The sequence below is a fragment of the Dryas octopetala genome, chromosome 3 (genome assembly GCF_963921425.1).
Source record: "Dryas octopetala chromosome 3, drDryOcto1.1, whole genome shotgun sequence".
Classification (NCBI taxonomy): Eukaryota; Viridiplantae; Streptophyta; class Magnoliopsida; order Rosales; family Rosaceae; genus Dryas; species Dryas octopetala.
In genome coordinates this window covers 16168444-16312622 of record NC_141368.1, presented here as the reverse complement: position 1 = coordinate 16312622, position 144179 = coordinate 16168444, and the positions used below count along the sequence as shown (strand labels likewise).

The following is a 144179-nucleotide window of genomic DNA, read 5'->3' as shown; positions in this document are numbered from 1 at the left end:
GAGACATGCAACAACCCATGCCATTCAAGCATGCTGTAAGAATAATACAAAAAATAACTGCTTTTGCTCAATTTTTTTACTTCTTTCAAGAGAGACTGAATATTTAACTCTAGGTCGGCTGCTTTTGCATTTGGTACAACGCAGATCTTGTTGAGATTGACTGTGATTCTTTGAATACTGGCTGGCCACCAAGGATGCGATTGGAGAGACGGAAAAATGTCGGCCACAATTTATCCTAATCTTTAAACATTTAACCAAAACATTGACAAAAAAATTACATTTTTCTTGTCCGTTCCACAAGGTTGAGCTGCACTTTCTCAACAATCTCGACCTCGTCGAAAACCTTTAACGTGCACCTCAAAGTAAGATTAGTTGGATATTCTTAAGTCATCAGCACACCTTATGTGTTTCTCGACACCCATCATTGAAGCGAGTTAGCCGAGTTTGAGAAACATTCAAGCTAGACCCTTGGACTAGAACTCCTCTTCTTGGACATGTCTTGTGTAGCCACAAAGATGTTGTCCAAGTCTTCTTCCTACAATATGCCAAACCTGATTGGAGTAATAACTGAAGGTTAATTTGCACATATTTGTGTGTGTATCTCATATTTCAGTCTACCACATACTCACTAGCTACTAGCTGACACGTTGAGTCATCTTCTCCCTACCTTGGAGAATAAAACGTCCTTGACTTTCTTGTGTATCTCTAATGCACCAAGTCCGCTATGACGCCCAAACCCCGGGTATGCCACAACGACACCCACAACGCCCAAGACTATAACACCTGTACCCCGAGCATTTTAATCTCGAACATTTTTAAAATAGGTTAAGCCATTTTTTGTTTAATTAAAACAAGTTGGATAAGAGTTTTAGTACCTGTCGAAAATAAATGTTTAAATAAAACATTGTGCAAAATAACTTTTTATAAACAATTAAACCAACCCACCAAGGTCACGAGTTTGGTAGATGTAACCTTGAGGAACATTTATAAGAAGATCGATGTTCAAATAAACATAATCAACCTAACGAAATATAACAGAGGTCTGAAACAAATACAAGTCATATCTCAGGAGTATGACAAAAGATAACATTAGGTAGCAAAAGAAGTCAACAATGATGTAGACTTGCATGACAGAAAGGATCCAAACCAAATAAGAGTCTGGAAATTGACAAGAAGCAAGGTTGTGCCCACAATCCAAGTTGTCAACTGGAACTTGATCGATTTATAGGTACTTAAATAGAACAGTAGGGGTAAGCATCACATACGTTCATAGGTTCCCCTTAAAGGACATGACTAGGTTTAAAAGTAGTAGTGCAAATATTTACTACGTATAAAGCCAATGAAAAACGTTAAAAATATGCACAAGCACAAACCAAAGTAATTCCATGCTCAAACGACTTTTGCAAACCATTCTCAAATCCAAATTTAGAAACATACTTGATGACCGATCCAAGAGGACCCATAAACCGTAACTCGGCTATCAATAAAAACTGAACTATAGCAAGAGTATCCAATCCTTGTTAATACAACATATATTGGCCTTCCAAAATCCGTAAAATCACCTAGGTTTCGGGGATAAAAACCTAAGGTCACATAGTATGACCCCTTACTCTCAAGTCATCGAACAAGTCAGATAACGCTAACCGCATATATCATCACACAGTGAAAACCACACAAAGATGACAATAACAAAAAATTCAGTTTTCACATGCAACAATATTTGATTGAATAATACATGCAATAAGAAGGGTCTTTAGACAGGGTGTAAGATTCCCCTTACCTTGAGTCCAAGCTTAAAATTTTCGTAATGCACCGACCAAATCACAAAAGACTTCCTCTCTCTGGGTAACTGGAATTTCGATATCCGATAGGAAAATAGTTACTTTAGTCAAAAGTCAATTTTGGCATAACCTTTCCTTTCAGTCATATGTCCCTAGAAATTTTCGGAAACAAGTCTAGATAGACTGAGTTTCGGTACTTTTTGAATTCCTCTAAGGGTTTCTACTTAAGTCCAAATTTTAATTTAAGTCGAAGAGGTTGATCAGTTAAGTTTCTACAACATGACCAGGTCAGTACATGGGAGGCTGGGGGAGTACAGGCCCAATGTCCAATCTTCGTTTGCTCACGGACTAGCCTAGGCATCACATCGTTTGGATACTTTATTGATATGACCTTAATATTTAATTACATTGATTTATTTACTAACTAGGGTGTGTCCATGTTAATTTAATTGAGAGTGACTAAATAAGTTTAAGGTAAATAATTAATCATACTCAACTATTAATATTTATGAAAGTAATTTAATGAAGCATAATTAAATATCTAATTAAAAAAATTAATTAAATAAAACAATTAATAATTCTAAAATAAAATGTCCCAATAAAACTCCAACTCCTAACTTCGATAGAGCTTCCTCTAAGAGAAGGCTTATTTTTTATTAGAAAAATAATAGCCAAAAATATTTGGGCAACTAAAATCCCCAACCTAATTAGGAAAATAATGGCCCTGGGCAATTAAATTCACAACTAAAAATGAAAGAGAATGTGTTTACTAGTGGGAAGTCACTCCCATAGGAGTTTTCTTCCCTTGGTATTTCTCTAAAATTAGATACTCCCAAAAACTAGAGAGAGAAAGAGGAAGGAAATTCTAGAAAGAGAAGCTCTAGAATTGCAAATGTTGGTGTGAAGTGAAATGGTAGGGTTAGGGGGTATTTATTGGGATTTTGGAGGGGAATGAATGACTGGGATTTAATTGGGATGAAAAAGTTGTGATTTAATGGAGGATTCTAAAATAAAATCAGTTGAAAATAGGCCAAAATGACGTTGTTTTGCGCATTCTAGAATCTTCGCAGTGCGGGGGTTAAAATGGCGGGTACCAAGTTGAAAAAAGACTGAAATGAGAGAGGAAATGGGTAAATTGGCACGACTTGAATGGAGAACTCGTGGAGCGATGTGCGGTTTGAGCTGAGAGAGGAAATGGGTCCAGTGACGCGACCCGACGGATTAGCACCTGGGTTTGGACAATGTGTCGCACATTGGCAGTCAATCACGCTATGCCACATTGCGTTGTCATTTGGGTCGTGTGGTTGTGTCGCCAGCACCTCTTCAACCGGTTCTGCCAATCGCCATGCACTATTGTGTTAGTCCACGTCAATGTTTTTTTTATTCATTCCAATTTGTAAAATCCACAAAAAATAACCTAGGAGGCTAGGACTTGAAAAAATTCCTTAAAAAATCATATGAACTCGTCTCAGTGAGTGCTATTTATCTAACGGTTCAAAATATTATTTTCACTTCCATGATTTTTTTGAAAATTCCAAACTTCTCCAAAAAAAATTCCAAAAGATCAAGATAATTCACCAACAATTCAAGTAATTCTAGAAAAATACCAAAAATATAAATAATCTCAAAATAAATTTGGAAAAATTCTTAGGGTCTCATACATAGATAGCACATGCCACTTATCGTGTAGACAAGCAAACCGAACCAATAATCTATTATCAACCACTTCTCGTACCGTTATATGCTCACCACCTTTCCAAAGTTTACGAAAAAGGGTAAAAAATGTGTTCTGATTAAAGTGCTGATTCGTTAGCACCGTAGCAACCAAACAATTCTGAAAAATCAACTTGTTGATTCCCCACCAATGCCGCCCCTAACTAGACCCCCCGTCTCCTTCTCCATGAGAACTAGTTTTTGTGCAAACAGCCTCTCGATGTCCTCTTTACTCAGTCAGCCGCAACACGTATTAGAATTAGGCTTAATTATCGATTTACCACCCAAAACTGTAACTCATTCCCATATTGCCACCTGAAAGTTTTTTTATCCCAGATTACCACCTATAACTTATATATGTGTCCCATTTTACCTTGTTTCGTCAGCAATTTCGTTAAAAATGCTAACTTGGCCGTTATTGCTGACGTGACACGCTGGATGTGCGCCACGTGTCACATTTTTTCTTGTATTTTCTTATTTTTTTATTTTCTTATTTTTATAAACTTTGAAAATTAATTAAAAATAGCTCCGAACTCAGAAAATTCCTACAGACTCATCTTGACTAGTACTAATTTACAATGGGATCAAAATACCAATTTTTCCTCTAAAAATTTCCAGAAAATTTGGGAAGTCCAAATTTATTTCTAGAAAATTAAAATACTCTAGATTCTTTGGAAATTCATTGGATAATCTCCCGAACTCCAAAAAATATGAGGTATGCACCGTTAGTCTTATAAAAACTAACAATACATTTCTCGTGAACACTTGCTACCCAAAAGACCTCTCGGTCTTAGAGGAAAACAAATTTCCCTCTATAAAATAAATTCTAGAAAAATTCTAAAATTTCTGTAAAGTCTCGAAATAATTCTCTAAAACAGGCTTTTGGTAATTTTCAAAATATTTTTGAAAATTCGTCCGAGAGTTTATGAAAATTCTAAAATTTATTTAATATAGGGAAATTATTTTAATTTTCTAGAAATAAATTTGGACTTCCCAAATTTTATGAAAATTTTTAGAGGAAAAATTGGTATTTTGATCCCATAGTAACTAGTCAAGATGAGTCCATAGAAATTTTCTGAGTTCGAAGCTATTTTTAATTAATTTTCAAAGTTTATAAAAATAGAAAAATAAAAAAATCCGAAAATAAAAGAAAAGATGTGACACGTGGTGCACATCCAGCGCGTCACATTAGCATTAACGGCCAAGTCAGTATTTTTAACGAAATTTTTGACGGAATAAGGTAAATGGGACACGAATGTAAGTTACAGGTGGTAATCTGGGACAAAAAATCTTTCAGGTAGTAATATGAGAATGAGTTACAGTTTTGAATGATAAATCGATAATTAAGGCTTAGAATTATGCCAAAACGCAAAGAAAAAAAAACCCCTAAAACTAGACCTACTTGAGCACAAACCCTAAAACAAAAAGTTGGTTAAATGACTTTAAATTATTTAAAAATAGGCTGTTTTTCAAATTTTGTCTTTATTCAAAAAAAGATCTAAGTTTTTACTAGTTTTTCAAATTTCTTTCAATATAGAGACCTAATAGTTTCACCTCCACAATTTCAGTCCCATCTCTAATATTGTTTTGAATAAAGATGTAAACCTGAGTTCTATCTTAATCCCACCTCAAGGTTTTCACTGATTCAGTACTGAAATGTCATATGTTCTCTAATTGTTGTGGGTAATAGTTATTAGAGTATCAACATTTAGTCAAAATGTAAATTAACATTTAGTAGAAAAAAATAAGTAGATAAGAGAAGAAAGACCATTTGCTTTGCATTTATGACTCCTCTCTCTCTCTCTCTCTCTCTCTCTCTCTCTCAGCTCACAAGTCACAACTGCTGAGGTCAACATCCATCTATAAAGTAGATGGATTACATCACCTACTGTACAAAGGAATCATAAGCTAAGGCCTACTTTTCAAGCACCAACTATACATTTGACACTTCGGAAAAGATGCACTGTATTCTATTCTATTCTGTGCTTTTCTTTTCTTTTTCACTTTTTGATCCATCAACCTTACAATCGCAAGTCAATAAAAAAGCTAAGTAATAATTCTACACTTTGAGACCCGGATCATTGCTTTCTTGTGCCAATTCTATGTGAATTTCACCATTCTTTTGACTGAGCGACCCACTTCCTTCAGCATCAAAGCTAGCGTGAACGCTGTAGAAAACATATACTAGTACTGAAAGACCGGAAAAGAATCCAAATCTCACATAGGATGGCCTGTCCAAAGACCCCAACAAAAATATGTTCAAGAAGATGGAGATGGATGGCATCCATGGCATCAATGGGACTCCCCAAAACTCGGGTTTGCGTGCTTGCAGAACCATGCAATGGAAAATCTGTACTAACAAAACTGCAATTACCGCACTAACAAGAAGCATGAAGGCTTTGGGCTTTCCTGGTGGCGCAAATTGCCAAATTATAGCGAAGATGACAGAGGTGAGGGAAAATGAGCATAGGAATGATAATGTAGGCCACGGATTCGTCGTCCCCACCACAACGTAGCGCCTAAAAATCACAGCATTGGCCACCATGTAAAATACGAACAGTGTACCGATGGATACAAGGCTGAGAAGGACGTTAAGATCGGTGAAAAGGGCAATCGCCGCTGTCAAGATACCTGAAAAGGGCATCATCTGCATATTGTAAAAAAAATATGAAGAAGAAAGAGCACATAAAAGACTTTTTTAAGGTGTGGCAATTTTTTTTTAAGCACAAAAACAAGAGATGGTGGGAAATCAAGAGCACCCACAAAGCATATAAATGTGGCAAAGAGTGAAATTATAAGCACGCATGGTATTTCCATTGAGTGGATAGGCCTATGAGCCAATATCACAATTGAGTGGCCTTGCCATTTATACAAATTTTGACAGGTGACCTGGTGTTTGTGAGTAAAGGTCATTTTCAGTCGACGGCTGCAAAGCATGGAAAACAAAGGGATTTTTATCTTGGGAAAATGAAGCTGGTTGGACCAATCTACACCACTTGTGCCTTAAAATTAACATCTCCTATCACATTAAAATCGAATATGAAAGCGACAGAGGGTGGTGATGATGATGCCTAAAGTCGGAAGCCCATGAGAAAGGCTGCGAAGGCAACAACAAGAACATGCTAGAAGATATTGTCCTTTACAGCTTGGGATTTTTATAGCTTTTGTAAGTCTCTACTTTCTGCATAAGAAGATAGACCCCCCTATTGCACAAAAGTCAACAAAAATTCTTAAAATATTCTCACTTATCCCACCCATCCACAAGTATGTAGCCAAAAAAATTAAAATCATGACAACTAATTGACAAAGCTTATGGAAATGGAGAGGAGGCCACCTTATTCCCCAATAATATTGGCAAAGTTTATAATTCTCATTCATGTAAAATACTAATTGAGATCAAATTCCAAGTTGCCTCAAGGAAGCTAAAAATCACATAGTCACACATCTAAGACCTGCCCTCTAAAATTGTATAGCCTCTCAAATTAGGCAAAAGAAAAACTGCATGGGATGTATGCACCATTTCTCTTATAATAAATGGTCACATAACTAACATATGAAAAAATATTGTAAATATATGACAAGCATGCAAGTTTTTTCAATTAGGCAAACACAACCAACATTTTGCTAGTGGAACAAAGTAGTGCTCTTTTCACCTACACTTTGTCATGACGTATGTCTCTACCAACCATTGATTGATACCGATTCCACACAAGACCCACATCAATTAACAACTAATAATAAAAAATTCTATCGCAAATAAACAAATTATATGTCTATGTTTCTCAACGAGTTATAAATTCACCAATAATACGAGAGAAACATATTCAATAAATATATATTTCCATTACAAGAAAGTTTTACTCCTTACATTCAACTACTCTACACACACTTACTGCACCTCTTCACACTATTCACGTGACCCATTCTGTGAAAACTGAAAAGTAAAATGTACACAGAGATGCATAATCCCTAACCACACATCAAAGCCAAACAGCTGGCAAGTGGAACCGACTCTAAGAATTATAAAGCACTATTCTCTGAATCTAACTTAAAGTTAACCAATATCACACCATACCCAGAGACAAAGTCTAAAACGGTTCAAATGGACCCACCCCCAACAAACTAAGTTCAAGAACCAACCCCAACCCAAACAATGACAGTGGGCAATGTGCACCTGACTAAGCGCCCACACTTCGCACACAAAAACATGCATTCAAAACGTACAACCCAATAAACTTTAAAGTAAAATTCACTGACAACACTTAAAATTATTCATCGATTAAAACAAAATAAAAGTAATAATAATAAAAAAATATTATCCACCTTCACTTTTATTTATTTATTTATTATTCACATTTCATATTATATTTTTATATTTTTATGATCAAAATTAATAATTTTCAAATAATTATTTAAAAATTATTTATGTAAAATATTAACTAAATAAAAAATTATTTAAACATTTAATTATTATTAAATAAATAGTTAATCTTTATAATTAGATCTAAAAAATAAACAATTTTAATTATAAATTTACGATAAGAATAAGAATAATAAATAAGAGAAGATGAATAATATTTCTCTAAATAATATTATTATTGATATTATAAAAAAAATAATATTAATGAGTAAAAAAAAACAACAAAAAAGGAAAAATGGTAACGTACCGAGAAAAGCGGAGGCGTTAACAGGCGTGGAGGTCTTGGGGTGGACCCTAGCGAACCAGGCGGGGACCACATTGGACCGTCCGATCACGCACATGTACCTCGCCTGCCCAAGCATCGCCACCAGCAGTGACGTCAGAATTCCGAAACTGGCCCCCACCCCGATCACATTCGACTCCCATCTCCAGCCGTCCGATTTCCCCCTAAACGCCGTCGCAAACGGCGCATCCGGATCAATCTACGATAGAATACCACAACAATAAGAACAAAAATAAGATTTGATTTTTTTTTTAAAACATTTTTGTGGGCCCAGTAAAATCCTCCACCCGATAAACAGAAACTATATCTTTTTGAAAATTAGAAAAGGTTAAAAATGAATTATTATTACCATATCGTAAGGGAGGAGTTTGGACATGGAAGCGGCCATCAAGCAGTAGAGGATGGTGACGAGGAAAACGGAGCCCGAGACTCCGATAGGGATGTCCTTAACCGGGTTACGAACCTCTTCCGCCATGGTCGAAACGGCGTCGTAGCCGATATAGCTGAGGTAGACCATACTCGCCCCATTAAACACGCCCGAAAGCCCGTGCGGAAAAAACCCGGATGGGTAGTGGGTCGGGTCGGCCGGTTCAGTGAAGTTCTTCCAGTCCCCTTTCCAAAACCCAACCAATATCACGAACAGTATGAATATTATGTGCAGCGCCGTCAACACCATGTTCACCACCGAGCTCTCCTTGGTACTAAAAAATAAAAACAAAAATGGAATTAATATTGGAAATTAGATGTGGGTTGAAAATGAGAAATGGGTTTTGTTTTGTTTTGTGTACCTGTAGCAAATGATGAGAGTGACGGTTAAAACGACCACAACGGCGACGACGTCGATTTCGTTGAAACCTTTAGGGAGTCCGGGGACTGTGAACCTCCATTTGGCGACGGGGACGCCGATTGCGGTGCCCAAGTAGGAGGTAAAGCTACGCGCAACGGCGGCGTTTGACATTACGTAGTCCATGACCAAGTTCGCTCCTGCCAAAAACGCGGCGAACTCACCTGAAAAAAAAAACCCCAAAAACAAATAAGATACAAATTTAATTATGAATTAATATTTATTGGGGGTGGTGGAGTGATAAGATTACCGAAGGTGACGCGGAGGTAGCTGAAGGCGCCGCCAGCGACGGGCATGTCGACAGCGAACTCAGTGTAACAGAAGGCGGAAAGGAGAGCGCAGAGTCCAGCAATGGCGTAGGAAATGACAACGGCTGGACCGGCATGGCAGTGGCTGGCTCGGCCGGTGGTGACGAAGACGCCGGCGCCGACCATGCCGCCGACGCCGAGGCCGACGAGGTCGAACCAGCGGAGGGACTTCCGCATGTCAGAGCCGGAACGGGCTCGGACGGCGGTCATTTCGTCGTAGGTGGTGGAAACCGAACCGGCCCGGCGGGCGAGGCGGGCCGGGGTCTGGGCCAGGGCTCGGAGGTAGGAACGGGGACTTGAGAAGGACGAGCCGTGAGGTTGGCTCTCCATTTGAGAATGGGTGTGGGACTGTGGGTGTTGTTGGGTGTGGTTTTTGAGATAGAATGGGTGGGGGAGTGAGGAGTTTATATAAATGAAAAAAAGGGGGTCTTCTCACAGTGGATGGTGATCAAAGGGTGAGGGAGAAGCGAAACGTTTGGGGCTTTTGCTTTTTGGGTTTGGGGGGTCCTACTCCCTACTCCCTAGAGATTGAGTTGGAACTCGATACAACTGGACTCACTAACAAGCTCCTATATAAAAAGTAAAAGGTAAGGGTAAAAATATGTAAGGTTAGGCATACAAGGTGAAAAGTAATGTATACTCACTCACTCACTGTCTCAGTCACACTACCATTATACTTTTCAACTTCTTTTTTATTTTTTTAATGAAACAAAAAATAATCGTGGGACTGAAACTTTTTAAAAATTAAGTGAGTGCAATTTTTTTAAATATTATATTATGAAATTTATTTATGATACTAATATCGTTAAAAAAAAAACAAATAATTATAATGATGAGGAAATTTATGCCCAAATAATGAAAAGGTACATACAGTCGAGCTAAATTAACATATGGCCAAAAAAAAGTTGAATTAACATACACAATTATATGAGTCTCAATGACTTATGCTCTCACACAATCTGTGTGTCCTTAAGTCATGACAAATAAGACTAAAGTCAACTAGTACTAGTGTACTACCACATAGGCTTAGGCTTGGAGGATTTACAACAGAAATTTTGAATCCTTCCGAAATTGTTAAGGATGTAACTAAGAACACTAATGATTTGAATGCATAAAACCATTTATACCACTTTTTTTTTTTTTTTTATATAAACATTGATATCACCCCCTCTCATAGAGAAACCAACTTGTCTTTTTTGGGATAGAAAATTTTAAATATACCCACCTAAATTGCTGAGTTGACCCCTACACAAAAATTTAGAAGAAAAAATTTGTATAGGGGTTTAACTCATTACTTTAAGTGGGTGTATTTAGCCTCACATTTGTGGGATATCATCTCTATTAGAGATGCGGTATCAATATAGTAATACAAAATGTGATACATCTAACATCAGTTAATATTAATATATCTTTATTGAAAAGAACGTCAATTTGATACATTGTTCGATTTGTTTGTGGATTGCGTAAATGATTGTTAAATCCCACATCAAATTATTATAAAATCAATTTGAGATTTAATAAGGGAATCTCCAACCAAACAATATAAAAAATCGAGGAATATTCGGGACATTAAAGAATATCCAGAAAGGCATTTAGAGAATCGGCCTGATTCTATCTCTGTTCATTCTGTTTGAAGAAAAGAAGGATAAAAAATGAGTACAAACAAGTACTCCAAACTAACTGATTCCATGGTTGGGATCATCCACAAGCTACTAATCCACAAAAAATGTCATTTCTCCATGGTATCCACCATTCAAAGGTAGTCAAGCATATAATGGTGTAGGGCACAACTACATTTACTTCATAATGAACCCTAAGAAGATATTCCTAAATTCAACAAATCACAAAAATCATTAATAATTTCATCAAATTAACACATGTTTTCAATATGGAATCCAAACTAGGTAATGATAAAAAATTATGAACAATTTTTTTTCGTCAAGAAAATGATGAACAATTAATCAAGCATTCTTGGAATTCTTGGGAGTCAAAGTTCTTAATCAAATTTTAGGGCACACAACATGCTTTAGGTCAAGATTAAACAAGTATAAATAGCATCTACCAAGCCTAGAGGGACTTGAGCATAGCCTAGTGAGGCGACCACCTCGGTCCCCAAAAATTTATATACTTCCTATTTTTTGTGTTAGGTCCAATTAATATAAAAAAAGATTAAGCTCTATTTTTGTTGAGTTACATTTTATTTGCTACCTAAAGAATTAAGAGAATGTACATAGAGGGTCGAGGACCCCACTTTTATGATATATTTTCATTCGCAGTAGCTATATATTGAGATCATAAAACTGATGATAATCTTGAACTTTGATTTGTTGATTAATGCAGATATAAGAATGTTTTCCTAAAATAAAAAATACAATTCAGACATAATTAAACTCTTTAAAAATGCATGAGTGTATTTGGACTTGTAGTCTAAACATCGCAAGATGTGAACCCTGTAGGTTACAAATGGTGTTTACTAGAAAAACAATGAGAACCATGAGATTGCAAGATATAAAGCACGACTTGTTGCGCAAGATTTTTGTCAAATTCCTGAAATTGACTATGAGCAAACATATTCTCCCGTAATGGAAGAACTCGATATGTAATTGCATTCAGATTAAACACACCAGACTTATTAACCATAATCTCTGCTTTGACTGCTAGGAAACTATAATAACAACATCTATAAGTTGCATATCAAGTTTTTTCTAAAATACCGAACTTATTAAATATCTAGGTTACGGTATTTAATTAGTTAATCAGTCCTTCTCTAGGGCGGATGCCTGCAATTTTTTTTTCACGAATTTCCAGCGCCGAGCGCTCGCAAGTGCCATTTTCTTCTTCTCTCGAGCGCTCGGCACTGGTATGTCGACTTTATGTTAGGTTTTAATTCCGGCATTTTGAGCGGAGCCTCCACAAACCTCATTTTACACCCTAAGAGGGTATGAGATGAACCGTTGAGGAAGTACTCTAAAAAATCGGCGGAGGAAGCGGTGCCGAGCGCTTATTGCAGCGCTCGGCTGTTATAAAAAATAGACTACCAAGAGCTCAGCGCTGGAAATCCGCAAAAAATAATTTAATGGCGTCCGCCATAGAGAAAAACTGATTAGTTAATATATTCATCTCTTAAGAGATATTGTAGCTTCAAAGAGAGTTTCACTTGATGTAAAAATTTGGGTTAATTGCACTTTACACCCTCCAAGTTTGAGTCATTTTTCAATTTGCACCATAATCTTCAAAACTATACAATGTAATCCTAACGTTAGACCCATCTTTAAATTTCTGCTCTCTATTAGTTTGATGGCTCTTTTTAGGCATGTTATGAGACTTAAGTTTTCTTATGTAACAAGTGACGAAGTGTTGACCTTGGTTTCTTTTGAGGCATGTTCATTGTGAGATGACACGCGTGGATAATTTGGGTGGAAAGAGGGTATTTGATTTTACAAAAATGCCCTTAATGAAAACTAGAATGGACGCCTCATCACATGCCACATAGGAAAATGTGTAGATCCCATTAGTGGTAGACTCAGAAATTTTGGTCAGAGGGGGCAAGATGAAGGCTCATAATCCAAAATACGAGTTCAACTTATCTTAAGCAAATCAATACAACAAAGACAACATAGATCCACAATATATTACCCTATAGTTTCTCATAATTCAAAAGTAATGCTACTCTTTATCGTATAAAGATGTCAAAGTTAACAATTGGAGGAACTGAATGACCCAAAAAAAAAAAACCAATTGGAGGAAGTGTAAATATAGATGTTGTTAACCTATTAAACAAGTACCAAGTATGTGGGTGCCTTCCTTAATTTTCAATACTAATTCACTTCAATCATTTATACGTTCATCAGCTCATCAATTTCTAGGATGTTTGGGTGAATGCCCCTTGGCATTAATGTTTAGGGTATAAGTTAATTTTTTAAACAAAATATCAGGCAGAGGCATGCCCAACCGCACACACATTGCCTTGCCCCTCTTTGAGGCTTTTCCACAAACAGTTTGCCCTCATTTATAAAGAAGACATTAAATAATATAATAATAGAGAGGGAGAAGAGTTCAGTGGGTGGCAAATTTGGTGAGTGGGGGCAAGTGCCTACACTCGCCCTATAGTAGGTCCGCCCCTAGGTCCCATAGCTTCAACGCAAGCAAATAATGTTTCTAAGAACATACGGTCAAATACAGTCAAACTAATGAAGTCTAAAAATTAAAATAGAAATTTTAAGTTTAGGATTTACATTATAGAGTTTTAAATGTCAGAGTGTAAAGTAAAAAAGGACACAAACTTAAAAGGATCAAAAGATTCAAAAGTGTAATTCACCCTAAAACTTATCACTTGAGCTATAAATAAAGACTTGATACACACTCAGTCATCTCGGCTCCTCTCTCATAAATTTTTTTACTTTAGTTTGGGCAGTCTGTTTCAGTCCTATCTGTAATGGATAAAATTCTCTGCAGAACTCTATGCGACTGTGTCAGTCCTTCTCTACAGCCACAACTAGCTAGGCCATTTCCATGGCATGGGCACAATCTTATCAGTTCGCAGCCAATCAAGAAATGTCTTATATATATATATATTATTCATATTTGGGTCTTGAACAGAATAATAAAAATAACTGGATTCTTGTTAGGCTCCAAATGCTGAAATTGTAGCTGCATGCAGCCATGCACTTATTATCTTTCCTCCCTTCCTGGAAATTGGAACTCAAATTAAGCCCCTTTCTGTGAGGGTTGTCGGTTCCCAACTAACATTTCAAATGGAACTTTCATGTGGGAACTTGTTACAACTAATTGTTAGGCTCAACTTTTCCAACAGAGAGAGGACAGTTTTTTTTTTTTGTTTTGTTTGTTTCAATATTCTTTTGGTCTTCTTCATCTTCATGTCACATGATCTCCATTAAATATCAATATGTGATTGTCATTTTGTGTTGTGAAATCTTACCAAGATAGGTAGGTTTATTTTTCTTATTGTCTTCTTCTTCTTTGAGTCTGACATAACCTCTATTTAAAGAACAAACCCACCTATTATTAGGTCTTAATCCCAACTTAAATGTGCTTCCCTAGGAGATTGTCGTGTGGTCAAACTACAAAAGAAATGAAGTTATGCAGAGTATGGTTTACAAAATTAATCAAACTAATTAATTGTACCTTAGTGATCAAATGGAAGGTAAGGTCTTAGTGATAGGTAGGCAAATATGTTTAATTAGATGAGAGTACTACGAGTCTATGACTTAAGTTTTGTCTCTTTTAGTTGAATTCTTCACTTTCACCTACCTTACATGTCATCCGTTTAAAAGGCTCATCTGCTTTTTCTATAGCACCAAAAACAAAATATACATTCTCCCACATCCCGTTTAGATTTGATTAAACCACCTTTCAACCAAAATCATAATTTGGTTAATCCACCCATAATCATATATACCCCTTGTGACCCAATTCACACTTTTACCTCCCAGTTCACTCATTTCTTTAAGCAGTTTTGTTAGATTTGAGTGATATTTGAACCAAGTAAAAGATCAGGATCCAGTAGTGATCATTTTTCCAGATTTATAACAGATAAAATGATGAGGTCTTGTAGGAAAGGTGAGGACTGAGAAGATTAGAAAAATTATGCTTCTTTTCTTTCTAAAAGTAATTCCTGCCCAACCAGAAAAAGATAAAAAAGGAGGGACTGCAAGAATTCATCCTACCAAAAAACAGATAATTTTGTTTACTTTATTATTCATCCACCTCTGACAACTTTTTAAAATATTGAAAAGTATGTATGTATTGATTAAAAAATTTTAAAGATGTAAAATCGATGTTTCATTATTTAAGAATAGATTTGTGTTTCAATATATTGTTAGAGATGTAGTCCTCGAGAACAATTTTCTCAATTAATGCAATGAAGAATTTCTATCCATACATGAAATATGTATTGTTATATTCATGAGCATGAATATGAAATTATGATAATGTCTTTAGCTTAGATGAACATTAAATGTTTATCAAACATAAGGGAGAAGAAAGTAGTGCTATATGTTATAAACTAAAGTCACAACTCATTATAAAGACTAGACATTGTTGATATGAAGGTTGTACCCTCTAATTGGGAGTGGTGAATCACAACCACAATGGTGTATGACTCTAGATATATGCTAGTGCATGCATATGCTTTAATGGATCATGAACATTGTATTGAATAAAATATCTATTACAAATATAAACTCATAATAATTAAGGGTAATAAGCTCTTAGTTCGATTTCTCAATATCATTGTAAAAACCAGGTTGTTTGTACATCTCCAAACGACAAGATCCTTAATACGATTGGTGTTTCCTCTACCTAATCTTACCTTTGGGTTTGGTATTAGTTTTACAAGTCCCAAGTTCATTTGGGTTCAACTGTACAAATGTCATTAGATATTCAACATCCATCTTCATCTACTTTCATGATTTATTCTATTAGTGGTACGCCATCTGTAATCATATTGCCAGAGAAAGACTACAGGATATATTGAAGTTAGTTTTGGATGTGTTCAACACAATTCATATTCTCCATATTCTCATACGTCCCTGCACGTGTGGCCATACTCGTGGCATGACTTCGCTATTCATGTAGATTATGAATGCTTTATCTTAAGTTAGATTCCAATTTTGTTCATTTGCTTATTTATTTAGTTTTCATGGATTAGATTCTTAAGAGTTCACAATGGAACTGGAGGTTATTGAATGACTGAGTTAGCAAATTAAGTTAGGTTCGCATGTCTTTCCACTCTCTTGGAATCAAAACGTGCATGAACAAGAAAGGCTCATCAAACTAAACAGAGAAAAAAAGAGTAGAATCGAACATTTAACATTGTCCCAAAGCATTGTCTCAGCATCCAAAGATGGCTACAGTCTAATTCTGCTATGGATTTGGATCCGATCAGTTTTGGTAACATCAAGTGGGTATTTTAGAATTTATTGATGAAATTAGAAATGGGTATCTTAACAGATTTTCCTTGTTAAGAAAAATTTGTTTCTGCACAAAGTTTCCTACCAAATTTACAGGGAAAGACATTCCTGGACTTTAAGAGAATCAATTCCTACTCATTTTTATTCTAGAGGGAAGATGCGGCAGAGAAAATGGGAGCATAGTTGCCCCATGTTTGGTGAATGATTAAGAATCTCTCCATATCTCCGAAGACCAAAAATTAGGCAGCAAATTACTCGGGCCTCCACCTATTGTTCAATGTTCACCGCTAGTTCCTCCGGTTTTGGGGAAATAATTTGGGGCAACCCCTAAGAAATATGTGACGACCTTGCCATCACATTTGCCATCAACAGGCGACAGGAAGTGCAGCTTGTTGCATACTGCCCTTCGCATAAAAAAACAAAAGCTCATTTATTCTTTTCAAACAAAAAACTTAAACCAAGCATCCAATAACAAGATTGACCAAAAGATAATCATCCAGTAACACGGGTTTTTGGTAAAAATCCAAACCCAAACCCTCTGCTCAGTTGTCAACATATTGCATTAATTGGTAAAATCCTGATATGCAGCCTAGAGATGCATATTGCATTATTTCTTCATTCCACATAGTTGAAAAATTTACTAAAATTCTCAAAGCTTCCCAAGAGGGAAATAACGTTCACGCTATGATTTATGTCATCTCTCACTTGACAGCAAGAGAAATAAAAGTCCGTGAAAATTCAAATTCATTTTATTATCATAGTCCAATTTCATTTCTCAACAACAAGCCAGGTCCCGACTAAACTCCAATTTCATTTCTCAGATTTATGGGACCGAGGTAAACCTATTGCAGTTTGCACATTAAGTTCTACAAAAAAAAAAAATGGTCCAAATTACAGAGAAAACACATAATCAAGGGGGAGGCTCGTGCCTGGGTGCTACAGGAAGCAAGTTCAAGGAAGATAACTGAAAGCTGACTCATATGAACATTGTACAAAAACTCTCCAAAACACTACAAATTTTGATTTTCCATGTGAATGGATAAAAACATTAAGCTAAAAATACAATAAAAGGTCTCTTCTAAAAGACACCCCCCGATTAAACTCATCTGTAATCCAACTACCAATAAAAGTGAATCAATATATGAGTCTCATAAAACAACCAAGACAGCACTCTGATAAGAGAGCTACCAGACAATTCAAATACACAACAAAAATGACAGATAGCAATGACTACCATTAAAAACATCAAATCCAAGATTCATACTGTAATATAGTTCAACGCTACTCCATAATAAGTCACAATAGTAAGCATGTTTGAGCTAAAAAATTGGATAAAACTTCATTAAAGAAACAAACTAACAATTTTATTCCTAAAATACAAACCTTTACTAGATCCATCATAACATTCACAACTTCATGTCGACGCATTTCTACCATGCAAGCTTCAATCTTTGTCTTCAGATATCTGAAACTCCATGAACAGGCAATATACCATATTTAGAAGCAGGAACAGGCTACCATCAACTAGAGGCAACCTGGATGCGTCTTTGGCACTTCCAATTCACCCTTAGGTTTAAAGGGTATCTGAAACAACAACAAAATTAAGAATAAATTTATACCATACAGGATTTGACCATTCTAAAAGCTGCATTTAACTGCTCTAATGAAAACTGAACTGGATGGGCCAATCTGACCGGGTTAACTGGGCACAAATTGACCAGCCAGTTTGGTTCTCTTAAGACCCGTTGACCATAAGAACAGACTGAAAATGATTAACAGGCCAGTTCAACAGTAAACCAGACAATCCAGTTACGGTTCAAGTGAACTGTTCCTTCACTTTTGAAAAATATTGATTTATGGTTATATAGGTTTGGACCTGCACCCTACTTGTCGAATTTAAGGTTATTTAGGGCAAACTAGTATCGCATTTGTTGTCCTATTGTAATCTCTGTATTTCAACTAATAAAAAAGAGAGTTACCAATAAAAATAACTTAGCAAGTATAAAATGTGTAGAGTGTGTACATTTAGACAAATAATTAATGCATGATTAAAAACAAAATCAATATAGAACTAAATAGTTACAAACATAGCATTTGTTTCAAAATTTTCATTTGTTCAGTATATATAATATCGATTTGAAATTATACATTTTTATAATCATATTTTACCATACAATTTATTATTTTAAAATATAATAAATATATTATCACATATAACACTGTATATAGTCAAGGATGGACCAAGAGGGATATTGATTTCCCCAGTCTCACTGTATATATAACACTGTAACGGTTGTATGTTGCATTATGTTGCATTGCACCATCTGAGCAATATAGATTTGTATATATTGTACAAAGAATTTATTAGACAACCTAAGTAATTTCGTATATTAATTATGCTTATTTTTTTATGATTTCCATTGTATAGCTCTCTTAAGTCAACTCTTTTATTGTAAAACCAAATAGTCTAGGCTTAATTATTGTAGTTTCCTAGTTTCGCCCAAACTTGAAATTATTTATTCATTCATCCACGTAAGAAGAATACACACAAATTCCCAAAACTTCACGGTAAGAGAGCCATACAATGGAATTCATAAAACAATAAATAGAAAGAGGGTTTTCCTGTACATTCATCAGTAAATATTTCTAGATCCCAATTACACCCAATGCCATAAAGCTGCCAAAAAAAAAAGCCAGAAAACACAATATGCGCCCCGGCCACACCCTCGTAACACCAAATACCCAGATTCGTTACAGTCCCCATCTACTTCCGGAAGAAATCGAAGAATTTCTTGGAATTCCTACAAGATCCATTCGTTCTTTTTTTTTTGACAGATGATCAGAACTTCTTCTGGGTTCAAATCCTACTGGGAAGTCTACTAAAGATCAAAACAATACTAGATAGTATATAGTATGGTAAAAAGAAATATCTTAATCTTTCTACCGTACTATGTATTCTTCTCTTCAATTATTGATAAGAACTAAAAAGTCAAGTTTAATTCAAATTAATCACCTTGGATGACTGTTTTTACGTATATTATAAGTAAAAAAAGTGTAGGAACTAAACAGTGCAGTAGCAATAAATGCGAGAATATTTACTTCCATAATCTCATTGTTTCATTTTTCTTTAATTTGCAATATCGGGAGTTAATCCCATAGAGATAATCTTTCACCTGAATTAATAAATGAAATTATTTAGGTTGTCTAACAGACTTGTTTTCATCTAACCCTCATTTTAAATATACATTTGGTAAAATTTTATTTTGAATAAGAAATAATTTCCAAAATTTTAAAAAAAGAAGAAGAAAGCCTACAGAACAAACTACAAGCTAAATTAGAAGATCGTTTACAATATCAAGTAATAATTCAGAGGATTAATGATAGACATTCATACAAACAATCAATTTTCTAAAGGCAAAATGTGAGGCAAGGCATAAGCCTTTCAGGAATTAAATTCTTATAACCAAACCATAAAAAAAAAAAAAAAAGTTAATTTTGAAAAAATATTTACATAAGAAAATTCAATAACAAAGAGAGAATAAATAACAGCAGAGATGAAAAAAGAAAATAAAAGAAAAGAAAAACCACTATAAAAGGAATTTTTTTAATAGTTTTATCAACACTTGGCCATTTCAAACGTACTTCTATTATGGCCAAAGTAACATTAAAAACCAATCAAACCCGAAGACACATATTAACCGAAAAAGCAAAACAAACACGAACAGAAATAAAACCACCAAACAAACAAAGCAAAGCAGAAAGATTAAAAAAAAAAAAAAAAAAAAAGAAGCAAACAAGCCACCCAAATCGAAAAACTTTTGAAATGTAACCCCAGAGTCTTCTGAGTCTGAAAAATGAGGACAACACAAAACGCCATCTTGCAATAGAACCAGAATTCTTTCTTTTTCATTAGCCCTCACAACTGTGCTGTCGGACTCAAGAAAAAGCAAATAGATGCAACAGATGATACCGAGCAGCAATGAGAAATCTTGATGCTGCCGCATGAACTGCTTCTAAGGGGCTGACAAAGGACTCTTGACTAAAGGACAACTGTAGAGGGCTTGGCAGATAGGAAAATCAATTTGAGGTAAAAGGGTTTTGGGAAAGTGACTAGGATGGGTCTTTAAACATTCTGTCTATTCATTCTTTCTCAGATCCATCTCAAAACAATGTTATCTGGATCTTTAAACCTAAATGAAATTATTTAGGTTGTCTAACAGATCTGATTTTTACAAGTCTCGCAAGTTTCTTTTACTTCACATGGACATTCTGTGTATAATCACATTCAAAAGTCCATGACTACTCAATGAGCCAAGACCTACAAAAGCATTTTCCAGGGTAACCAGAAAACTCCGGACCCATCTTCTTTACCATGTAAACTAACGATCCACGTTGATGTGCATGAGAGTGTAAATATGAGACCAACTTACATTCTTAAAGTGGTCTGTGAGACCAAATTCCATTCTAACTGTTTAAACTGCAGAAATAGAATTGTACCTTGCATTGAAGTTCCGTTATCGTAGACCTCAATAAATCATCTCCAACAATTGACCTCAAATTTTTCACAAATTCTTCACGGATTATCTTCTTTGCCTGAAAAGATATCGTCACAATCAAGCACACAAAAGTGTCAAGAAATATTTTAAAGAAAAAAAAATTTTAAAAAAAGGAAGACAAAAATAACAAGTATTAATCATACCCTGAATAAGTGATAATGACTATTAACTTGTTCCATATCCTTGGAAGGAACTTTGTTTGCAATAGCAGCAAATAACATTGGGAAAGGCATCCAAGCCGATTTAGGGGTTCTTTGAGTGCTAGAACCAATATTAGCGGTTTTCCCCTGAAGTCTCCCAGACTCTGAAATCAGTTGACTATTGCTTCCATGAGATCTCCCAGAATCCGAAGTTGGCTGAATGTCATTCCCCTATGAGAAAGAAGACAAATATTAATTGTTGAGTACCATGGTGGACTAAGCCATAACGTCCAACAAAGGAAAACAAGAAAAAAAAACAATAAAACTTGAATGAAAATACAACATTATTGTTAAAGTAAAAAATTTAGTTGTAACAACAAAAAAAAAACGTATTTCATTCTAGCAAGAATGCGACAAATAACAAACAAGTGGCGCCAAGCACTTGCATTGTTGACAGCACAATGCAAACTTCGAACTTGCAGACAACATGTGTGGCACCCATCACATGAATGTAACCAGGACAAAGATGAAAATATTGGAAATTCCTTCAAAATTCGTACTCAAATTTATGGATATTTAGATATCCATATCATTATCGGTGACCGTCAGCCGAAACAAATACTATTTGTTAAGCACCGTGGTGGATTAAGCCTCGACACCCAATAAGGGAGAAAAAAAAGACAGAACCGATATGGCAATACAAGATTATTGTTAAAGTAAAAATGTAACTGTAAAAAAAGAAAATGTAGTTCATTGTAGCATAAATGCTACGAAAAACAAAGAAGTGGCCCAAAGCACTTGCATTATTGACAACAACATGCGAACTTCGAATTTGAAGAAAACAAAATGTGTGGCACTCATAACATGAATGTAACCAGGGCAAGGATGAAATATCACAAATTCCTTAAATATCAGTACTCAAATTTACGGATATATTTATTGATGTCAATATCAATATTGGCGACTGTCAACTGAAACGATGGATATTTACTTCACGACATGAAAATTTTAATAGAAAATGTTGAGCCAATCATCAATGCATGTATTAAACAAATAATTCCATAAACTATTACGTCTATAATAAGTTTTATGATATGTGGCGTCAATGACAAGTATGAAATAAAATCTGAACTATAAAAGATAATGTATGCATGACTTCATTGATACTCTGACAATTATCTTGGTTTCATTATTTTGTTCGGTTAGTAAATAACTAACTTAATTAGGGTTCGTTTTAGATCCCTATCTGGATCACTTTCATTATTATATATTAATTATAAATTTATACACACTAGGTCAATTAATATTTGTTATATATTTATGGGGGGTTATCTTGCTATACTATTTCTATTGCTTTTTCTTTTATTACTCTTTTACCAATACTAAAATTTGAGTTTTGGTAGGTTATTACGCACTATGACATCTTCTAAATGTTACATTTATGTCCATACTAAATTATATTCAGCTATCAATTTTCTTTTGTTGGAATATTCGGTTATCATTATATGAAAGTTGAAATTATTCAAGTATTTTTAATAATTTTAAAAAGAAGAGAACTTTCTTGTTATTTACAGCTGCCTGACATTAAATGAATTAAAGAGAACATTCCAAATTCCAAACAGCAATATCGACTGTCCTTATGTTTCCTTTCTTCCTCCCGAACTCTTCTATTCTCACCCCCACAGTGTTCTATCTGTCGTCAGCAACTATCCAACCAGCACCAATGATCGGGTTTACGTTCCAAATTCCACAGCAATATCGACTGTCCTTATGTTTCCTTTCTTCCTCCCGAACTCTTCTAATCTCACACCCACAGTGTTCTATCTGTCGTCACTCGTCAGCAACTATCCAACCAGCACCGATGATTGGATTTCAGCTAAGTTTTCATCTTTCTTTTGTTTTCATAATCAAATATCAGTTTGGGTTGCACTCTCAGATCGGGGTTCGTTTGGGAGAGCTTCGATCCTGGTATTTTCTTCAAATAATGGATGTTTTCCCTTTGTTCAGTGCCAATATCTGTAGGATATCAATATTATACCAATATTTCACCAATATTGGTGAAATATTGGTAAATCTTGAAGATATTCCTTCGCTCCCCATTTCGATGTCAGTAGTTGGAAATTCCGACATTTCCACCAAAATATCAGCGATACGACTGATGTTTGCAGCCTCAGTGTACAGTGATAAATAAAACATGGTCCAGATGTATATAAATAATTCTTCGTACACAGGTGAGCACCAACATGAGGCTCCAGATAGTCCAAAGCTTTCTATCAAAGTAATACAAGTTCCACAAGTGTTTGAAAGACCAATCATGCTCCCCAAGTAACTAAAAACAACAATTACATCAGCATGAATATGCCATGCTATAATGAAGAGACCCGATGTCTATTGGCCCATAATGCACAAACCTTCTTTAATAATTTTACGGAGCCAGCATGTCAACCAACACGCACACTAAATCTAGGCTGAGTGCATTTCATAACCAAAGTAAAATTCCTACATGTAATATATATCACACAGTGTAGATGTTTCTATACAAGCAACCAAATGCCTTCAAACCAAACAAATAATCTATGGCAAGAATTTAAGCCAGATTATACACTAAACTGGAATTTTAATCTCAGTACAATGCCTAGAAAGCCTAACAAACTCCTTAGCAATTGCAGTTTGATTAATCTAACAGCAAGAAAATAAGGCCTAAGCAGGCCCATGGAATGAAACCCACATCCCAAACCCAGTTGATTAGACTTTCAGATGGCCCGGTGGCCACTGCTTGGATTGGATGAACATGAGTATTACACTTCAAGCATTCTACTATGCAAAATAGTAAATAAAAAATTTGAAAACAATAAACAGCACATCAATGGTTGCTGCATATAAGTGATAGGGTAAAAATACAAGCATCCCAATGTTACAAAGCCAAGAAAATAGAAAAAGATAAATATGAATTGTTGGCACATACTGTATCTACTGCAGATGAGTTTAATTGCAACCAGCCCTGAGGTCCTTGGCAGGGAGTTGTAACCCCTGAAACACCCAGCTTATTCTCACTTCCAACCGAATGCCCTGTAAAAACAACATCAAGTACCAGTTCTCAAGTACTAAAAAAAGTTCCGAAAATTGAAATCATGGTATTCGTACAGCATTTGCAGAAGATACAGCCGGCTATCACATTAAATCTGTATTTGGAGAGGTGATTCATCATTCATCTCTTGGATTTGGTCATGTCTATGATCAATGGATGAAACCCTGTTTTCTTAAACTAACTTCTAAACATTCTCCATCCAAATTGAAACATAAATTGGGTGGATGATATTGTTTGTTTCTGTTCCGTAGATTTAACAGCAAATAAAAAGTATGGGCAAACAGGTTCCTATGAAATGTTAGCAGAAAAAAAAAAAACAAAAAAAAAACAAGAAACAAACAGGAAGCTATAAGGAGTTGTATATCACCTTCAGTATTGGATGAGACCTTGAAACCAACAAAAAATTCTGGATATATGTGTGTATTCATGTTCATATTCCAGACAATATAATGTTTTGGATCCTGAAGATCATCCACTCCACTATCAAAGTCTTTGCTACCGGGATGGAATTGTCTACTTCCAGGATGAAGTATCTCCATATTTCCCATTATGACACGACAGAATAACATGTGTCGTACCCCGTTTTCGTCAACATCACAATAATTTGCACTGTGAACAAATGAAAAGTCATTCCTTCTCTAATAACATGTTCGTAAAAGTAACCAAATGTAAAACTAACCATAAAGAAAATAAGTCAAATTATCAGAAAAGAGATAATGTTAGCAAGCAATACCAAGAACTTTTCATGTATGGCAGAGGAAGCAAGCATCAGCATATAATCATAACAATACAATAACAAAAAAAAGAATGAGCTTGCAGTCGATACATTTTATAAAAATGGAGGTAGTGCACCCAGACTAATGGTAGACGATCATTTTAGCAGTGTCATTCAAAATAGCCCCTTGCCAGACTAATACTACAAAAAAGCTGCAAGCCGCAGAGGGACATCCCACATGTAGTTTCTACATCTACTGAAGCATTAGCTGAAGAACAAAGGCAATAACAGTGTAACACAAAGATATACCATCTATATTACTTCACAGTAACCATGTCCAGACCTCAATACCATCCACTACAGTGCAGAAAATGTTATTCAACAGTCATTATCATATTAAACACAAGAAGCCTTCGCCAGGCAGCTCAAGGGCACATACAAAATCATTTGTTTCTACTCCCTTTGCCTTCTCATGTGACAAACCATTTTATCTATGACGGAAGTAGTTAGCCCCACCCATGGAAGAGTTAGCTATTTTCAAAAATTTCATCATTCATAGTAAACGAAAGATTCCACTTCAACAGTTTGAACATCATTGACACAAAAATAATAATAATAAACCCACTAACCATGTATTAGAGAAGCTAGCTGCGGTGAGATGAACACCAGTGCCATATTTGGACTTAATTGTTGATGGTCCACAATGACCAAGCCCATACATCATTATAGTCGAAAGTTCTTCTTTTGAACAAGCGAGCCAAGCATATCGTACATTGGCATCCCCGCGAAATTCTTTAGTAATTTCTACCTGCTTCTGAAAAAGTTCCAACTGAGCTTGTATAAATGTACTCGAGCATTGGTAGATATCAAGTATCTCTGCACCATCAGAGGTGCTCATTCCATCAAGAAATATCTTGCGCACAGTATCACAATCCAGCTTTCCATTTACTGTGTCAGTTGCTGTAGTTAAATTCTTTTTCATCTCTTGATTATCCCCAGCACCTTCATCAACTCTTAGACCATGTTTCCTATTGCAACTATTCTCAATCTTCTTTGTTAAGCCATTTGACTCCCCACTACATTCCTTCAACTCAGGTTGATCCATTCCATTTATTTCAATTTCCAATTGCAGTTTAATCTCATGAGACCCACAACGCTCTTCAAACAAGGGTTCCTGATCTTCGCAACCATCATGTATGTAGTTCCCCTCTGGTTCATCATCATCATCGATGTAAATTTCTGGAAAGAAGCAACCACCAGCCTCATCAATCCAAGCAATAGGTTGCTGTAGACCTGTTTTCAAGTCTAATCGGAACATATGCAAAAAATCTAGCAAATACTGTTCACCATTGGACTCGATGTTCACAGATGCCTTCTTTACTTGAAGATCTTTCCTGACCAAGTCAACAATATCCCGAGGAAAATCAGTCCACTCGCCATTCTGATATAACATCAGACGCTGTGGCACACCACTTCTTATAAAATTTGAATAAGAAGCAAGTAAGGACCGTCTAAAATGAGATCCACCACTCATTTGCTTGTTTTTGCATCCATATAATTTCCTTCGCTTGCCAAGCTTAATCAAGGTCGGCCTCTGGCGTAACACTCTGTGGGTAGCTCCAGGACAATATGCAGCATACCGAGTTGCCCGCTTTCTCTTTAAGCCGAACATAACTCTTCGATCACTACCCAATGCCTTTGCGATCTTTGTTTCCATTTCTTTCTACTAGACCAATATCTATCAGCAAGTTGAAATCCAAAAGTTCGAATGTAAAATTAAAACAAACTCTATCCTCAACCAGTCTTAAAGAAGCTGAACCATTGAAGATATTAGGCAAATCCTGGGTAGGAGAAAATAGTCAGTATACATGAGAACACAAATATAATCACGTTTACATATAAAAATCAGACAGAATAGATTAGAAAGGTTAAATGACCACAAATAATATCATACAAGATTATGCAACCAATTCATTCAAAACATTAATCAACTTGAATAGAACTTGAGTGTGTCAACAGTTTACTGCACATAATTGAGTAGACTAACGTTCCTGTAATGAATAATGTTTACAAAATAAGGGTAAAAAATGCATCATGGTGCAGTGGTTACAAAATCAGCTGCATTCTGGATGTCGTGTTTCATCTGTGATGGGAAGAAGAAACATTTAACAGATTTTTAAGGTTTTGTCCTTAAAGGATATACAAACTAGGAGAAGCAATTAATGCATTGACACACTTCATAATTTAATATTGCTTATCTTAAATTATATCCCTTTAGAATTAACAAGGTGAAAATAATTACATATTAAAAAGGGTACAATTTCTTTCCCTCCAAACTCTCACCAAAAATTTGAAGACAATTAATAGCGATTACAAAGAGAATAAAATAAATAGTATATAAGAGCACGTTGGCTTAAGGCCACACAGTGACCAATGAGATTTATGGAGATAACTTTAGCATAAAGGAATAAAAATTTAAACAGAGGCAATTAGTGAAATTCAATAATACTATAATAGCAGACCCATTATACCTGATTCTCATGTTACAATTATAATTTACATCATTACATGGTTGCTACACCTTCAAATCAAATTTCTTATAAATAAAAGTAATAATATAACTCATGAACATATATTATTTCACCATTAAAAAATTATGTTTTTCTTTTCTTATTGTAAATTTTATAATTTAATCTAACTTATTCTAGAGGCAGTCTTTTTGCTCATCTTTGCCCTGACTTGCATAATTGTTTGATAAACTATAAAATAAAATTTTAATTTATCCAAAATTCCAGTACTTTTGCAGCTAAAAGCGAGACGAGTAATGTTTTAAGTGACACTTTGATGCAACTATAAAGTTTTTGTTTGTGTTATATTTTGTTTGTTATTTTTTTTATGTTACAATCCTGGACCGCACTGAGATTAAGTACTCCCACCCCGCTCTCACTGTTCTCACTATTCCATCACTGATTTATGTTATTGTAATTATTTTTGTGAGTACTTGATGAAAAAAAGGCATGTGAATGTACATGGAGGGTCGATGACCCCATTTTTACGGTTCGCCTCGGGCCCCCAAAATCTAAGGACCGACCATGTCCAAAATAAATAAATAAATAATTAAAATTATTCCATAACATATATCTATTTACAAAAAGAAGAATTTAACAAAGCATCATGTGCAATAACTTCTACAAATACTAGCTACTATATACTTTTTTTATGAGAAGAAATTATGTACTTTATGAATTCACATCATACATGAACTGAAATTAATTTCATATAATCTTGTAAGATCTTGACAGGTTTGAACTCTTAAAAAATAGAAAATAAATGTATTACTTAATTATATTGAATAAAAATCTGATTCTAATTCTTTCAAAAATTAAAATTAAAATCTTATTCTAATCAGAAAACGTTAGGTGAAATGCATGTATGGTGATGCTGGTGATGCCATACCTCCCATGGACAACCCCTGCCCAGAAGAAAAAAAAAAAAATGGAATCCTTCAACTTATCTTTCAAGGGTAGGGGAAAAAGACACAAACAACCTTCAATTAGGGTAGGGGAAAACAGCACGGGCCTGATTAAAATGGATACAGACTGTGCCATGCTCTTGGCACAGGAAATCATGCCAAATTGGATGAGATACACCAACCCAGCACCCCATGCCTGACTCAAGCAAGTAATGGGTCCATGCAAGGCACAGGCGGAACACGTTACAGGCTCATGCTTGACAAAGCCAGTTATGTTCCTTCTTTAGAAAGGAAAATATTTGTCCAATCACATTCTGTTTAGACAAGTCACCTTTATGCTTTTTTTCTTTCTGATGCCACCATATAATTTGTTTCTTTTCTTAATTAATACAAGTAGAGATATATAGCATGCTACCTTCTTAGCACATCAATCAAGCAAGAACAGTGAGAGCGAAAACAAATATGATAATGGGATTTGAATAAAAATTATAGTGATGGAAAATAATATGCTTGTGCCCATGTGTCAGATCATTAACAGTGACAGGAAAAAGGTACACATTCTTTTTTTCTCCTCCAGCTGTTTAATGGATCCCCATTAGAACTGTCCACCACATGACTATTTACATATTCTGAACTGCTCTTTCACCTTGATACCATGTTACCTTGGCTGCAAGCAGTTCAATGTGTCCAACCATATGGTAGGTTATGTTCAATAAAAGAGTGCCTCGCATTATTGAAACCAACCCAACACCCCGCCCCCCAAAAAACATACCTTGACTACAGCTACTACTCGCAACCACTAAACAGAACACAACAACAACTTCAAACATGTAATGACAAATACATATATATATATATATATATGCATGCAAATATAGGAGTGCACATAAAAAGCAAGAGATCATGAAGAAAAGATAAGGTGTAAAAAACTGTACATACCTAGAATTGCTGTTATTGTTCACTCTGTACATGTCCCTCTTGTTTATGACCATTGAATTGAATACAGTTCACTAAAGAGAAGCAAACTGCTTATTTACTTTACAAGACCAACGCACTCTGCTCCTAACACATAGCATATAACAATATAATTCAGAAACTTGTTATTCTAGAAAGACTGGTTAAGTTCCCAGACTTAACTATGACTAAAACTAAAAACAAAATTACAAATTCAGACAGTAAATTTTAAACTCCATAAATTCAATTATTCAAATGTTTAGCTTCCATGAAACAAAATAGGCAAAGAACTTTAGGCTTTTAAAAGGTAAATTCAATCGTTTTCCTTAAGTTTCCCAGCAACTAAACAGATCATAACCCAATTAACCAACCAGCACCTCTGGTCTACCAATTCAAAACCAGTTCATGCTAATTTTACTAAGACCACAAAAATGACTCCTAAAAGTATGTAATTTAACAGAAAACAAAACAAAAAGAGCCAAACTTTCTATATATATCAGAATCAACTCCGATCTATGCCAATTCTGCTTCGAAACCAAAAAAAAAAAAAAAAAAAAAACTATATATATAAAGCATAAATCAAATTCCGGATCAGAAAATACTAAAATGTAGAAAAATTGAATAAAATTCGACGAATTAACCTGCGAATTCATAGAAATTTAGCTAACCAAGATTTTCGAGATAGAGGGTTTGGAGGCCGAAGACGAAAACCCTAAAAGAGTATATTTTTTCGATCCCTATTTTCTGTCTTTATTTATTTCTTTATTTTCCTTTTTTTGGTTCGGCCACACCTGTTTAGTGACTTTAGTCCACTTGTCATGTCCCTTGTAACTTTGGATAGACACCTGGGCAAGGTTCTTTTTATCCTTTTCTTTTCTTTTCTTTTCTTTTCTTTCTCTCCACTCAATCCATTAATTATACAATTATTACCTATGTTTATTCATCAACCCACTATTACTAAGCATACGCTGCATACCCGCTAGGTATGCCGTATGCGTGGGTTTTCTTTTGTTTGGTCGAAAGGTATGCGTAGGTTTTCGTTCATTCGTATTCAACATCAATCAACCATAATCAGACCATTTTAATTAGTATGACTGTATGAGTCCGGAAGCTTCCGGCCATTTACAATAAATTCAATGAGAAATGGGCCAACGTTAGTAATCATTGTAATCTCACTTGGCCCATTTCTTATTGGGTTTATTATACATGAATTTTTGTGGAATTTAAAAGACTTTGAGGGCCCGTTTGTTGGACAAAATATGAGTTTGAAATAGGATAAGTTATTTGTTTACCATGTTTGGGCTACAAAAATGACTTTAGATTGAAAAATGCATAATCTTATCTAGTTCAGCCTAAGTTATATGCTTTAGGATAACTTATCCAATTAAAATTTGAAGGATTAATATTCAAATCGTGCAATACCTCAGTTGAACCTTTCTTGCTCTCGTCGGATTCGATTTTCTAGCGACGGTGGCATCTCTGGCCACTTATCGCCGGCAAAAGTCATCTCCGGCAAGTCATCCCTACCAAAAGTCATCTTCAGGTCTCACTCCTATCTCTCTCATTCTCTATCTCTTTCTCTGTCTCTTGCTCACTCTCTCTCAATCTTGTTTAATTCTCTCTGATACCAATTGTTCTTCCATTGCTACTATGTAATCCATCTTCTCACTCTCAAATTCGGGGCTTTGGTTGTAAGCTACGAAAATGTTTAGGTTTTTCCTTTTTCTGAAGGTTTTTCCCCTTTCTCTCTCTCTCACTCTCTATCTATGTCTCTGTCTCTCGCTCACTCTCTCTCAATCTGTTACTTAGTTTGGTTTTAGGTTTTTAATTTATGGGTTTGTTTGAATTTTTTTGTTGTAAGTTACTAGGATTCTGGATTTTCTATTGAGATAAACCTGATTTGCTTGAAGTTTGTATTTTTTTTTATGCAAGTTTTCATGTATATAGGCTTATTTGTTTGAGATTAGTATGATTGCTAGATATGGATACAAGACGTATTGTGCTATTTCTATTGGCATGGCAACTGCATATACGAAACATAATGCTAGGCACTTTGATGTTTGTTTACCTATATGTTTGGAGCCATAGGGTTAGGCAAAAAAGAGTGCTTAAGGATCGCACATTTGTTAGGTGTGAGTCTCGTTTGAGTGTCCTAGATAGTTTCATAAACTCTAGTGACATAAAGAGTGTGAATGAACTCCGAATGGATAGGACATTCGGTATGCTATGTGAGATGCTTCGTCTTAATGGGGGGGTTGAAGGATGATGGTTTGGTGAGTGTAGAGGAGCAAGTGTGTATCTTCTTACATATACTTGCCCACCATGTAAAGAATAGTACAATACAAGATAGGTTCAATCGCTCAAGAGAGACTATTAGTAGGTACTTCAATTATGTGCTAAATGGAGTGTGCTGACTGTAAGGATTAATTCCTACTAAAATCACCAGAACCCGTGCTTGACAATGAGACTGATGATAGGTGGAAATGGTTTAAGGTATGGTATATTTATATGTTATGAATTTGTACTGTTAAGGGTGTTCTTTATCTTATTTTAGTAATGAGTTATAGTTGACAATAGATTTTTTTTTATAGAATTGCTTAGGGGCATTAGATGGGAGATACATTAAGGTGCATGTGCCTAAGATTGACAAGCCACAATATCAGACAAGAAAGGGTGACATTGCAACTAATGTTTTAGGTGTATGTGATCGAAATATAAAGTTTATATTCGTTTTACTAGGATGGGAGGGTTCTGCTTCCGACTCTCGGGTTATTCGTGATGCAATAATTATGCCTAATGGATTAAGAGTTCCCACTGGTAAAATTAATATGACATGTATTAGATGCGTGATATCTTGAAAATCATTAGAAAAACTAATAAATATTGATCAAATGCATTTTCACATTCAATTCTTAGGTTACTATTATCTCGTGGATGGTGGATACACAAATTGTGAGGGTTTTCTCGCACTATATAGAGGAACACGTTACCATCTAGCTATTAGAATGGAGAGATGAACGTGCACCAACAAATCCTAAGGAATACTTCAACATGAAACATGAATATGCAAGGAATGTGATAGAGTGTTTTAGACTCCTTAAGATGCGATGGGCTATCTTAAGGAGTCCATCTTTCTATCTTATAAAGACCCATTGCAGAATAATTTTGGCATGTTATCTGCTCCATAATCTTATTAGGAGAGAAATGTCTCTAGAGCTAATGGAGCACGAACTAAACACGAGAGATGAAGGTTCAACCATACTAGAAAGCTCAAATCTCAATACAATTGAACCATCTGATCAGTGGACCGCATGGAGAGATGATTTGGCAGCACGAATGTTCAATGAATAGAGGGCAAATATAAATCGTTAATTAATAGTTCAATTATTTAATTAGGATATTTTGTAATGGTTGACCATTTATAGTAGATTTTGGATATTTTATTACAGTGATTGAATATTTCTTTGTATTGACTATGAAGATATTTACAGTTTTGGACATGAAGATACTTTAATTGCTTAATTGGTGCAACATATTGCAACAGCAGCTGCTAGCTTTAATTATGTGCAACAATTATGGAACAATTTTTTTTACTGGTATATATAAGTTGGTTGCTTGCAGTTGCTAGCTAACTAGCTAGTTATGACTTATGATCAACTTCATAACATATCTACTGTTCTCAAAATTAGAGTTGCATACATTAGCTAAGTTGAAGCTGCATTGATATATTTATTTTAATATTAATGTATGTTTTTTAAGAATAGATACTAGTAATTAATACTAGTCAAGTTAGTGGGGCTATTAGTAAAAATGGGAGTCGACGTGTACCGGTCAAGAAATGAGAATGATGCACTTGTAGGCATTCTTGAAGATCTAGTTGCAAAAGGACAGTCTCGTAATAATGGTCAATTCAAACTTGGTACCAATTCTTTAATAGAAGATGTTTTATTTCAAAAGTTTTCAAGATTAGGACTGAAAGCTAATCTACATGTTGACTCAAGAATCAAAGCTTAAAAAAACAGTACAATCTAATATATGATATGCTCTAGAAGAGTGAGTTTGTATGGAATGATATAAAGAAATGTGTGGAAGTTGACAGTGATGAGGCATGGAATACCTATATTCAGGTATGGTACTTATTTAGAAGTAGTTTACTATGTTTTAGCATATGTTGTTTGTTCAGTTTACTAAACCCTCTTATCTGAATTGAATTGGAAAGTGATAAGTAAGCAATCCTTTTGAACTCTATGGACATGGATGGAGCTTGTTTACACTTCTGGGTATCAAAGAGTCATGTTAGTACTATGTTGAATGACTGCTCTTTGATTAAGTAATGTGTTGTTGCTCCAGATATATAACTAAATGGAGTAGCAGAGTAGTAATATTATTGCCTTGAAGCTTTTTTTATTTGTTAATTGTTCCAACTATATTGATTTGTGCTTGTTTTTGTAAATTTATTGTCTTTTTATATATCTTGGTGCTTGATTGACATGTAGCATAACAAGGACGCAGAAACCTATAGAGGCAAACCTTGTCCATATTATGAGAGCTCTCCAACATTATCTAACAAAGCTCACAAATTTTTTTGTAGGAATATATGCAACTGCCACTATTGTTAGTTTGTATTGCCCATTGCCACCATACAGTCACCATAGAGCATGTTGGAGGTTGGTGTTGGGGTGACAAGGGAGCTAAGGCCACCCAAACATAAAAATGGTGGAAGCTTCTGCCAAAATCTGCCATGACAGTCTGCCAAGGCAACTGCTCACTAATACTGCAGTTAGTTGGTTTTTTCCCTTCACCATTAGATGTAAGGTTGCAGTATTGGTGTTAGAACATAAGCAATAAACAATGTCTCCATGAATTTTGGTGACTAAGTAATTAGAATTCAAAATTCATTTTCCAACCAAACATATCTTGTACTGGGATTGAATCTTATATTAAAACTCATTCCATGCAACAAAATCTGGAAGGGGGCTAGCTTTTGTGGTAATGACGAACCTTCTTTGAATCACAAAGAAGAAGAGTAAAAACGTACTCATAAGTTGGAACCAATTTTCTTCAACATTCATTAATTCTAACAAATACAACCAAACATCCTTTTACAGGAAGAATACAAGACAACAATTCAAATAAACAAAACAATACTAAACATATATGGTTTGTGGGATAAAGAACAAAAAAGAAATGAAGAGGATGGGGTTGTTGATTTAAAAAGTGAAGGATGGAAAGGAAGAGAGAAGAAAAGTGCAAATGAAGATGGAGGTTTCGCACTTTCAAGCTACTGGAGATTTGGTCATTTCCCATGAGGTCCGGTCCTCAATTTTCTTCTCAGCTACTGGAGGTCCAGTCCTCTCCCATGAGGTCTGATGCTCAATCTTCTTCTCAGCTTCTGGAGGTCCGGTCCTTAATCTTCTTCTCAGCTACTGGAGGTCCTGTCCTCTCCCATGAGGTCCAGTCCTCAATCTTCTTCCCAGCTTCTAGAGGTCCGGTCCTCTCCCATGAGGCTTGGTCCTCAAGTCTTCTTCTTGGTCTTCTTGTCCTACATCACAACCAAGCAAAACCACAAAGTATATAAACTCACAAGGGAAAGGAACGTAAGTTAAAAAGGAATTTTGTTTGGTCAAAGTTGAACATAAGCAAAACCATATTTTGGAATTATAAACATGTTATAATCAAAGTTATAATTAATAGAAGTGAAAACATAACTTTTGATCACTACCATAAATCTGCAGCAATAAAGGAGAAATGAAAAATATGAAAGAAGCTCCAGATATCACCAAAAAATCATGTAGCATATCATAACATTCAACTTGTGGTATAGACTTAAACAACAAGATAATATTTAACACTACATAAAATCTGAAGTTGGATATATTAGTGATACCAAAAGAATACAACTAACAAGATAATATTTAACACTAACAATATAATAATAAATAAGGTAAACAATCAGAATACAAAGAACTTGAAAAATAAATAGAATTGATACCAAAGGAATGACCAAAAGTGGTTGTAGATACTCTAGGGTTTGATTTGGGGGTTTTTAATTCATCCACAATCGGAGTCATACATGTGCACCAATGGAAGGGCCATGATGAGAAAAGGAAAACCTGATGAAGATCGCTGGAATCTGCCGCCCATATCGCCAGAAACGATGGAGGAGGGTTGCAGCTTTTAAGGTTTCAAACCACCACGTGAGGCGGCTGAATGGGCTAGGTATTTACACCATTGAACTCAACTCACCCATGGGAAGATTTCGAGACCAACTCAATGGCAAAAGGTCGTCGAAATTAGTGACCCATCGGAGAAGAAAGCTGGATCAGGTTCGGTTTGAATCTATGTTTTCATTGGGTTTTTAAGCAAACAAAAGGCAAGGATAGAGAAAGGAGGAAGAAACTAGTTGATTGGGGTCCATGTCGCCGGAGTTGGCTGCCGAACGGCGAAGAGATGGCCAAAAGAGCTCATGGCAGATGAGAGAGAAGATAGAGAATCACCAGGTGGTGTGCAGCTGCTTCTGAAGGCTAATGAGAAAAAAAAGATGCTGAAGTTAGGTTTTTATAGTAAAACCCTATCTGATAAATTTACAAAATTGCCCTTTAACTTAAAATACTCAAAACTTGATGGTCGTAGTTGTGTTTCACATCTTCTTCGTGTCTACGCTCTCGTAGTCCCGAGCCCTATCCAACTAGACCAAAAACTCATTTAAAATCTATACATTGAATTTTGTCAAATTAAAACCTTAAACCAATTTAATTATAAAAGCATTTCTTTTTAAAACAAAAAATTTTATAAATTCATCCCTAAACCCAAAATGTCAATCTTCACTTTTCCAACTTTAGTTTCAAAGAAAAGAGGTCTTGTGCACAACCACCATTATAAATTTAGTTTGGGTTATGGGTGGGAAAAGAAAAATTATCCCACTAATTTTCCAATTTGGTTACTATGTTTATGAAGCTACAAAAAAATCAACTATCTTACAAATTAGTGGGTTCTAAGACAACTATTATCTCCACCATAAACATAGTAATCACTAAAAATAAGTATTAGTGACCACCTCATTTGTCAATAGGCACCCTCTCATCTATGGGTGCAAAAAATAGAGGCATTTGGCCATATTTATTGTAGTGGAGCCTTGTGCATATATTTGGAACGGACCGTGCAACTAGAAGAAGCTCAAAAAAGCAATACCCAAACCATGGGATTAAGCACAAACATTACATATTGAAACACCTCAAACCTCGGGCCATGAAAATACTGAACATCAAACTGTTAAATCTGCTTTCTCTTACTTTTGAGCCATACACAACAACATAAGTAAATAAAATTCTGTCAAAAACATTTTAAATAAATCTCTCTGAGTCCCACTGCCTCGTCTTCTTCCCACTGCTTCCTCAGTCTGCTTAACCTGCAAAACACCAATCCTACACCGCATCCATGGTGTACCGAGTTATACAACAAATCTGGTAAGCTCACTAAAGCTCGTATGAGTGAAATTTCATAATAATAATTGTTCTCAATAATTTCTTCAATTCCATACTCAATAAATAATCCACAATAAAATCCAAAATTATTCAATTTCATAATAGTTCCATCACCAATCATCCAAGCAACAAGATGAACCAAATCCCTCAAATTCACATCAAAATCCCACCAATAATATTAATAATCATTCCAACCAATCAATTGCCTAATCAATCAACCATTAACCTCAACCTCAATCATTCACATTCTAATTAATATCCTCAACGCATAGACACTATCATTTCCGTCCTCACGATTCAAGCCTAGATTTTACTAAGTCCTAGCAAACAAATGCAATACAAGCAACCAAACAACCATCTATCTAATTTCACACACTTCGTTTCATGGAAATCCTCCAGCTTTATAACTACTTTCAAAAATCTCTTCTTTCAAAACCATTTTTAAATCCCCTCAGCCGTAAGTCAAACTCTGAACTGAATTTATCCTTGGAGGCTAATATCTCGAAACACTTATTCTTAAAACTCACATCATTCTCGTACCTGTACTGTAGGCAATGTCCTGGCCACAATCCCGCACTCGGGCAGGCTCAAATCCTAGCCACAATCTCGTACGGATGACCCTTCCGCACGAGCAGGCTCGTATCCTGGCCACAATCTCGTACGGATGACCCTTCCGCACGAGCAGGCTCGTATCCTAGCCACAATCTCGTACGGATGACCCTTCCGCACGAGCAGGCTCGTATCCTAGCCACAATCTCATACGGAGGGGTCTCTCCGTACGAGCAGGCTCGTATCCTAGCCACAATCTCATACGGAGGGGTCTCTCCGTACGAGCAGGCTCATATCCTAGCCACAATCTCATACGGAGGGGTCTCTCCGTACGAGCAGGCTCGTATCCTAGCCACAATCTCATACGGAGGGGTCTCTCCGTACGAGCAGGCTCATCCAATCCGTACTCGCATTTCCAACTCACAACCTTTTTTCCCAAAATTTCTCTGAACTCTGCCGAATCCTTCCGAATTTGATCCCCGCTTATAAATCATCACTTGTCTGTCACTCAAAACATACTGACTTTTCCTCAATAATTAGTTTGATCATTTGTATATAATAACTGCCTAATCATCAATCATTAACCTCGACTATAAATAATCCTTCTCTAATTTGGTGACTCTCCTCTAAGAAACTCCATAATTCCCAAATAATTCCTTCACCTCAAATCCTCGTCAATTCATTCTCCCAATTCAAATCCTACACCTAATCTTCTCTAACGTAAGACAGTAAATCTTTAAAACAGACAATGAAACCACGGTACTCAACAATATAAGCAGATAAGTTTCACTTAAAATTTAACTACGTAAAAGTCCGGAATACCCTTCACCGTGCCCTGGCTCGGATACTAAATCCGGCAGCATAACGGCCTCGTGAATGAGATTTCCCGAGCCCATGTACCTGTTAAGACCAGACAACCAACTTATAAATATCCAGGGTTCACAATTTGGCCATTCAACGACCGAAATGGGCGGTAACCACCACGCACGGTGGCTGCCCGACCTCTAACAACACACAAACACTCACCGATACGCAAACAGACCCTAGAATTGGCCTCTGGATGTCCTGGGGAGGCTGATTGACAAGGAAGACCGCTCGACCCGCCACCACCAGTGGCGGAGCTGGCGGTGGCAGCAGCAAAACATCACCTCGACAGAAAATTTCAATCCAAAACAAGCCCAAATTCAGTGCAACAATTTACAAGCAACAAATAAAATAATTTAGGACAGAATTTAGTAACAACAACTCAACCCGGCCACCACATGCGGAGGAACTCGCGGTGGCTGTGAGTTTCAAACAGGGTTTTTCTATTTTATTGATAATTGAGTCAAACAAGTACAAATTCATGTAGAGGAGAGAGAGAGGATCAGTTTGGGTACCTCACTCGACGGAAACGCCGCCGGAAAAACCAGAAACTGGTCGGAGAAGACAACTGGCCCTGTGACTTCGCTTTGCGTGCTGCGGTGGTCCGATGAACGATCGGGAACCACCCCTGGACTCGCCGCGACGAGGGGAAGAAGACCCCAGTGGTCCGGCGTCGCGTCTTGGCCGGAGACGGCGGATCGTCGTCGCTTGGCTTCGATCGGGTTTGGCCTGGATTCGAATTTTGGCTGGGTTTTTGAGTGATTCAAGATCAAGGGAAGAGAGAGGAAGGGACGGCGAGCTCGGGGAGCTTTCGTCCGCCTCCATCCGCCGCCGGACGCGCGCCCACGCGCCGGTGATAGATCGGTGGTACTGAACGGGCGAGAGAGAGAGAGAGAGAGAGAGCATCGGGGAGAGAGGAGAGAGAGTGTCTCGAAATTTCTGGATTTTGGGTATTTAAAACCCACTCATGCAAAATTACAAAATTGCCCCTCCCTTCAAATGATCATATCTCTCAAACCGTAACTCTGATTTGTACGTGCTTCGTGTCTACGAACTCGTGGTCTTGAGATCTATCCAGCGGATCCGAAGTCAAAATCAAAAGTCTACTAATTTAAAAAGTCAACTTTGGGTCGGGTCGTTACAACCTTCCCCCCTTACAAAAATTTCGTCCTCGAAATTTAGCATATATCGTAACAGACAAGTGATGCCCAAACTAGTACCTCCTATCGACCTCTCTGATCCCTCTATTGGCCACGTGCCAATGTGATTTGTTTAAGTCTCACCATGCTTCCGCTGCGCCACTCTGATTAACCCTCTGATCTCTTATTAATAAACTTACTCAACCTTCCAACTTCCCAGAACTTGCTGAGGAGCAGAGAAGTGATGGCAGTGCAGGGGACATTTCTCAAAACTTTCTCAAACTGATTTCTCAACTGATTTTCTCAACTGGTTTCTCAAACACTTTCTCAACTGATTTCCTCAAACTTTCTGTAACATCACCATTCCTCACCCGGGCAGTGTGGGATCACTCACTTCTTCTCACCTGGTAGCTCGCCACTGCCTCGCGCAGCCGCCCACTCAGGGTCTTGGTCCCTGGGTCTTGCAATCCACACACTTCCGGCCGGGGGTCTAGCTCTGATACCATTTGAAACACCTCAAACCTCGGGCCATGAAAATACTGAACATCAAACTGTTAAATCTGCTTTCTCTTACTTTTGAGCCATACACAACAACATAAGTAAATAAAATTCTGTCAAAAACATTTTAAATAAATCTCTCTGAGTCCCACTGCCTCGTCTTCTTCCCACTGCTTCCTCAGTCTGCTTAACCTGCAAAACACCAATCCTACACCGCATCCATGGTGTACCGAGTTATACAACAAATCTGGTAAGCTCACTAAAGCTCGTATGAGTGAAATTTCATAATAATAATTGTTCTCAATAATTTCTTCAATTCCATACTCAATAAATAATCCACAATAAAATCCAAAATTATTCAATTTCATAATAGTTCCATCACCAATCATCCAAGCAACAAGATGAACCAAATCCCTCAAATTCACATCAAAATCCCACCAATAATATTAATAATCATTCCAACCAATCAATTGCCTAATCAATCAACCATTAACCTCAACCTCAATCATTCACATTCTAATTAATATCCTCAACGCATAGACACTATCATTTCCGTCCTCACGATTCAAGCCTAGATTTTACTAAGTCCTAGCAAACAAATGCAATACAAGCAACCAAACAACCATCTATCTAATTTCACACACTTCGTTTCATGGAAATCCTCCAGCTTTATAACTACTTTCAAAAATCTCTTCTTTCAAAACCATTTTTAAATCCCCTCAGCCGTAAGTCAAACTCTGAACTGAATTTATCCTTGGAGGCTAATATCTCGAAACACTTATTCTTAAAACTCACATCATTCTCGTACCTGTACTGTAGGCAATGTCCTGGCCACAATCCCGCACTCGGGCAGGCTCAAATCCTAGCCACAATCTCGTACGGATGACCCTTCCGCACGAGCAGGCTCGTATCCTGGCCACAATCTCGTACGGATGACCCTTCCGCACGAGCAGGCTCGTATCCTAGCCACAATCTCGTACGGATGACCCTTCCGCACGAGCAGGCTCGTATCCTAGCCACAATCTCATACGGAGGGGTCTCTCCGTACGAGCAGGCTCGTATCCTAGCCACAATCTCATACGGAGGGGTCTCTCCGTACGAGCAGGCTCGTATCCTAGCCACAATCTCATACGGAGGGGTCTCTCCGTACGAGCAGGCTCATATCCTAGCCACAATCTCATACGGAGGGGTCTCTCCGTACGAGCAGGCTCATATTCTAGCCACAATCTCATACGGAGGGGTCTCTCCGTACGAGCAGGCTCGTATCCTAGCCACAATCTCATACGGAGGGGTCTCTCCGTACGAGCAGGCTCGTATCCTAGCCACAATCTCATACGGAGGGGTCTCTCCGTACGAGCAGGCTCATCCAATCCGTACTCGCATTTCCAACTCACAACCTTTTTTCCCAAAATTTCTCTGAACTCTGCCGAATCCTTCCGAATTTGATCCCCGCTTATAAATCATCACTTGTCTGTCACTCAAAACATACTGACTTTTCCTCAATAATTAGTTTGATCATTTGTATATAATAACTGCCTAATCATCAATCATTAACCTCGACTATAAATAATCCTTCTCTAATTTGGTGACTCTCCTCTAAGAAACTCCATAATTCCCAAATAATTCCTTCACCTCAAATCCTCGTCAATTCATTCTCCCAATTCAAATCCTACACCTAATCTTCTCTAACGTAAGACAGTAAATCTTTAAAACAGACAATGAAACCACGGTACTCAACAATATAAGCAGATAAGTTTCACTTAAAATTTAACTACGTAAAAGTCCGGAATACCCTTCACCGTGCCCTGGCTCGGATACTAAATCCGGCAGCATAACGGCCTCGTGAATGAGATTTCCCGAGCCCATGTACCTGTTAAGACCAGACAACCAACTTATAAATATCCAGGGTTCACAATTTGGCCATTCAACGACCGAAATGGGCGGTAACCACCACGCACGGTGGCTGCCCGACCTCTAACAACACACAAACACTCACCGATACGCAAACAGACCCTAGAATTGGCCTCTGGATGTCCTGGGGAGGCTGATTGACAAGGAAGACCGCTCGACCCGCCACCACCAGTGGCGGAGCTGGCGGTGGCAGCAGCAAAACATCACCTCGACAGAAAATTTCAATCCAAAACAAGCCCAAATTCAGTGCAACAATTTACAAGCAACAAATAAAATAATTTAGGACAGAATTTAGTAACAACAACTCAACCCGGCCACCACATGCGGAGGAACTCGCGGTGGCTGTGAGTTTCAAACAGGGTTTTTCTATTTTATTGATAATTGAGTCAAACAAGTACAAATTCATGTAGAGGAGAGAGAGAGGATCAGTTTGGGTACCTCACTCGACGGAAACGCCGCCGGAAAAACCAGAAACTGGTCGGAGAAGACAACTGGCCCTGTGACTTCGCTTTGCGTGCTGCGGTGGTCCGATGAACGATCGGGAACCACCCCTGGACTCGCCGCGACGAGGGGAAGAAGACCCCAGTGGTCCGGCGTCGCGTCTTGGCCGGAGACGGCGGATCGTCGTCGCTTGGCTTCGATCGGGTTTGGCCTGGATTCGAATTTTGGCTGGGTTTTTGAGTGATTCAAGATCAAGGGAAGAGAGAGGAAGGGACGGCGAGCTCGGGGAGCTTTCGTCCGCCTCCATCCGCCGCCGGACGCGCGCCCACGCGCCGGTGATAGATCGGTGGTACTGAACGGGCGAGAGAGAGAGAGAGAGAGAGCATCGGGGAGAGAGGAGAGAGAGTGTCTCGAAATTTCTGGATTTTGGGTATTTAAAACCCACTCATGCAAAATTACAAAATTGCCCCTCCCTTCAAATGATCATATCTCTCAAACCGTAACTCTGATTTGTACGTGCTTCGTGTCTACGAACTCGTGGTCTTGAGATCTATCCAGCGGATCCGAAGTCAAAATCAAAAGTCTACTAATTTAAAAAGTCAACTTTGGGTCGGGTCGTTACACATATAGATTAAACAACTACATATCAATCTCAACTTATCAAAATCATTGTGGCTCACTAACGGGTAGTCCATTCAAATTTCAAATAAGAAGCAACAAAAAACTCAGGATAAGAAGAAGTAATCAGGAAAAAAAAAAAGGTTGAATAAAGGAGATAAATAACCTATCAAATAAACAAACATATCTCTAACAGATCAAACTCATATCTCTCTTTTCACTCTTTTTCCACACATCTCTCCTTATTCTCTAGCTCTTGGCAAGCTAGCTATGGAAGCCAGGCCAACCCAATACAGTAGTAATATATTGGAAATTTCTCACAACCCTTTTGTTTAAAAGCTCTCTTGATACTAATCTTGTAGAAAATCAAGCTAAGATCTATTTGGTAGCTGAGAAAAGAAAATGGAAAATTGCAAGATCTTTCGCAACTCTGAATTTCTTTCCATTTCGAATTCTGTAGAATGGTTTGACAGAGCATAGTAGGCAGTGAAACCATTTACCCAAAAACTCTTTCATTCTCTGCCTCTATTTGATTTTTCAAAGAGAAATTAAAGAAAAAGATGCAAAAACATTTACCTTGACGATCGAGGTTGCCGAAGCTAACTATCGAGGTTGACGAAGAAGACGAGAGGGAGAGGGATTTGGGCTGGATCGAAGTGACGATCGAGGTTGCCAAAGAAGATGAGAGGAAGAGGGAGCTTTGGGCTGGATTGATTTGTCATGCTATTTTGTACAGAACTTTTGAGGTGTTCTCTTTAATCAGGTGTGAAATGTATTAAAGCAGGCTACCGTATAATGTTATCGGGTGACTAAATAATACATAGTGACACCAAACATAGGATTTCGATTATTTTGTCCAATCCGGTGTGTTATCCAGCTTGTCAACTAAAAGTTTAGGTGTATTCGTTATAGACTTTTAAAGAGTTTATCAAAATATTGTGATATTCAATTAGGATTTTCAAAGACTTTTAAAAAAGTCTATAGAAATCTTGTGGTATTCAGTTAAGATTTTTAGAGAGTCTAAAAGTATTGTGGTATTAAAAAAGTTATTGACTTTTATTATTTTAATGATTTTCTTAAATGTAAAGTTTCATGGATTTTTGGAAAGTGATGTATAATACCAAAATCCAATAATTCTTTGATCTTCACCCCAAAGATTATATGCGAATTTTTTTTTTTTTTTGTAGAACCTTCCTCTTCTCATTTTCTATTTCCTCCTACCTAAACCCTAACCCTAGAACCAAAAAAAATAAAAAAAAGCTAACTTGACAACTCTGCTATGGCAGTGCTCGATTAGAGCTACCTAAACGAAATCTAATCCTTTATCATTTTACATAGTAATGGAGGAGAACGAACTTCAAGTTAAGGGTCGGCAATGGGCCGGGCCAGGCTAGCTCGGCCCTAATCTTTTGGGCTCAGGCCAGGCTTGGACTTAAATTAGAGAAGCCTAATAGGGCTTTCGGGCGGGCCGGGCCTTAATACACAAGTCCAAGGCTTGCACGTCAAGCTCGGGGCTTGCGGGCTTGGTGGGCTAGGCCAGGCTAGGCCCGAACTGGCGGCCGAGAATGGGCCCAAAGTCCATTTACACACATATATATATCTTCAATAGAAAAATATAGGATTTTGGCTATGTTGTGATTTGAACATGAGACCTTATATAACAAACTTAAACTCTCAACCAACTGAGCTGACTAGTTTATTTATCTAGTTTGTAAATCATAATATATTTAATAGGTTTTTCATTTGTTTACTCCAATAAATTATTAATATGCTTATTAAGTTATTATATAATATTATTGTGTTAGTAATAATGTAATACTATAAATAATAAACTTTTAAAATTATATACAATATTACAACTATAATTAAACATAAATTAATGTTATATGTGTATATACAACTTTTATAATACAACTATAATTAAAGTTATTAAACCACGATCGTTCATTAATTCGACCACCATTACCTCACTTTTACATCTCCGATTGAGCTAATTTATTGTATGGATTATCTTTGAGTGGGGAACTAAAATATGAACGGTTCAGATCGTTGAAAACACGATTGAGATGTGATCTTCTACATATAAATACACTTGAATAGTATAATTCTAATAACTTTCCCATTGAAACCTTGTCGTTTTCATAATTGTGAAGTCCGCAATGTGATTTCAACAATCTGAACCATTCATTTTATATGTTTATAGTCAAAGATCATCCTTACAAAAATCGGCCAAATCGAAATTCATCTACCCGTTCAATTATCATTAGAAAAACTATGATCGTTCATAAGTTGGACTACCGTTATCTAGCTTATACATCTCCAATTGAGCTCATTTTTTGCAGAGATGATCTTTGAGTGGAGAACTAAAAAATGAACGGTTCGGATCGTTGGAAACACAATTTCATCATATGTTTATAAAACATATGTAATAAAAACTCTAAACCCCACACACTCACCAAACTCCAAATAATACTTTTAAAAAATCCAAACCCCAAATAATATATTTAAATATTTAATACAAAACTTGAGATTCCTTATATATTAGATTATTAATACATTATATAAATTATATAAAACCTAATTTATTAGAGTAAACAAACGAAAAAACCTATTAAATATGTTATCATTGACAAACTAGACAAATAAACTAGTCAACTCAATTGGTTGAGAGTTGAAGCTAGTTCTGTGAGGTCTCATGTTCGAATTAAAATATAGTCAAAATCCTATATTTTTTTATTGAAGATATATATATATATATAAGTGTGTGTGTAAACAGGCTTCGGGTGAGTTGTGGGCTTCAACGGGATGACCCAAGCCCAACCCAAGGGACTTTCAGGCCGGCCTAAATTTCGGGCCTAATCGGGGTTCGAGCCCAATGGGTTAGGTGGGTTTCGGGCCTTGGGCTTTTTGGTGAGGCCTACTTCAAGTCTTAATTATGTACTCAACAAACCTCCGATGTCGATTTGCAGTAATAGTTTTTGAAAGTAGTTTTCCGAGGTAGGTTCTATTTTAAAAGAAGGACAATATCACAGATAATATGAAGACAAGCTCATCCAAGGAAGTTTATGGAATTGATCGATTATGGTTGGTGGTGTTAAGGCTTGTAGCAATGCTATTGTAGAGTTTGCTAAATCCTAGGTTTTTTTGAATTTTTTTTTTTTTTTTTCAATTGTTGATTTTAATAGTTTTGTAATATGAACAGAATTATAATTAATAAGGATGGAGAAAGAGGAATGAACGATGATAGCACATCTCATATCTTTTTTCCTTTCATGTTTTTGTTAAAAAAAATATTATAGTTTGTTTTATGACCTATTTTAATTATATAAATTCACAAAAGAAAAGTTTGTGAAACTCTGTAAAACTCTATAGAATTATACAAAAATCTATCACATAACTCTATAGAATTTTGTAAAAGTCTATCATTAAATTATGTAGAGTCTATGAAAGTCAACAAAAATTTATAAACCCTGCAAAAATCTATCACTCATAAAAGTCTACAAAAGCATGTGGAATTCTATATTCAATACACTCCCCTAAGTATAACTCAATGAGAATTACAATTTCAGTAAAGTGTAACTCTTCAAGATGAGTGTAACTCAGAGAGATTTTTAGTTTTGGTTAAATTGATTTTTGTATTCTATTTAGGACTTCGGCCTTATGATTTTAGGGTTTAGCTTATAAGATTTAAGGCTGAAGCTATATGAATACTACAACTTAAACCTTAAACTCTAAAAGAATATTAAATCCTATTAGAATAATCTTTAAATGTGACTCTTAATGAGTTACATTAATATCTCTCAATGAATTTTTTTGGGACATAATTTACCATTGGCCATGTCAAAGCATTCGGAATGGAATAGAATGGATTGAGATTGAGATTGGATTCATAATTTACCAAAAATGTTTGAAAGCGCTATTAACAATTTCAAAACCAGCGTAGTTTGGTCACTGAGATGCTTAAGTAAAAAAAAGCACATAATAAGATTATGTTAATTATGGTAAGAATGGTAAAGCAAGTGACAGCATGGAGGTAAGAATTAGGAAGCACTTAAGGCTGACTATACATAGTTGTCCTCCACCTGCTCAATCTGCCTCTGCGACTACAAATATCATATGGTTTTTAGGATAAATTATTACCACTGTACTAATCATGCCATTTTCATTTCAAGTATTTATATCATTACTATATTGGTTTTGATGGGTTTTGCTGGTTCTTATCTTGGTTTTCTTGCTTAGGCCCTATGGTGCTGGATTTCTAGCTTTTCAATGAGGTAAAGGTTATCCAATTTAGAGTTCCTAAGTATCTTGGTTTTTTCTTTATATTCTGGTTGTTGAAGTGTTCTGTTAGGTGACAATTTTTTAGGATGCATGAGATTTGAATATAGTTCTGATGAGGGATTGATGAATTATGAATTTAGAATCTTGGTTGTTTCAATAATAGGACCAAAAGGTTTGTGGCAAGTTTTGTGAATATTGATTTTGGTTCTTTTGGATCTAAGAGCCTTTCCTGTATGGTTTTGGGGCAGTCCAAATGGGTTTGGCTTCATCATCTTAGGCATTTGTTATATATTTTTACCATAAGGGATTGATAACATACAGTTTTGAAGTTGGAAAGCCAACAATATATTGTGTTGGGCCTTTAAATGATTATATCTTCATATGATTGGTGGCAAGGCTGATTTAGGATTGGCTGGATATCATTGACTTTGATATATTTCAGGATTGTGGTAGAATTAGATTGATTATATAAGAATAGCGTTAGATTTATGGAGCTAGTACAAGTCAACAACAGATAGGTAGAGGAAATGGACAGAGAGGATAGAGAGCCCTCTGCAGAATCACATTATATGAAAACTAATGAGATGGTACTCAACGGTGCAAACTTTTGACCAATTGTCTTCCATGGTATTCCTCTAGAAAAAAAAAATAAAGAAAATAATTATCTAACAATTTCTTGCCACTAACATAACTCATAGATTCTTGTATAAGCCTGATAGTGATTATCATGGAGAGGCATGTTGCAATTAATTATAAACTTCCATTTTCTAATACATGTATAAGAATCAAAACATGGTTTTCATAACATAATTACAACAATCATGGTTTTTCATAAGATAACTCATCATAATATAATTGTAAACTTCATTTACTTTTATTCCATAACATAACTACAATCATGGTTTACAATTTATAGCGGTTTAACTGACATCCAATCTTTCAATTATTTCAAAATGCATCTGCAAATCAGGTGGGCTATTAGAAAAATAAAATTTCTCACACACCTGTAATTTCCCTCCACTTCTCTGAGCTTCAGACTCTAGCAGATTAACCATTTTGTCTTTTTCATTGCATATCCAAGCTCGCCTGCTGTCACACCATTGCCTAGGAGTTCCATGAAGGGCAAAATGAATTCCTGTAGCCCCTTGTTGAAGGTGCTCGGAGATTTTCTCAATCACACTGTGGTCAGTTATATATGCGCCAGGTGAATTTAATCCAACATCCACGTAATGAATTTCCCTTATGCTTTTTAAAAGGCTTTCTTTAGAACTTGGTATGATATGAATCTCTTCTTCCACACCAGTTTGCTTTTTCTCCATAAGCAGTGGAGCTCCAGAGAATTTGGCATCCAAGAATCCAAGCTCAGTAACTAGCTGGTTAACTACAGTACCACCCTTGCTGAATCCGAAGATTAATGTTTTAGGTTGGATACATTGTGATGCGGATATTCCTGGTAGGAGCAGTTCTTTCTGTCTCGAAATGCCATTCTTCACCTGCCATCATCACAAATATTGACTTTGGGAATCATCCAAGGCTTGAAAAGAATAGGAGTTTAGATGAAGAATAGGGATTTTAAATAATAGCCTTAGTTCTCTTATCCAATTCATATTTTAAAATATGGCACATAAATAATACATTCATAATGATGCAGAACCTATTTTTTCGGCATGAACACTTCTATCTTCCCCATAAAGCGTTACACTAGGCAAAATGATTTAGAAAAACAGAGGCCAGAAAGTTGTTGCATGTAGATATCTATAATACTTTCTCAGTCAAGTAAAAAACAAGTTTGAAAATGCTGAAGGTTACTAAATATACCTCTTCAAGGCAACTTGATAAGAGTGAAACAGTCGACCCAGAAGCTGGGAATCCAGTAGGGCAGTATGATTTTGGCTCTCCCCGTTGGTTAACAGATGGTACAAAGTCCTTATACACAGAAAAAGGCCCATTGAAAACAGAAGCCTCAATAACCCAAGCATTGATCGAATCACCGAACTTCGAAACCAGTATTTCAGCTATATTATGCAAGTCTGATAGCCTCTCAATCACTGGATTCCCAGTGTCGGCAACTCGATCTCCACTGAAAAAGATGGCATTTGCTGAAGGAACCTGCCTCCCAGGAAAAGTTCAACACACAGTAAAGGTCTTCATTCTTCAATGACGGAAAGGAGACAAAAATAGTAATTCAGAAACTTAGGATTTAAGATCAGTCCTGAAAAAAAGATGGGTACATTCAGAAATTAGTATTCACGCATTTCTACCATTTTCGGGAAAAAGACTAAACCATGACTGGAAGTGTGAGTATTTCAGGAGAATTCAGTTGCAGGCAGGCAAGAAAAGGTTTACATTTCCTTTTGAGTCATGAATGGCAGGCACTGTGCAATAGTGCTTCAAAGGGTTAAGTATAGAGAACTTAGTGAACTTACACTTAGTGTTTTGGAAGTGGGTGATAGGCAGAGAGACGCTGCAACTCTGTAGCAGGTCCTGGCATTAGGGTTCAATGGAACCTTTAAAACTCCACACCAGCGGTCCATAAATAGATTAAAACTGTAAGAAAAAATGCATTTAGCGGAAATGAGAATGGAATGTGCAACTTGTACCCGAGAGAGAGAGAGAGAGAGAGAGAGAGAGAGAGAGAGCCATCCAAAATCAAATAGCTATATCAGAGGGACCAAACCTAATCAATGCCCAAAGTAAAAAATTACAAAGAAAATGAAAAACTTGAAGAGCTGAAAAAAAATATCAAATCACACTTAATTTAAAACCTAAATTAAACCCAAAATGTACACCTGAATTACACCTTAAATTAGACCATGAATTAAAATCTTAATTGAACCCTAATTAAATCTTAAATTATTCAACCTAAAATAAGAGAAAGAGGAATACCTGGGGTCTGTGGGTGAGTGAAGCTGTGAGGCTCAGAAGAAGAAGATTATCCCAAGAACAACAGCAAGAGGAAGAATTGAAGAAAAGCAAAATGGGAAGACTGGAGTGAAGACAGAAGGTGAGAGCGTGGAAGTGAGTGAGAAATTTTAGTGGCGGGGAATCTGGGGTTTGGGCTCAGGGATGGGCTTTGAAAGGTGGGAAAAGATGGGCTGTGGGTTTTAGGGATTTTTCGGCACACCAAGGCCAGAGACCCGGATACCATTGACCCCGTGCAGATATTACTATTTACTGCCTTTAATATCTAATACACTTAATTTTTTCAACCTAACCGATACATTTATATTATTGGAACAAATCTAATGTATAAAGGTATTATTAGATGGTATATTTATATCAGTAGGATATAATATTAATAACATCCACACATATTATGACATATATATTAGTTACACCACGTAGCAGTGTATCAGTTATACCAAAAAATCTCTCTAATTAGTGGGTAAAAAAAAATATATATATATATATTTAATGCAGTCATCTCATTATAATATTATATGTTAAGAGTTTGATTCTTCATCTCATTATATGTTATTATAGGATTCTGCGCTTTTTTTTTTCTAGTCTTTATATTTATATTGGAATTGAGGTTCGAAGGAATTTGAGTTTAAGGTTTAATCACTATTTAGAATTTACATTAAAAAAGAATTATATGTCTAAAAGTACTTCGTTTTAGACATAAGTACAAAATTAACATTAAAAGCTCAACAGAGGATCTGAACTCAAAAAGGAAATAAATCTTCTTTTTCTTTTGCTTCTAACCATCAAAAAAAACACCTAATATTGAGTAAAAGCTTAAGCTGAATGTATCAGGAAAAACAAAATATATAATGAATGGCACAATTGGCATTTGCCTCATTCTACATTAATAAATATGGTAATGCACTAATGCTTAATGATTACGGCAAAAGAATAAATAAATAAAATTGTAAATACTTTTGGATTAGAATTTTCTTTAAATAGGATTACTTGATCCCAACCTATTCCTAGCAGACATAGGAGAACCTATTTCCTAGTAGACTTAGATTTCCACCTTCAATTTGGAAACCACAGCCACATATATTTATATACACCGTACACTCTGAGTCTCTTAGAAAGAAACGTATATACTAGTTGCAATTACAATTAGTTAGGTGGGTTTGGTTCTTGTTTCTTAATTGGTCTTCGAGTTCTTTGCATTATTTCGAATTCAACTCATGGCATCCAACAACGACACACAACTGAATTGTGGCTTTCAAAGATGTCGTCCAAGGATGCGTGTGATACTGCCCCAGGAGATTTTCCACTTCACAATCCTACAACCAGACGAGTATGCTCACATGGAAGATGATGACGTTGCTGATGATGTTGCTTATGTTAATGATGATGATGTCCCAGAAAAGTATGTTCTTATGGATGATAATGTTGATGTTGTTTATGTCGATGATGAGGATATTGAAGATGATGATGTCCCAGAAGAGTATGTTTTTATGGATGATGATATTGATGATGAGGAAGAAGAAGAAGAAGAAGAAGAAGAAATTGATGGTGTTGGTGTCTCTGACTTGGTTGGGATGGGTGTGCAGATAGTCTAGACAGAGGCGCAACGTAAAAGGGACCAAGAGAAGCTATGGCTCCTGCAAATTTTTGAGAAAAAAATATAAAAATTCAATATAAATTGTGGAATATCAACCTATTGTTTGTAAATACATTTTTTTGTTCTCGTCTGTTCTATAATTTTCATGAACATTACAGTTAAATCAAATTCCAAGTAACTCAAACCTTACCGCATCATTTGGATATTTAATTTTTATGGTTATTGATAATATGAGTTTATTATTATTTTTTGTACTTAATTGATCATATTGCACTTTTTTTTTTATTTAAGAAAAGAAAAAATTACAGATTTAGTTCAGTTATTTTATACCTAATTCAATTTTGGTCCACAATCTTTTTTAATTTCTGTTTTAGTCCACTAATTGTTTCACTTGTTCAATAAAAGTCTAGATTTGTTTTCTCAAATTTGGCATGCCCTTTACCCTATCAAATCTCACTCAAATTCAGCAAACATATACTTGTTTTAAAGCTATGCATTTTTTCTTTACAACTATATAAAAATCATTCAAATTAGAGTTCTAAAACTCAAGATAATTGATCCCAAAATAGGATACCCGAAAGTGCCAATTTTTCAAACTTCACCCATTCTCAATTCTCTTAGATTCTAATACTCCAAATTTGTTTTTATGACTAAAAAATGATGAAATATAACTTATATTTCAATTATAATTGAAGAAAACACAACCCAAAAAATTTAAAGTCACAAATCTGAACCTTTATTGAACAAATGAAACAATTAGTGGATTAAAACATAACTTCAAAAAGATTGTGAACCAAAATTGAACTAAGTTTAAAATAAGTGGACCAAATCTGTAATTTCCTCTTAAGAAAATTAGGTTTATTTGAACCCAATTATTTTGTACCTTATTCTCAACCCAACTTTTTATATGTAATTTTTCCCCCACATTTATATTTGCAAAAAATTACAACTATTGATTATCAATTGGCTTTTTTATAAGTCACTCACTTGAATTATGATTATGTTTGCACTTCACGGCTCAAAAGTTTTCATACAAATTTGTTAATATTTCTATAAAAAATGAGGGTATTTTAGTCTTTCTAAGATAGTTTTTTATTATTAACAAAAAAAACCACCTCATTATATGTTTGACATGTATCATATGCATTAACCATATTTAACTAGATTAATAAATAAATAAAATATTTTTACCCTTACTTATCTTTAAATAAAATTCAAGCATACATTTTTATTATCCAAATAAAATGAGGTACTACTTTTAATAAAAAATAATAAAATTAAAAGAAAAATAATAATAAAGAACATTTCATGCCCCAACCTTGATCTAAACCCCACTGATCGATGGCCCCCAACAATTCAGCCCCCAATAAATAATCGAGATCTACTTCCGATGGCCAAGAACGGATCAATCCGATAGAAGCCAGCAAGATTGACCACACAATAATGATTGTAGGAGTTCTGTTCTGCCTACCAAGCAGACCCTTGAGGAAAGGATAGAGGTGAACAATCACCCAGAAGGCAAAGAAGAACTTTATATATATAAGTTAAAATCCAAATTGTTTTTGGAACAAGTTGGGCTGTGAAATTAAAATAATGAACTAATGTGGTACGAAAATTAATTCATAGACCAATTTGAAAAAAATGATAAAATTCGTGAATCAATGGTGTATTTTTCTCTAATACTAAAATTACTTTTTTTACTCTAAGCTTCAAAATTATTATTTTTTTATTATTTTGACACTTTTTGGATAAAAATACCCTTTTAAATCGCCAATTGGTTGATATGGCGACACTCTATCTACTACAAAATTGATTTTAACAAAAATGAAAAAAAAGTGGAAAAAGATGAACATAATGAACTGCCTATAACACCATCTAAAATAATCGTAGCACCATCTCTCGACAATTGGTCGACCATGTGTAGACCATAATATCAATGTTGATTGTTGACCATGGAAATTTCAGATTTGCAAACAAAGAACTTAGATTGAAATTTTAGATATGGATATGCACGAGTCTATAGAATTTATAAGTCAGTTGACGGGGGTTAGGTTCTCTTGGGTTTAGAGTTGTATTGCCTTTAATTGAAAGGCTGAATAGGTCTTTCTCTGTATGAAAATAAAGATTTGGTCAAGGATCTATGGAAGAGAACATGCCCACCAGTTCAAATTTGTCTTTTGAGCGCTTGCAGCCTCGCACCAAGGGATCAGCAACACCAACACACTTTCATTTCTTTATTTTTTCAAAAAAACCCACCAAGACCCCTAGACGGGCTAGGCGACCGTCTAGGGCCCTGGCAAGTATAGGCAAGGAATAAAATTTCGAGTTTCGAGGAAATTTCGACAAACATTCGACAGAAACAATGGAAATTGCTATCAAAATACGGAAATTTTGAATGAAACTTTACTATATTTTTATTTAACATATTATCTACTACATTGATAAAAAACATTGAAGAAACCAAATTATATGGTAGGTTTCATGTGATATGTGATGAATATAATGCGCGCTAGAAGTAAATACTGTTAAATAAAATTAGTACAATGAATAAATGAAATTAATATATTCATATTTTATAATTCATACACTAAATCCTATATACTATATATACTCTAATACTCTTTATTCTTTATAATCTACACACTAAGATATTAGAGTTTAGGCCCTTTAAAGTATTTTTAATTATTTTTATATATAAATGTATTAGGGTTTAGGGTTTAAAAACAACTAAACGAAATCTCGAACTTTTTTTTTTTTTTTTTTTTTTTCCAATTGCTCAAAGGCCCCAAATCCCAATTAACAATAAACTTTTTTTTTCCTCTTTTTTTTTTCTTTTTCTTTTCTTTCCTTCCTTTCTCTTTTCTTTCTTCCTTTCTTCCCGTAACTTCCTCTTTCTTCTCATCTCCTCTTTCCTAGTCCTAATCTCCTCTTTCCTAGTCCTAATCTCCTAGACGCCACTGCAGACATGAGACACACCAGACCCTGCGCATCTCCTCTATTTCCTCCTTCCTCTCCCTCATCTCTTCTCTCTCCAAGATCTTTTCTCTTTCTTCTTTCTCCTTGACAGGACCGACCTCGGAGCTCTCAATTAAATTTCGAGGCAGTCCTGTGGGGTCCCACATCCCTCGGATATAGGGTCCGCTTTCTTACTTTAACTTATTTTTAGAGATCCTATCATAACTTAGGAAGTAATCTATATAAATTTCGGCATCATCTCCCCTAAAAATAGCACTTATCCAATTTCATAAACCTGTCAAAACACATTTCTAAGTTTCCAACTTCCCTACCACAACCAAATTGGGTATCCGACCCAACATAAAGTTTACAAAATTTATAAGGTTACAACCAAACATCAGAACCAACTACAAGTTAAGGTTTAAAGGAAATCCTACACTATACAATGAAAAGAGAAAGCTCGCCTCGACGCGATAATTATGACTGGCTGCCGCTTCCACCTGGGGGAACCATTAAAACACAAAAAAATTACTCACGGTGAGAAAGGCTCAGTGAGTGGATGAACAAGTCAAAAGATAAACAAAATTAATAAAGTAGAACATTTATTATAATTCTTAATTTCACAAACACAATAGAATTCTCCCATTTTAAAATACGTTTTGAAACTTTTCCCAAATGATCAAAGAAAGAAATATATCAATTATTCTTTGTAATGAACTCTTTCACAACTTAACAAAAACCTTACATCATCAACATAATTCCATAGAAAGGTTTTATATAACAACTTCAACTTTGAAATTCCTTTTGAATATAGAAAATAATGGAAGTAATAGAAATGCCATATCTTATAAAATTTCTAGCTAAAACCTCTTTTTTTGAGTCTTGAACTAATAGGAAATAACTAAAAATATTTTTTTTTGTTATCTAATAAAGTTTTTCGTAAAAACGTTGGCCATATAAGCACCCAATTGACGGGCTCCACATTGGTACCGTTATAAACCCATCGCACCAAGCGGACCGTTTACATAACCTTCCACCCGCATCGTCGCAACGCCGTCATACAAGTGGACTTACGGTGGCCCTTGTACCGTCGATTCGCCGTTGTACAACAAACCAAAGTATCGTACGTGCACGTAGACTACCCCCAAAGGGCGAGGCATCCCGGCACACGGCCCAAAGCCTATGTGTGTGCCGTGATGGGTCCCGAGGACCTACTTAGCTTAATAATCGGTGGGTACTTAGACGGCATTTAAATAATTTGTTTAAACATTTGATAACCCTTAAGCTCTAAAACTTAAAACATTTATAACAAAACTTTTTAATATAACATAAGTATTCATAATAATTCAAATATAATCCTTTATTTTCCAAATCGATAAGTTTTCGAGATTATTTTACCGAAATCTCATAAACCCTTCTTGGTTCCAAATATATATATATATATGATTTTATACCCAAAGATCAAAATGACAAATAATTCAATCCATCTAAAATTTATTAATGCAAAACAGACTTTACTCAATTCATTATTTCATCATTTAACTCAAAATTTCAAAAGTAATATAAAAACCATAAAACCCATAAATTTTGCAAGCAAAAGAAAATCCACTCACAATATTGGAGCCTAGTGTCGGTCTCCGGATGGATCACCACCGGTCTCGGGAGCGTCACCTGGAACAACCAATAATACGAAACATAAATTAGACTTGGTACAGAACAGAAATTAAAGTGTGGGAGTGAACCTAAGTGTTCTTCTCTTGATTTCTTTGGTCTCGTTTCAATTCACCAATCATACGACGCCTTCAACAACTTGGAAACAACTAGAATATCCTTCTATATACTTCTATAACCCAAATCTAATCCTACCAAGTTAAGCAAATTTTTCTTCATTCCCATTTCCTCAAATTTTCTAATTTTTCCTTACTTAATTCACTTATAACAGAAACTAAGAATTCTAAGGGTTTAAAATTGTCCAACAAAGCATTTAGAAACACCTCCTATTGCCAATTTCTCCATTAACCCGATTTGGGCATAACACCTCCAACCCAAATTTTTCAAATTTTTTTTTTTTTCTATATTTCCTTGAAATTTCTCAAAATTTATGATCCTAATCCTAAATTTAAAGTTCCTAGAGTGAAAATCATCTCAAACCCATCAAGAATACTCCTCCAACTTCGAATTTCTTAGGAAACCCGAAATGGTCTCGAATGCTCAAAAATCAAACTCTAATTTCTCAAGTTTTTAAACAGCAATTTAAAGAGAAAGGGAGCCCATTACCTAGAGAGGAAAAACCCCCAAAATTTCGTGGAAAATGGGGTAGAAAACTGGCCGGATTTTGAAAGGGTTGTCGACTGCCTTTTAGCTCGTTTCTAGGCTGTTCGCTGCAGCCGGGGCTGGGGGTGGCTGGGCTGGTGGTGCTGGCGGCTGGGGAAGGTTGTCAGCTGCTCAACGTCGGCTGGAACTGGCCAGAACTGGCCGGCTTGTCGCTGGTTGCTGGTGGCGCAGAGGAGGAGTAGACGGGAGAGTGAGAGAGAGAGAGAGATAGGGGGTGTGTTGAGTAAATGGTGGGGGTTTCTAGAGAAATTCGGTTTTAATACTAAAAAAAATTCTAGAACTTTCTTGTGAAAGGACAAAATTGCCCCTAAAATGTTACGCTCCACTCTCTCAAACCGTGGTCCCAATTTAAATTCCGTCTTCGGAAATACGTTATGAACTACTACTTTCATTACCCCCGTCTATTGAAACTTTTTTTTTTTTTTAAGTTTTATCTTTCCTTAATTTCCCGTTTGATTACCCAATTTCTTATTAAAGTTATAAGTCTCTTTCAAATTAAACTTTCCAACTGGATCACCACCGAATGAAATTTAACTTGGTCTTATATAAAAGAACGAAACTTGGGTCGGGTCATTACACTCCTCCCTGCCCAATCACCCTCTGATCTCTCTTCGATCTGTTGCCTCCGGCGACGTTGCCATTCGATCTGCTGCCTCCGGCGATGGCTGGCGACGAGGGCAGCTCGCCTCTTCCTCCCCTCTCCCTCTGGTTTCTGCCTCCCCGAGCTGAAAATTTCGCCGAAATTTCAAAATTTTCAGTGAAATCGTCGAAATTAGGACGAAATTTTGTTAGTTTTGTGTTAAAATTTCGAAACCCCCAAAAATCGAAATTTAACACCTTGAGTATAGGGCCTCATTGTCGACTAGTTTTTAAATCCACTAAAAAATAAAATGTCTTCTTTATTTGTTTTCTTGTGTGGATTTAATCTTCACTTGTTTTTTTTTTTTTTTTTAAGCCCATATTTGGACTCCTCCTCCTTCCTTCAAATAGATGGGCCTCTCTTTTTAAAATAAAACAGTCCAATCTTTTTTGTTATAAATGAGTATTTTTCTTTAAAATAAGGCTTATTATAATAAAGTAACATCTAACTTTTTTTCACTAGTTTTTCTCTCACTCTCTTATCTCTTTCCATGTCTTCTTTCTCTATCTCTTTTTTGTTCTTGCTTTTCTTGTTCAATTAGTTTTTATTTATAAAAAAAATTTGTTAGAGATATCAGTAAAAGATTGTTTGGAACTTTGGGTGGTAAATTTTTGTCCAACAATTTTTTATTATTAATTTTTTTTGTTTATTCAAAAGGCCTCAACTTTGATTTTCTCCTAGGGCCTCCTAGTTTCTTGGACCGGCCCTGACCTCACAATTAATGGATCCCAAATCTTTGGCTCTGCTAAAATCGATAATGGTGTAACTCCAAATTCGCAGAGAGAGAAGATAGAGAGAAAAGAGAAACATAGAAAAGAGAGATAAGAGATAAGAAAAAGACATAAAAGATAAGAGATCAAGAGAAGAAAGAGAGATGGGTCGGTGTGGGATAATATAAGTTATTATCATCATCATCTAAAGAGAAGATTATAGTTGAGCGAGAAGAGTCAGATGATGATGATGGGTTTTGATAGAGATTTTCAGATCTGGTAGTGGAGAGAGAGAAGGGAAGAGAGACAAACAGACTGAGAGTAGAATGAAGAAAATGACCTATAATGCGAAGATATTTATATCATGGGTATAATAGACATGGCACATGCTGAAAAGGTTTTTTTTTTTTTTTTTTTAAGTGCTGTTATTTGCACACTCCTTTTTTTCTTTTTGCACACTCTTTTTTTTCTTTTTGCACACCCCAAAAACTTAATTTGTGAAATGATAAAAACACCCAAAACAAAATTACCCAAAACCCACATCCTTTTATCTCTCATTCCATCTCTCATTCATTCTCTCTCCCGTCACAGCACCCCCCACCCCAGACCCAAGCTCGACAGGAACCACCCCGCCAACGGCGACCACCCCAGCCCAAGCCTGCCTCGTCAAGACTGGCGACCAACCCGGCCCGCCCATCTCTCTCTCTCTCTCTCTCTATCTCTCTCTCATCTCCCTTTCTCTCTCCTTCCCGCCCTACCCCTTCAAGACCGACGACCTCCCCGCCGCTTCCCTCGATCTCCCCTCTCCCCACCAAACCCTCATCCCCTCCTCTCTCTCTCTCTCTCTCTCTCCCCGAAACCCAACCTCAGCCCCTCCTCTTTCTCTCTTTGAAACCCAAACCCCCAAGAGGTGGATGACTGCTGAAAATGTTAGTTTCGTTCGGCAGGTACTCGCCGAATAAAACAAGATTGTTCAATGGGTACTTGCTGAACGAAACAACCAGTTTCGGCACTGGTCTGCCAAACCAGTTGCAACTTTTTTTTTTCAAGGTGGATGTTCAGAAGGGAGAGGGAAGGAGAAAGAGAGGGGGATAGGGGGAGAGAAAGAGAGAGAGAGGGATTGGGTGGGTCGGGTGAAAGGGGGAAGGAGGTGGAAGAGGGAAGGTAGAGGTGTACAATGGGTCGGGCCGACCCAAATCCGGTAAGGGCCCGGCCCGACCCGTTAATAAGTGGGCCAGGTTAAGTCGGCCCATACATATGGGTCAGGTTAAGTCCGACCCATACATATGGGCCGGACTGGGCCAATGTTTTCTATCCCGTTGAGCCGGCCTGGCCCGAGCCCATTATGAGTTTGTGCCGACCCGTTTATACTAGTATTTTTCAAATTTTTTTTTAATTTACTATTAGCCTTGTTTCAATTTTTAATTTTGATTTTTGTGGTGAAATTAGATAGAAAATGGAATGAAAGCAGCAGAAAATTAAAAAATTTAATAGAAAATGGAATGACATAAAAAACTATTTGATTTATTAAACAATAATAAAAACTTAAAATAATTAATCAGGCCGGCCCGACTCATTATTGGGTGGGTCATGGGCCAGGCTAGGCTTAAGGTTTAAAATAATTGGCCCGGCCCGATTATTAAATGGGCCGGCCCAAGCACGGCATGAAGCACGGAATGAGCCGACTTTAAATGGCCCGGCCCGGCCCTTTGTACACCTCTAGGGGAGGGGCTGGGTGTGTTTGTTTGTTTGTTTTTTTTTTTTTGTCTTGAGTTGATAGAGTGTGTTGTGGTGAGAAATTTTGTGAAATGAATAAAATAAGGATATTATGGTAATTGGGAGGGATGTGTGTGAAAAAATTATTATGTGTGAGAAGTATGAGAGTGTGAAGTAAGAAAAAGTGAGAAAAATGTGTGCAAAAAGAAAAAAAAAATGCAAATAGCAGCTCTAAAAAAAAATAATTTGAGGGTTAAGGGTCAAAAAAGTAAGTCTAGCATTAAAAGAGATTATTTCACAAAATTTCCCATCAAATTAATCGAGTAATGAGAATCATTTTTTCTCCACTGCATTCTGTGTTTTTCTCCTAAACACTAAAGGAGTGTCCCCAACTCAGATTTTAATGAATTTTAAAATCCATATAATCTATCAAAATCCAAGGGAATTTAGTGAATTCTCATGAAATTTGTTATATGTAAAAAATGCATCCAAATCCATTAAAATCCTTCACTTCATAAAATTCATGACTTTTTTAGGACATCTGAATTTCATTGGAATCCATTAAAATCTGAGTTGGGGACACCTTGATTTCTTTGGAATTTATTAAAATATGAATTAGAGACATCTAAATTTCATTAAACTTTTAAAATCCAAATCTAAGTTGAGGACACCTCCCTAATCTTCTACAACAGGCATTATTTTTTCCTTCCAAATAAACTAACCTTGAACACCAAACTTTCTGTTAAAAATTCGTGTAAGATTTAACAGGTTTGAGTAAGATTTTATCATGTCTTCCTAACTAGATGCCCTATACCATCCTTAAAGAACCCTTCCAGGCTGCCACACAAATTTTATTCTTTGGCTAGTCTTTCTCCAAACAATGGCAAATGGTATTGCAGGTCTTGATACTGTATGACGATAAAATGATATTGACAATATCAGTTTTCCACAAATTGAAAGGTCTTGATACTGATATTGTCTCGGAAAACTGCAGGTCTTGGCAAACTCATATTGTCATAAGAAAAATTCTTATGTCTTGATCAGTTTTCCACATACGGTATTGCAGGTCTTGACACTGTATGTCTCCATACATCTTAGAAGTATGACGAGCCAAACATGACCATAAAATCCTTGGAAAACTGATATTGCAGGTCTTGATACCGTATCATTAAGATGGGAGGCTAATGGTACTATTTTTTGTTTTTGTTTTTTATTAAGATTGGACATTGGAGGTGCCATCTCATAATACAAAATGCTCAATTACTGACTTTAATGTATGTAAATCATATAGATCGGTATATATGCTTCACCTATAATCTTCTTAAAACCAGAGAAAGCATACCATCTCTTTTATTTTTCTTTAACCTCCTATTTTAGAACAAGCCACAATTTCTTTTAAAGAAAAAAAAATCAATTTCCAAACTCATAGAAATAGTCTATAGGCACTCATAGAATTTCAGTCACCAAACCATTATACCAAATGCTCCCCAGCCTACTCCAGAAGAACAAAAGCTTGACATAAAGCTTCTAATTTGTGGCTATTCAAACGGCAGGTACCATATCGCTTAAATTTCAGCTCAACTCACAATTTAACTGATTCTCAAACATACTTGGCCAACACATCCAGCCATAGTTAATTGAATTGAAAGGGTACGTAATCCCAAAAATTTTAAACAAATAGATTTACCAGATTTGAAATTTCAAGGCTCCTTAATTTGCTGAAAAACTTAGCTGAACATTGAGTTTTACTGCCATTTCTCAACCCAATTCAGCTTAAACTCCACAGCTGAAACAACAATTTCAGTTCAAAGACATCAACACAAAATTTTATGAAGAAAACCAACTTAAAGAACGGTAGAACAATTCATATGTCCAAAGTTATATGGTTCACATCATGTCGACACATTTAGGGGCAAAGCAGCAACGTTACCAAACATCAAACGACCCCAATGGAAGTGAGAGATCCAACCACCGTAACCTCATCAAATAGCATCAAATTCTTGTTCCTGCTTTGGCACTTTCAAAGGGCATGCAGATCTGGGTGGGATCTGTGAAATTGACCAGCAAGGGTTATAACTATAATTTCCAAATAAATGCAAAAATATTCATCATGAAATGCCTCATTCGACATTTCATAGACTTGGAACAAAAAATCACTGAACACAAGAATTTTTTTTCAAAAGGAAACATTAAAACCAATTATAAGTCGATTTACAAAAAGTATGAGAGGGTTAAAAAAACCAGGAAAAAGCAAAAGGTGATTGGCCGGACATATAGCATCCGAGTGCACTAGAAAATCAAGTTGGCGAAGCAACAAACCTCCACTGGCCAACCACAAACGTCTGCCATGCTCACGTACACATTGATCCACATGACTATTCACAACTATATTGCACGGATACGGATACGGGTACGGGGATACGATACGATACAGGGATATGGCAAATCTCCAAAAACTAGGATACGGGATACGGCAAAGATACAGCAATTAAAATAATATATATTTATATTTATCTATACTAAAATTAATTTAAATAACAAATAAAAGAGAAATAACCAAAACTTAATCATCAAATAGCACCATTTTCAACAAAACATAATCCAAATATCAAAAGAGAAATAAGTTATAATGTCTTATGCTAAACATAACCAAATAAACATAGAACATGTCTCAAATATCTCACAAAACATAATTCATGACCCAAATAAAACACAAAACATAGAACGTATCCTAATTGATATTTTTACACATACATATGGTAAAAACATATATATATATATATATAATATATCTATGATGCCATATATACATAATTAATTAATTTGCTTTTACCAAATTACCATTGTCTGATGCAAATATGCAATGTTAATTTAATCAATGTACTGCAAGTATACATGGGTTTGATTTTGAACCAGAGATTAATAACTATTTCATACAAAACCAAGGAGGCAAGGACACGGGAGATCTATATGTAAAGAAACATTAAAGTTGTTTTAATTGTTTCACCATTTATGGATGCAAAATTTCATCCAAACAAAAGAAAGCTGCAAAAAAACAGAATAAAACAAGCAAAAGAGCTGCAGAAGTCGATCTCTTGAAAAAAAATTAAAAAACAGCCCAAAACGTATCTTGACCGTATCCACCAAGTATCCCTGCCGTATCCAAAAGTCAAACTTGCAAAAAGTCAAAGGATACTTCAAAATCCGTATCGGATACGTATCTTGCCGTATCCTAGCCGTATCGTATCCGTATCCGTATCGGATACTCCACAGACCAGAAAATTGAAGTATCCATGCTTCATAGATCCACAAACTACAACCAAAATCATGCAATGACTCGCAAATGGATCACAAATATAAGGACTGTACCTTGCACTGAAGACTCATTATGCTTGACCTCAACAGGTCATCTCCACAAATTGCTCGTAACTTCTTAATGAAATCATCTCGACTGATCTTCTTGCTCTAATAAAATAGCCAACAAGATTTAGAATTACATGTGGAATTGTTACAAACATCTACAAATTGAAAAAGCAAAATTACATACCCTGAGTAGGTCATAGTGAAGATTAACCAATTTCATATCTTTCGGAGCAACTTCTTTTGAAATAGCGTCAAATAGCATTGCAAATGGCATCCATGGGGATTTTGGAGTTGTCGAAGAGCTTGAACCAGGGCTCACAGGCTTTTCCTGACATCTCTTATTAAATTCTAAACCTGGCTGAGAATGTCTCCCCTACAGGAAAAGAAATGACAGGTATCAAGGTGTTACAAAAGAGTCAGAAAAGTACCAACAAAATGAATTGCTCAGGATCAACACCCGGAGACTACAACTCTCCTTAAGTGATCAATGGGCAAACTAATTATACATAAAAGAATAGCACAAAGGAGTTCCACCAGCAACTGCATCCTTTGACTCAGAACTAGTACATTCCACAAGTCATTGTACCTAACACATCCAACTCATCTGGAACATCACCAATAACATTTTTTGGCGTTGAAAGAGCCTTTAATCTTGCACCAGTTCAAGCCTCTATTATCAAGCTAAAAACAACCCTAAATTCCACTAAGAGAATGCACCAACGTTTTTGTAAAGGCAAATCTGTCACATTAACAGAAATTGTAAGCAAGTCCAGTTTTGCTCTAATAAGGCCTACTAAATTTAACAGAATAACATAATTATGGGTTAAAAGAACTTGATGGCACCTAGAAATCAGACCAACAATGAGTCCATGACTAAACAAAACCTGGTTTTTGGCAAGCCATATTGTAAACTTGTGAACTGGACGAAGTACTTGAAAAAGAAATTTTTTTTGTTGGCCACAAGAAGTTGGGTTAAGTCTATGAGTTTAAGAGCAAGCTTGGGGCTATCTACAGTACCAAAATCACACCAAGTTCCCCCTTCTAATTTTATTTGGGTGTGCACAAAAAATTACTTGCACATCAACATACCAAGGCAAAGAAAATGAATTTTATGATGATTGCAAGCAAGAGTTCAATGCTATGATGAGAAGTCAAAATAGCCAACAGTGAATTAAAATTCTAAAGTGATGTAAGGCTTACCCATTCAATTGGCAAGCAGTTGAACTGCAACTGGCCTGGACACCCATCACACAGATGAGCTCTGCTTTCTGTAACAACAGCCCCTGTAGTAGCAACAAAAAGTTCTAGTGGTCCAATACTTATAATTTTTTACCAAAATCAATCTAAGAAACGGTCTCCATGAACCAAAAGGTCTTCATAAACCAGCCAAAGAGACTAGGACCATTGATTCACAAGTATAGACAGCATGACCGAAAAAGGATAGCTCACTTGGTTTAAACCATTTTAAAAGTGTTTTGTCAAAAATACTTAAATACCATAATGAACCATGCATACACTCCATAGGGCTTCACAATCATTTTATTATGTTCCAAAGACATTAAGCACTAAAAATTAAACAAGTAAATAGCATATGAGGAGAGATGTACCACCTTCATCCTTGGACGAGGTCTTGAAACTGACAACATACTCCGGAAAAATATGGGTTTTCATATTCATATTCCAAACTATAAAATGGCGTGGATCTTGAAGGTTATCAACTCCACTATCAAAATGTCCAGAACTGGGATGACACTGTCCAGATCCAGCATTGACAATTTCAACATTTCCCAATATAACACGGCATAACACAATGTATCTTACCCCATTTTCGTCATCATCACAATAATTGGCACTGTAAAGAAAAAAAGTAGTAAACCATCTGATAAAATCAGACTACACAGCAGAATACAAAAAATAAGCAAAAGTACTTGCAACAGCACCAAAATTTGGACCTAAAAATAAAATGAGAGATAGGATGGGAAAAGGAAAAAGCAAAGCAAGAACTATACAAATGTCCAGTACTTTACATCTAATAAAACAAAGTTAACACAACAGATATCAGACTAGATGTAGCCTATAGTTATATTCTGCTTCATAGTTCCCTGAAAATTCCTTTAACATATAAATTGATAGACTGAAAATATATGCAAACCTGATGTGGGCATAATTCGCAGGTGTCAGGTGAACTCCAAGGCCATATGAGGACATAATTCTAGCATCACCATGGCCAAGCCCATATAGCATGATGTTAGATACTGCATCTTTCGTAGCAGCCATCCAACAATATTGGACATTTGGATTCCCACGATACTTGTTCGTTTTTTCAACCTGCTTTCGGAAGAGCTCAAGTCTAGCTTGCATCAAATGATTAGAGCAGTGCTTAATCTCTAATATATCTGCAGTCATGAATGAACCAATGCCCTTATCAAACATGTCTCGCACTAAATCAGAATCCAGTGTTTCTGACACAACTTGAGACTCAGTCATCATATTTTCACCGAACCCTTGAATTTTCCCATTTGCCTCCTGGATTTTGGCATCTGATTTTTGGTCGCAGTAGTCACTGACTTCAAGGTCATCGCCATTACCAGGAGGATTTTGTTCAATTTTGGCCCTCTTAGCATGACTATTTGACTCCTCAACGCATTCCTCTGTATTAGAACTTTTTAATCCAGTTATTCCAATCTCAAGATGCAATTTGATCTCACGGGTCTCATTTGGCTCTGGTAACACAACAGGTGAATCATTCTCTAACTCAGGTTGACAGTACTTCTGCATTTCTAAATAACCAGAATGAATCTCTGGAAAAAAGCAGCAACCTGCTTCATCAATCCAAGCAATTTGCTTCAGCAAACCTGTTTTCAATTCCACCTGAATCATATATAGAATATCCAGCAAGAAATGACACCCATTGAAATTCAACTCCACTGCTGCATTTTTCAGTCGAAAATGCTCCCTAACCAAGTCAACAATTTCTTGCGGATAATCAATCCACTCCCCAGCTTCTTGATATAGAAATCGTTGAGGAAGACCACTTTTACTGAAATTTGTATAGTTTCTAAGCACGGATCTTCTATAGTTTAATCTAGACTTGGTTTTACATCCATCTGATCGCTTGCGCTTGCCAAGCTTGTTCAAGGATGAAGGTAAGCAGGACTGTCGAGACAACACTGAGCGGCTAGCTCCAACTACATGCGCTGCACATTTCGTTGCCTTTTTTCCCTTCAAATTGACAACTATATTGTGGCCATCATCCAAGACCTTAGCCCAGTTTGTTTCCATTTTTACAAGGAAATATCTATTTACAAACTAGATCCTAAATACTGTAAGAGTAATGTACAAGTCATTTCTGGGGATTTGAGACTGGAAAAACCATTCCATGTACAAAAGTTTGCAAACCCTGCATAGAAGATAAACTTTTTAGCATCTTTAGATAAGTAGTATGCCTTATACCTTAATTCAAAATCATCTAGCAGAAGGTACAAAAATACTACAAGAAAGAAATTTCTACACCGAAAATAAGTTACATTCGATCTGCAAGAGTAATGACCAGTGAGCTCAACCATATATCATCTAATAATAAAAGTTAAGGTCCATAATGCCACAAATCATTAATTGATTTTCTGGTAAAAAAAAATAATTGAACCAAATTAGGGTTATGCTATTAAATTCATTGCACTATAATGCCACTAAAAAAAAATTGGAACCCTTTCTCCCTATTGACATTTTTATTCTTAAGGAAAAACATAATTTTATTATGTGACAGTATATACAAACTGTGGACAAGAAATCCACTACGACAGATAATCACAAAGAAAAAGCAACTCTGATCCCTGAAAAAGAGTATATACAAATGTCTATAGGATGTATGTTCCCCCCCTCCTCTCACTCTCTCCATTGGTATAACTCTCACCCCACATAATCTACCTCTATTCCGAAACCTCTGACAATAGATGCACTATATCTGTTAAAGAACATAAAGATGATTGTATATTCTCACCAGTGGCATTGATTCAAAGAAACAGGCAAAACAGGAGGCCTTTAACATCAAGCAAACTCAATTTTCCATTCATATTGGTAAAATACACATTTTATATGCATAAACAAGAAGGTCAAAATTCTGATTGAGCTATAACTTCAGAATCAGAGCTCTTAACCGAAACAAGCACATATAATACTAAACAACAACAACATCAACAAAGCCTTGTCTCAACTATTAGGAATGAACTACATGAATCATAGTCATCCATTTCCCTGGAGAAAACTTAGTCCAAGGGGTAAGAGCATGCCTCCATGAAAGATTCAATCTTTGAGGTTTGAAAACATCAATAACCAAATCACCACAAGTATAGCTATTGCTTCATCTTAAAAAGTAAACATAGTATAAATCAGCACACAAAACGGTACCGTATGCTGTAGTTAAAGGCCATATAGTGTAGGCCATGCTTCTGAACTGTGCAGGTCACCAGAAAACCGAAATTCTTCTTGTACTCAAAACTACCATACTGAAATAAAATCCCCAAAATAATCCAAATTAAATAAAAATCAAATCTAAAAAAAAAAAACACTAACCAGGGAATCTGATGGATAGAAAGTACCCCTTTGGTGATCAATCAACCCTTTGTTTCTTTCAGCGGTTAGACGTATTTGATTATACAACAAATCTGAAACAAGCAACACAAACCCTAATTTTATAAAATAAATAAATAACGTATAAATGCATGAACAGGATTTGAATATTGAAATACTAATTACCTTGGAATATGTGAGAGCTGAAAAACGAAAAACAGTGTTTTTGACAACTTTATGCGATTATGGAGCTCTCTGATCCGGCGAAGAGATGAGTCTGAAACGACGTCGTCGGGATCAAAAGACCGACGGGCGTGAAGCTAAAAGTGTCGGGAGAAGGGCGGTAGTTGAAGACAATCTGAACACGCCGACATTATCTTCTGGTCAGATAGATTCGACGTTTTTTTCACTTTTTTCATTTTTATTCTTTCTTTTTCTTTCCTTGATGTGAACTGAAATCTAGGAACGCCGTCGTTTCGAACGCCAATCAAAAGAATCAATCTCGTTTCTTTTATATTTTTCTTTTGGAAAGTAAATCAGCAAAAACCACAATAAATTATAAATTTTACTCGTAAACCTTGAAAAATATATATTAATTTTTAAGTCACAATAAGTAGTTTAAAACTAAATTTTTTTTAATATCGTTTGTAATTCTCACAAAGTTATATTTTATTTTATTATAATTTAATACGTAAAGAGTTATACTTTATTTTGTTATGATTCCGTATGTAACCATTGTAAAGGTATATTTTATAATTTTATAAAATTACACTTTATTAAATGATGTAGTATTGTTTTAATATTTAAGCATTTATAATTTATGTTTTATGACTTCATATTTAATATTTTAGAGCTTTAGTCCTAAATTCTAAAGACCTTACTAAAAACCCTAACCTCTTAAAAGAATTTAAAAAATTAATTCAAATAAAACTGGATATGCTTGAATATCTTACTTGGATATGCTTCAATTTGAATAGAATTGAATGCTCCATACTTAATTTTTCTTCAAATTGTGACTTAGAAATATTTTTTATGGCTTAGAAATATTTTCTATGGCTTAAAAATATATTTTATGGTTTAAAAATAAATAGATTAGAAGTTTAAGTTTATGACTAAAAAAAGATTGTATGTTGTGGCTTATTAATAAAAAACTCAACATTTTAGCAACACCTCCCAAACTATTACTCGAGTTCACATTTGCCTCCTAAAGAACCTAAACAAGTAATTTAACTTTCAATCCTCTTGGACATTTAATTTTTTCTAATGTGCCTCCTACCTTTAAATTTTTCAAACAATCTATTAAATTTATAGGTTTTCGTTCATTGACCCCATTTAAATGAGTAATTAAAAAAAAAAGGAAACATACAAGTCCCACCCCACCTCAAAATTCCTTCCCACCGACCACTGACAACCCCTCCCCTGACCAACCCTTTCTTCCTCCCTAACCTCGTTTTCTCTCTTTCTGTCTTTCTCTTACTCTCTGTTTGCCATTTGTCAAAAATAACCAAAGAGAGGTTAAAGGGAGGTTGACAACCTTGCCGGCGTCCAGATCGACAGTCGAATGCCTCCAATCAAAGTTAAAGGTAAGTGAGCTCCAACCAATTATGTGTTTTCTTAAAAAGAAAATGCATATTTAGTTCCAGACTTCCGTTATAGGGTTTATAGTTGATAAAAACACTTAATAAAAAACAAAATAAGAATAATGAAATATGTAGATCTGAAAAGGAAATCAATTGATTAGATTTAGTCCATTTAATTGTAGTGAACAAATCTGCAAAAGCCAATCCTTTGTCAAACCACTGTAACTCATCAAGGGTAGTGAGCGTGTAGCTGGGTGCGCGTGGTATTCCAGTCAACTGTGTTTGTTGACTTGTTGGTAGTGAGGGTATTGTTGGTGGGGGATGGGAGAGAGAGAGAGAGAGAGGGAGAGGGAGGTAGAGGTGTCCAATGGGTCGGCCCGTTATAAATGGGCCAATTCGTGCAAATATTATCTCCCTTTTTTTTTCTGTCAACATTTAATTATTTAAAACATTCCTCCATGGCTCCATGCAAATGCTCGATGTTATATATCATGGATGGTCTCTCAATTTCGTTGTAGCCCAAATTAAAGGAACATCTTATTTTACTAATACAAAGTTCCTGACACACTTTATACAATTTTAACTATTTGAAGGAGACCGTGCTATATCTAGGGGAATTGAAATGCTCAAAACATTGATAAGTAATGGTTCCAGTAACTTCTAATAAACAACCCATAATATACAGTCCAAGCCGAAACTTGTTTTGATGGAAATATAATAATATGCAGAACCTGCTCAGGTTAAGAAGATAGCCTCCAACACCTTAGATTCAACAAATCCATAAGACAACGGTTCAACTACATTTAAAGAAAGCACCACCTTACACATTCTTATGCCACAAAAATCATTGAGAACCTAATGCAAGATCATGCCATCTATCTCCATCAACTTGTTGAGTCTCCTGGTCTGATCAATAGAGAAAAATCGGAGAAAGAAATGAGTACGAAGGAATTTTTTTTTTTTTTTTTTTCCAAGAAAATACGAATAATAGACTAAACAATGGTAATGCTCCAACCCCAAAAACTCATCCCCTTCCATAGGATTTACCCTAGACAATTCCTTCATATAGTGGGAGATACACCAACTGAATTGCATTGACCATGGAAAATAACGATTTCAAAGTATCCTTATAAATTCTTTTCCCTCCCGAATATTTCAAACAAACGAACAAAAAACTAACAGCCCTAATAGTTCCGAACATCTGAGAAAATCCTCACTCGTGAAATTATAGATAAATAGGAAAATACTTTAGCTAATCAAGCTTCCAAAGGATGTAAGGCCAGCATGCAGATATAGAGAAGATTGAGATGTGCTTCTCCAGATGGTATGATATCATATATCAAATACAAAATGGCGATAAAGAATAAACATACGTACTTGAATCCTCAGTGTCATCAGTCCGTACAACCAGCACTGGTGGTAGGGGAAGATCTGCAATAGCAAAAGACTATTGTAACAATTGAACTAAAAAGTAATAATGTGATAAATATTTCTCCTTTGGTGTATGCATTTGCAGTACATATCAAAATGGGAAGCACAAAAGATACCATCTTCAGGAAGAGTGCTTCTCATCCATTCTTCATCCACAATATCTATAAGTATACCCAGGTTTAGTTCAGCCATATTTGCTTTTATATCCAAGGCAAAATCCAATCCAGAATTTGGTTTTGTTTGAACTATTATCTGAGTATCTGGAAGAAAGTGAATCAACACATTAATAAATTTAATGAAGCACAGGCATTCACACTGTGTAGGAAAAAAGAAACACAACCAATACATTAATTTATAGAGTAAAAACAGTTAATCCCATAACATGTTCATGATACATGACCAATTTCCAAGCCAAATGATAATTTCTCAAATGAACTCAAGCTAAGGACTTCTGACTATAAGCAGCAATGTTAAAACATAATGAACTACAGGGTAGCTTAAAATTGCAACATTTTAAAAAAAACAACAAATGAAATAAAACAAAATCACACACAATAGCAGCTATCATCTTCAATAATTCAGATTACACTGAATTGAAGAAAGCCCATTGATTTCTATTTTGGGAAAACAATGACACCTGACTGTAAGCAATAATGTTCAATTCAATATCACTATCATCAGCTCAAATTTATAATGAACAAAGGCTGGGAGGTGTGAAGAACAGAGAAGAAGAGAAGACCTTGAGTGGGAGGAGCTGTGAGAAGGAACCACAGCTTTTCTTCCAGAGGAAATGACAAGTCTGAGGGGTGGCGCCGAACAAAGAAGAAAAGAAATAAATTTTAGGGTTTGATTTCCTCTGCTATTATTTTTGTGTGCTAGGATCTGCTAGCCTTTTAATACAAAGCTGCCACATCACTCTAATAAAATCTAAGGGCTAAAAAACTGACACATCAGAGGCTACAGAACGGGGCTGAGATGGGTTCGGTTGTTGATGTGTTTTTAAGGAAGATGGTGAAGAATAACTGAATAAGTGATTGGGGTTCTGGGCACAACGAAAATTGAGCAATTTTTTCACACTAATAAAACTATGAAGAATTTAAAAACCCAAATTCCCAAATTTTACCAATACAAGGATAAATTCTGAAACCCATATAGAAAGGATTCATTTTTGTATCACTATTTGGATAAGTGTCACCCATTCATCATCGTTGTGAGCAAAAATGGACTCGTGGAGAAATGAGTAAAACCCATTTCAGACCAACCCAAAGTCAATCATCATCATCATTTTCAGTATTCCCCTTCTCCACAAAGCAAACCAAATTCCAAGTTCCTCCTCCCACAGGTATGCTTCAAACTCTGTAAGGAGGGTAAAGTCTATCTCAGTAATTTGATTTAAAGAAACTTTAGTTTTCTTTTTTCTTTTTTCCAAGGAAATTTGAAAGGAACTAAGTTCTGAACGCCACACAAGCAAAATTGGGTTTATGGGATTCCAATTGCGTATAAATTTTGACTGATAATGAGTTTGTAATGAGTTTGATACTTTGATGGCTTTGGTGTAATAAATTTGTTTGTGTTTTTCACTATTTATTCAAATTTTAAGCCATCTCTTATTTACGTCTACAGTTTGTTTGTAAGAGTCTGATATTTGATCTTTCTATGTCTTCTGTACTTTAATGGGTTTTTTTTTTGGTGGTTCTATAACTCATTATTGAGCCAACTCTGTAAATTCTTGGATCTCATTGTTCCATTTTCTTGAAACCAAAGACTAAAAATTGTTATAGATGTCCAATGATTCTCCAAAATAATATTGATATTTTTTTTAGAATGGAAATAGGTGGCTAAAGAACTGCATATAGTCCTAGATAAGTTGCATATTTCGAACCCAAAAGGCTGAAACTTTTTTCCATATTTTTTGGACTCAGTATCTTCTGTATTTGATGATGAGATATGATTTTATTTTGATTTTACTGCATGAATGAAAAACATTTTTGTTACAAGGACTTGAAGGGTGTCTAGTCACTGTAAAAGAAAGAAATTATTTTTCGATGCTTCTTTCAACAAAATATTTTCTCTTTTGTTAAAGCCTCTGAGTTTGTTTATAACATTTCTCTTTTTAAATTAGCCCTTAATCTTTGGGCCTCCCTAATAATATGAGGTAAGTCAACTTTCTGTACAAGAAAAATAAGACATCAGTTGTTTGTTGGCACAAAAGTCAAAATTATTGTAGAATAATGAGATGAATGGAAAGGCAATTTTTTAGCACTATAATAGAGTTTTTGATGTTTTGAAGAGAATGGGAGGAAAAGTTAAATCAGGGAGGTGAAAATTTGAAGTTGCGAAGCTCATTTTATCCCAACATGCTGTTCATAACATTTTAAGACATAGCTCACTTCTCTTTGCCTCTCTCATTTTAAAGTTGTTGTCCTTCATGCTGGAGCTCTATCTGTGAACCTGGTCCCTGGTGCATTTGGGCTCTGTGTTTTTTGGGGGTTCTCTCTGCTCAATTGCATATGAGCTGTCTTTCAAGTTTGATCTGCTTGTCTCTCTTAAAATGCTGTTTGTTTTTCTGTCAACACATAAATATATAAATTTTGTTTGGTGCTTGGACAAGTATTTTTCTGGGAAAGTGCTGATGTTGTAGAATTTATTGTGGGTAATATGCCTGTACTGGTTCTTGCTTGATTTGTCCAGCATTACCTAAATATGGGTGTACCAGTTTGTAAATTGTGTCTTTCTGGCAAGGGTTGTGCCTGCACTACATTTGTGTAAGCACTTAGCCATGACAAGGGTGTATTTAGATTAACTTTCTTTGACAATAAACTAATAATTATAAAACAGGGAGCCATAATGTTGTTCTGAAATGAATGCAGAATGATGGGTTTCAATTGGACTTTGGATTTTAATTTTAGATTCTTTTGGCTGATTGGCAAGATTAGAACTTCTGTTTTAAAGCCATGCCACCCAAAAGAATTTAAAAATCAAAATCCAATGTCCATTTTGAAACCCAGCATTCTGCTTTCATTTGATAACAACTCTGCATCTGTAGAATTTCAGCATGTCAGCAGGCCTTCAGTGAACAAAAGTAGCGTCCATATTTTACATTTTAGAATTACATTATATTCCCATTGCCCCAGGTTCTAAAGAAAACAACTCTCTAGATAGTGACTGTTTTATTATTATTGGTGTAATGTCAAACAAAATTAACCTAAAAGCACCCTTTTCATTGCTTAGTGCTTACAAAAATGCAGTACAGGTAGTTTGATAAATGCTACTTAGAATTGCTGGACAATAAACGATATTCAATCTTCTTTTTTTGTGGGCTTACTCTGTTTGCTCCATTCTTGACTTCGGAGTGCTGGTTGTTTGTTTTTATGAATTGGGTATCACAGAAAACATGTTTTTTGTGTCTGCAGGTGCATGCTAGATGGCATGGTTCTTGATTATTTCTTCTGTGATTGTACTGTGGGTAGCTTCTCTATGCAAAATTCTTCTTGGTTCATATTCACCTTCCAAGGGTGTTTTTCTGAATAATTCGAGTAAAGGTGGGAGGTCTGCATGAGCTTTCTTTCTTTTCTGGGTGCTTTTTTGTTTTTATTGGTCAAGTACAATGTATTCATTAAATCAGGTGGTGGTGTCGACAAGAGAAATGTATTGCTGGTTGTTGCCCACCCAGATGATGAGTCCATGTAAGCAAGCCATAAAAAATTGCATTATCACTGCTTCTAATACTGCTGATTTCATCTGAGTTCTTTAGCTCTTAGTTTGAGTTGGTGCTTCTTGAATGTTGGAATGGGGTCTAGGGAGACTTTCTCTTGATCGCATAAACATCAGCTTGCCTCTAATGCCCTTCTATGTTGATATATGAATATACTTTCAAAGTTAAATATTATCCATGATGATTAGCATTACTTAGTGGCCAAAAAGGGAAAATTGGGTGTTGGCACTACTCTACTGATTGGCTGATGGCCTAATTTCATTTGTTTGAAGGGTTCTCTTTTCCTATCCAACTGTTAAGCTTTTATGTTGAGAGATGAGGTCTGTTTTTTCGGCCAAAGTGTATAGCGTGATGCATTGAGATTATAGTTATGTTGTGCTAAAACTTTTTGTTGCATTTCTGCAGGTTCTTTACTCCGACTATAAACTACCTCGCCTCGAGAGGGCATGATATTCACATTTTATGCTTGTCAATTGGTAATACTCACCTTAATTTTTGTTGAAATCTGTAACACACTTTCATCTGCATATAACTTTTTCTTTGCATTTTTTCAAGATCAGATACGTGTACTGGTTTGTTAGACATTCTGAATTTTTCTTTTTGGTATTTTAATGAAACTTCTATCTCCATTTAACTTAAACCATAAACTTGCTCTCAAATTAAAATTGTGGGGGAATGACTTTTTCTCCTAATAGCCCTTTGAAGTAGGAACTCTTCCACATTAAATAAGTTTGTGGATTGTCTATATATTATTTTTTGGAATTCCCATGCTGGACGAAGACAAGGTTGAACCCTTGCCTTGTACTGGGTTTTGTAACTTTCCATTGATTACATCAAGTGGATCAATTTTACAAAAACACAACCCTAGACTATTATTAGGGATCTTTCAGATTACATGACAGAGTTGTAGAATATATACAGCCCAACTGAGGTCGTCATTGGTTACTGAAACTATTTAACTCTACTTAATCGGTTTTGAAGTATTGGTTTAACCAACAGGAAAAGTGAAAATAACTTATAGGTTTTGTGGGTATCTCTCTTATTTTTCTTTAACAAGAAAACTTATTCTAAAGAGAAACGCCATGTGAATTAAAACTTTTATAATCACAACTTATCAGATTTGTGTGTATTATAGTCACAACTTACACATGGAGTGCAGTTTGAGTAGCAATTTATACAAGATTTGTGTTTTCCATCCATAAATGTATCTAGATTAAAGGTAAGCCCATTCCTTGGTATGGGATAAAAATTTCCCTCCAGATCTTTCTGGTGGCTTCATTCTATTGCATTACAATAGATTTAGCCTCTTATTGTAACTAATTGTTTTGTATCTTTCCAGAGAGTAATTAATTCTTAGTTTCATCTGTTGTGTAGGCGATGCAGATGGGAAAGGAATTACCAGAAAAGAAGAGCTCTACCAGGCTTCTGCAATCCTCAAGGTAATATGCAATGTGGAACAACAGAGTTGAGGCTTTGAAATTCACTTGGTATAATGTTGTGAGCTAAAACTTAAGCTTCTATACATGCATTCCTGCCAGCATAAAGTTGTTCTAGTGTTGTTAACTTCATTTCGTCCAATTCTGAAAATCCTATTAAGGGTTGTTGCTTGCAGAACTTTTTTTTTTTCCTTTGTAACCTATGAATCATTGTTAAGTATTTTCACCAGAGCATTATTTTAGATTTTATAACATGTGAAATTGGATATGCAGGTTCCACATCAACATGTGAAGATTCTTGACCACCCTGATCTTCAGGTTCTGCTTGACTATTTAACTAGTATAATTTCTAATACTATCTTGAGGCGTCTATAACGGCATATTCTTCAATCCTTAGGATGGTTTTGGCAAAATTTGGAACCCTAATTTACTGGCAAAGATTATTGAAGAGGAAATTGTGAGTCATGGCATTGACTTGGTAAGATAATCCTTCAAAAATAATTAGTGCTTTATCTTTCTACCGTCTATTGTCATTTCTGCTAGTGAATTTTTGGTTCTGCTGAAGTTCTTGTCTTTTCATGGTGATGCAATAGGCATTTAGTGGACTGCGGTTTTTGTAAAAAAATATAGCTAATGTTTCGATCACATTTCTAATTTCTAAGATCCATTCCACATGGGCTTTATCAGATAATTACTTTTGATAATCACGGAGTTTCGGGCCACTGTAATCACCGTGATGTGCATTATGGGGTAAGGTTAGTTAAACTCTGTTATAACATTTGATTAATATTTATTAAAACTGAAACGAATTTCCAGTTATATAAATACCCATATATGTTTGATATCTTATGACACTAAAATAAATGTTACAAGAAGTTAAGATTGATAATTACTCTTCACGTCAAGTGTATATATTCTTTTGCTGGTCAGTTTTTCTACTATTTATCATTTAAAGTTTCAAACCTTACATATTTACCACTTTCAGACAAACTTTAACTTCTAATGTCATCACCTAAAAGGAATTGGGAGAGTTAGAAGTAGCTGTTTTGAACATTGTATCATTGTTTGATTGGTAGAAATTGTGATTAAATTTTCCAGTTTTTAGCAAGTTGGTTTACTGAAGATGTGGATGGTTTGTCTTCAATTGGCCGTTTTGTTTTGATATTACTGTTGTCTTGAATTTACTACCAATGTATTGGACTTCTTTGGTGCTTTTTTATTGCTAGCTGTTAAGATTTAAGGAAACAAAATGAAAGGAGTGAAACTCCTTCTGACAAAAAAAAAAACAAAGCTTAAACACTTTTTGATTTTTAATTGTACTTCTGAAGGTGATAAAATGAAAGGAGTGAACCTCTAGTTTGGGCTGTGAGCTATTGTTGCTTAGCCTGGTGTATACCACTCAGCCCAAACTGAAGTTTTCTCAATGAAAAAGGTTTTCCACTTAGGTCTCCGCACAACATTTAAAAGAATAGTAATTGATGAGAATACTCCTGCAACCGCTTACAACTGTTGTGACTGCATAAAACAGGACAATGATGTACTTGCCTTAAATGAATTCAGCTTGTTGCCTATTGTTATTTCCCATTTTGGTGGCTGTAGCACTTCCTGGATGACAATTTTGTGTATTATCTGTTAACTGTTGCTCGATAAAATGTGCTTCAAGTCTCTTTAATGTTTATTCATGCTATAAGCAGGAAGCTCTTAGATGCATCTTCACAAAGGAATATTGAAGCCTGGGAACTTGTATGTTTTCTCTTCTTTATATTTTATTCTTCTTTTATTTCAAATTGGTGGATTTTAGTTAACTCTGCCAATTCTAGTGGTTGACAGATTCACGAATATTAATACCATCTACAATCATTAAGTATTCTGAAATTCTGATCTGTTCTCAAATAATGAAACTATATTTCACCTAAGTTCTTATATAATAATGTCATGTTGATGATGACTTTTTATTTTTTTGCACTCTGTTACTCTGATTCTAGTTAAAGAAGTAGCATATACTAAGCATATGTATTGTTCAACCAGTGAAATTTTTTTCTTTTGCTGTCCCATTTATTGTTGCCAGGTCAGTACCAATATATTACGTAAGTATAGCGGACCAGTGGATATATGGTTGTCTGATTTGTATCCCATGCATTGCTCACATGAAGTGCTGCATTGCTTGCTAAATGAGCAGCCCCAAAAGAGCTTCCTGGCGATGGCACAACATTCAAGCCAATGGGTTTGGTATGCTTTTACTTGTTATCAATTGAAAGTAGTTGGAAACCGTTTTTGTTGTGAGATCTCAATCATTGTTCTCGCATTTTTGTGAATCTTATTAACTTTCATCAACTAAAAAAAATCCAAGTAATAAATTTCTGGCCACCCCTAAATTGGACATGTTTCTAGAGATAGTCCATTGAGTTATTCTTCCATTTTAAAAGATTTACATTTTATATCTGCAGGTTCCGCAAACTTTTTGTAGCATTTTCAAGTTATACCTACGTGAACACGCTTAGAAAGATGAAGTAGCTTGTGGGGCAGTTTGTATACGTGCCTCTTGGTAAATCTTCCGTTTTCATGGATATACTGCCGGCTGAGACATGTTTATCTTGTTCCTGTATATGCTGTTAGTGTCTCCTTTTGAGATGATTCAATAGCAAATTGAGTAGAGTCCCTGCAATCATCAGCAAAATTTTCGCTGCATCTGGGACACCTTTTGTGTGAATCTTTGAGTAAATCCTCTTGGTGTAACTTGTCCTTAATCCTTTATCTTATGAATTAAATCCTCTTCAAATGTGTTGTTTTTTAAATTGGTCGTTTATGTGATGATTTAGCTAAATGCCTCGCTTTCCAAAATTCCAATAATTATTGTTTCCTCTGATTCTCTCTCTCTTTCTGGGTCCAATCAACAGAATGTGGCCGAGAAAGACTTCGTGGAGTTGACTGATACTGATGCATTTGAATTTCTTCTCAGAGCAAAACAGAAATTTGAATTCCCTGTATGACTAGGGCTCGTTTGGCACTGCTTTTAAAATTGTCAAAAGCGCTTTAAAATTAATAAAAGCACTTTTGATAGCGTTTGGCAAAAATAATTAGAAGTGCTTTTGAGTTATAAAAGTACTTCTAAGGGGTTTTTTGAGAAGCACCTGACAGGTGCTTTCTCAAGAAGCACTTTCAAGTGCTTTTGCATAAATAATTTAGAAGTTTTATAAAAATTTATATGTGCTTCTTAACATAAGCGCTTCTGATAAAAGCGCTACTAAATAAAAGTGCTTCTAAGAAGCAGTGCCAAACGGGTTATACTTAGAGCTTTTAATAAATTTGGTTGCTAATTAAATACACTGTGTTTTTTTAGAAGTTTCTCTTTGATGCCCTTGTCATGATATTAAAATGATCTCTAGAAGATTTTTTTTTTTTTTTTTTAAGATAAAACGAACTTTGGAACCTGAAGTTCTGAACCAATTAAAAAGCCAGAAGCTTTTGTTCTTTCCCATCCTTATCAACTCAACTTATGTTCTAGTGTTTGTATTGTAGGGATAGTCTTCAGTATTTTTTTATTTTTTTTTTTCTGTTGACCTATTTCTGTAAAACAGTGCGACTTTACCTCATTGTAAACATTGCTCCTTTCTTTGAGGCTCTGGGGAGGATTTGATTAATATTTAAATTTTTCCATGCCCAAAAATGGATCTCTACTTTTTGGATCAGATACTAGGGGCATTAATTTTTTCAATTGGATTGCCAGTTTCTGATCTTCTGAAAATACACAGCTTTAGACATGTAAATTTAAATACATATGTAGAATACAATTAGAATTCATCATCAACCTCATCATTACTAAGCAATACTAATCAATCAATACAGCAATTAAGTGATCAATTCCTTTGCTAGCTAGCTACTTGATCAATCAATCCATCATCAAATATGAAAGGCACTTCACTTGAGAGAGGACAAGTTATTGGAATGCCAAGCAACTCAGCAGCATTAGAATACACGTTTGAGAGATCACCAAAGGGATCACTACTTCTACCTGATCCTCCTGCTATTCAATATCATATTTCATCTGATCCTGAAACCGAGTCTTCAAAATTGAGACAAAGCATGTTATTAATTCCTTCCCTTGGTTTAATTTTTAAACCATTGAACCAATCATTAATTATATAATGGATTAATGTGTAAGTAATTAATGAGATGATGGCTTTGTTATTGCAGATTTGCAGGTAGAGTAAATTCTGTAATTATTATGCAAATTAAGCTAGGAATTGTTTAAGAGCTAGCTCAACACGATTACAGATGGTACCACAGCATATGTAAAAATTCTTGTCCTTAATTAATGAATGAGAAAATTCTCTTTTCTTTGAAAATTGTGTGACTAGCTATGGGGTGGGGATATATTCTGGGGAATAAGGAGCAGTTCAATGATCATGTGGCAAGCTAGGCTGGATAGCTATGTATGATTGATAAGGCATATCCATATATATCCATTTCCAATAGACACAAAAAGTCAAATCATTACGTACATGCCATATATGCTTCAGGTCAGGTCATCGAAAGCTGGCCTTGGAATTTGGAATGCATGAATATTTTCTTGTAGTTTAAGGTTTCAATAAATTAATCAATTAAGTTTCCATGTCAATGCTGAGATGAAATATGAGGTGATGAGGCATGCATTTTATATACTGAATATCAAACATCATATCCACAATTACAAAGGTTGTGATCGATTTGTAACAACTTTACTGCAGTGCAAGGGCCGGCCGATTCTCACATTCGCAAGCAACAGACTAACTTGTCAACTTTCTACCCAAATCAGATTACACAGAAAAACTCAACTGGTCAACTTTGTTATAGATATCCTTACAACATTTGGGCATGGTCATAGACTCATACTGATAATTTCTGCTGTTGCAATAATATTAAGCGAATTACAGTATTGTATTATACACATGAATGACAACAGAAGGCTTTCTATGATGCCAAATAGAGTACACACATAAATTTCTGTTAAATTAACATTAGTGGATAATTTTTGCTCTTGCGATTCTGTTACAAAATATTTTACACAACTGAAAACTATGATTTACCTGTGGATCAGGTGCTGCAACAGGTGCAGAATCCACAATGCAGCCACGAATCCTGCCCATTCAGAGAAGGATGGTGCATCTGGAACTTCTCCAAAATTACCCCATACCTGTAACGTGAAACCCAAGCAACAAATCATGAAAAATGGTTACATAAGAGAATGGGGAGATTTCATATCTTTGAGAGTATGCTCAAGAGTAAGAGATAGAAAGGGAAAGTGGACACACGTCAACCATCCAGTGTTGCTAAAAGTATGAAAAACCAGGTTCTTTCCATGTTCCTCTTCTAACCAATCAGCCAAATGGCTCATAAGCAAGTCAATGTGCTCTTCAATCTTACCACCAGGTTGGTTTTGAGACTCTCAGCCATGATGACTTTGAAAAGGATGAAGAATTTGATAAATTCGCAAATGCCACGTGTAATGAATTTGACACTGCAGTTCCCTTTGTTGGGAAAAAGGAAAGTTAACGACAGTGATTGAATTGTTGATGGATGGATGCCCATAATATAAAATTCTTTCATATGTTATATCATCGGTTTTTTTGGACTTTGTAGAATATGCTGTTTCTTACGAATAACTAACGGACGTCTGAGATATGAGTATCTGCATCAGCATTCAGCATTCAGAGCACTGGTAAAATTATAACAAAATCAAATCAAATTATTTTCATCATATAATGATGTAAAAGCTATGTCTGTATATATATTATTTTTATGATTTATAAAATTAAGCATGGCCCCAGTAGTATGAGTACCCACTCTTTTTCCTTTCAGAAATCAAATGAGGATTCAGGAAAAAGGAATGAATTAAACATACTCATCAAGATTTCCAATCACCAAATTCAATACGTAAGAGCCTCAACTCCTGTGTACCAACTATATTACATATACCTACCTCATCCATTTCTATATGGATATATGCTGTGTCAATAACTACACTACAGGGCACTAAGTCTTCTTCACCAACTAGAAGACAGCACTTCTCATATAGGCCCTCCTTTGGAGCTAGATTTAACAAACACGACTTTGGAACAGACAATTTATGTTTGCTGCAAGGAAATCCTTCTTCGTCTTTTGCAATCAATATCAGACGATGTTGCCGACCCAAAAGTTGTGACACATACTTCATATCTCCTACGGAAAGCGCACGACGAACACGAGTTGATGAGACTTGCCCTCTGTCTTTCAAATCACTCGAGTTTATATTTATGGAGTATTGGTTTTTGTCCATAACAGAATTTATGATATAAGCCCCCATACCATATTCTTCACACAACCTCACCAGTTCTGCTGCATCACCAGCAGCTTTATATCCAAATCGGTAGTTTTCACCTGCCACAGTTACCCATAGCAAATCTATTTCAATGCCTATCAAGGGGATGTTTGAGTCCTTTTCAGAAGGGCATGTTTGAGTCATACAGAGGAACAAGAGTAGAATAATCTGCAATGGATTCCTTTAAGTTAATTTACCTGCCACTACCCCACGTACTCCAAGCTCTTTCAATAACTTCTCAACAAATTTCCTTGGAGTGAGATGTCGAACACTTGAAAATTCAATCTGAAACTCTGCAGGGGCTATGTTACCACAATAGGGGGCCCAAGAGGAAAGAACCCGCTTTCGATCACATTGGGCAACTATGGGAGCCCTGTTCAATTAATTAAGATCCCAATTTAAATAAACTGAAAATGAATTTCTATTCAAAACTAGAACCACACAAATGAGGAAATAGAGTTCCAATGTGTAAATCAGGTTCAATGAAAGATATCAATAATGAAGCCAATCAAATTAAGTAAACAAAAAAAGGATCCTGAAATTACAGAATATTCTTAGTACTTAGACTCAAACTTCCCTTTGATTAATGAAATTGGTATAACTTCTTTAACAATAAAAATATACTGATTAAATAGGTAATTTATTACGTGGTTTCCAATCAAAGCCTTTAGAACAGCAAATAAATACTAATTGCAGGTTTGATGCTAGCCAGACATAATTTGTAAAAGGTATTCTGAATCCAAATTCAGCTACAAAAACTGAATAACAGGGGTGCAATTAATAAGCAAACTGTGTTTCCTGCCCCCAAATTTTGGGCTTTAAGCTCACTTCATAGTTTCAGGTTCAGAGTGTAATTCACATTCTCAGCATGAGAAAAGTGATTTTGATAGATATGGGAAGGAGTCTTACCAACCCTCTTAACCTCCACCATTATTAAAAAGTGATTTTGATAACATCAATTACATGAGTCTATTACAGAAATAAACAAAAAAGCAACTGAAAAATGCTTCCCAAAACAAAAAGAGGAAGGCAGTTCAAACAAACAATAGCAAAGAACGAGGGTGTACAGCAACAATACCTAGGTTCCCAACCCAGTACTTCTGCCATTCCTACAAATGACAAAAGAAATGGAGGTCCAACCTTCGATGCTTGAATTGCAAGTTCTCGATGACCAATGTGAAGGGCATCAAATTTTCCCAGTGCAACTATTCCTCCTAGGAATGACAACAAAAAAGCAATAAGTTACATGTCTTCAGATGAATACACTGACAACGCACCAAAGAATAAAACAAATTGTAATTATCAATATATAAACAAGGCTTTAAGGAGAAGAAAACTTACTGGAAAGCCTATATACATGAGGATATAAGGGATACGCATTGTACAACCAAAATATAGGTTCAAAATCTATGAGGCCCAAATGAAAATATGGAAGTATATAAACCACAAGAGTTGCATTCCCTCTAAAAAAGATACTGTTTTTAGGATAAGTTTTGCAGATATCTTGGGGAAAGAAATCTTTGTACTTTTCTGACTCTGTAAATATTTTTTGTCCCCATTTTTGCTCAGCAGTTGGTCTAATTGACTTTAGACTTGGCTAAGTAGGTTTGTTTTCCTAGCCATTATTGGTATCTGTAAGGTATAGGGTCAGCAAGCTACTGAAAGACACAGTGTAAAAGAAAGACAACAAGCAATAAAGATGATATGGTACTTGAAGAAGCAGCTAGAAGGAATTCCACCACATGACACTCCTAAAAACATTCTTACAGAGATATTAGTGTTATAATTTACAATATTACAATAAGTAACAAGCTTCTTTATATAATGTGATAAGAAATACTGGTGAAAAGCAAAATGGGGAAACAGGTGGAAAGAAACCTGCCACTGAGGACAATCCTTCGGAGGGAAGATCACGTTCGTCTTCTCTTTGGCTTTGCAAAAGAAAACGAATCAGAGTTTTGACCATACAAACATGCATACATATACATACTTGTGTGTGTATCTGAAGGTTTCAATATTAAAACCATCTTAGGTAGAATTGAATTGATTGATCAATGCTAATTCCTACATTGTAATTCCCAACTCCACCTGATTGTATGACATCCCATTCAATTCTGAAGGTCTTATCAGATTTTACACCTAACCTTTGCTCCAAGAGAAAATAATTATAGTTTATAACAAGAAATTTTTATATGTACAACAAAAAAAAGGAAGCAATTTGCACCCATAATAATGAGAATCAGAAAGATAAAATTTTTAAGGAAAGTGAAGAATAAAAAATGAAACAAAAACAATCAAAACTAAAGGAACATGTGAATTGCATAATTGAATGAATAATTATACATTAAAAATAAAATAAAATAATGGAATGGGATAGGATGAGGAGTAGGGCAGTACCTGAAACAATGGGAGAGTGTGGGAATGTCGGGGGGAGATTTGGAATGAATGATAGAGCAAAAAGGCAGTCTCTGACGCTGAGCAGGCAAGGGTCTCAGATTGAGAGGCCAGGGGCATCGTAGCTGGGCGGCCATTCTGGTGTTGCAAAACCCAAACCCTAACCCTAACCCTAACACAAAACCAAGCCCAAGCTGCGGAGAGACGCCGCCACTCAACATTATAAACCGGTGTACCCAACCAGACCCCCGAGGTAGGCCATTTTGGATACCGAGACCGGTACCGGAATGTTTACCGACCGGAACTCGCTTGACCGGCTTTGTCGGTCGGCGATGGGTGAGACAGCGACGGCAGCGAGATGGATGCGACGAGACAGAAAGAGAGCTCTGTTGTGGCGGCGGAAAACTGAAGAAAGACGAAGAAGAAACTGCTGCAGCGGCTGGGAAGAAACAGAAGAAGATAAGATAAGTCCAAGGGTTTACTTAAAATTTATGATATTAGTCCATTATTTTATAATTTATTCAATTTTAGTTCACGATTTTTTTTTTTTTAATTTTAATTCACGATTTTTTTTAAGTTATAATTTTAAATTATTTTAATTGTGTTTTCTTTAATTATAATTGAAGTATAAGCAAGAAATAAAATTTCAGGTTTTGAGTAAATTTCGACAAAAATTTTTAAATTTAGACAAAAATTAGACTGAAATGATTGAAATTACTATTAAAATACGAAAATTTTGAATAAAATTTTATCATATGTTTATTTATCATATTATCTACTAAATTGATAAAAAATATTGAAGAAACCAAATTATATAGTAGGTTTCATGTGATATAAGATAAATATAATACACGCTAGAAACAAATACTGTTAAATAAAATTAGTATAATGAATAAATGAAATTAGTATATTACCTATATTCTATAATATGTACACTAAACCCTATATATTTTATATTGTTTAAGATATGGTATATGGTATTAAAGTTTAGGCCCTTTAGAGTATTTTAAATTATTTTTTATATAGATATATATTAGAATTTACTAGTTTAGGATTTAAAAACAACTAAACGAAACTCTAAAACGGTCAAACGAAATTCCAAACCATTTTTTTTCTTTACAATTACCTAAAGGCCCCAAACCTTTTCTTTTTTTCTTCTTTTTCTTTCCTTCCTTTTTTTTTTTTTTCTTTTTTTTCTTTCCTTCCTTTTTTTTTTTTTTCTTCTTTTTCTTTCCTTCATTTCCCTTTCCTTTCTTTTCCCCCAAGGCTCCAGCAACTCCCCTGTTTTTTCTTCTTCAGGTCTTCTTCATCCTCTCTCTCTCTGCATCTCCCCCCTGACGTCACCTCCCTGCCCTTGCCCCGTCGCCCCTCTGCCATCGCCCCCCTGCCTTTGCCTCGTCGCCCCCTGCCCTCGATCTCCCCCTGCCGCCGCCACCCCCTCTTTCTCCCTTGATCTCCCCCCTGCCGCCCCCTGCCACTGCTCCAATTTTCTCCAAAAACCCAGCCTTCTAAAACCCAAAACCAGATCTCACCGCCGAAAATTTCGGCGAAATTTCGACGAAATTATCACGAAAATTTAACAAATATGGGTTTCGATTTCGACACCCCAAAAAATCGAAATTTCGCCGAAAATTTCAAAATTTAACACCTTGAGTATAAGTTATATTTCATCATTTCTTAGTCATATGAACCAATTTGGAGTATTAGAATCAAGGAAAATTGAAGTTTAGTGAAGTTTTAAAAATCTGAAAATTTTTTATGAAAAATTGGTAGTTTCGGGTACCATACATTGGGGTCAATTATCTTGAGTTTTAGAACTCCAATTTGAATGATCTTTATATAGTTGTAAATAGGAGATGCATAGTTTTAAAACAAGTATATGTTTGTTGAATTTGGCTGAAATTTGATAGGGGAAAAGGCCGAACAAATTTGAAAAAACAAATATGGACCTTTATTGAACAAGTGAAACAATTAGTGAACCAAAACATAACTTAAAAAAGATCGTAAACCAAAATTGAACTATGTATAAAATAAGTTGACCAAATTTGTGATTTCCTCTCAAATTTATTTATATTAAATAGATAAGTTAAAAAGATTTTAGAGGAAATTACAAATTTGATCAACTTATTTTATACCTAGTTCAATTTTAATCCACGATCTTTTTTAAGTTATGATTTTAAATCCTTTTAGTTGTGTTTTCTTCAATTATAATTGAAGTTTAAGTTATATTTCATCATTTCTTAGTTATAGGAACTAATTTGGAATATTAGAATTAAAGAGAATTGAAGTTTGGTGAAGTTTGAAATATCTGAAAATTTTATAGGAAAAATTGGTAGTTTTTCGGGTACATTACTTTGTGGCCAATTATCTTGAGTTTTAGAACTCCGATTTGAATGATCTTTATACAGTTATAAATATGAGATGCATAGTTTTAAAACAAGTACATGTTTGCTGAATTTGGTTGAGATTTGATAGGGTAAATGACGGGACAAATTTGAAAAAATAAATCTGGACCTTTATTGAACAAGTGAAATAATTAATGGACCAAAATAAAACTTAAAAAAAATCGTAGACCAAAATTGAACTATATAAAAAATAAATGGACCAAATCTATAATTTCCTCAAAATTTTAAATAAAGTTTCTATGTACTCTTATAACAAAACTATGGAATGGTGTAGTGGTAACTGTAAGTTGATGTTAGGCTTTGTTCCTACGTTAAAATCATGTGGAGCAAAAAATTGAAGTTTCTTTTTACTAGTTTATACTTAATTTCTTTATATATAAACATAATCAATGATTCAATATTACCTATAAACATATAAACTAGTTTATATACTTTTTTTTTTTTTCAATTCTCTAACTTCTTAGTTCTAACTCTTAAATCGTTAACCGCCCAAATTAGAAAGTTAAGTCGTTAACCGGTTACTCGCCCCATACCACATAAGTGGCCATTGGCTAATGACTTAAGAGTAAACAAGTAAAATAAAGCACGAATTGAAAAACTCTAGGATATGATTTAAGAAGAAACAAGACATGACTTGCCTTAGGGCATCTCAAGTCGTTTTTTAGGACTTTCAAAACCGTTTTTAAGAATCTTATTCGTAATTTGAAGTATTTTAAATATTTATACTCTTGATGCATTTCATATATTGTACCTAGTGACATCACAAGTCATATTTTGACGTTTCCCAAGTCATATCTTAGAGTTTCTCAAGTCCTGCCTTAAAGCATCTTAAGTCGTTTCTTAGGACATTCCAAGTCGTTCCTTGAGAATTTCAGTTCGTAGCTAGAGACATTTTAATTGTTGGCTTATTTACTATTTCACCCCCTGAAAGTAACTTTAAATCTCATTTTACCCCCTAAGGTTTATTTTGTATCACATTACCCCCTGAAACTAATTTTCGTGTATCACTTTGCTTACTTCCTATTTTTACAAACTTTAAAAATTAATTAAAAATAGCTCCAGACTCAGAAAAATACACAAAAATTTTCTACGAACTCGTTTTGACTAGTACTAATTACTATGGGGTCAAATTACTAATTTTCTATCTGAGTGTTTCCAGAAAAATAAAATACTCTAAACTCTTTGGAAATTCATAGCATAATCTCCTGAATTCTAAAAACTACAAGGTTTGTACAGTTGGTCTTTCAAACAATAACACTACCTTTCTTGTGAACACTTGCTACCCAAAAGACCTCTCGGTCTTAGAGAAAAATAAATTTTCCTCTATAAAATAAATTCTAGAAAAATTTTAGAATTTCCGTAAAGTCTCGGAAAAATTCTCTAAAACAGGGTTTTTGGTAATTTCCAAAATATTTTTGAGAATTTTTCCGAGACTTTACGAAAATTTTAGAATTTTTATAGAGTGAAATTTATTTTAATTTTCTAGAAATAAATTTGAGACTTCCCAAATTTTCTGGAAACTCTCAGAGGGCAAATGGTAATTTGACCTCATAGTAAATTAAAACTAGTCAATATGAGTTCGTAGGAATTTTTTCGTGTATTTTTCTGAGTCCGAAACTATTTTTAATTAATTTCCAAACTTTGTAAAAATTAAAAGTTGGCAAAGTGATACACGAGAATTAGTTTTAGGGGATAATGTGATACAAAATAAACCTTAGGAGGTAAAGTGAGGTTTGAAGTTACTTTCAGGGGGCAAACTAGTAAATAAGCCTTAATTGTTTATACCCTTGATGCATTTCAAATTGTACCTAGTGACATCCCAAGTCATATTCTGACACTTCCAAAGTCATACCCTAGAGTTTTTCAATGCAACATTCATTGGATTGGGAAACTCTTAATATTAGATGATTTGGAGTCGAAAAAAGGAAACTTGATTCAGAGATCGGCGATCTTATCATAATAGACAAGGTATATATAATTTACGAAACACAAATCTATTTTATAATTAGATTAAATTTCAAAAGTGATTGTATAACTAACTCTTTCTTTCGTTTGATTTGGTTTTCTTTATTGTGAATAATAAGTTACTAACTTTGATTGAAAATTGATTATACTAACCTTTCTAGCCTACTATTAAATTTTAAAGCCAAAGATGCCAAGGTGCGGGTGCAAGGCATGATATGAGCACGACATGAGTTAAGCATGGCATACATGAGCACGAAATTGGCCTACACTAGGCATGACTTGCATAACATTACTTTTTACTTGTTTAATGAAATTTTCAACAAAAAATTCATTTTTCTAAGTAAAACAATCTTAATATTAGATTGTAAGAAAGAAAAATAACCTAAGATAAAAAAATAAAAAATAAAAAGGCCTGTGGGTGGACCCGTTAGGCATGGTACAAGCACAAATAGGTTGCGGACTGTGAGTTTTGTCGAGCCTAGGTATTAGCTAAACATGGCATGAAGCACGAATGAACTCAACTTAAATGGGTTTGGACAGCACGACACGACTCAAATTTAATTAGTTATTTCCCATCTAAAATGAATCATATAAATAATGATTCTTGTTTTATGGTTAAAGGAGTAGTCTTCACTAAAATGGATTATTTTATGAAATTTTCCAAACCTTAATCCACAACCTCCAATTTATTTATCACATGCCTATACTATTTGTCTTAGTTTGATTTTAGGGGAATTCAATTCATAACCTACCAAATACTCATAATACCTACCATTTTTTTAAAAAACACTAAATTCTAGTTTTAACTTTTGAACATGCAATATAAAAGAAATAAACCCTAAATCCTAATTCGCACCTTTCCCTCATTCTATCTTTCTCCCTCCTACTGCACGCGGCCCCTCTCTTGACCACCTCTTTCCCCCCTCTCCTCCCTCAAACAACTCTTTGCCTATTTCCTCTCTTCCTCTTTTTCTCTTTTTCGTTCACTCTATCTCTGTCTTTCTCTCTTATGCAACAATTATTGAAGCCGATAAAGGGAGATCTAATTTGGAGGTCGGCATAAGTCACCACTGACAAGGTATATACATAATTTTTTTAGTGTAGTTTATGAAAAGACAAATCTATTTTGTAATGAGATTAAATTTCATAAGTAATTGTATAATTAACTCTTTGTTTCTTTTGATTTAGATTTCTTTATTGCGAATTGAAAATTGATTAGGGACTACTACTAACCTTTTTAGCCTATCCGTAATAAGACAACAATATGTACGTTCTTAACTTTTACATGTTCACGTGCATACTTGTCGGGGAGGGGTCACTTACTTCATAAGCCAGTGTTATGTATTACAAGGGAAAGGGTTTACAATGTGCTGTTGTTATTGTTTTTAGAATTAATTACTTTGGGTTACACTTATTGTTTGTAACATATAATACACCTATTTATAATATTTAACAATTATGTCACTTTATTGTAACATCTAGGTCAGTTGGCTCCCCTCCACTTTCTCTTACCCTCCAAAGCCGAAGAACATGTCAAGTTCCTCACAATAACAACGCCCTGAAAGTTATCAGAGAAGCCAGCTCCACCCCCATGTCTTCCTTAATAGTAGTAGGTTCTTGATTTTTTTTGTTTAGTTCAGTTTCAGTGGTGTAAAACACTTGATATGAGTTCTTATTTTATTTAATTTTTTTTAAAACTCAGCTTTTGAAACTGCAACTTGTAGTTTCACTTGCAGTTTTTACAACTGCAGTTTCAGTGGTGTAGAACACTTGATATGAGTATTTTCTGAAACTCTAGGTCTAGTTATGTTAAGTGGCTCAGAAGAATGTTTAGAAAAAAAAACTAAAGAAAAAAAACTTGAAATAAATGCTTTTTGGTTTAGGATTTGGACCTTTTAGCTGAAATTGTAGAGGTTGACAAAAAACAAGCTAAAATTGTAGAGATATAAACCAATTCAATTAATTGGAGGGACCACTGGTACCCAATTTCTTTGATGAAGATTTCGGCGTCTGGAACATAACAGAGAGATGGACAAAGGAGAGAAGAGAGATAAAGGGAGAGAGAGAGAGAGAGAAGAATAGAGGAGCAGAGAGAAAGGGTTTGATACAAACCGAGAACAAGAACACCCAAATCTGTATAAGGTGGCCCGTAAAGGAATTATGAGGCTTTGAGTGTGTTTGAGTAATAAAAAAATTTGTCAGTATCTACTAATTATGTTAAGTGGCTCAGAAGAATGTTAGAAAAGAAACTAAAGAAAAAAAACTTTAAATAAATGCTTTTTGGTTTAGGATTTGAACCTTTTAGCTGAAATTGTACAGGTTGACGAAAAAAAAAGCTAAAATTGTAGAGATATGAACCAATTTAATTAATTGGAGGGACCACTGGTACCCAATTTCTTTGATGAAGATTTCGCGTTTGCAACATAATAGAGAGATGGACAAAGGAGAGGAGAGATAAAAGGAGAGAAAGGGAAGAAAAGAGGAGGAGAGAGAAATGGTTTGATACAAACCGAGAACAAGAATACTAAGATCTGTAGAAGGTGGCCCGCAAAGAAATTATGAGGCTTTGAGTATGTTTGAATAATAAAAAAATTTGTCAGTATCTAATAATTAATGAACTCTTGTTTTTATTTATTTGTTTCTTATCTAGTAGAAGTAGAAACCTGATCCTCTAGAGCATTGGTGTTTGTTTGATTGAAAAGCAATTAAAGGGGCCGGGCCCATGGGCCTGAGAGTCAGGCGCCAGGGCCCAAGGACTGAAGAAGTTGGTAATGGAGTTCCTCAACAAGGACATGGCCAAGCCCAAGCATATACACAATCATTGGGCCGACCAACAACTCACTCAGTCACTCATGCTCAAGTCAAGTATGCTTGCATTGATGCTTTCGTCTGACTCCTACTCAGCCTGCTACTACATATCGATCATCCTTATCAACATATAGAAATTAGGTTTGTTCCCATTTTGCCCTAATTCAACCTAGAATTTTACATGTTTTTTTTTTTTTTTTTTTTTTAATTTGCTTATCAATGCTGAGGATCTATATTAATTATAAAATATATAAGAATAATGCTATATTTACCATATTCTTATACTATATTTTTATATCATCTCACGTGTCATTATTTTATTGGACAAAGTTTTTCTTTTTCTTTTTGAGTTTTTATTTTTATTTTTTAATGTCCAATGTATGAATGCCATGTAAGTTGCCGTCATATAAAGTGGTATAAAATTATGATATAAAAATATGGGATATCTAGCACTACTGAATATATAATAAATGCTTTAATTAAATATTATGCCAACAACCTAGCAATTTATCGATATGTAGTGACAAATTAGAGTGATCAATGTAAGCCTGATAAAGAATTAAAGACCTACAAGCCAATAATATCAAAATTTAAATGGACGTTAATTTCTTGTTAATATTGCATTGTAAGCTAGCCTGATATGTAATGTCATTTTCTCTGTGATTTGTCATTTGTGGACTCTTTATTATACACTTCTCCCCATCAACCCTTGTAGCATGTGGAATGTATGCATGTATGAATTGCTACTACGTACATTACTTATTAGCAGTACTGAGGACCTGAGGTGGTAGTTAATCTACGTATGGTAAATGTAAAAATTCAAAAAAAAAAAAAAGATTTTCGGTAATGGAATTGAATTCTGTTGTTGACCACTTTAGATTTTCGAATGACCAACACTCTCTTTCTCCTTGACACCTGTTTAGGTCGGCTAGCAAACATTGAACTTGCAAGTTGCATGCAACCGATACAGAAACTACTTTTTAGTCTGTAGTCTTGCGCTGCTTCAAAGAAGATAAGGTTAACAAATGAAAAACATGCATGACCCAAAAGCCAGCCATGAAAAGGATGGAAGATTTGGGTGTTTCTATCAAAAGGAGCTTTTGTAAAAAAAGGTTATTTCTCAGGTTTTATACAGGTCATTAAGTTGGCTTTCTCTGTCACGCTCACGTGGAATTTTAAATTGTTAAATATTAGGACTTTCAATTTAATTAATTTAAATCAAACAATGTCGACAACAGAAAGTTACAAGTTAGGAGAAAAGAGATGACAATGAAGTGGGGTTGGGCTGTGACAGCTGTCCTCCCTATCTGTCCTCACCCAAACGACCGACTTTCACAAGTAAATTATTAAGTAGATACTAAGTGGAATTGTGGCACTTCTTTTTTATCAATAGTAGATGTCAAGTGAAACTTCTTTGTCAATTAAATACTTAGTATGTAGAAATAGTATACACCAAGTAAAACTTCTTTTTCATTAAAATAATAGTGCACAATATTTTTTTAGACGGTGTAACGTGGGAAAATATTTTTTTGTTTGATTTAGTTTACAATTGGGACTATTCACCAATCACATTAAAGTGTAATATTTAAAATTTATAATGATTCAGAGTTTACAATTTTAAGTCTTAAATATTAGAGACTAGATTATAAATCCTAAATAAAATTCAAGCATTAAAAACAACAAATGAGCTAAAGTGTGATTCTAATGCAATCATGATGGAATTATTGGCAGTGAGTCAAAATGGTGTAATTTTTTTAAAATTATAATTCGATTTATAAAAAAGATATTGGGTGCGTGTTTGATTCATAAGAAAGATATTGTGTGAGCGTTTGCGTACGAATGCTCGAAATAATGTACAAAGGCTATTTCATCGATGCACGAGGTTTTTGGCTTCAAACGAATTATTTAGTACTTAAAACTAAAGGGGTGTTCCCAACTCAGATTTTAATGAATTTTAAAATCCATAGAATTAATCCAAATCCAAGAAAATTGGCTGTAATTCTCATTAGATTTGTTATGTGTATTCAAATATATTAAAATTCATCACTTAATGAAATCTATGAGTTTTTTTAAAATACCTGTATTTTATTAGAATCCATTAAAATTCGAGTTGAGAACACATTGATTTCTTTAGAATCCATTAAAACCTCCTATGTGCTACTACTATATCAAAAAAAAAAAAAAAAACTGTTGTATTTGATACTAACTAGCCCTATAAACTTCCCAAATTTGCACACAAAGTACACAACTATTACGAAAATTCTATATGTACCCTACTAAATACTCAATATAACCTCCATGTAAATATTTTTCCCTAATATTTCCCCTTTTACACCAAAAAAAAAAAACCCCACCCACCCACATGTACTAGATAAACAAAATAGGGTTAATTTCATTTCAGTACCTCAAGTTTGCTTCAAATTTCAATTTAGTACCTCATGTTTAAAATCTTGCAATGTCATACCTCATTTTTCCAATTTGTTGCAATGTCATACCTCCGTCAGTATCACTGTTAAAAGATCTCTTCAATGATGATGTGGCACTTACGTAGCACTCCCACAATGCTGACTGGATACCACGTGATCTGACAACATGACACATTATGCCACATGGCATAAAATATAATTTAAAATCTAAAAATTGAAAGAAAAAAAATTAATAATTACGTGCCATGTTTCTAGATTTTTAATTATTTTTATGTCACGTGGCATGACGTGGCATGTTATCAGACCACATGACATCCAATCATCATTGTGGGAGTGTCATGTAAGTGCCACATCAGCATTTAAGAGAGCCATACTAACGAAGGTATGCCATTGCAACAAATTAGGAATATGAGGTATGATATTGCAAAATTTTAAACATGAGGTATTAAATTAAAATTTGAAACAAACTTAAGGTACTGAATTGAAATTAACCCAACAAAATATATGCACAACAACCTATTTAACAAATAAAATTATAAAACTGTTATTCTTGATTTGGAGATATGCATGAATGTATTATGTACATGATAAATGCAAATTATATGTTAAATGAAATTACAACATTTGATTTTTCCTTATGAAAAAGTCGCAACAAGTTCAATCATAGTCAACTCAATCAAATAGTTTGAGAAAATGTGGGGCCTTGTAGCTCTATTGTTTTAAGGTAATGGTTCGAAAAATTTACAAAGGTCTCCATCTCTCAATAACACTATGGAAGTATGAATCTATAGAAAAGAAAAAAAAAATTCACATAAATGGTTTACCAGAAAAGGAAAATAAAAAAACATTTTATAAATTAAATAGAAAACCGTTGGGCTTATGTAAAAATCAACACAAGAGGGTTCATTAACTTCATTTCATAGCATCATGTCATGGAAAAATTATAGGGTATAGCTGATATATTGTCACGTGGTATAACCAATCTAACGTGTAAGAGTATTATTAAACGATGTATTTATATTTTGGCTACAAAAAAAAAATAATGTATTTATATTAGTAGGGTATAGTATTAATAACATCCACTCATATTATAACACATAAACTACTTATACTACGTGTCAATATATCAAATATACAAAATAATTTTTTTAGGTTATAACAGTCCCAATTGCAGGTGTACCTGGGATTGAGATTTGTAGTGGGCCCGCCCCATACATATGGATTCACATGCCCCAATGATGGAAATCAATTACTGGCAAGTGGCGACTGACTTTAACTATTTAACATACTATCATGCTCTACAATAAAGTATCATATTTCATAATTTCAATATTCCATGAGTTTCATTATGGATAATGAACTGTTCCTTATTATTATTAATTTTTTTCTTTAGAATTGAATCTAAGCCAGTTCTCTTAAAAAAATAAAAAAAGGTAGTGTCTATTGTAAACTTAGGTGGAACAAGGCCTTTACTAAAAAATTATTTTATATAACCATAATACTATACGTGGTATATATGTCCTTTTATATTATAATATATAAATTTTTTATAGTATATAACGGTATTACGATTATGTAGAATAATATCTTCAACTAAAGATAGGTGGAACTTCCTTGCAAAAAATAAAAAATAAAAAAAATAAAAAACTTCATCTATTATTATTTGTCCAATAATATTTTTTTCTATTTACCTGTGAAAAGTTTCATTCGAATCTCCCTTTTATGCCCTTTTATATACACCAACATGTCACTACTAGATTTAGTAGCTTGAACAAAAAATCTAATTGAAAAGGCAAAGTATATTATATAAGATGTGTAAATAAATTGACTTCTAAATTGGGAGTGTGTCAAAGCAAAAGAAGGAGAAATCGACTTGTTTAGTTTTTTTTTTTGTGCCTTAATATAAAGGGACTTAAAATTAATAAAAAATTAAATAGAATTAAGTGTGCAAAATCTAAATTGAACTAAAATAAAGTGACCGACTTATTAACATTGAAAATACAAGTTTCAGAGCATGTTGCTGAAAAAAAACTAAATTGTAAAAAACAACAAAAAATATGGTGTCTAAAAGCAACTGTAATTCTTCTCCAAACTAAACTGTAATTCACATTCAACCTTTTCCCAAACTCTCCCCAAAATTTTGAGATTTTCCTAAAATTTTTCTCAATTCAAGTTAGATGGATAAGATTTCCCAAATCATATTGTGTCAGATTTTTAAGAGAAAAAAATATAAATGGAAGTAAATATAAAGAGAATAAATAAATAAATGATATTCATGGGATAAAATGGGCATTTCAAAAGATATTTGGGGAAATTTTTTTACCCTAGCATTGGAGTACTATAAGTTTAACTTTGACTCAAATATAACAAATATATAGGAAAATTATTGGAATTGCACTAGTGTGTTGTTAATGAGTGTTGGTTTATTTGAGCCTAATTCTACATTTCCACGAGAGGGCATCAATGAAATATCTATCGAATTAATTTTCTTTTTTAGGATCAATTCTTACAATTCTTTTGCACTTTCTCTGGTACAAAATCAAATTATTCTATTTCTTAATTTGTACATTCTTAGTCGTTGAAATATTAGGTTTTCAATATACAATAATTTATAATTTTTATAAATTTTTTCTTACTACATTGGAGGGAAACGAATAATTAACTTATTTATAATCCTAATCTATGACCCATGTTTCCTCACCAATTAGATTAATCTTTAAGAACTTAATTTTAAACATTCGTTAAATCTTCAATAAATGGCTTGAATTCACATAATTATTTAAATATTAATCTCTCAATTAATCACTAGAATTTATGATTTTTTAAAAGATTCTGAAAATCTTCATTTAACCGCCTAATCACATGTGACGTGGAGAGAAAAGAATTTTAGCTCCAAAAAAATTTCAATTAGTTAATGTGGTTTAAGATTATTCGAAATTAAGCAGAAAATAGGCGCGTACATTTGTCACTCTACGTGTAAAACACAAATAAAGCAAAAACGTGTCGATTTAGAAGTCTGAGTTGGTTTTAGACTCTCTCAGCACCCAAAAAATATTATAAAAATATCGTCTCTCACAAAAACCCCTGTATAAAACTACAACCTCTCCAAATCTCCCACCAAACCCATTTGCGAAATCTCCAAGAAACCGAGTCTCCTCACTCATAAGCAAAACAAAAAACCCAGCACAGATGTTTCAGGAAACGCCGCCGTCTTGGCCGAGTTTGACTCAGTCGGCGTCCCTCTGGACTCGGCTTGAGGACAAGCTGTTTGAGGATGCGCTGGTCCGGTTCTCGGAGGACTTGCCCGATCGGTGGGAGAGGATAGCCGAGCAGGTGCCGGGCAAGAGTTACCAAGAGGTTTTGGAGCACTACGATACTTTGGTTCACGATTTGCGGGAGATTGACTCGGGCCGAGTTGAGTTGCCGAGTTATGCTGATGACTCGATGGCCGGGTGGGACACCGCCAGTGAGATCTCTTTTGGGTCCAAGCTTAATAAGCATGGTGGCGAACCCGAGAGGAAGAAGGGGACTCCTTGGACCGAGGAAGAACACAAGTAATTTCTTAATTTTCCTTTCTATTTGTTTGTGTTAATTTTTGTTTTTGTTTGAATTTTGAGTATTTATTCGGTTGCTGAGAAAAAGAAGTAATTGGGAAGAAATTGAACTCATGGGTTTTACTTTGAATTTTGTTTAATCGAAAAATTCAACTTAAAGAGACAGTATTTTGGCTATATATATGGATCCTTTGATTATATAAAATGAACGAAGAAAATGGTAACTCGGGTTTTGTAGGGTTTATTGTTTTTGTATCTAGGAGTTGTAGAATTCTCAACAATGAAACGCTATGGTTAGACAAAAAAAAAAAAAAAAAAGCTCTTTTGTAAAGATTTTTCTTTATATTTCTTGGTTTCTGATTCCAATCTCCACACCTTTTTTTTGCCCTTTTGCCTGGCCTCTTTGCTTGGATGTTGAAAAATGGATCAAGAACTTGTGTTTATTGTAATTCAAAATTTGAAGTCAAATTACTTAGAGAAGTGTATTTGGCTTACATCAGTGCATTTATTTGCTTATTCAAAATGTTGGTTCACTAAGTTTTCCTCCATTTTCTTTGTTGTCAACCGATGCTTATTGAAATGCACTAGAGTCTATTTTGCTGTTTTTTAATTTAAGTTTGTTGGATATCATGAAATTTTTCTTGGCAACTGAAACAGGGAATTCTACAGTTCATTAATCCCATATTGGGTCAATAAGTCCCTATTTAGGAGTTTGGATCTTGTGTATTGTTAAAATTAGAGTGTGATTCTGTTGCTGAAATCATGTGTGAAAGTGCTGTTCTGTATTGTGTCTAAAAGTATATTTTAGACAACCAAATTTCTTAACAATTTGATGTTTGGCTTTTAAGATGACAGATGAAAAGACAAACGAATGAATCTCTTGATTTGGGGTGTTGAAGTAACTCAAATCGCAGTTTGGTATCTTAAACTGTTTTGAAAAATTTTATTCCTGATTTCATCAATAAATACCATAGCGAAAACAAAAACTAGTTTTCAGAAAGAATAACAAACGGGGCATGTGTTTCTCACTTAATACAAGCTTTAGAATGTTTAAGCTTTCAAACTGTTGTAGACCTTTTAATTTTAAATAAAAAAGAAGTTTGCTTGCAAACCCACAAAAGTTGATATAAATGTCATTAGTTTTTAGTGACAGGTCCTAGAATCTAATGAAAATTAAATGCTTGTAAAGTTGCCATTATTTAGAGCAGAGAGTTCCAATTTAATGGCATTTGATTGCAAACTTATGAAGTAATTGTTTAAGTTTTCATAATTGAATCTTTTTGACGAAATTCATTGATATGTAGCTTTAGTCTCATGATAAATCTTTTTTTGTTTTTTTTTTTGGTTGTTTATGATGCAATTACATGCTTATATTCTCTGTACAGTTTTCCCTCCCTGCGTGGATAGTTCTATGCAGCACTACTATAGATTTAACAATGATGCAGTAGTGTTGGAAAAATCCTAATACCAAATTACACTTTTGCTTGCTAGCTTGGACATAAGGTTTTGGCATCTGATTTAATTTCTGTAACAGGTTATTTCTAATCGGACTAAAAAGATACGGTAAGGGTGATTGGAGGAGCATTTCAAGGAATGTGGTTGTGTCAAGAACACCAACCCAAGTGGCTAGCCATGCCCAGAAGTATTTCCTTCGCCAAAGCTCAGTGAAAAAGGAAAGGAAAAGATCAAGCATTCACGACATAACCACTGTAGAAAGTAACTTGGTATCTGTGCCTGCTGACTGCAATTGGATTCCTCCACCTGGTGTTCAAGCTCAACAGTCTCCCACTTTGGAACATTTGAATCCACAGAGTCATTTGCCTGACCAAGGCGGTTCATTGGGATATCAAGATTTTGGCTATCAGATGTAAAGATGCTTTACAATCACATGCTACATACTCTGTATATAGAGGAATTGCCTACACTGAACAGTCCAATTTGTAAAGTTCTATATGTTTTTTGTTCTGCGTTAGGCTTTTAGCCCATAGTTGATAGGAACATTGTGAAGTGAATTTGACAGTGTAGGTTATGCTTTGAAAGTCTTTTGTGAAGAAAAAGATGCATTAGTTGAGAATAGTGGGATCAGTTGGGAGATTATGATTAATTGATTCAACAGCAAAATAACCTCTTTCTTTCTCAGTGACTATTTGTCTGCATGTGTTGAAAGTTCTTATTTGCATTCTCAACCTCCTATGTGATATCTAAATGTCTGTTGTAAGGTCAGATCCTAATAGACACTTGAACTTGGAATTTCTACTTGTCCGCCTGGTCGGCATATTGAAAGGTAAAAATTCACAGTAGCTTAAACACTTGCTTCCGAGCTTGAATTATCTATACAATTATGTATGTGTTTTCTTACCGTTCGATTTTTCTGGATGCAGTTTACCATGGTAGAGGCATGTCACAAACAGACAAGTAAGGTTTTATGTCCTATAATTTGTTCTAATACTTTGATTGTTAAGCAGCATAGAAATATTCAGAAGCTCTATATGAATACACATATAGATTAACTCAACCTGAATGCGAAAGGTGCCTATTTTTAGTTTTCAAATTTGGTAGATACTGTGAAAAATTTGGTAGATATTGTGAAAGAAGATAAGGACAAGAGGTGTAAACTAAAGATTAGTCGAATTTATGAAAACTTACTGGTGAACTGCTGTATATGAAGCTTTGGTGAATAGATACTGTCCAAACGAAAAATACAGAAAAAGAAAATAAAAATGGGATGATGGATGGTAATGGCAAATTCCTTACAGTTTGGTTATATTGCTTCTATTAAAGGATGTTGAAATGCTGTATTAGTTTCCTTCCTCTGCCTGCAAATTCCTTGCAGTCAAATCTGTTTAATTTTTCTTTTGTTGAAAATGGTCAGGTGACAAGCACGCAACATAAAAGAGTATAATAGTAAATTTAAACTCAAAATATTAATTAAAAGAGACTGGCATATCCTCCCCTCTTGTATACAACCTAATTCTACTATAGCACCACCCAGAGAACGTGCAGCTTGATAAAGTAAAGGTGGTGCACGAGTGTGCTACTGTAAGTACTCTTTTGCATGCCTTCAATTCAAAGTTTCAAACTCATTAATTAACCTCATTGATAAGTAGTCACTAATTTACTATTAGTGGCAGAATTTTGGGAAATTTACAACAATGAATATGTGGATTTAAAGGCTGAAACCCAACTGTACAGGAAGAAATTTTCCCTAGTTCATTTGATCATGGAGGTACGGGAAGACAATGAGAGAGATGAGATAGAAGAGAGAAGAGGGAGAGAATTAAGCTGGCAAAATTTTCATGTGCCTACAGGGGCAAATGTGTCAATTCACATTAGATGAATGGGATTTAGTAATTTAGAGTTAGAAATGTTGTATGAACTGGGGTTAAGCTAGTTGGTTGAGGACAAAAGCTCCTCCCTACACACACCCTCTTCCTTTCCTTGTAATAAAAAAAAATCTAGAAATGTTTTTTTTTTTGGGACGAAATGTTCAATTATGGAACGACCCAATTTGGTAATATCTATGAAGATTTCTTAAAAGCGTTTCTTTTGGATATAGGATTGAATTGTATCCAAATGGGTCAAAGGAATGTGGGTTTTGTGCATTTATCAGAGACACAATCACACAAATAAAGAGATGAGGGACTGTATTTGAGTTCAACAATAATCCAACAGAAACTAACGTGGAGTGAAATGTAGCGATTGGGGTGGGATTGGGGGTGTGAAACTGAAAATGGGTTTACCATCCATATGAAATTGGGGTGAGAAATCCAAAAAAATCACAGAACATAGCTCCTATGATTTCACCATCCATATGCCACACATCATTATCATCAAAAAGACCCGGAATGGTGTTACAACGCTTTTTGGATTTAACCCTCTCATGAAAGGGAAAATATTTGGGGCCTCAATGATTGTCTTAATTTGTGCCTCAATCTTATGTGGCAAAATTAATTGGTATACATCACTAATTAATTTTATGTGATTATACGCATCACTATTAATTTACAATATCAAATTAAAATTATTTTTTATTAAAAGACGATCTTACCCATCACAAAACCAATGATAGTAATTCTTACTTGTATTAAGATTTTATATTATCAATTTATTATCTATAATTACTCAATACAATCAAATTGTTGTTTAAAGAATTGAACGTTCTTCATCTCCATCAAAACCAAAAAAGAAAAAAAGAAAGAAACTGCAACACATGGAAGGGGGAGGCTCTATATATCTATCCAAGTCTAACTTAAATCAATGTTTCTTCTCTTCAATAGTCCAAAAAGCATGCTTCTTCTATCAATCAATTTATTTTTTCTCTTTTATTTCATAAGTATTTGGTGAATTGGGGTTGGGGTAGTTTTTTGGTCGAAGCCTCTTCAACTAAAACAGCCTAACAATAATGGCGCGCTCTTTTGGTTGCAGTGGTATGCAAAACTCTCTGGGAAGCAGTTCATCAAATTCTCCTTCTTCTTCGTCTTTGTTGAGTTAAATTCAATCAGAGCAAAGATCCCATTCCACTATTATCCCTCCTAGTGTTGCCTTCCTTGTTCGAATCTACTTCTATTAAATAAGGAAATGCTAGCTTTTTTCTGTGATGAAATCGTTTGTTTTTTTTTTTTTTCAAAGATCTAGCTATAGGTTTTTCTAATTTTTGGATTTTTAAATCTTAATGTTTTGTAATTTAATTTAAATTTTGTAAGAGTTAAAAAAGGATAGATAAGTCTTTAAAAAGACTTACATAGCAAATAATTATGAGTTGTAAATAACAAATTTAAATACTGTAATTGACATGGAAAATCTATGTTATTGAGACACCCTAGCACTCCTAACTTGAATGAATAAGATGAGAAGAAATAGATTAGTCATAAGAAGAAACTTATCCCTTTTAATCCAAAAAAAATGTTGGTATTATTGACACAAGGGCATGTCAATGACCATTTGGTCCATTGGTGACACTCGACTCTCCTTTGTGGGAGGAGGTCAAAAGTTCAAATATCATGTACAACAATTGTTACTTAAATAAATAAAAAAGACACGTACCATAATGTTTTTTAAACCTATACGGCCTAAATTTTGGGGGTTGTCTCAATTGTCAGTTTGTCACCAACAAATTAAAAAATTGAACCACATTACCACCAAAATTAGAAATTTGTCTCATCTTCTAAGAAGCCTCAAATGATGCAACAAACAGAAAAATGTGTCTTAAGAAGATAGAAATACCCTTTAGAAAGGGATCAAGTGCGAAACACGTGTTATATTTTTTACGGAAATTCTAACAAAGTTAGGTTTGGATCCCACATTACCACAAATTTTAAATTCGATCAAGTGGCAATGTGTTTCAATTATTTTTACTTATTTCTTAGGTGGCAACTCCTCAAAGTTTGGATGGTGTAGGTGTAAAACACCCTATGCATATATATTTATACATGGCTGTTACGTACTGGTACAATATTTATGTGATTTAGTAGGGACGAGTGGATAGGCCGGCCAGCCTTGATCTTCTTAACAGTACCAACATCAGTCTTAAACGCTTTGGCCAGAATCACATCATCAATTCCAGTGGCGAAAACAGAGGTTGGCACAGCAACTGCTCTAGCACTTGCACTTCCAAAGGCTGCAATGGCAGTGGCTGTCAATTGAGGATGTGAGTTATACTGATAATGGACCAAATCCTTAGGAAACAGAAACATGTCTCCAGCCTGAAGCTTTTGAGTGTACAGATTGTTTTTCGTGTCGATCAAGCCTACTTCCAAGCAACCATCAAGAAGGAACATGAGTCCCGACGCGTCGGGGCGAGTGTGAGGTGGCAAGAGTGAGTTTGGAGGAAATTGAAGCACTGCATATGACACACTCTGGCCGTTAAGAGCAGGGAATTCGACCACGCTTGCTTTTGTTGCCTAGAAGGTTTTGGCCGGAGCATGATCGAATATTCCACGGAATCCTGTGTATGTTAAAAAGGTTGAATTGACTTGTGTGGTGTTGTAATTTGGTGGGACTATAAAGTCTGAAATGATGTTGGGGTCACTTGCTAGGGATCTTTTGGAGGTGGCCATGGCAAGTACTAATAGCACTACTACCAAGTCCATGAATTTCATAGCCATATAAATGGAATGGAATATTAATTAGTTGAGATATATCTACTTAATACTTGTTCTGGTTCAGATTAGTTATTAAGTTGGTATTTATATGTTTTTCTAGGATGATCAGTATCTAATGTTGTCGGTCGATGTTGAAATTTTCCATGTTATTTTTCTGTTTTGTTCTTGTTTGGTTGTATGGAAAAGCCACATGCCCGACAGCGAAAAGAAGAAAAGATAAAACCAAGAGCTTGGAATTAGGAGTGTATATATAATTATATACTACCTACTCGATCAATGCTAAATATTGACTGAACTTCTTAGGAGTGGGGATGTATAGGGATGGGAATTGGGAATTGAGTTACAACACAGTACGTTCATAACATGGCAGCATTCAGATAGCCAGCTAAGCTATATGGATAAGTATTATGTTCCGAGCTTTGACTTAACAGCAACATACAATGGGGTATATTCCAGTACAGTACGTCTTCTATTTACACCCCACACTAAAAAAGAAAGGATAAAGGCAGTGACGGATCTAGAAATTTTATCCCGAGGGGTCATAGTGTAAAACCCAAAGGGAGGCGGGAGGTCGTAGACGGGTGGGGGCTGGCCGGCAGCGACTTGCAGGCGGGTGGGGCGGCGGCAGATGGGGCTAGGTAAGGGGTTAGAGTTTGAGAAAATGTGAATTAAGGATAAATGGTGAACACTCATCGGGCTCCTATTTCAAGCTTAAAGAAAAAAAAAAAAAGTGAAGAACGCCTCACAACAATTCAGACATTTCATCGAACATGTTGTGGGCGTGCTTGCAGGTGGTCATTCTAAGGGGTCAACCCGACGAGTTTGACAAGGCTTTTCCGGCGAGCGGGTGGTCAGGAGACCACCCTTGTCCCTTGGTAAATCCATCCCTGGATAAAGGTGGAACTCACGTCAAATTTGTGAAAATTAATTTTTAACGTCACTTGATTTCAGATGATAGATTGCAAAATGGGAGACTAGCACAAAATAGGCTTTCACATTCAAATTTTTTTTTACCTGTGATTGTAGCACAACACAACATGATATGTTGACGTAGTGTTATCTGTTCACTTAAATTAAATATAATATTGTATAACTTTTAAAGGTATTGTTTAAAGTTTAGGAATATATATTAATAATTGTACATTTATTACAAGTTAAGTAAATTAATAATACTATATCATTTTATCACGTAGTGTTACAATCAAATAAAATAATTTATCCTTCCACATCATGTGCTTTTTACTTGTATTTGGGAGAAATCCAGTCCTGTGTTTGATAATAGTATAGAACTTATTAATAAATTAATAATTAAATGATTGTAGACTGTGAAAGTAATTAACAATATAAAGTATAAACAAGTCCCATAACAAAAAGTAATTAATATTATAAACATATAATATACATGTGCAAATCACAATTCTCATCTATCCGCTAGCTGCACATTATAATTTCTCGTTTGATGCATAGATTAGCTATGATAGAATAAATGACTAGATTCATGTGTTTAAGGAAGAAGATGAGAAGAAAATGGATTAGCTATGAGAGGAAACTTATCCCTCATAATCCCACCATTTTGGAGGGGAGGGAGATTGGAAGGGATAAGTTTTTCCTTCTAATTAGTCCATCTCATTTTTCATCTTTTTTATTGAATACACATGATTTAGTCATTTATCTTATCATATCAAATCCTATGCATCAAACCAGAATATATATTATCAATAATTATAGTGTTCCCAAAGTATACGGTATCATGGCCACACGCCTTTGGCCTTGTTTCTTCCTTCTGCCCTCGTGAAGTTATCGTAATAGGCATTTGTCATGACATCTTGCAACTTTTCACAAAACTCCAACTTTAGTGCATACCATATTCAAGGGAAAAAGTTATATATGATTATATTCAGATCGAGTGTCCAAAATGAAGACCGTTATTACCCAAGTTATGAGAATTAATATATGGAAGAATCCAACTTTAGTGCGTACCCATATTCAAGGGAAAGTTATGAATGATTATATCTAGAGAGTCCAAATGAAGACCTTTATTACCCAAGTTATGAGAATTAATATATATATATATATATATACAGGCTTCTTCTATTGAGGTATACCTCAACTTATTTATGTTGAGGTATGACCTTGTTAGGGCCCACACGAGTCATTTTGTGTTGATCCGAACCGTTCGCAAGGATCATCTTCATTGATAGATCATCCTTGTAAAAAATTAGCCAAATCGGAAATCATTTGTCTATTTAAATTTGATCAAACAAATGAACGGTTTCATCAAAAATATTTAATTCGTCCATTTATTTGATCAAAGTTAGATAGGCAAATGATTTCCGATTTGGCTAATTTTTTGCAAGGATGATCTATCAATGGAGATGTAAAAATTGAACGATTCGTGTGGTCCCCAATAGAGTATACCTCAACATAAATAAGTTGAGGTATACCTCAATAGAAGGAGCCTGTATATATATATAGCTATTGGGAGCTTAAAAATCAAGATGATCAATATTGAGAAATTTTGTGAAATAACCCTTTAATACTGGATTTACTTTTTTGACTCTCAACTTCAAAATTAATCTTTTTTTTTTTTTTTTTTACTCTTTTGACACTTTTGGTACCAAACTATCCTTTATATAAATATTGTGTGAAAGGCATTAATTGTGGCAACCAGATTTTCGCTCACATTTTCCTCTCACATCCTCGATCACCTCCTTGATCCCTCTTCCTCTCCAGCGACACAACCCTTCGTAGATTGAAGAGTTAAAAAAAAAAGGATGAAGTTGAAGAGTTCTTGCAAGTAGTAGAGAACGAAGTTGTCTCTCAACTCCCACCACATATCCGGCATGTCTCTTGACTCCGATATCCTCCGACGGTGCAGGTGGACGAAGAATTGAAGTCCGTCCTTGCAATCTTCTATTCTGGATTTTGTTTAGTTTTGAAATCTTCTTTTCTCAGTTTTGTTTAGATCTGCAAGTGGGTTTATTAAATCAGATTTCTTTTATATTTTTGCAAATTTCAGATGATAATGGATTTGTATTCACTAACAATGTGTTTACACCCAAATTTGACACCTGTCGTTGGATGTAATTGTGGAAAATGGCAGGAAATTAAGATAATTACCATTAATTATTCTAAGAATTTTATTGAGATTTTGGTAGATTACTGAATATTAATTATGCAGTTTACTTGGGGGTGAAGGAAAATCAAGAGAGATATGGTGCAATTAAGAAAGGATTCTGAAGACTTGATGACCAATGAAGCTGATTTCTACTCACACAAGGATTGCTCGGCACTAGGTTGTAAGATTCCTATAAATACATCTCTTCAAGAAGCACAAATGACCTAATTAATTGTTAGACATATTAATTGTTTCACTAGGTTGTCAGACTTATATGTCGGAGACGGTGCACTTATATGGTTTCACGAGGGACCAAATTAATTGTTAGATATGTGCTATAAGGCCAATCCATGGATAGCACACAACATGTCCTTTGTATACATATTTCTATTATTAAGGCCAAAGTTGTCTTTTATGTCATATCCTCCTTATACAGATACATATATGTATATCCATAAAAGAGTTTCATGGTTTTAAGGGAATAATATCCTAAAAAAGTTATGAACATGAGACTTATTTCCAATTTAGTACTTAAACCCTAAAACGTTCTTGGTCGTAGGATTGATATATGGAAAATATCAAATTTGGCAATTATCAACATGATCTATCTCTGTGTATGACAATATCCCTTAGTACTAGCGATTCGCTGTGTATGACTTAGCATAATAAAGTTGATGTGATTCAGTTCAGAATCCTGAATTCCATAACTATAAAATACGACGACTTTGAAATGCAACTGACTGGAAATTGATGTGAGGGACTGCATATGAAAAAACAGTTCGGAAACCTTCAGAGTCGTCTTTATTGCTTATCAAGAAACTACTCCGTTACGGGAAAACAATTTATGGTAATGTAATAAAAATCACACAATATGTGTTCTCTGCAAGAAATTAGGTGTCTTTTCTTGATACAAAGGAGGGTCATTGTACTATTGAGGTTTTGTAGGTTTCGTTATGGCTAAGCAAGATACAATACAATACAATATCATTTTTTTTATAAACCATAAATCATACTATATAGTAACCAACCCGACCTCTCATTTTTTTATACTATAGAAATCATAATCCTTTCAACCATACATAAACTATTCAACCATACACTACTACAAATTGAGATATAGAGCAAACACATTTACTATCTTCTCTTCTCTGTATTGAAAATTGACAGAAGTAACAGTAAATTAAACCACAAACAAAATATATTGTCCAAAACAAAAATAAATATAAGCATAATTAAAGTTAAACATACATTTCATTTCCATATAGCTAACGTTCAATGTCTAGGACAATGATATTCCAAAATTCACTAACTCCCAAAATAAGTTCATGATGATTATCAACTATTATCTATCAACCTCACCCAAAATGATTTCCTATATTTTCATCAAGAATCTATTGCATAGAGTCCTGGATGAATGCATCAACAACCTCCACCCACTTTATGTGTACCGTATCAATTTCCATTTGAGTATACATATTTGTTTCCTTTAAACTGCATTATTTAAAGAGAACTACAATTAAAAAAATATCAAATTTGAATAAAATAGTAGTGCTATATCATCTAAAATTAACAAGAGAATACCATTATATATGAAGCAAAACAACAAGTTTATGTACTGATTGGAATGTGTATGATATCAAGGAGTCCTTGTTATACCTATTGATTAATCATAAGTACTTTTTAGCAGTACTACTGCTCTCTAGATTGTATAAGTTACTAATCAAGCGATTGGTGCAGGGAAAAGTCATAAAAAAAAGTAATCAGGATGTTGACATATCAGAAAACTAATTAATATCAATTTGCTGGATAAAGTAATTTCAAAAATTCAGTATCATGTTTTCAAGAAGCGCAATAGTTTAAAGATCCTACGATCAACTTCTAAAAACATAGTCTGGTTGTGCTGTCATTCGATTGGTTCAGAAACTGCTATGCTACGTCTCCTTGTTGGTAAACATTATCATGGTGCACCTCCTGACCTTATTTTTTCCTTCCTTGAAAGTGAAGAATTGAAGATAGATTGAATTAAAGTACTCACTACTTCCACTGATTATATTTAGGTAGTAACTATTGGTTATTTGACAATCTCATTTTTCTCAATTAACTCATACTGTTATAAAAGTGTGTCATTGGATGTTTACATGACATTCAATTTTTTTGTTTTTGGTTAACAATGTTTTTGGTTAACAACTAAGTACGTCCCAATAAATTAGTCATGAGTTAATTTTGACACAAAAATCGTTACGGCTAAACAAGATACAATACTATCTATTTCATCTATATTTGATTGACTTATGTGGTAGTTATCATAGCGAACAAGAAATGATGTGGGCAAAAAAGTGAAATCGATGTCACTGATCTCGAGGCGTCATTTCTCCGCCAAGAGTCTATGCAAGTGTAAATCTTTCTAGACAATCCTGCAATGATGAAGGCTACCTACCAACTTCCAGACACAATTTCATTACTCTCTCATACTGATTAGATATGTTATTGTAACTGAAACATGTGACTTATGAAATATTCCAAAATTAGAAAGAGAACACATGCATTAGAAGGAAACTGAGACAAGAATCATACTGAGACATGCAATTATATGTAATTTTGTGTTTTAAGATAAATAACCTTCGACCTAACTTTGCCCCTAAAGATATGTAGTGGACGGTTGTTGTATCCTCAGAGGTTAGAGAAACAACATACCTTCTCTCCACCGAACCGATCAAGACATCGGGATTGCATCAGCAACTATATCCAGTGCACAAGAAACTATATCCAGTGAGCAAGAAACTATATCCGGTGTGAAACATACCTCAAAAATTCGTGAACATCTTCTTGAGTACTTTGGCCGAGGTTGTTAGGCAATGCAGAAAGAATAGAGACAAGTGAAAAAAACTCTGAGGTCGACCTTAGACCTGGCAATATGTATTGAATTAATGAATTTTGGGCTGTAATTTATTTTGGATTTTACAATTGCATTTTGGGTTGTAATTTATTTTGGAAATTCTGTAATTTTGGGCTGTACAGTCTGTAATTTCTGGAGTATTAGAATGGAAGATTTATTAATTAGAATTTTAATAGCTAAAAAAAAATTAGAATTTTGTTTAAAAAATAATAGTTTAATTTTTAAACGGGTGAAACGGGTCGTGTCGTGTTCACCCGTTTATATGCGGATCGTGTTCGTATTGGGGTTTTAGTAACCCATATCTTAATGGGTCGTGTCGTGTTGACCCGTTAAGCTTAACGGGTCGTGTCGGGTTTGACCCGAACCCGCAAAACACGACCCGTTTGCCAGGTCTAGTCGACCTTTGTATTTTTCTGAAAAACAAAAAAAAGAATAACTGTTTAATGAATGAGAAACTTTTTTTAAACAAAAAAACTAATGGGTTTAAGAATACATACAATCTCAGCGATGACCCTTTTACAAAAGATAGGCAACGAGTGATCTAGTTTTGGAGAGACACTAAAGGATTACATTCATAAAATAGCTGCACATAAAAAGGGGGAACCAAGTATGATAGGAGTTTCAATAAAAAAAAGGCCAGCATCTGTGGACGAGTGTTAGTTAAAAAAAGGGATCTGCTATTCTTTTGCAATTTCTAGCTAATCTCTTGCAATTTATGTGTGATTGCTATGAGATTCTTCATTTGTTTGTGATCATGCTTGGAATTTGAAGTTAATCGTTGTTTAGGTATTGTTTCTGTGCTTTTTCTGTTTTGGTTTTCATGTAGATGATATTTTGTAGATTTGTTTCGATTTTGTTGCTTAGATTAAGTTTTTGAATTTTTTTTTAAAGTTGATTAATTGGTTAATTTGTGAAATTAAAATCATATTTTTGTTAAATTTTTTGTTTGAGTTGTGAAGTTTCTAGCTATGTTCTTATGTTTTAATTTGGTTTTTGAGGTTTGTGTTGATTGATAGATTATGATGTTTTAGGAAATTGTGGTTGCATTTTAGGTTTTTCTATTTTTGAAGCTTTTGTGTAGTTTATATTTTCTTGTTTCTTGTTTTTACTAATATTTAGTTTTTGGTTCAACCTAAAGGTTAATATATTTTCCTAAGATAGTATGGTGCACTTATATGTCGGAGACTGTGATGTGAGACCAAATTAATATGGTTTCACGAGGGACGGTGAAACCATCATTCACACTAGGTTGTTAGATGCACAATCATTCGACACTAGGTTGTCAGATGCACATCTCTTCAAGAAGCACAAAGGACCTACACAATCTCTTCTCCAACAGCACAAAAATCAACAAATCAACCAATCAAGCAACTCTTGCAACCAAATTCCTCAAGTTCTTCAAGCAAACAATTTTCTTAATTAGTTCTTAGGATTTTTCTTAGTCAATTTCCTTTGTTTTTTAGCTCTGCTAAGAACGACTTTCTTAGTATTGATTTCATAATAATTCTAGTATTTTGTTCAATTCTCAATCAATTTCCATCGCTTTTGATTTTTCTTAAGATTGTTCATGCTACTAAAGTCCTTTAGATCTATTTCGGCGCAATATCTTATTTTCATTAATCTTTTGTATTACTGCTTTTTGGCCGACAATAGTGGGATGCCCGCAAGCACCCAAAGGACGAAAAGCTCTACTTGATTCACGGCCTTCCATCTCTAGGCCGTGACGATTTTTTAGGGTAACATAATGATTTCTATGTTATGAGTTTGTGTTCTTTGTATCTTGTTTGCCCTTTTTTGGGTTTCAATGAAACTAATTCATGGTAAAAAATAAATATGAAACTTACATTTGGAATTCAAATGAGTTTTTGTTTTCAACACCATAAAGCAAGATTTGGGATACTGATTGTTCACCAACAATAGATCAAGTTCCAGATCTGGAATTTCGAAGTAGGTTTTGGCGATGAGCGACAAATTTTCTTCGTTTCATATATGAGTTTTTTCATTCAGATCTAGATTTGACAATGGTGCTGCACATATGGTCGTCAAGTCGTCGCCACATTGTCGACATGGCGATGGTCCGGGCGACAAACCTGGCGACTTAAATGGTGTTTTGGTCCCAAAAGAGTAAAAAAAATATTAATTTTGGAGCTGAGAGTTAAAAAAGTAATTCAAGTATTAAAATGGGTTATTTCACAAAATTTCCCATCAATATTCAACTTGGTCACAAGCAACAAAAGTAGTACTTCGTAAACAAAGAAAGCCGCAAAACTGCAAAAGTGCTATTTTCATTGCACCATTAAGGGTCAGCAAATAAACTCTCTCTCTAAGAATTTGGGGTCAATATATAGTCACTAAGATTTTTCTAAGACTCAAGTACAAATATATTCACCAACTATAGGGGTTATTTCATATTAGTTCTCGAACAAAAAAAAAAATTTACAAATTCATGCATTAACTAATAGAAACTTACAAATTAAAACATGCATGTCTCTTAGAATTTCTGTCCAAAAAACTGTTAAATATTATGTGGAGTTGATGTGACTTTTTAAATAATGTGCAGACCTTTTTCATGCCATGTGGACACCAAATAATTAAAAAGGAGAGCAAATTTCTCTATTAAGCTTCAGTCACATGTCATCGCGCGATCCATGGTAACTATATATAAACAACTATGATTAATTATTATTTATATGTCTATTAAAATAGTTGGATGTTAAGATATAAAAATAATTTAAGACAAAAAAAAAAAAAAAAACCCTCAGCCCCAATCATAGGAACCCCATCATCTCGGTAGCCCCTCCCATAACAGCGACGACATCTAAACCCTACTTCGGCCGACCACCACTCTCCCATTTCTCTTTCACTCTTTCTATGTTGTTTCTTTTTCTCCTCCTTTCTATCTCTCTAGTTATTCTTCAAGTGAAGGGCTTGATTCAAATTAATAAGGAGAAATCAAAGCTGGAGTGGGTTTGTTCAATTGAGTTCAGTTATCAAATTTTTATTTTTCTCTTTCAGCAATATATCAAGGTCATCATTATGTTTGTTTGTGCCATAATTATTTTTGGATATGAATGATGGCTGATGATCGGCGTTTGAGAAAGAAGCAATGAGGGAATGCTCATTGGCGGTGCGTATGGATTCTTTCTGGCATCACTCGATGACGAAGATGCTGAAGAAGAAGCCACATCATTAATTTGGTGTACACATTATTGAAAAAGGTCACGTCTCTATGTCCACGTGGCATTTAATGGTTTTTTGGACAAAAATTCTAACGAATGTGTTAATATGTAGATTTCCATTAGTTAATGTATGAATTTGAATTTTTTGTTTTGTTTGTAGACCAATATGAAATACCCCTATACTTGGTGGATGTATTTGTACTTGAGCCTTTTTCTAATCGTCCCCAACATTTTTTTTTTCATTTCTTTTTTGTCCCCTGACATATTTTTCTGCCCCATCCCATTTTTTCCGTTTATTTAATTTCTGCCCCTTTGATCAAACAATTATTGTTGATTTGTAATTGTGTCACAATTAGAGCATCTCCAACCCTTTCCTAAACCCCTCCCCAATTTTGAGATTTCCCTAAAAATTTTTCCAAAACAAGTTGAATGGATGGGCCTCCCCAAATTAACTCTCTAAATCTCCAACAATTAAATTAATTGTATATGATTTGGTGAAATTTCAACTTTAACACAGGAGAGCTCTTCTCCAAATTTAATTTTTCCCTCAAACTAATACTCATATTTGAAGGAAATATAGAAAAATGGTTGGAGATGCTCTAGCTTGTGACACAATTACACATTGACGTAGAGTTGCATTTTTACTTAATCTTCTTTTAGAATTTCCTTAACAACTGATGGCCGGTTTAGGGTCTAGCTCCCAATTGAAGACTATATATAAAGTCCTTTGGATTTGGCCAAAATGGAAGAAGAGCAATTGTGTGTATAAAAGGCAAGAAGGAACCATGATGGTGTTCTTAGTCTTGTATGTAGATCACGTTCTACTCATTGGCAACGATGCTGAAATGTCATCTAGTACAAACCTATCTCTTTCTGCTAGCTTTTCTATAATTTTGTTGTACATTCTAAAATTCTAACAAGTATTTTTAGCAATAATTAAATAAAAAAATAAAATTAAAGGACAAACTGCAATACAAAACAACAAATCAAAAAGATAAGTAAACAACATGACACAAATTTAAACAAAGAAAAAATCAATTCAAAATTTTTACAATAAGGAATTAAATTAAGAAACTGGCACACGCATGGCTAGCTGTTGCTGCAGGTACAATATTTATGTGATTCAATATTAGAGTCCAGTGTTGAGGCCAGCCTTGATCTTCTTAAAATGCTTTGGCCTGAATCAGAGCCTCATTCCCTGTTGCAAACACAGAGGGTTGACTGAAACTAGCACTTGCACTTCCAAAGGCTACAATGGCAGTGGTTGGCAATTTAATTAGGATTTAGGTTATACTGGTAATGTGTCAATCCCTTAGGAAATTACAAAAACATGTCTCCAGCCTGAAGCTTCTGAGTGTGTATATTGTTTTTGGTGTCGATCAAGCCTACTTCCAAGAAACCATCAAGAAGGAACATGAGTCCCGACGCGTCGGGGCGTTTGTAGTGGGAATATTGAGTTTGGAGGAAACTGAAGCACTGCATATGACACGCTCTGGCCGTTAAGAGCAGGAAACTCGACCACGCTTGCTTTCGTTTCGTTGAAGGTTTCGGATGCCGGCGCTTGATTGAACATCCCATGGAATCCGGTGTATGTCAAAAAGGATGAATTGAGTAGTACTTGTGTGGTTTTGTAATTTGGTGGGAGGATGAAGTACGTCAAAAATGATGTTGGGATGACTTGCTAGGTCGACGATGCTATTATCAATATGACTGATCCAAAGAATCTCATAGCCATGGAATGTAATTTTGGTGTTGTATTGGTTTTAATTTGTTGTGGTCAATTATTACCAATTAACTTGGTATTTATATGCTTTTCTAGGAGGTACGTGATTAACGGGTAGCTATTGTCGTCGGTCGGTGTTGAAATTTTCTATGTTATTTCTCTGTTTTCTTCTTCTTTTGCCGTAGTGATGGAAAAGCAACAAGAGAAGGAAAAATAAAGCCGAGAGCAAAGACAGAAGCTCATCAATGTTATATATTAATTGCATGACTGAACTTCTTAGGATACATGTATGTATGTATGGAAATGTGAGGTACAACAATTAACATTTACAACATGCACCGCAGCTACATGCATGCAGATAGCCAGCTAAACTAGATAAGATTGAGTAGAGCACAATGAGATCAACAATTCAACCACTGCTACAAAAAAGCTCATACATATCAGTAATTTACTGATATCTAAGGCCCCTAAAATTTGATATTGAAAAGCGTAATATCGGTATTGTTTACATTTTCTGATAGACATCGGTATTGTTTATCATAACATTTACAACATGCACCGCAGCTACATGCATGCAGATAGCCAGCTAAACTAGATAAGATTGAGTAGAGCACAATGAGATCAACAATTCAACCACTGCTACAAAAAAACTCATACATATCAGTAATTTACCGATATCTAAAGCCCCTAAAATTTGATATTGAAAAGCGTGATATCGGTATTGTTTATCATAACATTTACAACATGCACCGCAGCTACATGCATGCAGATAGCCAGCTAAGCTAGATAAGATTGAGTAGAGCACAATGGGATCAACAATTCAACATAGAAATAATGAAGATTTTAATCCTTTAATAAGATTAATTTTTAAGCTTTCAAATCCTTTGCTAATTCGTTGTGTGCTAATCTCATACTAAACAGTTAAAACTAGGTTATTTTACAGTGTAGACTCATGATCATAAACCGTTCATTTTTTAGATTACACATCTCTATAAAAAATCAATCAAATTAGAAATTGTTTGGTAATAGTTAAACTTACTATCTGTTTATTCAATAACAGTTAAATAACTAAACGATTTCTGATTTGATTGATTTTTTTGTAGAGATCTCTTTAAAGAGTGATCTAAAAAGTGAACAGTTTCGATTATGAACTTACATTATAAAACGACATAGTTTTATTTAATTAGTGTATGAGATCAAAAGAGATCCGTAGATAATCCAAATTTAATATGAACTTAATAACATTTTAGATTATAACTTTAGTTCTTTGACCATGCACGCATCAACATCCAAATATTTAATACCATTATCACATTAGCCATTTTTGGAGCTTTGTTTGTTCCCATAATACCCTTTTGCATACACTTTCTGATTTATTGTAGTAAAATTCAACATTTAATTCTTCCACAGTTATTATTCATAAATTTGGGAGTTTGATTGTGATATTATGATTGCTTTGGCTGATATTATAATAGGAAAGATTTATAATATTTATTACTATTATTAGTGTCACATGTATGTTCATCAAAACTATAAATTTATTTGTAGTATTCCCAGAAAATGTAGTATCTTCCTTCTCCTCTCATGAAGTTATCGTAATAGCATTTGTCGTGACATTTTGAAACTTTTCACAAACTCCAACTTTAAGTGCGTGCTCATATTCAAAGGGGGAAAGTTATATATGATTACAAATAGATTTACTTTTTAGACAAATAAACCTACATTATAACTGGCTCGGTGTTTTTAGTGTAGTCATGCTAATTTTTTATTTATTTTTTAAAAATTGGGCAATGATTGTCACTATCATTAGTAACAGTCATTTTTATGTTAAAACGTAAGTGAATGTGACTCTATAAACAATCATTTTTATGTTTTATGTTGATTTAATTAATTTTTGACATATTTATATAAGAAAATACATAAAATATATTTATAAGTTATTTTTATGCGGTTTCAAACAGCCACTGTGTCGCACTCCAAATACTAGGTATGCAGCAAAGTCACCCACCTTGAAGATATATCAGAATGCTACTAAATCAAGTATTAAACCCCCAATCACCCTAAGACGACTTAAGTCATTTGGTTTAATACGGGTTGAATCAGAGATAATAAATAGTAGAAACATGAGAAGTAAAAATAAAACATTTTTATAAAACTAACCCCTAAGGTTATGGTAGTTTATTGTTCATAATTATCTTTAGGTAAAATCATCCCATCCCATGAGTAATTACAAAGAATAATTACTCTTTATAATTACGGCATAAAAGGACCAGTGCTTGACTACTTAACCTTAGTATGTGCAATACAATCTGAATAAGGTGCATGTACACATTTTTTTTTATTACAAGGGAGGGGGAGGGTTCGAACCGAATGCATGTGTAGGGAGGCAGCTTTTGTCCTCGGCCAACTTGGTCAACCTAATTCACTAATGTACACATTGGTTGCAGCATGCCAGTGATGTTTTATATACGGCCATTATGAATGATTTATGACTTAATGATGGTGACTACTTCCATCTATTAATCAATAGAAGGAATTGAGAGTACGTGGCCGGATTAGCAATTCATGTAGGAAAACAATACGTGCAAGTAATCACCACCATATTACTGGGGAGTTATATGTGCATGTGGCACGAATGGTGCTGCTGGGTAATATAACAGCCTTGAGAGGTTTCTTCATCACCACAGTAAAAGCAAATGTCTCAGTCGGGTCGGGTGGGGAACCCGGAACCGGTATTGAAAGCCTGCACCATCCTAGCAAGCAGCAAGTTTATATGCAAAGTCCCCAAAGTCCATGCCGGGCAGATCCGCCGACCCACCCCGAGGCTAGTATCATAATAAATTAGAAACAATATATTAGATAAAAAAAAAAAAAAAAAACCACATATATTTGAGAGCTTTTTTATTTATTTTTAGTATTTGAGGAAGTAGAAGACATACAATCGAACCACAACAATAAGTAAACATAATTTTAAGTTTTATCAAAAATATATAATAAAAATGTAAAATCCCAGTAAGCCTCCCTCGCGCTCAAATCAGATGGTGGATTTTGCAACAACATCAGTCTCGCATGCACAACAAGACTCGATAAAATCCTTAATAATCTGGTACAGAACTTGAGCCTTGCTGGGATCAAACAGCTCAATACCATGGCACCCACCTTCTTCAAATTTAGCTACCACGTGCACCCCATGCGCTTCTAACAACGCCACAAACTCCCGCTGCTTATCCACCAGTGGGTCCCCACCGAACCCTCTAACGAAACACCTCTCCAACCGTCCGATCCTCGCATCACCACCCTTCACCGTCGGATTACAATACTCGTGGTCACGGTTAACTCCCTTAGGCAAAGCCAGGGTCCACATCAAGTCATTAGCAACCAGCGGCAAAATCCGATCGTTGATCAACCTGATCTCGGACTGAGTCCGCTGGACCCCACCGAAATAAGGTTGGTTCAATATCAGCCCTCGGATCGTCAACGGCGAGAGGTCCACATCGGAAACGCGTAGACCGGCGTGGTAGGCGATAGTGGCCCCGGCGCTGATTCCCATTATAAAGCATTTGGAGAAGTCGACGGAATCTTTCAGCCACGGATCGCAGCCGTCGGTTTTGATGACCTGGTCGCGGACCCACGTGATGGCTTCGACGGCGTCGTCGTAGGCTGCGGGGAGGGGGTGTTCAGGAGCCAAGCGGTACTCGACGGAAAGGACGAGCGCGTGGAGAGTACGCGCCATGCTGGCGCAGGAGTCGTGGAAGGGCTGGTGGGCGGCGCTGCAGAGGATGAAGCCGCCGCCGTGGAAGTAGAGGAGGAGAGGGAGGTTGGGGTTTGGGGGGAGAGGGTGGGGCTTGAAGAGGCGGAGGAAGGTTTTGGCAGTGGGGTTGAGGGGGAGGTCCTTGGAGAGGACGAGTTGCGCTGAGTCGGACTCGGTTGACTCGGTCGGGGGTACTGTGGGGAATCCGGTAAGGCGGGTGAGTGAGCCGTCTGGGTTTGGGACGATGTTGAGGAACTTGTACGGGTCGATTGAGGTTGTGGTTGTTGAAGAAGGATGATCTGCCATTGTTGGTCTGTCAAGTGTTTGAGTAAAGGACTTTGTGGTCTGGTTGTGGGACAGAATGAGTGATGAAATGGAGGGGAAATGGGTTGGTGGGTACAGTAAATGTGGGTACGTGGATTGTGATTTGTGACCTTGTTGTTGATTAAAATATGGGTACGTGTTATTCATATAACAAACTAACAAAGGGTCACGATAATTTTAATCAATAGGAATTCTATAAAATCTGCAATCTTTAAAATCCATAAAAATCCCAATTGGGCACTCCTTCCTAATTATTGGGCAATCCTCTAATTTTATTCCGAATCTCACTTGAATTTGCGAACTTTATGATTTATATGGCCATCAATTTTTTTGCGTTACTCACTTCAATCATGTCCATTAAATTATTTTCAAATATGTGCACACGGCAAACACATACTTAGCTAATTAGTGATGTTTTATTCACATCAATCGTGTCCGTCAATTTTATTCAAATCTCCTTCAATTTTATTCAACAAATAAAGTCATTTTCATCTCTTCCTCTTTAGCTAATAAGATTGCTCTTAAGACATTGTATAGTTTGTATTATTCATTTTGTATTTCTTGATTTACTTCATGTACAATGATTCAGTTATAAGTAGGGGTGGCAATGGGTCGATTTTACCGGCCAACCGACCCATTATCGGTCAGCCGATAATTCTACTAACAACTGACCCACCAAGTCGGGCCAATAATACTAATCGACCATCAAAGTTGGTTCGAATGTTGGTTTTGAAATTGATCAAATATTGGTCTAATAATTTCAACCAACCCACCTATACTAGCTATATCGGCCTTATCGACAACCGACTCGCAACTGACCTATAATAGGTGGGTCGGTTGTTGGTTGTCGAAATTGTATTATCGACCTTGTTGGATCGGGTTGGTTGTTTGGCCGATATGCAACCGACCCGACCCATTCCCACCCCTAGTTATAAGTTGTATAAAACTAAAGAAATGAAGATGCCTATATTTGTTGTTGTGTATCATCATGTTGGATTATATTTTTAGAGGAGTCTATTACTTTGATACTTTCCAAGAAAAATTTGGAATTGTATCTCTATATTTAGTGTGAGCATGTTTATGCGGTTATGCACTTTTCAAATAGGAATTCATTTTCTAAATTTAATGATTGCTTCAGTAGAAAATATAACTTTCAAATCTATATAATAAAATAGAACTATTTTTGAATTTTAAAATTTATCTTCGAGTCTAAATGGTTAAGATCATTTCAGCTTAAATTCAATGGTCAATTATCTATTTCCCAAATTTACTTTGTCGTTTCACTCTCCTTAATTAATTTTCCTTTAATTCTCTCTCCTTAATTAATTTCTCCTTAATTTCACATATTAAAATTTTTTTTTTGTCTTTCATTTGAGTTGAACAACTATATTTGTTTGTATTTGTGATTTGAGAATAAAAATAGGAGAAGTCTATTAAACAGATTACACTTGCCAAAATATCGGTATTTGCACAATAAAAAAGGTCGCTTCACACCTTCGGGAGTGAGTGTGGAGAGGCTAGCCTTCTATATAATAAAACATAACGGTTTTTTAATTATCTCCGGGTTCGAATGGATGAGATCATTTCGCTTAAAATCTAATGGTCAGTTATCTATTTCCCAAATTTACTTTATTGTCAATGAGAATTGATTTGCCGTCTCTCTCCTTAATTAATTGTGTGTCTCTTTCTCCATAATTAATTTTTCCAAATTTACTTTTCGTTATCTATTAAATTAATTATACTTGCCAAAATATCAATGTTTGCGTAATAAAAAGAACCGTTCTACACTCACTCGAGGCTAGTTTGATAATAAATTAAAAACAATATATTAGAAAAAAAACCACATATATTTGAGAGCTTTTTTATTTATGTTTAGTATTTGAGGAAGTAGAAGACTTAGAATCGAACCACAACGATAAGTAAACATAATTTTAAGTTTTATCAAAAATATATAATAAAAATGTAAAATCCAAGGAAGCCTCCCTCGCGCTCAAATCAGATGGTGGATTTTGCAACAACATCAGTCTCGCATGCACAACAAGACTCGATAAAATCCTTAATAATCTGGTACAGACCTTGAGCCTTGCTGGGATCAAACAGCTCAATACCATGGCACCCACCTTCTTCAAATTTAGCTACCACGTGCACCCCATGCGCTTCTAACAACGCCACAAACTCCCGCTGCTTATCCACCAGTGGGTCCCCACCGAACCCTCTAACCAAACACCTCTGCAACCGTCCGATCCTCGCATCACCACCCTTCACCGTCGGATTACAATACTCGTGGTCACGGTTAACTCCCTTAGGCAAAGCCAGGGTCCACATCAAGTCATTAGCAACCATGATGGTGTTCTTAGTCTTGCATGTAGATCACGTTCTACTCATTTGCAACGAGTCATCTAGTACAAACCTATCTCTTTCTGCTAGCTTTTCTATAATTCTGTTGTACCTTCTAAAATTCTGACAAGTATTTTTAGCAATAATTAAATAAAAAATAAAATTAAAGGACAAGCTGCAATACAAAACAACAAATCAAAAAGATAAGTAAACAACATGACACAAATTTAAACAAAGAAAATATCAATTCAAAATTTTTACAATAAGGAATTAAATTAAGAAACTGGCACACGCATGGCTAGCGGTTGCTGCAGGTACAATATTTATGTGATTCAATATTAGAGTCCAGTGTTGAGGCCAGCCTTGATCTTCTTAAAATGCTTTGGCCAGAATCAGAGCCTCACTCCCAGTGGCAAACACAGAGGGTTGACTGAAACTGCTCTAGCACTTGCACTTCCAAAGGCTACAATGGCAGTGGCTGGCAATTTAATTAGGATTTAGGTTATACTCGTAATGTGTCAGTCCCTTAGGAAACAGAAACATGTCTCCAGCCTGAAGCTTCTGAGTGTGTATATTGTTTTTGGTGTCAATCAAGCCTACTTCCAAGAAACCATCAAGAAGGAACATGAGTCCCGACGCGTTGGGGCGTTTGTGAAGTGGGAATATTGAGTTTGGAGGAAACTGAAGCACTGCATATGACACGCTCTGGCCGTTAAGAGCAGGGAACTCGGCCACGCTTGCTTTCGTTTCGTTGAAGGTTTCAGATGCCGGCGCTTGATTGAACATCCCACGGAATCCAGTGTATGTCAAAAAGGATGAATTGAGTAGTACTTGTGTGGTTTTGTAATTTGGTGGGAGTATGAAGTACTTCAAAAATGGTGTTGGGATGACTTGCTAGGACGATGCCAAGTAGTACTGCTATTATCAATATGACTGATCCAAAGAATCTCATAGCCATGGAATGTAATTTTGGTGTTGTATTGGTTTTATTTTGTTGTGGTCAATTATCAACAATTAACTTGGTATTTATATGCTTTTCTAGGAGGTACGTGATTATTGGGTAGCTATTGTCGTCGGTCGGTGTTGAAATTTTCTATGTTATTTCTCTGTTTTCTTCTTCTTTGGCCGTAGTGATGGAAAAGCAACAAGAGAAGGAAAAATAAAGCCGAGAGCAAAGACAGAAGCTCATCAATGTTATATATTGCATGACTGAACTTCTTAGGATACATGTATGTATGTATGGAAATGTGAGGTACAACAATTAACATTTACAACATGCACCGCAGCTACGTACATGCATGCAGATAGCCAGCTAAACTAGATAAGATTGAGTAGAGCACAATGAGATCAACAATATATTCAACCACTGCTACAAAAAAGCTCATACATATCAATAATTTACCGATATCTAAGGCCCCTAAAATTCGATATTGGAAAGCGTGATATCTATTCTCATTGGTTTACATATCAGTTTTGAACTAATATCTATAGAGGTTTTTAAATCAGTTCCTTTTTAAAATGCGATATATTTTTCCTTCCCAGATGGTTAAAAACGCAATAAATGATATATTTATAATATATTATATCGGTATGGTTTTCAGAACTGATATCTTCTAAATGAATAATATGGGTTTTAAACGTAGAACTGATATAAATATTTTCTTAGATATCTGTATTGTGTATAATAACAGATATCTTAAATCAAAGTTATATGTGTTTGAATTACGGAACTGATATACATTGTCTGATAGACATCGGTATTGTAACGACCCGACCCAAAGTTGACTTTTAAAAATAATGGACTTTCGTTTTTGACTTTGGGCACGTTGGAAAGGTCTCGAGTCCACGAGTTCGTAAACACGCGGCACGCGTCAATCGGAGCTACGATTTGAAAGATACGAGCATTTGAAGGAAAGGGCAATTTTGTAGGAGTGGGTTTTAAATACCCAAAATCCAGAAATTTCTGGACATTCTCTCTCCTCTCTCCCCGATCCTCTCCCTCTCCCGCGTGTCTCTCCCTCTCTCACTCTCGCCGATCTGCCACCGGAGCGTGGCGGCGTGTCCAGCGGCGGATGGGCTAGGTTTTCGGCCCACCAGCATCGCCGCCCTCTCCTCTCTCTACCCCTGGCCTCCGTTCAACCCAGAAAAGCCCCGAAAACCCGAAACCAGCCTAGACCCGATTTGAGCCTCGCCGTCGATCTGACTGTTCCGGCGAGATTTGGGTGGCCGGACCCACTGGGTCTTGTTCGCCTCACCACGGAGAGTTCAGCCGTGGTGTCCTCCTGCTCCGATGATGCTCCACGACGGAGCAATGAGCTCGGGAAGCCAAGTCGGCCGCCAGCTTCCGCCGCCGATTTCGTCCATTTCCGGCGAGATTTGGCCGTTGGTCCAGTTGTCAAAAATGATCCTCGAGGTATGGGCCTTCTTTCCCCCTTGTTATTGCGTGTCAATTTTGAGAATCTAAAAATTTGGAACTTTAGGGCTTGTACCCATTTCGGGTTTGCCTTGAATTGAACCTACTTGAATGATTTCTGAGTTGATTTTCATCCAATTGAAGGTCCTAGGTTAAATTTGGGTTGATTTTTAGTTGAAAAACCATTTTCTTAGATTGTGCCGCTGCAGCCACCACTGCCTCCGCCACTTGTGGCGGCGGGACAGTGGCCGTTTGTCTCTTTTTGCCCACTTTGAACTTCTAGGAGATCCTTGGAGGTTGTTTAGTGAGTTTCTATGAAATTTCTGTGTTGTATAAGCCGGGCAGCCACCGTGTGTGGTGGCGGCCGCCCGTTTTGGACGATTAAACGACCAATTGTGAATTATGTATATATTTAAGTTGGTTGTCTGGTCTTAACAGGTACATGGGCCCGTGAAATCTCATTCACGATGCCGTTATGCTGCCGGATTTGGTATCCGAGCAATGGCACCGTGAAGGATATTTCGGTCTTTTATGTAGTTAAATTGTGAGTGAAACGTATCGGACTTTTAATATAGAGTACCGTTAATAAATCGTCGGTTGTGTGTGATTTGATGCTTTATGTTAAAGGAAGCCAAGTATAGGGTTCAGACCATGAGAAGGAATTGACGAAGATTGAGACTAAAGGATTAAGTGAGGATTAAACAATTATCATACAATAGACTGTGAGTAGGAATGACAAACAAGTGAGGAAGGGGTCATGAGTAGGAATAAATTTCGGGAAGGTTTCAGTATAGTTCAGGGTAGACTGTGAGTGGATCCTTGGTTTTCGAAATGTTTTGTACATTTTATAATTTAACTCTTTTCTTGATTTATTTGAGTATGGACAGTAATCTGGAAAAGGTTTTGGTATTATTTTGGGGAAGTTTTGTTAATGAATTTCTGTCCTTTAGAAAATGATTTTGATCGAGCAGCTTTCACAATTTGAGAAAAATTTTATTTAAGCGGATTTATGGAAAGATTTAAATTTCAGTTTTTATCTGGAGGAGTAGTTTTTGAGAGGTGGTTGATTGAGATATACAGAAGCGGTTTCAAACCGCCATATTAGTACCCCCTTCAGCAGGTATGTATTGCTCTGCACTCGCCTAGAGATGACTCGGCAGTGTACGACCAGCACGCAGGTATATATTGCTCTGCACTCGCCTAGAGATGACTCGGCGATGTATGACCAGCACTCACTCTGCACTTGCCTAGTTGGCAGTGTACGACCAGCACTCGCTCTGCACTTGCCTAGTTGGCGGTGTATGACCAGCATGACATTTACTCTGCACTTGCCTAGTTGGCAGTGTACGACCAGCATTTGCTCTGCACTTGCCTAACCGGCGGTGTATAACCAGCATCACAGCAGGTATAGATTTGCTCTGCACTTGCCTAGAGATGACTCGGCAGTGTATGACTAGCAGTTCCCCGGGTACTAGTGTGGTGCGAGATATCAGTTTGTGGAGCATTTTGCGAAATGAAATTACATCAGTAAATATTTTAAATGACAGTTTCAGTAGAGCATTGTGTTTTTATTTCAGTTATTTTAACAGTTTTACAACTTGAAAATACTATTTATTCTTCAGAGTTCGAATTACAGTTTTGAGATGATTTAAATATGGATTTGAAAGAAGAGATGGATTTGAGAAATAGTTTTAAAGTTGGAGGGTTTCAAAGAGCGTCGTGAGTGAAATTGGATAGATGTTTGTTTGTACCGTGTGTTGTATGGCTTTTGTTCGTTAGGACTTGGGCTGGTTGGAACTTGGTAAGGTTTAGGCTTGAAGCTTGAGAAGGGAAGCGAGGGTGATTATGCCGTGAGGTTATTAATTAGGATGTGAATGTTTGAGGTTGATGTTGAAGTTAATAGTTAACGATTAGGCAATTGATTTGCCAAAATGTTTTATTATTATCTTGATGCTTGGATGATTGGTGGTGGAATGTTTTGTAATTAAGTAATTATGGGTATTTTGTGGATTATTTTTGAGTTTGGGGATTGAGAAAATTATTGAGGACAATTATTATTATGCCATGTCACTCATACGAGCTCTAGTGAGCTTATCGGGTTTGTTGTATAACCCGGTATACCATGGATGTGGTGTAGGATTTGCGTTTTGCATGTTAAGCATGCTGAGGAAGCAGGGGGAAGAAGACGAGGCAGTGGGACCCAGAGAGATTTATTTAATTGTTTTTACTCAGTGGTTTGTTTAAAATGTTTTTGACAGAGTTATATTTACTTATGCTGTTGTGCATGGCTCAAAAGTAAGAGAAAACAGATTTAACAGTTTGATGTTCAGTATTTTCATGGGCCCGAGGTTTGGGGCGTTTCAGGTATTGTTTATCATAACTGATATCTAATATCTGAATTATATGTGTTTGAATTATGGAACTGGTATAAATAGTGTCATAGATATCGTTATTGTTTTTAAGAACTGATATCGTATATCTGAATTATATGTGTTTAGAGTATAAAACTGGTATAAATATGTTCATAGATATCGATATTGGTGATAAGAACAAATATCGTAAAAATCTATTATATGTGTTTTTATTGTAGAACTGATTTTGAAGCCATGATTTGTATCAGTTTATTTTCCCAAAAAAAGATATCTATACGCTATACCATTTCAGTTTTTATATTAAAATTGATCTTGTATATTTCGAAATTAGAGTTATGTCACACCTGTTTTGATATCGAATTTATGTTTAGAAAATTGATATAAATGGTTAACACCATTGAACCATCTGCTGCATATTTATTTAGTGGCCAATTTACCTGCACAAAGAAGCTAAACAATCCATTTCATTCAACAATCCATTCTATTTCATCAAATGTCATATATTTCAAAGGACTAAAAAGTTGTCATATCACAAAAATTAGGGGGAGACCTCTTCATCTCTAACCCCTTCCTTCAAATATATCTAAGCTAGCTAGGCTAGGCATCACTTAAAACTACCCTTTACAAAAACTGTTAGGCAGTAGGCATGCATTTTCCCAAAAAACAAGGCAGTAGGCATGCATTTTCCCAAAAAACTAGGCAGTACGTAGGCATGCAATTCTCCATTTCCCTTTACAAAATATGGGCATGGCAGCATTTAAATTAATTGATCTAAGTTCTATAATATCCACAAAATGGCACATTCAGCCATCACCACATATACCAAAGCCTACACATAATTCAAGTTAACAAAGTCACCCCATTCATCAACTCGAACATCATCAATTTGGTCTTTGGTGTAACTACATCGCTTGATATTCGATTTGCTCCACTGAAAACACAAAGGAAAATTGCATTAGCTCAATAGTAAGGTAACTTAAACCTTGCTCATACTAAAATAATGCTTGCAACTAGCTTGTGCAAATTCACATAACTAATACCGTGGAAAATAGATATTCTTGACATGAATATATGGCTAGCTAGCTATATATATGCATTAAGGTATAAATTGCTAGACAACTTTTCAAAGGTTAGAGGAATTAGACATGCAGTAGAATGGTTAATTAAGTTTGATGTATTAGTGGCAATCAAAAGAGAACTTAGTACAAGTTGAATGCATACATAAGAAGTGAATTACAATATATAGAATGTAGAAATCAGAATTTTACCAACCATGATGATGGCCAAGTATGGCCGGTTTTGGTATTGATCAGTTTTTTAAGGTAGGTTCAGATGGAACCCTTCTTTACTGCGAGGAGAAACAAGAGATGACAATGATTAAGGAATTCCATTTGAGTAGGTTCTAGCTGTATTCAAAATAAGCAGTGCAGATAACTACTATTTAGAAATTTCAAGCAAGTATATAAGCAAATATATACTGTACATTGCATCCGCAACAAAATTTATGGTCATGCATATGCATTCAATGGATACCCAATGAAGGAATTGTCAATATTTTAGAGTGGGATAGTACAAGAGTTGTATTTAAAGATGATATATATAAAGAATAGAACCTTCTGCATGTCCATTGTATCTGCTATTTGGTTGGGTACGTGCAGCAAACTTATGCCTTAGCAAATTGGAAACAACCAGTTCAAAATGGATACAACTTTTTGAAGACCATTTAGACTTTCTAGAAAAGACAACAAAAATTCAATTTTACTTGCCTCTTCCATTAAATCCAAATCATGGATGTCTGTTTTAGTTGTCAGTGAGTGATCATTCAAGCCTATAGTCCACTGCTGGGATATCAGCATGCTAGTGATCGAACACCCCTTTCTGCAATAATAAATTAATGCAAACACATGAACAAGTTTAATTTGCACTAATCCAATTGGATGGAGAGATGGCATGTGCTTTACTTAATATACAAAGACCAATAAATAAGAAAAGAGATACTTTGATAGGTTTGAGTGGTTGAAGAACCTATATTCCAACCTCTTTTAACTGTTTAACTACTTATTATTTAGTAAAGAGACTAACAAATAAGAAGATAACTACTATACATGGAGCCTACTAAAAATGTACCTGCTTCTGGTACCAAAGCCTCCATGTCTTGATTAATTACTTGGAGATGCTTCTATTTCCTCTACTAATAATGATTAATATCATTTACGAAACCTTCAATCAAAGCTACAAAGGTTATATATGCATGCTTGCGTGTAAGTCTAAATGACTGAAGGGTGAATTTCCTCACCATACAGATCGTGTTGATCTAGGATCACTTTGCCTTCCGGCTCTGCCACGAAGCTGTAATAAGACATCACCATTTATATAAGAATCATATTCAACATTGAAGACATTGGAGAGAAAACAGAAAAAATGATATATGATGAAAGTAAATAGTAAAGTTTTTCGTTATCCAGGTTAATGTGATATACTGTGTGTATGTACATAGGCAAAGAATCTTTGGCTAATGAAAGATTAAGCCATCAAGATAATTAAAATGAAAATTGTCAAAGGAAAAAAAAGGACCCATATATAGAAGAAAAATCTTGACAATTCCCAAATTGGAATTGGATGACCACATAATAAAACTAATTAAGTTCAATTTGTGCCAAAAAATCATGTTTCATGAGTTAAATCCAGAACCAAATTATTCCATTCAAACAAAAGAACTTGAGAACAAGAAAGATAAGGACATGCCATATGGCTGTAAACAATATATATAACATGTAAACGTCATCTACATAATATTTATGATTTATTTACATAGCCCAAAGTACAAAACTAACAATACCAAATATTTAAAACACCTCTGACCTTACTTCAAGCTAAAGAACATAATTTAACATTTGAACCATGAATATTAAAATGGTATTCAAACTAAAAATAGGATTCAATTAAGTAAAACCTACAAAATTTGGGTAATGTTAAAAAACAAACTTACCAAGTAAAGATGTACAAATTAAAATAAAGAAGCAAATGCCAAACATTGTATGTCCCATGTCGATGAACCATCAGTTGCTTTATAAGTATAGCAACTAAGAACAAGAAACTCAAGCATGACATTAGATTTTCCAAACCAATATAAAGGAACAATTGGCTGGAGAGGTGGCATGTGCTTTACTTTAATGTACAAAGACCAATAAAGAAGAAAAAAGATACTTTGAGTGGTTGAAAAACCTATATTCCAACCTCTTAACTAGTTAACTACTTATTATTTAGAAAGAGAATAACAAATAAGAAGATAACTGCTATACATGGAGGCTACTCAAAATGTACCTGCTTCTAGTGGTACAAGATCCTCCATGCCTTGATTATTTACCTGCAGATGTTCCAGTTCTTCAGCTGCAAACCATAACCCTGTTTCAAAACATGCATCTCAACAATGATATTATTAAGCTGCCATGCACGCAGACTCAGCTAATCTCTCTGATTTATCATATCTATTAATTAAGTCTGAAATATTTCAAAACTTTGCTGATATATTGTCCTAACAGTTAATAATTTGAATACACATCTCTACACACCTTAAAGGATCAAACAAAGTAATATACTAATATTCCCTATACCATTTTGTACATTAATCACTTAAACAATCACCAAAACGCAACAAATTACAGACCTTATATGCAAAGTAGTTCAAGTATACCTGATAGGAAAAGAATATATATACCTGATAGCAAATTAATTCCAGACTTTAAGTCATTTTCATGCAAAAAAAAAAAAAAAAGTAAGTACTCGTTGTAACAGTACACAGTTATGCAAAGTGACCCAAAAGAAAGCTTAGCTTCCAGCTGCAGTTAAAATGGAAGCGGGTGCTTTTGTGCACATGTTTTCTGTATATATCAAATCACTACATCAACATATGCTTCTATATATAAGAATTTTCTAAATTTGAATGGTTAATATAATAAAAGAATTTAATTTATCTCTTCCTTCATCCCACATCTTCATAAGAATTTAATTTGTAATCAAACTTAAAAAATGCACCTATTTAGGCTGACCATTTCGACCACCAATCGTAGTTACAATAATGTGGCCAGTTTCAGTTCCATTCCCATCAAGGATACAAAAGGAAACTAAAACTATCAGTAAAATGTGATATGCACATGCATTAAGACTATTCACGTGCCATTGGGAAAAGGACACTCAAAAAAATAAATGTTTGTGAGACTCGAACATTATATTACAAAGGACACAAAAAGTACCAGCACATGGAGCAAAGGTTTGTATGCGATCAAGAGTGGCTAGCCTCTCTCTCACAACCAACCAGAAAACAAAACTCATTCTAGGAATATAATGGGCATACCAAATCAGAATGACATCAGTCTGTTAGGGGAATAAAACACTATATAATGAGGTGCAAAAAGTAGGAATGGAGGTGAGCTAATCTAACTATGCTAGCATTTTAAGGTCCTGTGCAATATTATCAGCATACAGGTTAGGCTATGCCTATAAGTATTTTTAAAGAACATGTTGTAAGGATGGGGGTCTTAGAGTCCTTTGATGCAGTAGACTAGTGGGAGTTTTGTCTTATTTTGTTTCAAGTTTTTGTTTTTGGTTGATTCGAGTTGTAAACTCATTAGGTTGTTGACAAATTGCAGAAATGATGTATAGTGCACTTCCAGTTATTGCATCATTTGTCAACCTACTGTTTTCTATCATTTTAATTCTGTCATTTCGAGAAGCTTTATTATATTGAGTTTTCAGTTTTAATTTGTGTTGATTAATTTAATTAATTGACAAATAAGGAATGTGTTTTCTTTTGAATGCATAAGCCTTATTAAAGCATTTAGTTAGATTTTGTTTTGAATCGTTAAAGAGGACTGATGTGCTTATAGTTTTGAATCATCTAAAGGTTTGCACATTGTGTTATGTTCTTACAGATGACTAGTGGAATTATTCAATTTGCATTGGTAGTCATGGGATGCTTGCATTTTCTGTACTGCAAGATTTTTCTATGGTTCCATGTAATTTGATAATTACTCGAGTCATGTTGCAGATTTGATCTAGTGTAAGCCTATGTGATCACTAAGGAAGGCTTAGACTGCTTGCATAATGTTCTTGTTGTTCATCAATGGTTAGTCCAAGTGGGAGAATGTAAGTTTTCCTAATTGGACTAATCCTATATGGAATAGGAAACAACAAGTCAGTATACTTGTAGTCCAAGTTAAGGGCTACATTTGATCAATATCAGTTGTCCTAGTCTGATTCTGATTCAACTTAGACAAGGACTAAGAGTCTGCCAGGTAGGGTGATTGAATCCTATATGAACATAAATAAGGATTTCTATTTTACAGCTGTGTATATGTTGTAATTGAGTAGTTCCTTTATGGGAGGACTTTTGATTACATCAGTGCATATAAATAGGACCAAGTCCCTGCTTTCATTGATACGTTTTGCATTAAGAACTCAGTCCCATATTGAGTAAGCTGTTAAGGAAATCAAGAGAAAGGAGAAGACTTGACATCCATGGCTGCGTGTATGTTTCTTTTCTATTTCTTACTGTTTGTTAGTCTGCAGTGTTTATTGAAATCGTATTTCATTATGTCTGTGAATCAAGTTTAACAAGTTACCCACCTTGAAGATATATCAGAATGCTACTAAATCAAGTATTAAACCCCCAATCACCCTAAGACGACTTAAGTCATTTGGTTTAGTACGGGTTGAATCAGAGATAATAAATAGTAGAAACATGAGAAGTAAAAATAAAACATTTTTATAAAACTAACCCCTAAGGTTATGGTAGTTTATTGTTCATAATCTTTAGGTAAAATCATCCCATCCCATGAGTAATTACGTACAAAGAATAATTACTCTTTATAATTACGGCATAAAAGGACCAGTGCTTGACTACTTAACCTTAGTATGTGCAATACAATCTGAATAAGGTGCATGTACACATTTTTTTTTATTACAAGGGAGGGGGAGGGTTCGAACCGAATGCATGTGTAGGGAGGCAGCTTTTGTCCTAGGCCAACTTGGTCAACCTAATTCACTAATGCACACATTGGTTGCAGCATGCCAGTGATGTTTTATATACGGCCATTATGAATGATTTATGACTTAATGATGGTGACTACTTCCATCTATTAATCAATAGAAGGAATTGAGAGTACGTGGCCGGATTAGCAATTCATGTAGGAAAACAATACGTGCAAGTAATCACCACCATATTACCGGGGAGTTATATGTGCATGTGGCACGAATGGTGCTGCTGGGTACACGTTTTTGTTTTTGGTACATAATTAATTCATGCTATATATCGGTGCCTGTTTTGGGTATTCAAAGTTTAATGCATGTCGTGTACATTTGATTTTTGTTGTTGCAGACCAAGCCCGACAACAAACTTTAATTTCACAGCCCTCAAACACGCACACCGAACTCCACAGCAAAACCCACAAATTTTAAGTTTAAGAACACCAACATCCTAATTAAATTATGACGTTTGAAAAAGGATTTCAGCTAATAAAAACATTAAAAACACAATATTTCTATTTAAAATGCAAACCCAATTTGGATACAAATTTCAAAATTAGCTCACCAAAATCAAGAATACATTAAAGCTATTAATTTCATGTCCAAATGCATGCATAATTGACATTAAAACATAAATGCTTTTGTGTGAGGAAAACTTCCCATGAATATACTTATTGTCTCTATTTGTTTTATCAATAATTTATCATGTAACGAGAGATCGATACAATGAGTGAATATTTACATCCGTGATAAATAAATTTTTCTCAATATTGTGTATATTGATCAAAAATCTTAATAAAAATATTAGAAACTTAGTTAATAATTAAAAAATAGAAACATTAATCCTTTAAAAAGACATGTATTTTTTTTTTTAAGCAGTTCTAAAGACATGGCCACATGTCTGAATTGATTAGTGCAGTAACACCACTCAAATTGTCTGGTGTAACCGTAAACATTACTTGACCAAAAAAATACCGTAACATTAAAAAATTTCTTCACATTTTGAGGTCCTCGATCATCATTCCCTGAGGGCTCTAGGCATTACTCTATGAAAGCAACCTAGCAAGCTATACTATAGTTAATTATCATATTTTTCATTGATTATGTGCACATTAATTCGCAAATATACTCGAAAAGAAACCAAGTTAATGCGTCTAGATGTGCCGTACATAAACAAGTCCAACCATTTAATTATAATTTATAACTATTAATAACAATAACAATAACAACCATACCATAATCATAATAATATAAAATAAAATAAAAAACATATAAACTATAATTAACCCAGACAATATAACACCTACTACCTAGGCAATATAACAGCCTTGAGAGGATTCTTCATCACCACAGTAAAAGCAAATGTCTCAGTCGGATCGGGTGGGGAACCCGGAACCGGCAACCATTTGAAAGCCTGCACCATCCTAGCAAGCAGCAAGTTTATATGCAAAGTCCCCAAAGTCCATGCCGGGCAGATCCGCCGACCCGCCCCGAACGGCACCATCTTCACCCCCTTGGTCCCGGTCACGTCCACGTCGACCCCATCACCCTCCAAGAACCTCTCGGGTTGGAACTCACCCGGGTCCTTCCATAAATCCGGATCCTCCGTCACCCAGGCGGTGTAAAACTCCACACTCGCATCCGCTGGAATGGTGTACCCGCCGAGCTCCGTCTCCTTCACCGCCGCGTGAGACAAGACGAAATGGCTCGGAGGGTGGCGCCGGAAAGTCTCCTTGACCACCGCAGAAAGATAGCTCATTTTCTCCACGTCACTCTCATTCACCACCCCATCTTTCCCTACACACCCAACAATCTCTTGGTACAGCTTTTCTTGGATTTCTTGGTTCGTCACCAAATGCAGCAGAGCCCACTCCACAGTTGTAGCGCTCGTATCTGTCCCGGCATTGATGACTTCCGAGACAAGTGTGACGAGCTCTTCTTCTCCTAACTTTCCTGGTCTTCCGGGCACCTCGAGCTGGAACAACGAGTCGATATAGGCAGCCCCCATGGGACTCACCATCTCCTCATTCACATTCCCACCGCTTTTGAGAAACGCCTTTCGGTTTCTTATCAGCGGAACTAAACACTCCATTTGCTTCTTCCTCAGCTCCTTGGCTTCCTTCACCTGCCGCCGGAACAGCGGAGTCAGCACCGGGAGGAAATCCGGGAGCTTCGGCGTCGTCATCATCATAACGTCTTTCAATACGCTCTCGATGTGTTTGATTCTCTTCTCCGAGATTTTCGCTCCGAAGCACAGGCATATGAGGACGCTGCAGACGGTGAGTCTGCAGTTGGCCATCACCTCAACAAACCCTTGCTCCGCGGACTGGGCCCTCAGCCTCTTCATGTGGTACTCGAGGGCCCAGTTCCGTATCCAGCTGCACTGGCGGATCCTGGCCGGGTTTATCAGCTCGGTGACAAAGTTGCGGCGCAGGGTCCGCCAGAGCGGGCCATACTGGGCGGAGTTGATGGCGCACTTGCCCACACTAAAGAGAAGGCGGATGGGGGAGTCGGCGGGGCGGCTGGCGAAGTCGGAGCCTCGCTGGACGAGGCCTTCGTGGATGAGCTCGGAGCTGGTGATGATGATGAGAGTGCGCTGCCCCATTTGCATGCTGAAGATGGGACCGTATTTTGCACGTAAATCACGTACTACAAAAATAAAGGGACGACGTTGGAGGATGACCTGGACAAGGTTTCCCACCACGGGCCACCCTGGCGGTCCTGGTGGGAGGTTTTTTGGTCCACCGCCGACGGTGGACCAGTACCGCCACCAGAGTCGGAGAAACACAAGACCCAAAGACAGAATAAACAGGTCCAATATCATCATCGTCTGCATTGTTTCTTCTCTATACACTAAAGCGCAGCTCAGTTGTATTATATAGAAAGTACGTACAGCGTCATAAGTGGCAGCATTAATACTGACTCACCTAATCACTGAGTGTCACCTGCCTTTTGGTTCTACCATTTAGAAACCTTCACGCGGTCTTCTGTCAATATTGCTTCCTACAACTTTTACCCTTCTGACAATTCATTCAATTCTATTGCCAGGGAGCTGGTGATGAGGCACTAACTGGTAATTAATTTTGTATCTTCTCACTTCCTCATCTGTATATTCCTGCACCTTTACACTCATCAATAATATTTTTATCAATAATGCTAGTTTTCCCATTATTGCTAGTTCGGATTGACACAAAGCGACTCGTAGGGGTGGGAATGGGTCGGGTCAGTTGCATATCGGCCAAACAACCGACCCGATCCAACAAGGCCGATAATGCAATTTTGACAACCAACAACCGACCCACCTATTATAGGTCGGTTGCGAGTCGGTTGCCGATAAGGCCGATATGACCGATATGGCCGATATAGGTGGGTCGGTTGAAATTATTAGACCAATATTTAATCAATTTCAAAACCAACATCCGAACCAACTTTGATGGGTCGGTTGGTATTATCGACCCGACTTGGTGGGTTGGTTGTTGGTAGAATTATCGGCTGACCGATAATGGGTCGGTTGGCCGATAATGGCCGGTAAAACCGACCCATTCCCACCCCTAGCGACTCGTGTGGGCCCCAACAAGGTCATACCTCAACATAAATAAGTTGAGGTATACCTCAACAGAAGGAGCCTATATATATATATATACATTAGCATCTCCATACTCGCTCCCGATATATACGAGAGTGCGAAGTCTTTAATTATATTGCTCAAATACCGATATTTTGGTAAGCATAATTTGTTTAATAGGTTTTTCCTATTTTTATTCTCAAATCACAAATACAAACAAATCTAGTTGTTCAACCTAAATGAAAGACTAAAAAAAAAAAAAATTGAATGTGAGATATTAAAGGTAAATTAATTAAGGAGAGAGAATTAAGGAAAAATTAATTAAAGAGAGAGATGCAGCAAACCAATTTTCATGGGTGGAAAAGTAAATTTAGGAAATAGATAACTGACCATTGGATTTAAGCCGAAACGATCTCAGCCATTCGGACTCAGAGATAAATTTTAGGATTAAAAAATCGTTCTGTTTTATTATATAGATATGCACATCATTCGATATTAATGTACCGAATATTAATAAGAGGAGGAAATTACAGATTTGGTCAACTTATTTTATACCTAGTTCAATTTTGGTTCACGATCTTTTTAAATTATGTTTTGGTCCACTAATTATTCCACTTGTTTAATAAAGGTCCAGATTTGTTTTCTCAAATTTGTCATACCTTTTACCTTATCAAATCTCAGCCAAATTCAACAAACATGTACTTGTTTTAAAGCTATTCATCTTCTCTTTACAACCATATAATGATCATTCAAGTCGGAGTTCTAAAACTCAAGATAATGAGCCCCAAAGTAGGGTATTCGAAACCACCAATTTTTCCTAAAATTTTTTCAGATTTTTCAAACTTCACCAAACTTCAATTCTCTTTGATTTTAATACTCCAAATTTGTTCCTATAACTAAGAAATGATGAAATATAACTTATAATTCAATTATAATTAAAGAAAACACAACAAAAAAGATTTAAAATCATAACTTAAAAAAAATTGTGGACTAAAATTGAACTAAGTATAAAATAAATGGACCAAATTTATAATTTTCTCTAAGAGACAATATTTATGATTTAGTAATTATGAATATATCTAGTCAAATGACTAAGATCAAAATCAAATCTTTTAGTAAAATTAGATCTTATTAAGAAATGAGTATATATCCAATCAATGTCATAAGCCTTATAAGGTGAGAGAGAGCTAGCACAAGAGGGGAAACGACTGGTCAAATATATGTTATTATAGAATATATGATTCTATCCAATCCCTGTGGGACAAAAGAGGTAATACGTACGGCTGTTTCAATCAATAGTCAATGACTCAATGTCTTCTCTCAACAAATTAACCCATTAAATACGTTGAAGCAGCATAATTGAAGGATAGCATATTGAAAAGGTACCATATTGAAGACAACATTATCAATTGGTGAAAGATACCAATACCATATTGAAGGTGATCGAAAAGATTGAAAAGGATTACTGAAGTATGTATTCACCCCTTGAGTCTGACATTAAGGTTTTGATTTTAGCGATAATTAAGCATGCATATTTTCCAACATAATCTAAAATGCAAAAGTGTATGAAACGAAACTGACTAGGACTTAAGTGGGTACTTAAAACCAACTGTATTTGAAAATTTTATCTACAAAATTATATAATAGTTGATGTACTAACTCTATTTTCTAAACTTACGTGGTATTATTTCTCAAAAAAAAAAAAAAGAACCAACGTACCTTACGTGGTATTGATTTATTTGATAAACTTTTCTTCTTTCTTAGTTTTTTATTTTTCTTTTTAAACTAGGTTTGATGTGAATATCACACGTAAGTTGAGAAATCTTCAAGTTGTAATTAAACTAGATTCAATGTGAGGCACTAACTGGTAATTAATTGGGTTTTTTTGTGTTTTTTTTTTAAAGCCAAATCATGGCTCCTCAAGGACAAAATGTCAAAAAGTCTAAGTTTATTCAAACTTTCATTCATGGGTTAATCTGACTCTGATACATGAAGGAGTTGCACTAACCCAAAAAAATTAACTGACACTTAATTAGTGAAAAAACTCAACATCTTATAAAACATTATGCAATGCTTTATTTATCCAATGTAAGATTGTCTTAATAGTTTTAGGCTAAATATGGACGGGTCATAATCATTGACAATGCCTAACATTAATTTGTAACCTCGATCATAATAGGCTCAAAGAGAGACTTCCACATAAGATAATTCTCTCCTTTCAGTCGCATGATAGGCACCATACTAGTGTACTACCTCTATTTAATTTAGAAAATATTAGGGGGATCATGTACTTGTACCACATTTGTGGTACCACATGATGTGACTTCTTAGCCACCATTGATCTCTTCCCCTCTCTCCCTCTTTTTTTTTTTTTTTTAGATTAGAAAGTTACATCATATGGTACAATGACATGGTCCCCTTAGCATTACTCATTTAATTTATATATGATAGTCCAGGCAGGCAGTAGAGCCTTGAGTTGAACAGCTGGATCTCCCATTTTCCTACAAAAGAAAAGTGTCTGTGATTGGCTAGAAAATAGAAAGAAATGTACGTGAATCAAATAATGTTTTATCCATAAAAAAAAAAAATTCTCATCATAAATGGGATTGGTTTGGAAAGTTGAGCATCATATTTAGTATCCAACTGCCCGTAACTATTCTTCATCAGTAGTAATTTTCCAGCTATGTGTAAGCCTTGACGTGTTGAGGCATAAGCCTTTCGTGCATCAAACTATTATAATAGAAAAAAAAAAATATTATATATAATATATAATAGTTAAAAAAAATAGCATTAATAGTCATTCAAGCATAATATATAATCAACATAAACATATCAAATTCAACAAGATCATCCAACTAAAATAAGAATCCTAACAAGAACATCCACAAAACATACAAAATATATACAATATATAGTTATTGAGATATATCCTAGAAACTTTTTAAGTTCTTAATAAGAGAGTAATTAAAGGTTGGTATCATGAAAGGGCAATACTTGGGTCTATAATCAACACACTCTTTGAACCACACGAATCTGCTGATAAACATAGAATTTGAAATGCTTACAGAAAACATAGTACAGATCATGAGATCATGACATTCATATACTTAATTAATTAGTGATGGCAAATTCATATGGCCAAACTAATTTTAAGAAAGATACTTCTCTGTCCAACAATTAACATTCTTTTCTGCCCACTAATTCAGCATGCCCAAATTAATCAAGAAGGACTAAATAAAAACATTATGGTATCATTTCTATATAAGAAATTTTCCCAAAGTAAAGCCTAGAACATGGATGAAAAAAAAAAAAAAAAAAAAACCTCCAAGCCCGGGTTGACCCAAAATCTTCTCTCCAAGTACTTCTATGCAGCCGAAATCAAAGGGCTGCCTTCTTAGACCATCCCCAAATCGTTGGCAGATCCAATGTCCAGGTATAATTCCATTCATTTTTTATGCAGACTTGTGCATTTTCTTAATTACGTATAAAATGCAAAACTTTGGTCCTATCTCATGAGATCGAAAAAGGTGTATTGATAAACAGAAGAGGCATCTCGATCTTCAGCCATGCATATGGTAGCCACCTTTTTCATTGACATTATTGTTTATTCACTTACTGATAAAATCTACATATTAGCAAAAGGGTGTTATAATTAAAGTAATAATATGTCTTTATCATCTATTTCTTTTGTATGAATCCAGGGGAGCACATCTTTTGTCTCAGTTGTATACATCTTTTATATGTATCAGTTTTGTCTTGCATTGTCTCATTTGGAAGTCTCTTAGAGAACTTACTGTATTGGCCACATGCCACACATCATTGTTGCCTTTATCTTTTGCTAATGCTTCTTTAAACTCCAATGCTGGCAGGCTGAGGATGACTTGGGTTTACCAGCTGTCCCTCGGGCAACGTACACTTCGTGATTAGGGATTCATTGTCTGTATCCTGTGCATCAGTGCATGGGGGAGCAAGCCCTTAGTAAATATATTGTGCAGAAGTGAATCTTTATTTTATTTAGTGTTGAAAGTCATTGATTGTGATTGGCTATTATCGTTGAGATAATCACACATGTTTCAGTAATACTTTTCCCCTCGTATCTTTTTCCTTTTTTCCCTTTATTTCTAGAAGGCATGGGTTTGCATGGTGGATACCAATTTCGGCCGGCAGTTGGTATTGGTGTTGGGATTAGGTGCTTAATTTTGGATACAATTAGTGTTACGTACCATACATGCAATATGTGGTTTAATATTATAGGTGGTCAAATGTTTACATCATCTTGTCTAATATTAGAATGTAGCTGGTTTTAGTGGTGGGATTGTGTGTCTATGTTGAGAACTGTAAATTTCGAACATAAAAGGAGTGCTGGATTCAGGCAATGCATTAGTTGAATAAAGGAGAGTTGCCGAAATGTAGCCTTGTGTATGCCATTATTTCATACTTTTCTGGTTTGGCTTTTGAATATAGCCTCAGAAAATTTTGCTCAGGTTGTGCATTAGCAACCAATAGGTATGGCTTATGGTGATAAAGGCCCTTCACAATGATCTGGAAAAGCAGTCACTGGACTTGTGACCTAGTGCCGCACTTGGGATACACAAGCCCTCTGAAAACTATAGGAATTTGCCCCAGCGAGACCAGCCGAGGTGGTGCGGAAATGGAGAAAATTGTTGGGATTAGGCGAGTCATGGGTTTGTTCTACTAAAAAAACCAAATTCCTCTTGTATACGATACGAGAATTTAAACCACAGAGGAAAGAATTGGTACATCTCAAGTCACCTGGGATCTAGTGATGATAACAACCAATTGTTAGATTTCGTTCAATTAAAGAAATGTCTTGTAAATGAGCATTAGAATCCAAAATCATAATGTAAGGTTCTGAAGTTTTACCAAAAACATGCATGGCTGAGAACCAGGATAAACATGTGATTAATCCCAAATCTCAACCTCCACTTTTCTCATTCAGCTGAAAGCCTACATGCCACAAATTGATATACCTTAAATACGTGACGCATAATTTGTAACTTTCATTTGCACCCTCCACATCAAAATTTGAACACACCTAATCATCCAATCAAGAAAAGTGGGATTAACTATAGTAATGCTCATGCATTCCGAGTTAATGACCATGTACTATAACACCAGAACAAAGTAAGGCTTGTCATTCTCTTCGGCTGGTCATCAAGATAGCAGCAATAAATCAATAATAACCAAACCATTCAAGGGAGATTACTTTTGGAATGGAGCTGTCCCATGAGGGCAATTTGTGAGCATACTTAAAACTTCTAACAAATTAGAAAAAAATATCACCAGATCAATAACTAATTAATGCAAACTGCCTTATGATAAAAAAATTTCATTGAGTGGTCAAGTGCATCCCCTAATAGTATTTGAATAGGCACAAAAATATAGGTCACGGTGATGCCGATTCTTCATATATTAAACATTAGTTCATAGAAGACCAAGTCCAATAGCAAATTTACATGAGACCAACTAAGGAGACTACCAACGAACCAGCAAATGGTGCTGCATTTGCTGGACTTCCTCTAGCAATAATGCATTTGAAGAAAAGAGCCGCCTCTTTCAAGGCACAGCAACACCGAAAATCATAAGGTACCGTTTTACTGTTTTTTTGGGATTCAATAAACAGTATTCTTTTGGTTTCAATTAAGAGTAAGTTTTCCTAGATCTAAAATCTGCATAGCATCAATTCTAGCTGCCTCAGTGGTGGGACTTGAACCAAAATATGCTTCGATCTTATTATTTCGGGGATTTGTTAAGGCCATCTTCAATCTCTTGATTTCCTTCTTCAGAGACTGATACTGACCTGCAGCAAAATCAGTGGATAGTTAAGAAAGAAACAATAAACATGCCAAAAGAGGATGGAGAAAGCACTCGTCATCTATTTTGGCCACGATTTATGAGAGTCCAATGATGATCAAAGCAACCTTAAGTTTGATGCTTATTGTCATCTTATGAGAAGTACTAGAGGGAACCCCAAATTTACAAGGACCCAAGGAACTTCAAATGACCCAAAACAATAGAATTCATATTTTTATCACCCCACTTTCCATAAAGATAAATATTCAGTTAAATCAAGTTCTCAATGATACTGATATGAGTACTAAATTAATGATTTATCACTTCTAAAATTTCTTAGACTGCTTTGGTCATCATCAAAACCACTCAATTCTGTTTATTTTTCTACTTGTTCTGCATATAGATGTGATCTCATCATTTCCTAGGAGAATGTTCCACCTAAACAACCATGCAATGCTCAGAATTCAAATTTCTTAATGATGATAAACCTTCAGTTACCACTTCTCTCACCCATTACTCTACTTTATGGAAGTGCTGACAAATACCAGAAAAGTTATGTACCCAACGGGTGTTACTTGAATAATTTGTGGAGAAAAAAAAAAACGTTCAAATAATGCAGGTAGCGCAAGTGCTTCATATGGGTTAATGGAAAAATAAGACATGAAGTAACTATTTTGCCTCAAAAGAAAAAACAATCATCAAAAAACTGTTGTGAAGGAACTATCCCCAAGTTATGAGAAAACCCGAAAGTATCAGCAGAAAGATTTATAAACTCACCATCCATGATCACTTTTTCCTGTTGCAGTCTCGCCATCTGCTGCTTTAATTTGTTATTTTCCATGGACAAAGCAACACTCTGCCGATGCAAAGAAGCAACTCTAATAGACAACTCTGACTCCAAAGTCTGTGATGAGACAAGATTTTCAATCAGCTTCAATGTTTAAAGTTGACTTAAATAGAAAATACAGTATTAGAAACCTAGCCAGCATGATGATTGAGCAAAAGTAAAACAGAATCAACATAAGGGATTGAGGATTGAAGCTATCAGACACTTGTGTTGCCATAATGCACGGAAACAATGACTTTGCAGACATGATATCGTGTAAACTTGATATACATTGTTGGCCCACTCCCTAACTTAAGCTTTCAAAGTCTAGTGGTTGTATAATATGGTATCACAGCCTTGTTTGCAGGATGTCATGAGTTCAAAACTTCCAATCCTCATTCCCCACTTCTTGTTGGTTTGTAAGGTATAGGGTGGAGTTGCACCTACATATGTCTCTCTCTCTATCTGCATTTCTTTGTCTCTCCATGTGCAGGAAGGAGTTGCATGTGAGACTGTGTAAGCTTGATATCCATTGTTGGCTTATACCCTAATAGCTAGAAGTTATTGGGGTCTAGTGGTTGTCTAGCAATCAATTCTAAGTATGGGCCCCAACACTGATTGTCTCAATCCTCAAATCTTCAAACCAAGGCAAGGCAAGGCAAGGCCAGGCCACTAGACATATATATATTATATATATTTCTAGTGACCTGTGTTTAGAACAATATATACCATTTTTACTTATTACATCATAGACCACTAAACATACACATAAACAAAGGAAGACTAGTTAAAATAGAAGGCAGAAATTCCAGAGGCCGACCCAAACTTACAGAGGATGAAGTAATACAAACAGACCTTTGAAAACTTAGATTCAGTAGCTCAGTATATAAGAATAAAGGAAAGATGAAAATTAATGTAATATGCAAAGGATAGAAGCAAGGATGATAATGATAATACAATCAGAGACCAGCATTACCAGCCAAAATGAAAAAAAAAAAAAAAGGTTCAGCTGGTCTACATTTTCAGCAAAATAAAAACGTCCGGACAACCTATGTAGTTGTTACAAGTTTAATGCAGGGCATGGATAGAGGTTACACGCAAATGTGTTGAGCCACAAGAAATTTCAGAGCATCATGGTAACACATGTTATATTGTACTGCTCAGTAAGTAAGAAGAAAAGAAGGACATGGATACAACCCTTTGCATGCTACTGCAGTAACGGTAAGTCCCACCACAAAACCATCTCATTCCATCTACAAAAAGATTTACCTGCAAAACATCAACAGTTCTTTCTAGTTCAGCAATGTACTGGAGCTTCCGAATCCTTGAACGTTGTCCAGGATGCCTGCAAAAAGCCATCAATGACTTACCCAAACATTCATATATTGAGCTTGAATTCACAAAGGAGACACATATAGATATGTATAAATATGCTGTATTTAAATGTCGGAGCTTTTGCATTAGTCATGTAGAGATTATCAAAATGTTAAATAACAGAAAGTATGTGTCTTATTGCGCATACAGGTGCATGAACTGAATAAATATGGGCAATGATGGTTGGCAGACTTTCACGCCTTAATATCAATTGAGGCCAGACCAATGATGAAATTATTGGTGTCAATGGAATTGGGGCATTCTGGATTTACGCAAATATGGATATAGGTAACTGTGAGAAAAAATTTAAATGAAATTTTAGAAAATGTTAAATCAGTCATCTTTACAGATTAAAAAAAAAAATTCATAAAGTACTGTCTGTGATAAGTATATGATATGTAACAGGAAAATAATGTCCGTCGATGACAAGTATGAAATTAAAAGTTGAACTATAATGGATAATTTCTGCATTACTTCATTGATCATTTAACAATTGTACATTTCTCATTTTGTT

The 144179-nt window shown here is 35.4% G+C and overlaps 10 protein-coding genes and 5 pseudogenes across 19 annotated transcripts in view; 2 read left to right on the top strand and 13 right to left on the bottom strand.

Moving 5' to 3' along the window:
* Positions 1–5291: 5291 nt before the first annotated feature.
* On the bottom strand, positions 5292–9735 carry CAT6 (cationic amino acid transporter 6). Its single transcript, XM_086237245.1, has 5 exons — positions 9292–9735; positions 8986–9205; positions 8547–8898; positions 8162–8396; positions 5292–6125 (listed from the first exon to the last, which is right to left on the bottom strand). Exons 1-5 carry the CDS (start codon positions 9677–9679, stop codon positions 5554–5556), a joined length of 1767 nt encoding a protein of 588 aa, XP_086093371.1. The 5' UTR covers positions 9680–9735; the 3' UTR covers positions 5292–5553.
* A 7747-nt stretch (positions 9736–17482) lies between these two features.
* Positions 17483–29992, bottom strand: LOC147291371 (inactive poly [ADP-ribose] polymerase RCD1-like). Of its 3 annotated transcripts, none has more exons than XM_086235750.1 (8): positions 29848–29992; positions 29192–29308; positions 25410–26621; positions 24433–24674; positions 23943–24046; positions 20981–21208; positions 20779–20874; positions 17483–17865 (listed from the first exon to the last, which is right to left on the bottom strand). In XM_086235750.1, the coding sequence occupies exons 3-8, from the start codon at positions 26495–26497 to the stop codon at positions 17806–17808; spliced, it is 1818 nt and encodes a 605-aa protein (XP_086091876.1). In that variant the 5' UTR covers positions 26498–26621; positions 29192–29308; positions 29848–29992; the 3' UTR covers positions 17483–17805. The 3 variants fall into 3 exon arrangements, with proteins under 3 accessions (XP_086091876.1, XP_086091877.1, XP_086091878.1); XM_086235751.1 differs by having other exon boundaries at positions 29192–29314; positions 29848–29986; XM_086235752.1 differs by having other exon boundaries at positions 29192–29314; positions 29875–29975.
* A 17816-nt stretch (positions 29993–47808) lies between these two features.
* LOC147291370 (uncharacterized) lies at positions 47809–49968 on the bottom strand. Its single transcript, XM_086238246.1, has 4 exons — positions 49878–49968; positions 49418–49538; positions 48810–49100; positions 47809–48484 (listed from the first exon to the last, which is right to left on the bottom strand). Exons 2-4 carry the CDS (start codon positions 49523–49525, stop codon positions 47912–47914), a joined length of 972 nt encoding a protein of 323 aa, XP_086094372.1. The 5' UTR covers positions 49526–49538; positions 49878–49968; the 3' UTR covers positions 47809–47911.
* An 11462-nt stretch (positions 49969–61430) lies between these two features.
* Positions 61431–68229, bottom strand: LOC147291369 (inactive poly [ADP-ribose] polymerase RCD1-like). Of its 3 annotated transcripts, XR_015121278.1 has the most exons (10): positions 67984–68229; positions 67827–67892; positions 67636–67733; positions 65381–66628; positions 64839–65080; positions 64429–64511; positions 63413–63601; positions 63235–63330; positions 61796–61913; positions 61431–61651 (listed from the first exon to the last, which is right to left on the bottom strand). XR_015121278.1 is itself a non-coding variant. In XM_086237566.1 (9 exons), the coding sequence occupies exons 4-9, from the start codon at positions 66508–66510 to the stop codon at positions 61848–61850; spliced, it is 1806 nt and encodes a 601-aa protein (XP_086093692.1). In that variant the 5' UTR covers positions 66511–66628; positions 67636–67733; positions 67801–67892; positions 67984–68228; the 3' UTR covers positions 61431–61847. The 3 variants fall into 3 exon arrangements, 2 of the variants coding, with proteins under 2 accessions (XP_086093692.1, XP_086093689.1); XM_086237566.1 differs by having other exon boundaries at positions 61431–61913; positions 67801–67892; positions 67984–68228; XM_086237563.1 differs by having other exon boundaries at positions 61431–61913; positions 67984–68228.
* Positions 68230–69267: 1038 nt separating this feature from the next.
* LOC147291367 (uncharacterized) lies at positions 69268–78944 on the top strand. Of its 4 annotated transcripts, XM_086237518.1 has the most exons (12): positions 71828–72150; positions 74222–74350; positions 74434–74494; positions 74929–74999; positions 75898–75962; positions 76233–76277; positions 76357–76437; positions 76647–76714; positions 77654–77702; positions 78028–78188; positions 78407–78504; positions 78857–78944. In XM_086237518.1, the coding sequence occupies exons 2-11, from the start codon at positions 74233–74235 to the stop codon at positions 78471–78473; spliced, it is 786 nt and encodes a 261-aa protein (XP_086093644.1). In that variant the 5' UTR covers positions 71828–72150; positions 74222–74232; the 3' UTR covers positions 78474–78504; positions 78857–78944. The 4 variants fall into 4 exon arrangements, with proteins under 4 accessions (XP_086093643.1, XP_086093644.1, XP_086093640.1 ...); XM_086237517.1 differs by lacking the exons at positions 71828–72150; positions 78857–78944 and adding an exon at positions 69268–69380 and having other exon boundaries at positions 78407–78816; XM_086237514.1 differs by lacking the exon at positions 78857–78944 and having other exon boundaries at positions 71841–72150; positions 78407–78816.
* BNS (bonsai) lies at positions 69938–71698 on the bottom strand. 2 transcript variants are annotated; one of them, XM_086237519.1, is made up of 4 exons: positions 71548–71698; positions 70925–71068; positions 70755–70808; positions 69938–70283 (listed from the first exon to the last, which is right to left on the bottom strand). In XM_086237519.1, exons 2-4 carry the CDS (start codon positions 70998–71000, stop codon positions 70222–70224), a joined length of 192 nt encoding a protein of 63 aa, XP_086093645.1. In that variant the 5' UTR covers positions 71001–71068; positions 71548–71698; the 3' UTR covers positions 69938–70221. The 2 variants fall into 2 exon arrangements, with proteins under 2 accessions (XP_086093645.1, XP_086093646.1); XM_086237520.1 differs by having other exon boundaries at positions 70925–71070; positions 71584–71696.
* A 2757-nt stretch (positions 78945–81701) lies between the features above and the next one.
* On the bottom strand, positions 81702–85135 carry LOC147291366 (Nucleotidylyl transferase superfamily protein). Its single transcript, XM_086236972.1, has 5 exons — positions 84694–85135; positions 84175–84227; positions 83375–83510; positions 82494–82669; positions 81702–82355 (listed from the first exon to the last, which is right to left on the bottom strand). Exons 1-5 carry the CDS (start codon positions 84909–84911, stop codon positions 81844–81846), a joined length of 1095 nt encoding a protein of 364 aa, XP_086093098.1. The 5' UTR covers positions 84912–85135; the 3' UTR covers positions 81702–81843.
* A 12218-nt stretch (positions 85136–97353) lies between these two features.
* Positions 97354–100098, top strand: LOC147291365 (Duplicated homeodomain-like superfamily protein). The gene is made up of 2 exons (XM_086235548.1): positions 97354–97848; positions 99383–100098. The coding sequence occupies exons 1-2, from the start codon at positions 97484–97486 to the stop codon at positions 99717–99719; spliced, it is 702 nt and encodes a 233-aa protein (XP_086091674.1). The 5' UTR covers positions 97354–97483; the 3' UTR covers positions 99720–100098.
* Positions 100099–103271: 3173 nt separating this feature from the next.
* Positions 103272–103952, bottom strand: LOC147291364 (putative germin-like protein 9-2; annotated as a pseudogene).
* Positions 103953–114305: 10353 nt separating this feature from the next.
* Positions 114306–115439, bottom strand: LOC147291363 (putative germin-like protein 9-2; annotated as a pseudogene).
* Positions 115440–117750: 2311 nt separating this feature from the next.
* LOC147291362 (putative carboxylesterase 8 pseudogene) lies at positions 117751–119008 on the bottom strand (annotated as a pseudogene).
* A 1927-nt stretch (positions 119009–120935) lies between these two features.
* LOC147291361 (putative carboxylesterase 9 pseudogene) lies at positions 120936–121283 on the bottom strand (annotated as a pseudogene).
* A 386-nt stretch (positions 121284–121669) lies between these two features.
* LOC147291360 (putative germin-like protein 9-2) lies at positions 121670–122235 on the bottom strand (annotated as a pseudogene).
* Positions 122236–133392: 11157 nt separating this feature from the next.
* CYP77B1 (cytochrome P450, family 77, subfamily B, polypeptide 1) lies at positions 133393–134922 on the bottom strand. The gene has a single exon (XM_086238420.1). It carries the CDS (start codon positions 134920–134922, stop codon positions 133393–133395), a length of 1530 nt encoding a protein of 509 aa, XP_086094546.1.
* Positions 134923–141052: 6130 nt separating this feature from the next.
* Positions 141053–144179, bottom strand: part of LOC147291358 (bZIP protein) — a 6497-nt gene continuing 3370 nt past the window's right edge. For both annotated transcript variants that reach the window (XM_086236982.1, XM_086236981.1), the window contains 3 exons: positions 143561–143636; positions 142243–142369; positions 141053–141472 (listed from right to left, as the gene is read on the bottom strand). In XM_086236982.1, the coding sequence (XP_086093108.1) occupies positions 141309–141472; positions 142243–142369; positions 143561–143636 (367 nt within the window). In that variant the 3' untranslated portion in view covers positions 141053–141308. The remainder of the gene's footprint in view (positions 141473–142242; positions 142370–143560; positions 143637–144179) is intronic.

Coding starts and splice junctions, on each gene's coding strand:
- CAT6 (XM_086237245.1), bottom strand. CDS start 9,679: ATGGAGAGCCAACCTCACGGCTCGTCCTTCTCAAGTCCCCGTTCCTAC. Junction 8,397..8,546: donor AACTCCTCCCTTACGATATG/GTAATAATAATT, acceptor ATTCTATCGTAG/ATTGATCCGGATGCGCCGTT. Junction 6,126..8,161: donor TAACGCCTCCGCTTTTCTCG/GTACGTTACCAT, acceptor TGCCCTTTTCAG/GTATCTTGACAGCGGCGATT.
- LOC147291371 (XM_086235750.1), bottom strand. CDS start 26,497: ATGGAAACAAAGATCGCAAAGGCATTGGGTAGTGATCGAAGAGTTATG. Junction 24,675..25,409: donor GCTAGCTTCTCTAATACATG/GTTAGTGGGTTT, acceptor ATTTGTTCACAG/TGCAAATTATTGTGATGTTG. Junction 20,875..20,980: donor GTCATTATCACTTATTCAGG/GTATGATTAATA, acceptor ATATCTTTTCAG/GCAAAGAAGATAATCCGTGA.
- LOC147291370 (XM_086238246.1), bottom strand. CDS start 49,525: ATGGACCGCTGGTGTGGAGTTTTAAAGGTTCCATTGAACCCTAATGCC. Junction 49,101..49,417: donor CCACTTCCAAAACACTAAGT/GTAAGTTCACTA, acceptor CCTGGGAGGCAG/GTTCCTTCAGCAAATGCCAT. Junction 48,485..48,809: donor TATCAAGTTGCCTTGAAGAG/GTATATTTAGTA, acceptor TGATGATGGCAG/GTGAAGAATGGCATTTCGAG.
- LOC147291369 (XM_086237566.1), bottom strand. CDS start 66,510: ATGGAAACAAACTGGGCTAAGGTCTTGGATGATGGCCACAATATAGTT. Junction 63,602..64,428: donor ACTGCTTGCCAATTGAATGG/GTAAGCCTTACA, acceptor CTTTTCCTGTAG/GGGAGACATTCTCAGCCAGG. Junction 63,331..63,412: donor TTCACTATGACCTACTCAGG/GTATGTAATTTT, acceptor CTATTTTATTAG/AGCAAGAAGATCAGTCGAGA.
- BNS (XM_086237519.1), bottom strand. CDS start 71,000: ATGGCTGAACTAAACCTGGGTATACTTATAGATATTGTGGATGAAGAA. Junction 70,809..70,924: donor AAGCACTCTTCCTGAAGATG/GTATCTTTTGTG, acceptor TTGCTATTGCAG/ATCTTCCCCTACCACCAGTG. Junction 70,284..70,754: donor TGATGACACTGAGGATTCAA/GTACGTATGTTT, acceptor TCTATTGATCAG/ACCAGGAGACTCAACAAGTT.
- LOC147291367 (XM_086237518.1), top strand. CDS start 74,233: ATGGCATGGTTCTTGATTATTTCTTCTGTGATTGTACTGTGGGTAGCT. Junction 76,278..76,356: donor TTGACCACCCTGATCTTCAG/GTTCTGCTTGAC, acceptor TTCAATCCTTAG/GATGGTTTTGGCAAAATTTG. Junction 77,703..78,027: donor ATATTGAAGCCTGGGAACTT/GTATGTTTTCTC, acceptor TATTGTTGCCAG/GTCAGTACCAATATATTACG.
- LOC147291366 (XM_086236972.1), bottom strand. CDS start 84,911: ATGTTGAGTGGCGGCGTCTCTCCGCAGCTTGGGCTTGGTTTTGTGTTA. Junction 83,511..84,174: donor AGGATTGTCCTCAGTGGCAG/GTTTCTTTCCAC, acceptor TGTCATTCCTAG/GAGGAATAGTTGCACTGGGA. Junction 82,670..83,374: donor GTACTGGGTTGGGAACCTAG/GTATTGTTGCTG, acceptor TTAATTGAACAG/GGCTCCCATAGTTGCCCAAT.
- LOC147291365 (XM_086235548.1), top strand. CDS start 97,484: ATGTTTCAGGAAACGCCGCCGTCTTGGCCGAGTTTGACTCAGTCGGCG. Junction 97,849..99,382: donor TGGACCGAGGAAGAACACAA/GTAATTTCTTAA, acceptor TTTCTGTAACAG/GTTATTTCTAATCGGACTAA.
- CYP77B1 (XM_086238420.1), bottom strand. CDS start 134,922: ATGCAGACGATGATGATATTGGACCTGTTTATTCTGTCTTTGGGTCTT.